The sequence below is a fragment of the Salvelinus alpinus genome, chromosome 29 (genome assembly GCF_045679555.1).
Source record: "Salvelinus alpinus chromosome 29, SLU_Salpinus.1, whole genome shotgun sequence".
Taxonomy (NCBI): domain Eukaryota; kingdom Metazoa; phylum Chordata; class Actinopteri; order Salmoniformes; family Salmonidae; genus Salvelinus; species Salvelinus alpinus.
Genome location: NC_092114.1, coordinates 26,667,834 through 26,812,012, shown reverse-complemented (window position 1 = coordinate 26,812,012; position 144,179 = coordinate 26,667,834). Strand labels below are relative to the sequence as shown.

The 144,179-nt window shown below is 42.9% G+C and overlaps 2 protein-coding genes across 6 annotated transcripts; both read right to left on the bottom strand.

Annotated features, from left to right (window-relative positions):
- Positions 1–35,511: 35,511 nt before the first annotated feature.
- LOC139559406 (endothelin-1-like) lies at positions 35,512–39,156 on the bottom strand. 2 transcript variants are annotated; one of them, XM_071375411.1, is made up of 5 exons: positions 38,762–38,995; positions 38,307–38,466; positions 38,048–38,197; positions 37,545–37,667; positions 35,512–36,592 (listed from the first exon to the last, which is right to left on the bottom strand). In XM_071375411.1, exons 1-5 carry the CDS (start codon positions 38,820–38,822, stop codon positions 36,472–36,474), a joined length of 615 nt encoding a protein of 204 aa, XP_071231512.1. In that variant the 5' UTR covers positions 38,823–38,995; the 3' UTR covers positions 35,512–36,471. The 2 variants fall into 2 exon arrangements, with proteins under 2 accessions (XP_071231512.1, XP_071231513.1); XM_071375412.1 differs by lacking the exon at positions 38,762–38,995 and adding an exon at positions 39,048–39,156 and having other exon boundaries at positions 36,339–36,592.
- Positions 39,157–42,993: 3,837 nt separating this feature from the next.
- Positions 42,994–116,899, bottom strand: LOC139559405 (zinc finger protein 40-like). Of its 4 annotated transcripts, none has more exons than XM_071375408.1 (9): positions 116,788–116,899; positions 113,874–114,002; positions 69,535–69,591; positions 51,842–57,645; positions 51,532–51,659; positions 51,233–51,408; positions 47,562–47,660; positions 45,381–45,925; positions 42,994–45,037 (listed from the first exon to the last, which is right to left on the bottom strand). In XM_071375408.1, exons 2-9 carry the CDS (start codon positions 113,911–113,913, stop codon positions 43,817–43,819), a joined length of 8,070 nt encoding a protein of 2,689 aa, XP_071231509.1. In that variant the 5' UTR covers positions 113,914–114,002; positions 116,788–116,899; the 3' UTR covers positions 42,994–43,816. The 4 variants fall into 4 exon arrangements, with proteins under 4 accessions (XP_071231509.1, XP_071231510.1, XP_071231511.1 ...); XM_071375409.1 differs by lacking the exon at positions 116,788–116,899 and adding an exon at positions 115,573–116,647; XM_071375410.1 differs by lacking the exon at positions 69,535–69,591.
- Between the last annotated feature and the right edge of the window lie 27,280 nt (positions 116,900–144,179).

Below are 144,179 nucleotides of genomic sequence, written 5' to 3'. Positions count from 1 at the left end.
CCGCCGGCCAGTCAGGAGCTGCCAGAGCCGCCGGCCAGTCAGGAGCTGCCAGAGCCGCCAGCCAGTCAGGAGCTGCCAGAGCCGCCAGCCAGTCAGGAGCTGCCAGAGCCGCCGGCCAGTCAGGAGCTGCCAGAGCCGCCGGCCAGTCAGGAGCTGCCAGAGACGCCAGCCAGTCAAGAGCCGCCCTCCAGTCATGAGCTGCCCGCCAGTCATGAGCTGCCCGCCAGTCATGAGCTGCCCGCCAGTCATGAGCTGCCCGCCAGTCATGAGCTGCCCTCCAGTCATGAGCTGCCCTCCAGTCATGAGCTGCCCTACAGTCATGAGCTGCCCTACAGTCATGAGCTGCCCTACAGTCATGAGCTGCCCTACAGTCATGAGCTGCCCTACAGTCATGAGCTGCCACTCAGTCCGGAGCTTCCACTCAGTCCGGAGCTGCCATTCAGTCCGGAGCTGCCACTCAGTCCGGAGCTGCCACTCAGTCCGGAGCTGCCATTAGTCCAGAGCTGCCTCTCTGTCCAGAGTTGCCCCTCTGTCCTGAGCTACCTCTCTGTCCTGAGCTACCTCTCTGTCCTGAGCTACCTCTCTGTCCTGAGCTACCTCTCTGTCCTGAGCTACCTCCTAAATCATGTGGGGGCCTTGGGGAGGATTCTTAGGCCAAGGTCGTGGGTGAGGGTCGCCACTCAAAGGACGCTAAGGAGGGGGACAAAGACAGTGGTGGAGTGGTGTCCTCGTCCGGCGCCACCGCGGACAGATGCCCACCCAGACCCTCCTCTTGAGTTTTAGGGGTGCGTTCGGAGTCCGCACCTCAGGAGGGGGGTACTGTAACGTCCTGACCAGAGTTATTATGTGTTTTGCTTGTTTAGTGTTGGTCAGGACGTGAGCTGGGTGGGAATTCTATGTTGTGTGTTTAGTTCGTCTGTTTCTGTGTCCAGCCTAATATGGTTCTCAATCAGAGGCAGCTGTCAATCGTTGTCCCTGATTGAGAATCATATATAGGTGGCTTGTTTTGTGTTGGGGATTGTGGGTGGTTGTTTCCTGTCTCTGTGTTTGTGTTCTGCACCAGATAGGACTGTCTCGGTTTTCACGTTTGTTATTTTGTAGTTTGTATAGTGTTCACGTTATTGTCATTCTTTATTAAACATGTTGAACACTAACTGCGCTGCATTTTGGTCCTCTCCTTCATCCCAGGAAGAAAGCCGTTACAGGGGGTGGCAGAATCATGTTCTGGGGGTGCTCTGCTGCAGGAGGGACCGGTGCACTTCACAAAATAGATGGCATCATGAGGATGGAAAATTATGTGGATATATTGAAGCAACATCTCAAGACATCAGTCAGGAAGTTGAGGCTTGGTCTTGGGTCTTCCAAATGGACAATGACCCCAAGCATACTTCCAAAGTTGTGGCAAAATGGCTTTTGGACAACAAGGTCAAGGTATTGGAGTGGCCATCACAAAGCTCTGACCTCAATCCCATAGAAGATTTGTGGGCAGAACTGAAAAAGCGTGTGCGAGCAAGGAGGCCTACAAACCTGACTCAGTTACACCAGCTCTGTCCGGAGGAATGGGCCAAAATTCACCCAACTGATTGTGGGAAGCTTGTGGAAGGCTACCCGAAACGTTTGACCCAAGTTAAACAATTTACAGGCAATGCTACCATATACTAACTGAGTGTATGTAAACTTCTGACCCACTGGGAATGTGATGAAAGAAATAAAAGCTGAAATAAATCATTCTCTCTACTATTATTCTGACATTTCACATTCTTAAAATAAAGTTGTGATCCTAACTGACCTAAGACAGGGACTTTTTACTTGGATTAAATGTCAGGAATTTTGAAAACTGAGTTTAAATGTATTTGGCTAAGGTGTATGGAAACTTCCGACTTCAACTGTATATGCATGATTGTAGTTTTAAACAAAGAAAGAGATAAAGAGAGAGTGAGATAGAAAGAGAGAGAGAAAAATAAGAAGATAATGTACAAAATACTTTTAAGAAACCTTTTGACATTGTTCCTAGAAGCACAGGAATGTCCATGTAACTAGATCTCAGAGACTGCAGTTACATTTAAATTACTTCTGATTGTGACACATAAAACCTTTGTGCTCACAGAAATGGTATAGTTATGTATTAATTTACTGTTGACATTATCAAGTTAATATCAGGGCTAATTAAAATGACTTTGCCCCAAAAAAACATGAAAACATATCAGAGGCTAAAAATAAGCTGTTATTTGAAGGTTTGAAACCGTCAAGAAAAGGTATGTGAACCCTTTGGAAATACCTGGATTTCTGCATAAATTGGTAATCAAATTTGATCTGAACTTCATCTAGGTCACAACAATAGACAAACACAGTCTGCTTAAACTAATAACACACAAACAATTATACTTTTTCATGTCTTTATTGAACACACCGTGTAAACATTTACAGTGCAGGGTGGAAAACGTTTGTGAGCCTTGGATTTAATAACTGGTCGACCCTCCTTTGGCAGCAATAACCTCAACCAAACGTTTTCTGTAGTTGCAGATCAGACCTGCACAGCGGTCAGGAGGAATTTTGGACCATTCCTCTTCACAAAATTGTTTCAATTAAGCAATATTCTTGGGATATCTGGTGTGAACTGCTCTCTTGAGGTCATGCCACAGCATCTCAATCGGGTTGAGGTCAGACTCTGAGTGTGCCACTCCAGAAGACGTATTTTCTTCTGTTGAAGCCATTCTGTTGTTGATTTACTTCTGTGTTTTTGGTCATTGTCCTGTTGCATCACCCAACTTCTGTTGAGCTTCAATTGGTGGACAGATAGCCTAACATTCTCCAGCAAAATGTCTTGATAAACTTGGGAATACATTTTTCCGTTGATGATAGCAAGCTGTCCAGGCCCTGAGGCAGCAAAGCAGCCCAAACCATGATGCTCCCTCCACCATACTTTACAGTTGGGATGAAGTTTTGGTGTTGGTGTGCTGTGCCCTTTTTTCTCCACACAGTGTTGTGTGTTCCTTCCAAACAATTCAACTGTAGTTTCATCTGTCCACAGAATATTTTGCCAGTAGCGCTGTGGAACATCGAGGTGCACTTTTGCAAACTTCAGACATGCAACAATGTTTTTTTTGGACAGAAGTGGCTTCTTCTGTGGTGTCCTCCCATAAACACCATTCTTGTTTAGTGTTTTACATGTCGTAGACTTGATGTTAGCATGTTCCAGAGATTTATGTAAGTATTTAGCTGACACTCTAGGATTCTTCTTAACCTCATTGAGCATTCTGCGCTGTGCTCTTGCAGTCATCTTTCCAGGACGGCCACTCCTAGGGAGAGTAGCAACAGTGCTGAACTTTCTCCATTTATAGACAATTTGTCTTATTGTGGACTGATGAACATCAAGGCTTTTAGAGATACTTTTGTAACCCTTTCCAGCTTTATGCAAGACAACAATTCTTAATCTTAGTTCTACTGCGATTTATTTTGTTCGAGGCATGGTTCAATCAGGCAATGCTTCTTGTGAATAGCAAACTTAAATGTTGTGAGTGTTTTTTATAGGGCAAGGCAGCTCTAGTCAACATCTCCAATCTCGTCTCATTGATTGGACTCCAGGTTACCTGACTCCTGACTCCAATTAGCATTTGGAGAAGTCATTAGCCTAGGGGTTCGCATACTATTTCCAACCTACACTGTGAATGTTAAAATTCAATATAGACAAGAAAAATACAATAATTTGTGTGTTATTAGTTTAAGCACACTATGTTTGTCTGTTGTTGTAACTTAGATGAAGATCAGATCAAATTTGATGACCAATTTATGCAGAAATCCAGGTATTTCCAAAGGGTTCACATACTTTTTCTTGCCACTGTACCTGCTATCTTCAGTCGCTCGCGGCTCCAAGCATCATAAACTTAACATCAGCTGTCAAGCTGTCATTTTCCAAATCCTCCCCATGTGTCTGTGGAACGCAGGAGTATTGAGGAGCTAGACCATTCCATTAGCATAGAGAGCTGGAAAACAAGTAATCACTAATCTACTTCTGCACCTCTGGAATGCTTGTGTGTGAACCGTGGGGTCACTTTAGAGAGGAGAGCACAAGAATGAAAGAAATTCCTTGTTCCAAAATCCTTAGCAAGCGCCCGCGAGGCGTGTTGCATACATACTGTACATGTAATCTCCCCTAGGGGGACCGTTGTGCCACTAATGTCATACAAGACCCTCCGGCTATTCTTAGTCATGTCAATCTCTGTCTTGGTCTCTCTTTGTCTTCTTTCTTTCTTTCTTTCTTGCTCTCTCTCTCTCTTTCTCTCTCGCTCTCTCTTGCTCTCTCTCTATCTGCTATTGTAGTCACTGCAATACATTTTCCTTGTGCTGTTGTGTGTCAAACGTTGAGCTTAGGAGTTAAAAGAAGCAGAAGTGAGAACTTCCACTACATGTACTTCATACATTAAACATAGCGCCACACGCCTCACGCCTCACGCCACACGTTCACCTTTGATCTGTGGATTCCTTCAATGTGGGAAACAATTTCTCTAACCCCAGCCGCTTTGGAAAGATTTGTTTTATGTTTTAAAAGAGAAGAAGACCATGTACTTCCATCTTCCAACAACCTCACTTCCTATCCTGTACTTATACACTCAGAAAATCACTGGGTATTTGTCTTATTGCCAGGGTCCAGAAAAAGGCATTAGCAAGGGTTTTGTTATTCAATTCCTCCCCCTTTTAGTCAGAGCCGGCTTCAAACAGTTTATGAGGAGAAAGAGTCAGCATTCAAAATGGCACCATACTCCCTACGTAGTGCACTATATAGGGAACAGGATGCCATTTGGGAAGAACACAAAGACTGAGGCTGAGCGATGTCAGTCATCTTCACTCCCTCTGGGCATCATTGGCAGCTCCAGCTTCTTTCAGCACCGTCATCACCCCCTCCTTCCCTCCACCCCTTCCACCCCTTCCCTCCTTCCCTCCCTCTCTCCCTCCCTCTCTCTCTTTCTCCCCTTTTACCCCTCGTTGTTTGCCGCCTGGCCGAATTACAGTGGTAAAGGGTAAAAATGTGTCTGTCGGTGGTGGCCGGTGGCGGGGGGGTAATAGAGCAGTTACGTGTGTTTAAGGCATTTTTTAGGCGTGTACCTGTCAGGCGGTGCTTTGCGCTGCAGGCAACATGGATTGGGAGAGTTGTGTGAGACAAGGGTATGAACAGTGCCTTCAGAAAGTATTCACACCCCTTGACTTTTTTCACATTTTGTTGTGTTACAGCCTGAATCTTAAATGGATACAATTTAGATTTTTGGGGTCACTGGCCTACACACAATACCCCATAATGTCAAAGTGGAATTATGTTTTTCAAAATATTCAACCCCTTTGTTATGGCAAGCATAAATAAGTTCAGGAGTAAGCAATTCTTTAACAAGTCACATAATAAGTTGCATGGACTCTGTGCGCAATAATAGTGTTTAACATAATTTTTTTTATGACTACTTCATCTCTGTACCTCATACATACAATTATCTGTAAGGTCCCTCAGTTGAGCAGTGAATTTCGAACACAGGTCCAACCATGAAGACCAGAGAGGTTTTCCAATGCTTCGCAAAGAAGAGCACCTATTGGTAGATGGGTAAAAAAAAATCACAAAAAACAGCCATTGATTATCCCTTTGAGCAGGGGGAAGTTATTAATTACACTTTGGATAATGTATCAATACACCCAGTCACTGCAAAGATACAGGTGTCCTTCCTAACTCAGTTGCCAGAGATTAAAGAAACTGCTCAGGGATTTTACCATGAGCCCAATGGTGACATTATAACAGTTACAAAGTTTAATGGCTCTGATAGGAGAAAACTGAGGACAACATTGTAGTTACTCCACAATACTAACCTAATTGACATAGTGAAAAGAAGGAAGCCTGCACAGAATAAAAATATTACAAAACATGCATCAAAATAAAATAAAATGTTATTTGTCACACACACTGAATACAACAGGTGTAGGTAGACATTAACGTGAAATGCTTACTTACAAGCCCTTAACCATGTTACGGCTCTCGTTTGTGGTAGGAAGAGTGGACCAAGACGCAGCGTGGAAAGTGTTCATGATTTTTTATTCAAAAACACTCAAACAAAATAACGAAAGTCAAAAAACAAAAGCGAACAGTTCTGTCAGGCAAAAAAACACTAAACAGAAAACAAGATCCCACAAACCCCAAAAGGAAAATGACAACTTATATATGATCCCCAATCAGAGAAAACGATAGACAGCTGCCTCTGATTGGGAACCATACTCAGGCAAAAACACAAAGAAATAGAAAACATAGATTTTCCCACCTGAGTCACACCCTGACCTAACCAAACATAGAGAATAATAAGGATCTCTAAGTTCAGGGCGTGACAAACCAGCAACAACAAAAAAGCACTAAAGCACTAAAGTAATACTGCATAACACGTGGCAAAACAATTAACTTTTAGTCCTGAATACAAAGTGTTTTGGTTGGGGCAAATCCAATACAACACACTACTGAGAACTGCTCTCCATATTTTCAAGCACAGTGGCTAAATCGTGTTATGGATATGCTTATAATCATTAAGGACTGGGGAGTTTTTTAGGATAAATATTCAATGGATTGGAGCTAAGAACCGGCAAAATCTTATAGGAAAACCTGGTTCAGTGTGCTTTCCACCAGACAATATGATATGAATGAATCTTTCAGCAGGACAATAACCTCAAACACAAGGCCAAATTGTCACGCCTACTCCTGCTCCCCCTCTCCGGCACTCGACGTCACCGGTCTACTAACCACCAGTCCTGGCAACCATCATTACGTACACCTGTTCCCAGTCGTTACACACACTTGGACCTCATCATCACCTTGATTACTCTCCCTTTATTTAGCCCTCAGTAGCCTCAGTCATCAGGCAGTATTGGTTTTGTTCACGTTCAGTACGCTTCTCCTGTTTTGTTTATCTGCCTTCTGTTATTATTATTAAACTCACCTTCTGCACCTGCTTTTTGACTTCAAGCATAATACGTTATACAAATCTACACTATAATTGCATACCAAGAAGACAGTGAATGTTCCTGAGTGGCCAAGTTACAGTTTCAACTCTAATCTGCTTCAAAATATATGGCAAGACCTGAAAATGGTTGTCTAGTGATGATGAACAACCAATTTGACAGAGCTTGAAGAGTTTTGAAAAGAATAATGGGCAAATGTTGCACAATCCAGGTGTGAAAACTTCTTAGAGACTTACCCAGAAAAACTGACTGCTGTAACGAACGTGTATTGACTCAGGGGGTTGGAGGCTTATGTAATCAAGAAATATCGGTGTTTAATTTAAATTTAATTTTTACAAATGTAAAAATGTGTCTTACACTTTGACATTACAAAGTATTTTGTGTAGATATTTTTTTTACCCCGTTTTTATGGTATCCAATTGGTAGTTACAGTCTTGTATCATCGCTGCAACTCCCGTACAGACTCAGGAGAGGCAAAGGTCGAGAGCCGTGTGTCCTCCGAAACACAACCCAACCAAGCCGCACTGCTTCTTGACACAATGCCCACTTAACCCGGAAGCCAGCCACACGAATGTGTCAGAGGAAACACTGCACCTGGCGACCATGTCAGCGTGGACTGCACCTGGCCCGCCACAGGAGTTGCTAGTGCGCAATGGGACAAGGACATTCCTGCCGGCCAAACCCTCCCCTTACCTGTACAACGCTGGGCTAATTGTGCGCTGCCCCATGGGTCTCCCAGTCGCGGCCGGCTGCAACAGAGCCTGGACTCGAACCCAGAATCTTTAGTGGTACAGCCTTAAACCACTGTGCCACTCGGGAGGCCTAATTAAATCAATTTTAATCCCACTTTGTAACACAACAAAATGTGGAAAAAGTCAAGGGGTGTGAATACTTTCTGAAGGTACTGCATATATGAGCGCTTCCCGATATCAAGATGAAAATCGGATGACATTGTTGTTGGAAAAACATCATCGCTGTCATGTATACTCCCTCTCCGGTGCTCAAGGTTGTCAAGCTGCTCATTATTACTCACACCTGTCATCATCATTACGTGCATCAGCGCCTCATCACACTCACCTGGACTCCATCACCTGCCTGATTACCTTCCCTATATATGTCACTCCCTTTGGTACTTTCCCTAGGCGTTATTGTTTCTGTTCCGTTGTTTCATGTCTGTACGCTACTCGTGTTTCTTGTTTTGTTCCTTCTGTTATTTATTATTAAAAGTCACTCCCTGAACTTGCTTCCCGACTCCCAGCGTACACGTTACAATCGCCCCTGGTACGTCATCGGATCGCTTGAGATGTAGATTGTAAAGGTGCCCTTTGGAAATGTGATCAATTAACAATTAGCTTAAAGAAAATGTAATTCATGCTACTATATCTACCGTTTGTATCGCTAACTTTATTGCCTTTTAATCGCCCTTTGTGACCTTTGTGACCTTTGTGATCTTCAGGCACAGTCTTTGATCCATGGTGTCATTGCTGTGGGTCTCCCTGGGTGCTCAGAGGAAGGAGTAGTAAGAAAACTAATTCCACAGACACACACACACACACACACACACACACACACACACACACACACACACACACACACACACACACACACACACACACACACACACACACACACACACACACACACACACACACACACACACACACATAGACAAGGCGGCCCTTTGCCAAAATATTTCACGCTTAGCCAGGCTTCGCCAAAGCTCGTTAACCATGTAACTCCAGGGAAGAGAGAGACGGTGACACCACTATCATAGTGAGATGAAGAAAGTGGATAAAGATGTTTTCACGGACCTGCAGGCATCGACAAAAATAACAAATATCCAAATTGAGTAATCATGTGTAATGCTCTTTTCAGTGAGCGTCAATAGGACACGATTAGGATGTGTCGGACTATACATATGACCCTACTGTGAAAACAAACCCACATATCAAAAACAGAATTTCAGTGTGGGTTGTTGAAATTAATATAGTGTGTGTGTGTGTGTGTGTGTGTGTGTGTGTGTGTGTGTGTGTGTGTGTGTGTGTGTGTGTGTGTGTGTGTGTGTGTGTGTGTGTGTGTGTGTGTGTGTGTGTGTGTGTGTGTGTGTGCAGAATTTTAGCATTGCCACCTGGTAGCTAAATAACAGAAGAGTCAACAGAGTGGTTGGCAACCACAAGATTCTGTTCCAAATGGCACCATATTCCCTACATTGTGCACTACTTTTGATCAGAGCCTTATTAGCCCTGGTCAAAATAGTGCACTATATAGGGAATGGGGTGCCATTTGGGACGAATACAATAAGTGTTTCACTTTATTACACTAAGCTCGACATCAGCCTCCTATTCAGGCAGTCAAATAATATGTCTAAATAAAGGAACACTTTGAGATGAATTAGACAGACTCATAAGTACTGTGCTTGCTATCTATTGTTTTCCATTATTTGCCATGGCATCCAAGGATAAAGAGCTTTACGTTCTAAAAGGATTCTGTGTGGTCTTCTTGGAATGGAATGGAGTGGAATGGAATGGATATACAGGTGTAGCTAAACATGTGGAAAGTTAATGATGAATCTATTCAGGGCTGTGCCTGCAAGCAATGACATCCTATTCCCTTAATACTGTGCTACTTTTTGCCAAAGTAGTGCACTACATAGGGAATAGGTTGCCATTTCAGACACAGACTACATAGGGAATAGGTTGCCATTTCAGACACAGACTACATAGGGAATAGGTTGCCATTTCAGACACAGACTACATAGGGAATAGGTTGCCATTTCAGACACAGACTACATAGGGAATAGGTTGCCATTTCAGACACAGACTACATAGGGAATAGGTTGCCATTTCAGACACAGACTACATAGGGAATAGGTTGCCATTTCAGACACAGACTACATAGGGAATAGGTTGCCATTTCAGACACAGACAAGGTCTGTGATCTGTGCTGTTCACACAGATGAGGAGAGACCTGCCCACCGCCCACCAGATTTCCACTACGCCTCCTTCTAGAGCCTCTGACCAAAAGTAGTGCACTACAAAGTGAATAGGGTCAAATGTCTGTTGTTTGTACTGTTTACATAGGATGAATCATGACCAAAGACAGACGTGTTTTGCCTACCTGATACGAATAGTTATACAATTATAATATTTGAATAATAATAATAATAATAATAATATATATTTTTTTGTGTTGCCTTTCTCAACTTATATATGTACGGACCGCCCTAATTGGTGCTTGTCTTCTGTCTATAAATAAGGTGTGGTACACTTTTGGTGAAATGACCTGACGAAGATCCTGGGAGGATGGAAATGTTGTGTGTTTATTAATAAAGGTACATGGGGCAGCTGATGAGTGTGCGGGCTCTATTTATTCATTACATAGACAGACCTGGCCAGCCCACTGGATCTCCACTGAACCTTAAGCTTCACCTCCATGGTGTCACTTAATACTGGGACACCTTCACTGAATAGACCTCCGTTGTCCACTCTCTCGCTCTGCTCTCTTTGTATCTGTTGTCTGTGCCGTTCTTCCCTCTTAAAGATACACATTTCTGGTTCAGTGCCTACCAGGGGAAAGGGTAGCCTATAACACAATAGGATGAGTCTAACTATTTTAGCGGCAGAGAGGGGGGAGTGTTCCTCTCTGGGTGGTTCAGTTTGTTGCTTTGGTGGCCTCAGTCCACTGATTAATTCCACTGAAGAAAGCAAGAGACAAACCATTTCACGGCAATGAGTCTGTTAGGCAAAATGTGTTACTTCCCTGCCATCGCCAATGATACCAGAAAATTATGTTAATCAATTCATTGTGATTATTCTTTATGGGGTGAACTAAAAAAAAGTGTTTCACAATGTCTTGACTTCCTAACGTCTTTAGTAATGTAAAGTTGATTGGGTTTTGTTTTCTTTCTCATCGAGGTGTGGGGGTGTGAGTGAAACCTCTTACCTGTTTGCGTATAGCCCTAAAGGAGCAATCTGTGATTGATTCTAGAATAATATAATTTATAAATATCCTATGAGCATTGTTCAACTACAGTACCCCATCAGAAACCAACATGTAAGCTTGTTTTACTCCAATATTTTTTTGTAAAAATATATGTATTATAAAAAAACAATATATTGCCTCAAATCATGGTTAGAACTATAATTTTAATCTCATGGATGGTCAGTGCTTGCATCTATAGCCCTGTCTATGAATTTGAGGGTGGTTACAGTTGTCCAGCCCCATCCCTCAGCTGTTAATAAAAAGAGTGACAGGGTGTCTGCTTTGTTGTTGTTTGAACGGCAGATTGCCCCTATAACTCTCACATCATCTGCCATCTTTCATACTCCGCTGCTCCAGGAACAACACACATCACTCAGGTGAAGCCATACTTCTGATCGTGTCGCCATTCCTTGAAATGTTGCTTTGAAAAATGCTTGTTTTGATTCTGCTGGAATTGCGCCTATGTACAAAGGGAAATTATCATTGTTTTAAACATAAAATTCTTACTTAAGACTAGCAAATATAAATCGTACCATGGTTTATTTTTCTCTTGGTCGCAAAGCTACTTTTTTATCATTCAGCAAAGTGTTCCAAGCAATGTGTTGGTGAAGATCGATAACAGATAAGTAGTAGAGAGAGACAGATAAGTAGTAGAAAGAGACAGATAAGTAGTAGAGAGAGAGAGCGAGAGAGAGAGAGAGTTGTCTATGAGCCTTCCTCATATCACAGATAATCACAATCTGTATCCTCTCCATTGTGCTTTTTGGCAAGTGAGCACTAAAGGGATGTCTGCATTGCAGTGACCAACACGTCAATATCAAGTGTTTGACTAAGGAGATGCAGTGTCACAGAGGCTCTCCGCACTGCTCTATCTCCTCTGTTCTCATCCTCCTAGATCTATCCCCTGCCTTTGACACCCTGAACCATCAGATCCTACTCTCCACCCTCTCAGGGCTGGGCGTCTCAGGCTTTACACACTCGTGTGCATCCAACATGGCATGCCACTCCTACCAGGCGACGTGGAGAGCATCTGTGTCTGCACCATGTACTCTTACTACTGGTGTCCCCCAGGGCTTGGTTCTAGGCCCTTTCCTCTTCTCTCTATACATCGAGTCACTCGGCTCCATCATATCCTCATATGGTCTCTCATATCATTGCTATGCGGGTGACACTCAACTTCTTTTCTCCTTCCCCCCTTCTGGCACCCAGGTGGCAACACGCATCTCTGCGTGCCTGGCAGAAATCTCAGCTTGGATGTTGGCCCACCACCTCAAGCTCAACCTCAACAAGACAGAGCTGATCTTCCTCCCGGGGAAGGCCTGTCTGCTCCAAGACCTATCCATCACAGTTGTTAACTCCACGGTGTCCCCCTCCTAGAGTGCAAAGAACCTTACCATGATCCTGGACAACACCCTGTCGTTCTCTGCAAACATCAAAGCAGTTTTTGCAGAGAACGGGTTGATGTGCTACAACAGCGTTACTCACTGTTCTTTGTAAGGAGCCACTTTGGGTTGAGACAATCATTCAGAGGGGCTGCTTGTAAGGGGGCCACTTTGGGTTGAGACAATCATTCAGAGGGGCAGCTTGTAAGGGGGCCACTTTGGGTTGAGACAATCATTCAGAGGGGCTGCTTGTAAGGGGGCCACTTTGGGTTGAGACAATCATTCAGAGGGGCAGCTTGTAAGGGGGCCACTTTGGGTTGAGACAATCATTCAGAGGGGCTGGTTGTAAGGGGGCCACTTTGGGTTGAGACAATCATTCAGAGGGGCTGCTTGTAAGGGGGCCACTTTGGGTTGAGACAATCATTCAGAGGGGCAGCTTGTAAGGGGGCCACTTTAGGTTGAGACAATCATTCAGAGGGGCTGCACAGATCTTTCATTTGGTGTACTTTTTCTATCAATTGAGAGCAAATTGAGAGCAATAGAGCACATGCAATTGATTTGATGTACAGCACATTACACATATATACATACACACATCAAATAGGCTACATCACATGTATAAGACCCATATTAAGGGTTACCTCAGTAGTTGGATGAGCGAAAATGTGACTGAATTCATTCTAAATGTATAGTCTGTTGTTGCTATCCTTGTGAGGTCATCAACAACTGTTTTTGTTGATGAGTATCTGGAGAGACTTGGACTGGTCGCCCCACCGCAGGGTGGCATGGAGAGGGGGGCGAGTAGGGGGAGAAGCAAAATTATCCTTAGGACCCAGCAGAGTACTCATTCCTACCAATGATCTAGGTCGCTTGAAGAGACAGGTAGACACCTAATAACTGGCAGTACCTCAATACAGACAACTCTGGTTGTTAAGTCTGCGTATGCATTCGGCTGGAGACCTAGCCCTGCCAAACTGCATCGGCTCTGGAAGAGGCAAATTGGCAATCTTCGGAGGCTCATGGAGGAACCCGGGTAAACTCAAATCCTCTCGGGGACTTCCGGAGTTCGTCAGATGCAAGGTGGGATCCTTGAGTGAGCGATTGGGATCGCAATTAGATCTCTTCTCCCTCCTACGTTCCCGTAGCCGACCATCGATCCAGATGGTTAAAGAGATGAGTGAGTCGAGATCCGTCGGTAGTTCCTGGGCTGCAAGATCGTCCTTTACTTCCTCCAATAATCTGTGCAGGAACATGTCGAACAGCGCTTCCAGGTTCCAGGCACCCTCCACTGCTAGTGTAAGGAAATCCACTGCATAGTCTTCCACACTGAGGGAGTCCTGCCGAAGCTGGACCAACTTCCGGGCAGCCTCTCTCCCGGACACCGAGCCTCGAAAGCCTTTCTCACCTTCCTCACCTCACCTCCAGACTGAGACAGATGGCAGATTGTTGCTCCCACACTGCCGTGGCCCAGGCGAGTGCCCTCCCGGACATCAGCGTAATAATGTACGCTGTCTTCGAGCAGTCCGAGGGGAACGAAGAAGGCTGCCGCTCGAAAACGAGGGAGCACTAGGAGAGAAAGGCCCGGCAGGTTTTGAAATCTCCATCGTAGCGCTCCGGGGGTAGTTAGCGGGGTTCCCGGGGAACCGGGGTGATAGCGCTGCTACCAGCCGGGTTACTGAGGGGCTGGGAGGTTACCGTCATGGTAGGCTGCCTGGTAGGCAACCCATGGAATTGTTCCCGCAATGCGAACAATGCTAGGTCGTGACATTCGGTCCTGGAACCCTTCCATCAGACCGCGAAGCAACTCCTCGTGTCTACTAAAGATGGCTCCTTGGGAGGAGATGGTGTTGCGGAGCTGGTCCAAGTCTGCTGGGTCAGTCAGGGCCAGTTCATACGATCACGTTTCAGGTAAGACTCAAATGAAGACTGTGTTGAAGTATTACAGCAACGGGGAAGGCAAACGACAGGTCAAGGCGGGCAGGGGTCGATAATCCAGAGTAGTGGCAGAGGCACAGGACGGCAGGCAGGCAGGCTCAGGATCTCTCTTACTTTGCTCCGTTCATCTTGCCTCGATCTTGACTAGTCTCCCAGTCCCTGCCACTGAATAACATCCTCACAGCATGATGCTGCCACCACCATGCTTCACCGTAGGGATCGTGCCAGGTTTCCTCCAGATGTGACGCTTGAAAATCATGCCAAAGTGTTACATTTTGGTTTCATCAGACCAGAGAATCTTGTTTTTCATGGTCTAAGAGTCTTTAGGTGCCTTTAGGCAAACTCCAAGCGGGCTCTCATGTGACTTTTATTGAGGAGTGGCTTCCATCTGGCCACTCTACCATGAAGTCCTGATTGGTGGAGCGCTGCAGAGATGGTTGTCCTTCTGGAAGGTTCTCCCATCTCCACAGAGGAACTCTAGAGCTCTGTCACAGTGGCCATTGGGTTCTTGGTCACTTTCCTGACCCAGGCCCTTCTCCCCCGATTGCTCAGTTTGGCCGGGCGGCCAGCTCTCCGAAGAGTCTTGCTGGTTCAAAACTTCTTCCATTTAAGAATGATGGAGGCAACTGTGTTCTTGGGGACCTTCAATGCTGCAGAAATGTTTTGGTACCCTTCCCCAGATCTGTGCCATGACACAATCCTATCTTGATTCTCTATGGACAATTCCTTCGACCTCAGGGCTTGGTTTTTGCTCCGACATGCACTTTCAACTGTGGGACCTTATATAGACAGGTGTGTTCATTTCCAAATCATGTCTAATCAATTGAATTTACCACAGGTGGACTCCAATTAAGTTGTAGAAACATCTCAAGGATGATCAATGGAAACAGTGTGCACCTGAGCTTAATTTCGAGTCTCATAGCAAAGGGTCTGAATACTTATGTAAATATAGTATTTCTGTTTTCACTTTGTCATTATGGGGTATTGTGTATAGATTTCTTTTATTTAGTCAATTTTAGAATAAGGCTGTAACGTAACAAAATGTGGAAAAAGTCAAGAGGTCTGAATACTTTCCGAATGCACTGTACAATGCAGTAATATATGTCATTTAGCAGACGTATCCAAAGAAACTTACAGTTATGCATGGATAAATGTTTTATGTATGGATGGTCCCGGGAATCAAACACACTATCTTGGCGTTGCAAGCACCATGCTCTACCAACTGAGCTACAGGGCCCGAATTGTTTGTATTGTTTGTAAAATATTAATCAAATTAATACCATCAGCTTCCAAGCAAATTCACATTGAAAAACACAAAAATGCCATCTTCATAATGCATATTGTATCATTCTGGCTATGGAATGGAAAAAAAGTGTTTATATTGAAATGTATTTGTAAAGAGCTGGCACGGGCTGGCAGATTGATGTCTAGTAGTGCATTCATGTGGTCAGGATATCTCAAACAAATATGAGCTGATGTAAGAAAGGATGTTGTGTAGACATGGCCAACATACTCTCCACACATGCCTCTACATGTGTATACAACACCTTCCTAATGTTGAGTTTCACCCCCTTTTGCCCTCGGAACAGCCTCAATTCATCGGGGAATGGACTCTACAAGGTGTTGAAAGTGTTCACAGGGATGCTGGCCCATTTTTACTCCAATTCTTCCCACACTTGTGTCAAGTTGGCTGGATGTCCTTTGGGTGGTGAACCATTTGTTGACTATTTTTGACCAGGGCCACGGGGGTTCTGGTCACATGTAGTGCACTATATAGTGCACTTCATAGGGGGTCCTGGTCAAATGTAGTGCACTATATAGGGAATCGGTTGCCATTTGGGACGCATTCCTCAGGGCTCAGAGGGAGACAGAGGGGAGGGACGGTGGCCGATGAGGTCATTCTTTTCCTTCTCCCCCTTGTTTTGTGTCCGTATGGCCCAGCCTTCATATTTCACCCAGAGAAATATGGCCGCCACACACGATGGCAGCAAGCTTCGGCCCTGTAAAACAATTGAACGCATGTAGAGACCTACATTTTGACGTGGTAAAGGATGAAGGGGACATTGTTTTATTTGTTCAACTAAACATGAACCAGATTGAGTCAGTATGGTCAAATGTTTACGCTCATTCTGTGACGCCCCATTTGTACCTGTTGAATGTGTGTTTAGCCAGGATAGTCCATGCACTAACAATTGCCACTGTTTTTCAGGTGTTTCAGATCAGAACAAATCACTGATTTGTCATTTACTCGATTTACGATGTCACTAGAGTCCTTGATATAGGAAGGCCAGACCCAGTAACCTAACCCAGGGGTTCTCAAACCTCTCCTCGGGGACCCCCAGCCATTCCATGTGTTTGATCTGTTCCAGAGCTAGCACACTTGTCAATTAATCATAAAGTCCTTAATATGTTAGTATAACATGGAATTGACTTGAGACACGCTGACCCTAATGTTTGGGTTTTTATGAAACATGTAAATAAACAAAATATGTACTGTATGCACAGTAACAGTAGCAGCATGACATAACATACTGTATCAAACATGTATTTCAATCCTTTTTTAAGGAGTATTTGTTATTCTCCAGCGCCTTACATGCTGAACACACCGCTCGCGTCGCTCGCGTCGCGTTGCAAAATAAATGTACACATACATGTTGTTCAATCATTGCACTTACAATGCTCGCGCACGCCAGCGAGCATCTGCGTAGCTGGGTGCTAAAATAGAACTTGGTTCTATTTGTGATGTTCATAGCACTACAAGTCCTGCCTCTCAAATCTCCTCATTGGTTTTTATTAGCATATACCCACGTGGGTGATTGAAAGATGAACTGAGGTCCACACTCCAGTCGGTTGTAGTAATGCTGTAAAGTTGGTTGCCAACTGCCATATAAAGTCCAAAGAAGAAAAAGAAGCCTGAAGGAAGGAGGAGAGATGACGAGAAACAAATTCAATTTACCGTTTTATCTGTGGATTGATTGTCAGAGTAGACGACCTTGTGCATTTCAGGTAAAATAACAATCCAATGTTTATATCCCAGGACAAAATAGCTAGCAACAGCAAACTAGCTAGCTTAATTGCCATAAATGTTGAATGCTTTTCGACCTGGCCCCAAAATAAAATAATTGATTCAGAGTTTGTTTTGATATTTAACCTGCGTGACCTGATCGCATCTGGTGTGGGGGGGACAAAATCAACATGGGCGCGATGGCGCATGCAAACACACGCATGTGTGCAGTCTGGTCAGAATGTTAGTGAGCAGCCAGTACCATAATATTAAACCCTACTGGCGTGAAAACCTACCATTTCTCCCATCCCAAACAACACGTGGGGGGAGGCCTTATGTTCCACATAGGTAAGAAGAAGACTAAGTAAGTAAGTCAAACAGATCAGATAAGGGCTACATTAACCTATTAATGGTTTCCCAGAAATATACTATAACTATGACATCAGTAATGCACCTATGTGTAGGCCTACACCACAACATTTTAGATTGCATCCCCAAAAATGTAATTCACAACAATTAATATTTATACATGAACAATCTTGAATTATTTAGAAAATGTACAAATAAGATGTTAAATGAATCCATAGAAGTAGATTAGTACCAACGTTTTGCATGTTTTGCTTATTTGTTTTTTCTTCCAGTTTATGTGCTTGGACAAAGCGCACAGACAGAGGGTTTATTTAATGACAGTGCAGTCTCTGGTCCTCATCTTCCTGTGAGTCACTGTGTTCTGGTGCATTACGTGTCGCTCAGAGGTGGCTGGTGGCACTTTAAATGGGGAGGATGGGCTCATCGTAATGGCTGGAACAAATGATAATTAATTAATTAATTATTATGAGCCGTCCTCCCACTACCAGCCTCCTCTGGTGTAGCTATACAAGAATAGCTAGTAAAGGTAGACTCAGTGATATGACACAGATGCAGAAAGTAAACAGCTTGGTGGGTCAATTTCCGCAACAACTATGAGCATTGAAGCGCAAGGCTAAACCCGAGACGGTAGAGAAAGCGAGACACCTCACTCCCTCATTTTTTGGGGATTGGGGCAGGGCCACTCTGGTCTAGTTATTACCCCCACCGTAGAGAGGGGTTGCCCCAGGGTGAGACATCTCACTGGCAATTTTTCTGTCAGGAACAGTGGGGCTAGCCGGAGGAGGCAATAAGTAGGCCAGATCCAGCAGTTCCCGCTCTCGGGTGAACATGCCAGATATTATGGAGAAACCTTGAGCTCACACGGCAAAAGCATGCTCACACGAGAGAGGAAATGCCCACGTTGGTCCTGTGGCTACCACTATATAACAGCGTGAACCAAACCCGTGCACATGCGCAGATAGCATGTGTGACTGTGAAGTCTTGCATCTCTCTAATCTTAATATCTGCAGTGCTGCTCATGACAACATCATACCTTTACCTACTACCTCTCATTACTTGATAATTAGCTATAGCCATTTACAAGGAATCAGATTAGTTCAATATTCCTGGACAAATAAACTAAGTTATAGGCTATTCTAACCATATCTGCAGGTAACTGTGATTGTTTGCAATTTTATTTAACCCTGACACAACCCAACACTTTGACAAAAGATAGGCCTATTCTCCTCCACTGTGTGATGTTTCAGTAATTGACCACTCATGTCCTCCTCTGAATCACTCAATAATCCCTCTTTAACCAAAACAGTGCAAAGAGGAAATACCTTGATCTACATACTCTGGGTCTAGTTTAACTGTAGTCAATGATTGTGACTTAACCTTTTCCCACACAGGAACACAGTCAGAAGTACTGTGAATTACTAGAGAAGTAAAGTTGCTGAATCTCTCCCATGTCCTCAGAATTTCTATGTGTCTTTCCTGTACCTCGCCTAGAACAGAGTCTGCTGGAGATGCACTGTAGAGGCCCTCTGCTCTGCTAGAAGCTGAAAGGAATAAGGAAGTGACCTGTTTCTATGTGTTGTAGGCCTCTTGCAGAGACCGGTTTTGGGTCCTCTCCAGTTATAATGTCCATTGTCTTTCCACAGTACTGGCAGGGTGTCATCCTGACCCCACACACACCTTTCATACCCAGCAGGTCATCTCTTCCCGGTCCTACAGAGGCTATGGTTGTGTCCCAAATGACACCCTATTTCCTATATAAGCAATAGGGTGTCATTTTGGATACAGCCAAGGACCCCCCCCCCCCCCCCCAGAAGGAAGGTCACCATTTCATGAATGGCATCCTAAATAGCCCCCCTCATAAAAGGCTTGTTCAGGGACCCTGAATGGAGCAGGTAGGTACATGGCCTGCACTTGAAAGCAGCAGTGAGAGGGGTGAGGGAGAGAGAACTTTGTGTGTATGTGCTCTGGAGGCCTTCTTCCTTTCTATCAGTCAGACCCCCGGAACAAAGAAAACAGGTGGCCATACTGTCGTTTTCCGCTTAATTTCACAGCCAAACACTAACAGGCTGGTGGAGAGAGGGAAGGAAAGCCTCCAGTTCCTTCTCTCTCTCTCATGTACAGTGGGGCAAAAAAGTTTTTAGTCAGCCACCAATTGTGCAAGTTCTCCCACTTAAAAAGATGAGAGAGGCCTGTAATTTTCATCATAGATACACTTCAACTATGACAGACAAAATTAGAAAAAAATTCCAGAAAATCACATTGTAGGATTTTTTATGAATTTATTTGCAAATTATGGTGGAAAATAAGTATTTGGTCAATAACAAAAGTTCATCTCAATACTTTGTTATATACCTTTTGTTGGCAATGACAGAGGTCAAATGTTTTCTGTAAGTCTTCACAAGGTTTTCACACACTGTTGCTGGGATTTTGGCCCATTCCTCCATGCAGATCTCCTCTAGAGCAGTGATGTTTTGGGGCTGTTGCTGGGCAACACGGACTTTCAACTCCCTCCAAAGATTTTCTATGGGGTTGAGATCTGGAGACTGGCTAAGCCACTCCAGGACCTTGAAATGTTTCTTACGAAGCCACTCCTTCGTTGCCCGGGCGGTGTGTTTGGGATCATTGTCATGCTGAAAGACCCAGCCACGTTTCATCTTCAATGCCCTTGATGATGGAAGGAGGTTTTCACTCAAAATCTCACGATACATGGCCCCATTCATTCTTTCCTTTACACGGATCAGTCGTCCTGGTCCCTTTGAAGAAAAACAGCCCCAAAGCATGATGTTTCCACCCCCATGCTTCACAGTAGGTATGGTGTTCTTTGGATGCAACTCAGCATTCTTTGTCCTCCAAACACGACGAGTTGAGTTTTTACCAAAAAGTTCTATTTTGGTTTCATCTGACATTCTCCCAATCTTCTTCTGGATCATCCAAATGCTCTCTAGCAAACTTCAGACGGGCCTGGACATGTACTGGCTTAAGCAGGGGGACACGTCTGGCACTGCAGGATTTGAGTCCCTGGCGGCGTAGTGTGTTACTGATGGTAGGCTTTGTTACTTTGGTCCCAGCTCTCTGCAGGTCATTCACTAGGTCCCCCCGTGTGGTTCTGGGATTTTTGCTCACCGTTCTTGTGATCATTTTGACCCCACGGGGTGAGATCTTGCGTGGAGCCCCAGATCGAGGGAGATTATCAGTGGTCTTGTATGTCTTCCATTTCCTAATAATTGCTCCCACAGTTGATTTCATCAAACCAAGCTGCTTACCTATTGCAGATTCAGTGTTCCCAGCCTGGTGCAGGTCTACAATTTTGTTTCTGGTGTCCTTTGACAGCTCTTTGGTCTTGGCCATAGTGGAGTTTGGAGTGTGACTGTTTGAGGTTGTGGACAGGTGTCTTTTATACTGATAACAAGTTCAAACAGGTGCCATTAATACAGGTAACGAGTGGAGGACAGAGGAGCCTCTTAAAGAAGAAGTTACAGGTCTGTGAGAGCCAGAAATCTTGCTTATTTGTAGGTGACCAAATACTTATTTTCCACCATAATTTGCAAATAATTTCATTAAAAATCCTACAATGTGATTTTCTGGAGAAAAAAAATCTAATTTTGTCTGTCATAGTTGAAGTGTACCTATGATGAAAATTACAGGCCTCTCTCATCTTTGTAAGTGGGAGAACTTGCACAATTAGTGGCTGACTAAATACTTTTTTGCCCCACTGTCCTCTCTGCTCTTTATCTCCAAACCTTCAAAGTGTTAGAAAGGCTCAAATGAAGTAATATGCCCTCACTTATGTACTCGCCTATACATTCAGACATACACATAGTGATTCTGTATAATGCAACGCCACAAATTACCTTAATTTGCAAGTTCTTTAGGGTTATGGTGTTCCTGTTAGTTGTTTGGGTTAGTTGTGTGACTGAGACAGATACTTATTCATCATTTGACCCATATGCTGTTGACAAAGTGCGCTCTTTATTTTGGGACTTTGATTCAACGTACAACTACATAGTGCAAGTGCAGACAATATTGTTTTGGTTCTGCAGCCAGATAGCTTCCCTGAAGCCAGTGTGGGGAGATTCAAACGTACCTGTTACAATACATGCATGCACAGTGGGATTATCTTAATAGACTTTTACTGTACATGGAGGAATTACAGTTATGTATTACATAAAATGGTTTGAGCCTTATAACCGTTTGAATCATACAATTGACGACAAATGTAAAAATAAATGAAATGACACAAGGATTTGAAACTGGAGGTATTCATGTTAGAGGAGAGTGAAATAGTGAAGCCCAGAAGAACCAAATGAAACATGTCGTCTTTTTTTGTTTTCTGTGTGTCTGTGAGCGTGGTATGCAGTGTCAAGTGGGGGAACGGGGGCCTTAGGTTGAGACTGGCAGCTAGGTTTGAAAAAGCTGCACCGCCCTGAAAAAAACACAGCCAGGAATGTGTAACCTCTCATTTGGAAAATACCATTAATCCTTCTCAGGTATCACCCAGAGAGAGAGAGGGAGGGGGATAAATTGTCTGTGTCTGTGTCTGTGTGTGTCTGTGTGAGTGTGAGTGTGAGTGTGAGTGTGAGTGTGAGTGAGAGTGAGAGAGTGAGAGAGTGAGAGAGTGAGTGTGTGAGTGTGAGTGAGAAAAAAACAAAGCCACCCCAGCAAAGCTAATGAGTAGACACTATGTCCTCTAATGTCATCATAATAGTTTCCTAATATGAAACCGTGTCTACCAGGTGTGGAGAAATACACAGGGGTTTCCTACCAGGTTTGAAGTATAGTTTCCATTTGTTTTGGATGGGTCACCCCCCATTAGTATTGTTAGTGCCTGACATACCTGGGTTCAAATAGTATTTGAGTACAAGTTATTGTTTGTACTCTATATTGAACTCTTTTGACAATTGTATTGCAGTGTGATATGCTGCTTGTTTGTCTGAATGTACATTTATGTTGTTACCTTTATCATCTGAAACCTGTAAGTAATGTGTGACCTAGAAGCATTAAATAAAACAATTAAAATAAACACAATCTAAAAAAAATCCAATACCACACAGTAGCTGTGCCTGATTGGCCTCTTGAAATGGAACCAATAGAAACGTTCCAAAAGTGTAAGCCCCCACCGACATGGGTTGTGGAACTTCTGTTAAAGTTAGCCTTGTCTGAAGGTTAATGGGTCAGTTCTAGTGCATTAAGGATCATCGCTGCACCCTATGTAGCCCAAGAGTGTGTTGTATGCAGCACCGGATCCCACTGAAAAACCAAGGGTAGAGAAACCAGAAGTTAGATGAAAGGTGAGCCACAGGTGAAGCTATTTAAAGCCTCTTTCTTTAATCGGCTCTGATGGAAATGATGAATAATAGGCATGGATTCTAAATGTGATTTCAAAACCAAATGTTAATGCTCATTGAGTTTTCCAATCGATTTGCTGAGGGATAGAGGGTGACTCATCGGAGGAGAATAAGGATTAGGATTAGTGCATTCCTCCCGGGATAGGTAGGTCTGCTCCACAACAACAACATCCAGAGGTTCATCCAAAAGTGTGCGGCACCAATTCTGATCACTTACTCAGCACGCCAACTGGCATCACTCCAGTGTTTATTAGTAGTAGGTAGGTGTGTGTGTATCACCTGTCATTGAGACACAGGGTCACCGGAGTGCCCAGGGGCCTTCTCTTTGCGTGACAGGATCAGAACTATCATTCTGTGCCAGAACTCTAGTTTTCCACACAAGGATGCTTGAAGCGTGGAGGCAATAGTACATCAATAGACCTAAATAGAACATCACCATGGGAAAAAATCTAATGTTAAGCATGTTTTTCATGGCTGTCGTCAACGTATTGTTAATCTTTAGGCAACTAAACACCAGTTTCCCATACAAAGATCCTTGAGCTTCAGAGGCAGTAAGTAGCATATCATCTACAGAACATCACCAAGGATACAATCTTCATAAGCTGTAGTCAACAAAATATTCATCCATAGAAAACTAGCTAAACCCTTTCTGGGCTTTGCACTTCTTTGTACAGACCTGTAGTAAAAGGCCTGCAGAGCTTACATCTTTGACCTAGGCCTGCACAAATCAGATCAAAGCGGTTTGATGTTTACATCCCGGGTGCATCTTCTTTGTAGCAGTGCATACATGTCAACACACCCATCATTCCTGGAAGGATCCAGTATTTATAGATCCCATTTCCAACCCAGCACCCGTATTGTTGTTACTCCCATATTTCCTTTCCCTGGCTCCCTCTGGATCTGAGTGTCACAAACTTGTGACCTTCCTCTGAACCCAATCTCATTGAGTGTTACAGGACCAAACTTATTATTAGGCCTACCCTATTAATTTTCAATCTATCTAATGATTTACCTCATTGACATTCTCTTGCTCTTGCTACGTCTCTCAACCTTTCTGCTCCAAATTTAACAGCTATCTCTGCTCCAATATCGGAATTAATCTGAGGAACTGACACATTTCTCAGTGGGTCTATTTCGTAGTCCGTGACAAATTCCTCTTTAATATAGTATTCCACTGATACAGGCCTAAATGGATCACCAGACAAAGTAATTTGATTGGCTGAGATGAAATGTCAAATACGGCAGCAGGTAGCCCTTAAGCAGGGCACTAACCCCTAGTTGCTCTGGATAAGTGTTGACTAAAATGTGAAGATTGTTTGATTTATGGTAAGATAATGTTCCAGTTTCACCATGTTTCTTTTTCACAATGTTGGCACAAAAGATGAGTCACGAAATTAACATGATAATCCCAAAATACTGCCTGAATGCTGCCAGGAACTACTGACTGTATACGCAGAAATTCTAGTGAGGCACCGACAGCAATAATAGTTGTTATCACTTACTAAATCATGAATAATGTCAGATCAAACCACAACTTGTTTGTGGGACAATGGAAGGGCAACACCACCTGGCCAGGGCTGTGAATTCAAACCCTACCATTAACAATCACTTTATGTGTATTCCAAATGGCACCATATTCCCTATATAGTGCACTACATTGACCAGGGCCCATATGGCACTATATAGGGAATAGGGTGCAATTTGGGACACAGTCCTTGGCATAAACCAAAACAATGAAAGGCCACTAACACAAAAGAACACGGAGGAGAGAAAGAACGAACCCTGAGCAGCAGAGTACACAATGAGTCTAACCCACTAGTTTATCACTTGGCAGTAGTCCTGTCATAACAACTACCCATGGTTCTTAGTGTTGTTGTCCCGGGCCGCCTGCCGTTGGCAGCGTGATAGAGGAGGCTCTGAGCTTGTGCCCCGTCCATGCCCCGATTAAAAGCCTAGGGCTGTGTTCCAAAGGTACCCCATTCCGTATATAGGTCACTACTTGGAAATGGAGCCCAGCACCCTATTCCCAGGGCTCAATAGGGCTTTGGTCAAAAGTAGTGCACTATATAGGGAACAGGGTGCCGTTTGGGACGCACCCTAGGTATGTCTTGGGTCAATATTGCATCCTCTCCGGCCTGGTACTTTGGCGCAGATGGCACAATTGCTGTTGCTGCATTGTTTAACTACTGCTGTTTTGTGGACATTTATCGATTGGTAACTGTGAGAAATCAATGAGAAGAAGCATGAAGAAGTCCTGATTGTCACCAGCTCTTTAGGTGAGACTGTACTTCGTGAGGTCATAACAGAGCATGTTGATCCCCCCATTTGGTATTATAACAGGTGCTCAACTTTGCCCTAATTAATAGGTTACTGACTTTCATAACAGGTGGTGACATAGCAGATTTAGCATGCACTGTGATTCATCTTTGTAATTAACCTGATATTGATATCATTCCTGCATGTATCATCTACCTACTAATCTGGTCCAACGAGCCAACTACTGTCTCTCTCTCTCAGTCGCAATTGAGCCTGAGGACGAGGTTATCCACTTGTAGTATGAATAATGCAGCACACAGGAGTCGAAAGTAAAGATAATTAATTCATTACACTTCAGTTAATAGTTGCTCCTGTCAATGCAGGGTGTGTATCTAGTATTTCAAGTAATTCTTTATAACGAGCAGCTCTACGGCAAACAGTACAGAAGTTCCAGTAATTGTCCTGGCTCTCAGTATACAGATTGAACCCTTGCCGTAATTACAGCATTTTGAATACATTTGCTGTGGAGCTACCGAGAGAGAGAGAGAAAGAGCTTAATCGGCACCTGCATAGCAATGTACACAAAGAATGGCAAAGCAAACAGCAACACTGTAGGTTTTACCACCAAGTTTTACCATCATTTGGGACGCATCACAAGTGTTACAATGTGTGCTAAATTACTCTCGGAAACGTAATCCCGAAATTATATATATTTGCTTGCAAGGGTGATTTACTGCACACTTCATTCCAATACGTTTATCAGACTCAATGTTGCGAGAGAAAACCAAGATTACACCTCCACCTGGGAGAAGCATCCGGGTACGGATGATGCGTGCTGACGCCACCGGGTCGGTATGTGCGCACGCAACCTGAACTCGTGAAACTCATTCCGGTGAAAGTGATTTGAAATTTTGGAAAGCACAATGGGGAGATATGGCCTATTTCAGTCATGGATCAAATCATTCTGCTGGTGTTTTAACACTTATTCACAAGTTTAAAGGTGACATTCTAGAATCCACATCTTCACAAGACGGCAGATGGGTCATAGTAACTGTTAAACTTGACAATGCTATTTTCATCATCTGTAATGTATACGGACATAACTCACATGCTCCTAATAAGACCCTTTTTACCCAATTTACCAGGAAAGTACAGGATTTAAACATCAAATACTCAGAGGCTTTTCTAATTATTTCAGGGGATTTTAATGAAACACCTGATGCATCTGTTGATCGTTTTCCTCCTAGAACGAGTCAAAACCCTCAAAATAGTAACATTATTACATTTACATTTAAGTCATTTAGCAGACGCTCTTATCCAGAGCGACTTACAAATTGGAAAGTTCATACATATTCATCCTGGTCCCCGTGTGGAATGAACCCACAACCCTGGCGTTGCAAGCGCCATGCTCTACCAACTGAGCCACACGGGACCACATTGCATTACTACATTATGCAAAGATCTCTGTGTTGAGGATGCCTGGCGTTATTTCAATCCGGATGCTAAAGGTTATACCTGGACCAACAAAACTATGTCACGTAAATCTAGAATAGATTTATTCCTAATTTCCCCTTTTTTGTTACAATTTGTTATAGATGTAGATCATCAGTTGGCTCCCTTTTCTGATCATCACTTAATTTCCCTGAATTTACAAGCTACTAAAATATCAAAAGGCACTCGAGGGTATTGGAAATTAAACAATACACGTCTTAAAGATACTGATCTTATTGAAAACATCAAATCATTAGCTAAAGATATTTTTGCAAGAAAAGACTTGGGTCATGGAAGTAGATGGGAATTTTTCAAATATAAAGTCAGAGTTGTAGCCATTAAACGCGCCAAAGAGCTGATGCAATTAAAGAACCATAGAGAAAAGGAGATGATGGACAAGCTTGACAGTTTTCTAAAGAAAGATAATCTATCTGAAGAAGAGGAGTCTGTGTTCAGGTCTTTACAACTAGAATCAGAACAGACTTACACGGATCTGGCAAAGGGCGCCTTTGTAAGGTCAAGAGCAAAATGGATTGAAGAGGGGGAAAGAAACACTAGTTACTTTTTTGCACTTGAAAAGAGAAACTACAAAAGAATATCTATAACTGCACTCAAAATTAACGATGTTTTATGCAAAGATCCCATTACAATATCATCATTTGTCAATTCCTTTTATGAAAACTTTTACAGCTCTCTTGAGGATGATTTCCACTCAGTTTGCGATTCACCTGTGTCAATTGGAGAAATTAGAGAGGCTCTGAATTCAATGAAAAAAGGGAAATCACCTGGTCCTGATGGCCTGTCAGTTGAATTCTATAGACAGTTTTGGGAGTTGCTAGAAGACCCGATTTTCAATATGTTTCAAGATTGCATTAAAAATGGGGAAATGGTCTCCACTATGAAACAGGGCCTTATTTCATTGATTCCGAAGCCTGATAAAGACCCTTCTCTCATTGACAATTGGAGACCAATTACTTCATTAAATGTTGATTACAAATTGATTGCTCTGGTTTATGCCAAAAGATTAAAGAAAGGAATAGATACCATTATAAATGAGACTCAAACAGGATTTATGAAGGGCCGTCACATAAGCTCTAACATTCGTTTAGTCTTGGACCTTATAGATTATTCAGATGCAATTGACTCAGATGCGGTTGTCCTATTTCTGGACTTCTGTAAAGCCTTTGACACAATTGAACATTAATTTCTCTTTAGGTCTCTTAAACTTTTTGGATTTGGTGAACATTTTATTAAAGTAATTCGCATGTTTTACAAAGATATAAATAGTTCTGTGCTACTAACCTTAATACTTCCAAAAGATTTAGTATCAACAGAAGTGTACGACAGGGATGCCCAATTTCCTCATTTTTATTAATTTTGGTTGTGAAACTTCAATCTCTAGATATTCTGAATGATGCAAATTTGTATGGCTTAACCATTTTTAACAAATAAATAAAAATTTCCCAACTGGCTGATGATACTACTCTTTTCTTAAGAGACAAAGACCAGGTCGAACATGCCCTTAATGCTATAACGGCATTTTCTATTGCATCAGGATTAATGCTGAATGTTTATAAATGTGAAATCTTATGTTTATTTGACTCCGATGATAAAGAAATTGAAAATATTCCTGTAAAGGACTGTGTTAAATATTTAGGAATATATCTGTCAAAAAAACACTTAGTCAGACAACATTTGAATTTCTCTCCTAAAATTAAGAGAACTAAAAATATATTTAATAATTGGCTACAAAGAGATCTTTCTATACTTGGGAGAGTACTTCTGTCCAAGGCAGAGGGACTGTCTCGTTTTGTGTACCCCTCATTATCGTTATATGTAAATCCAGCTACTTGTAAAGAGATCAATAAGACCTTTCTTGACTTCATCTGGAAAAATAAGTCTCACAAACAAAAAAAATCTGTCCTTTCTAACAAAAGAGCTGAAGGCGGTATAGACGTATTGGATTTTGTTGACATAAATAACACTTTCAAGATAAACTGTCTGAAAAAATGTTTGCTCGATACTGACTCAATATGGTATTTCATTCCAAATAATGTGTTTAATAAATTGGGAGGTCTTCGATTTTTACTGAAATGTAATTATATTCCTGAAAGATTACCTGCTAAATTGGCTAGGTTTCACCAACAAGCTTTAATGGCCTGGAAAATATGTTTCCTGCACAATTTTTCCCCTCATAAAGCTCTTTTGTGGAATAATTCAGACATTACTGTAAGGAATAAGTCATTGTTCTACCCCAGCTGGCATGAGAGGAATATTGACTTTGTTCTAGATATTTTCGACAACAAGGGTAATATTCTCACATATGAACAATTTATAACAATGAAAGCGTTTCCAATACCTTTCAGAGAGTTTATTTCTGTGATCAAAGCCGTTCCCAGTGGTCTAACTACACTTATGAAAAGTCATCTTAATTTTGGGAATGATCACAAAGTTTATCCAGAACTCAGATTGGAAGGCATGGGCTTACTTGAGAAATCTTGTTGTAATAAATATATAAGACAAATTCTTCATTCACAAAACCAACTTACACCGAGAGGAAAGTTTTTCTGGAACATGCTTATTCCTGACATTGTCTGGAAAAATGCATGGTTAAGGCCTTACAAATACTGTATACCAAACAAAGTTAAGGAAGTGCACTTCAAAATTTTACATAAGATATATCCATGTAACTCTATGATTTCCAAATTTGTGGCTATTGATGATATCTGCGTTTTCTGTGAAAAAGAAGGTGAGAATCTGTCTCACTTGTTCTTTGAATGTAAATTTGTGTCAGAATTTTGGGAAAACCTTGCAAAGTACTTATTTACCATTATGAACACTGCCTATAATTTTAACATAAAAGATATAATATGTTACTATTGCAATGATAACAAAACCACTGAAATGATTGTTAATTTTTTATTCTTGTTGCCAAATACTTTATACACAAACAAAAATTCCAAAATTCTATACCAAAATTACAATTTTTTCTGATTGAATTTTATTATCTTATTAAAACACTAACCCTAGTGAATAACAACAAGAATAACATCTTCATGAATCATTATAATAAGATATTTTCAGAGTGAATATAATTGCACTTAAATTGTTTATTTTTTGTATTTTATTTTTATATTTTTTGTATGTTTGAGCATTGTTAATACCTGTGTTTGGTTTGCTAGACATGTTTGATGTAGCAATGTAAGTTGATTTTTGTATTATGAATAGAATACATTAAAAAAAAAAAAAAAAAAAAAAACTGAACTCGTGACGTGTTCCAAGGTCTCGGGGTGCTACGCACATACCAGCACGCGCACTAGCTCTGATCCAGAGTGTTATATTAGTACGTTAGTATCGTAGTGGTCGACGTTGGGAGAGTAATTACTTTACATATGAAGTGGGAGAGCTAGTGTAACAGGGGCGAGGGGACGGACATAAAGTTATACTGTTACACTAGCTAGCTAGCTATGTGTTCAGGATGAATTTAGTTGATAATTTTTTATATATAATGTTAATACAAAAAATCACAACAACCAAGCAACCACTGTTGCTTGTGCGTTAACTGCCTGTCACCTTAAAAAATTGCTACACTGGCTAGCTAGCTAGTAGCTTAACTAACTAGCTAGCAAAGATACTGGTAACTAGCCCCTGTCGTCTGTGCTACTAGCTAGCTAGTAGTGTCTAATTCTAAAAGTAATTTCACCACACCCGCTGTTGGTGGCAGTAATGCACCATCCTCTCTGGCACCATTCCACATCCTGTCTCATCTCGCATGTCTGACAGCATCTGTGGTGTGAGAAGGTACAGTATCTGCTGGAGCCAGAGCCAATTGCCACTGGGAGCAATTTATGATCCTGAAAAGAATCCAACATAAAACTGCACAGTGAACTACACTTCACCTGTGGTTTTGGCAAAGGTATTCCTGCTCTACACGGTATTAACATTCTATGGCGTGACGCTCCTGATCCAAAAATACGACTACCTGCAGCTAATTCCTCTGGTTGGAGCTTTTGTTGTGAGAAGACAGGCAGGTAGGGCAGGCAGGCGTTGCTCTCTCTGGATAACAGGCCTTGAGGCATTCTCTTGTCTGACGTTGATTAACTTTACAGATGATAAATAATTACATCTGGAACCTTTCATGAGTAATGCCTGTCGTTATGTATGGCCTATGTAAAACCTGTAAAGGAAAAATGCGAAGAGATATTGTACATTCAGTGACAGTTTCCCGGACACAGTTTAAGCAAGCTCAATGAAGAATCTCCATCGAAAATAGTTTTTTTGTCCAGGACTAGGCTTTATCTGTGGCCGGGACACCGCCGCTCAAAGTACAGAGTACTGTACATGAAGTTGCCTATTTCAAACATTTCCAAAGATTGCATGTTAAAACATAGAATGCTTGAATAAGATAACATTGCCCTATTGTTGATCTCACAGAACCACCATTGGAGTACTGTGGCTGTTTATGAACTATTCTGAAAATGTTTTAGGGATATTCCATAGAACTGGTCCTCAGTTGTTGTGCTCCTAGCTGAAATGACTGGAAACAGCTAGAGAGTGACTGGGCTTGGCAGAGCTGAGAGAGAGAGAGAGAGAGAGAGAGAGAGAGAGAGAGAGAGAGAGAGAGAGAGAGAGAGAGAGAGAGAGAGAGAGAGAGAGAGAGAGAGAGAGAGAGAGAGAGAGAGAGAGAGAGAGAGAGAGAGAGAGAGAGAGAGAGAGAGAGAGAGAGAGAGAGAGAGAGAGAGAGAGAGAGAGAGAGAGAGAGAGAGAGAGAGAGAGAGAGAGAGAGAGAGAGAGCAGGATTACTGCAGCATTCAGACAGACTGACTGACTGACAGAGTGCTGAATGATAGCTGTCTGCAAATTCCCATAATCACGCCTGAGAAGTGTGCACCAGGGCACATAGAGGATCAGTAAGGTTAGTCCCTGTGGTCGAGCAGGGTTTCGTGAGATCCGTTGGCACTGGCGTTGCTGGGAGTTGGATAACAGGGTGTGTGGAGGTAGCGAGCGGCTGGGGCAGGGCGGCTGAGGCTAAGGTCTGGCCACCCCTCCCTGACGTATCTAGCACACAGTCCCATTGTTTGCCTCATAGACTCGCAAATTCCTGTCGAGTCGAGGAGATTCCTTGTGGTGTAATGGGCTATTATGTTAGAAGCTGGAACTATTCAAAAGCCTAATGAGTTACACCAAAGCTAATGTCTCTGGGGAGTCCCGTGCAGAGAGGCTGCATAGCTCAGAAGGTGAGGACCATTGTTGCAAGGGCTGCTCGAGGCTCGGGGCCTGTCCACGAGTTGTTAACCTTTTTTAAGCATCCAGGTACACTGATGAACTAACTGCTATCCACCACAACACAGCAACACTTTAGAGAAAGGATTAGGGGGTTAACATAACCTCTGCATACTGACGTCATGAAAGGTCATCTTCTCTGTCTTGGGTGAACAGATCCACAGTTTGGAACCTGAATGGAAAAGTACCAAGACCCAGTGAGTCTTTTGAAATTAGTTATCAGGGTTTAGGGGCTGGAGGGCTTTTGGAAAGTTTAAATGGTGATAATGTTAAACATGTATTGTAAATGTTTATCAGTACAGCATTATGACAGCATTTTCTAAACTGGCACCACCACCATATAAAGGGCACCACCACCATTTATAAAGGGCACCACCACCATCATTACTGTTGTCATTATCATCACTACTGACCACTGGCGCAATAAACATAACAGTTATCAAACATCTGATCAGTTCATCTATATCAAGTTAATTTGTGTTCCCCAAGAGAGTGTAAATATCAGCAGATTGATCTCTGATAAATCTTTCCCCTGTAGTCAACAGGAAATCCTGTAAAAACACCATCAAAGTAGAGACAGTTCTTCAGAACAGGCCAGAGGCACAATGTTTGCTGTTGATTTGTTATTTGGCTAAATAAGCTGGTAAGGAAATGTAGACTTTTCTTCTTCTATTTGCGTGTGTGTCTCTGGCACCTGTTGTAGCCGGCATCTGATTGACAGATACAATCTAGAGAGGAGGGATCGAATAGTTTGGAAGTAAAGGACTTTAAGAAATGCTGAAGATTTTGTAAAAACATAAAACAGCGTTATACATAAAACGTCTATTTTTTGTAACTCACCACAGACACATGTTGTGTAACATGCATTGAGTGCAAGGCTGAGATTTAAGAGGGGGAAATCTGACAGTTTGAAGCAAAGCAATTTCAGCACAGTAATCTCGGCTTTGCAAAAGATGCAGAAAGTGCCCGAGGTGCTGAAAATGCCATCAAAGAGCTATCCAGTTCTACTCTCCAGGCTCTTGGCTATTATAGGCTGGCATGTGGCATAACCTCTTCAGTTCCTAATGGCCTGAAAACCACAGTAAGTGATCTCTGCAATGCAGTAAGGAGTCATGTAGTGAGAATTTCACAGTGTAACGAGCATAGTATTACACGATTAGCTAAGATGTTTTGACATGTCAATAGACTTCTACAGGGTCTGTTGAAGTTGAACCCTGAGATAATCCAACAGAGTATACCACTCAATACAGAACATACACTGAGTGTACAAAACTTTTGCACTCAGAACAGCCTCAATTTGTCGGGGCATGGACTCTACAAGGTATCAAAAGCGTTCCACAGGAATGCTGGCCAATGTTCTCCAATGCTTCCCAAAGTTGTGTCAAGTTGGCTGGATGTCCTTTGGGTGGTGAACCATTCTTGATACACACAGGAAACGGAATGGCACACATAAACAATCCATGTCTCAATTGTCTCAAGGCTTAAAAATCCTTCTTTAATTAACCTGTCTCCTCCCCTTCATCTACACTGATTGAAATGCATTTAACAAGTTGCATCAATAAGAGATCAAAGCCTTCACCTGGATTCACCTGGTCAGTCCATATCACGAAGAGAGCAGGTGTTCATAATGTTTTGTACACTTAGTGTAGGCCACTGTTCAAATGTCACATATTATGTTCTAGTGTTGTAACTTACATATAACCCACACACATGTATGTTACAAAACTAAAGAACAACCATTACATTCAGTGAGCCAATGCTATCCTTCTCATCTGTAAGTGCATCTTTACAGAGCTGCCACTGATTGTCAATCAGCCAGTGAAAAACAACACAGAGTATGGAGGACAGTTTGAATTTAGTCCCCGGTCACACTCACACACTGGCCCCAATCACTGCTCTTATTGAGTTATATGGGCCTGTAGTGAATCTGCGTCACAAATGGCACCCAATTCCCCACATAATGCCGATAGGGCTCTGGTCAAAAGTATTACACTATATAGGGAATAAGGTGCCATTTAGGATAGGGCAGTCAGCGGAGTGGATAATAGCAGGGCTGATTAGAATGAAAAGAAAAGGAATGCAACCATCTGCTGTGGTGTCAGGAGTTTGGGGTGTATTGTGGAGGAGGAACAAGGACACTAAGGCCCTTCAGGCTTGGTAAAGGCTGATTAAGAGATACCAGCTGTAAATAATGGCTTTTATGTCTCAACAGAGAGACTGGAGGAAGGTGGGTCTCTAAGGCCAGGGCTGGTGTTAGAGAATGGCTTCAGAGTGACTAAGGCTTTATTAAGCTGTTTATGTGTACATTTTGCTGAGTCACAAGTCACTTGTCTCAGAAAATGGGTGTCAGATAGCCTAAGGATTAAGAGCGTTGGGCCAGTAACTAAAAGGTTGCTGGTTTGAATCCCCAGGCTGGCTAGGTGAAAAGATCTGTAGATATGCACTTGAGCAAGTCACTTAACCCTAATTACTCCTGTAAATCAATCTGGATAGGAGTATCTGTAAAATGAAAGCAACGCTTGAATATTCATAAGAAGAACTTCAATGTACAGTTAATTGTCCTAAAATTGACATATTTCTTGATTGAAATGGGGATGAAAAGCACCTCTGACTAGCTAAAATTATGCAGTAAGCTAAGCAATGCATGTAACTTTTGTCCTGATATTCACACAAGAGATTCTCCCTTGCAGCTGTTTGACAAATTGTAAAGTTTGCATCGGTTTAGCACACTGATAAAAGGTTGAGGTTAGCCTTATTTTTCATATCACGCTTTGGTAAGCTTCCATATAATAATTTTTATTTAACACTTTCTCTCTCATTATCCCAGGTCTCCCAACAGTCTCAGAGTGCGTCACAAATGGCACAGTATTCCCTTAAGAGTGCACTACTTGGCGCTGGTCAAAAGTAGTGAACTATTTAGGGAGTAGGGTACCATTTGGGATACACACTGGGGCTCAAAGGACTTCTGTTTATTCCTGTTCTTTATGGACCTCATTATTCACTGTTGACTCAATGCTAACATGCATCCCAAATGGCACCCTGTTTCTTATATAGTGCACTGCTTTTGACCAGAGCCCCATCAAAAGTAGTGCACTACATAGAGAATTGGAAACCATTTGGGATGCAGTCCTAGTCTTCAGAGGCTGCCTGTGGTTGGTATTACCTGGCTGTGTGTAGCAGTGAAGGGGAGTGCATGTTAAAACATCTTTGTGAGTACAGATCCCATTCCCACTGCTGTGGTTTCTCTGCTGCTCCGTAATTCAGATGATAAACAAAGAGGCAAGAGCTCAGACTCGGTGAAAGGTCACTGATCTGAAATCAATCGTTCTAAGGATTATTCATAAATCTGATTTTATCACCTGTTTTTATCACTAACCACTTTGATGCATCTCTTTAACTACTTGAATTGAACCATCTCATTTGGTGTTTTTGAGAATCCAGACGTGATGTGAGTGTAACAGAAGGAATACCAGGAGATATTTAGTGATTTTAAATAAGTGTGACAATTTATTTCCCTAAGTTTTGCCAAATGTATCTTGGCGACAAAAGCATTTCACAGAAATGACATACAATTATCACATGGATGGGGCCAATATGGCTATAAATAAATTGAATAAATAAAACATAGGGACAGAACAATGTGCATGAATTATTATACAATGTGTATAGAGAAATCTCAGACAGCAATAAATAGAACCAAATATAATCAGAAAACGCTAAAGTTCTAATGGATAACCATAAGATCATTTGGAAAGGTCTGTTGTCAAAAGTAGTGAAACTTAGTCAAACTGTTATAACGCCTGAAATCAATCAGTTGTGTTTCTTATGCCAGGTCATAGAGTCAATTCAATAAGTCTATGAGATTGTGATCTTCTATGAATCCAATGTTTTCTTGAGAGAGCAGACACAAGAACTTTGGACAGGATACACTGTAGCAGCAACAGTGCTTCTGATGCTGTTGTGTAGCTATCCCTCAAATCCAGTGATAATCAGAGGCATGCATAGAGTAAAGTTTCAGCCATTCAATTTATTAGCTATGATCTGAAGTTCTCTTTGAGGGTTGCTGCTGAAGTCCAAAGGTGTGTCAACAGTACACAGGAGGACCATCAAGTGTCCGTCTTTGTCTTTAGGATGTGGTGTCAATAAGGTTGACTCAAGTTCATTGCATTTCTCCTGCATGTGTCTCCAACCATCTACATCTCTCTGATGAAGAAGGACAAGTCCAGTGGAGACGTTATGACACTGCACCCACCATCACTGCCATTCACCCCTTTTAATGACCCACACCGTGACTGAGCCAACATGGGGTCCAGTATCAGGCTTCCTGTGGAGTATCCAATGCATCTCGAGGGACCAAAGCATATGAGTCCCCAATGACAGGTGGATAGAGATAGAGATAGATGAATCTCTGCCCTCTGTGTGTGAGACAGAGTATGTGGACATCTCATCTCTCTTCTCGTGCCCTGTGTTGTTGTCCCACCATCCATTTCTCCAGCAGCAAGCGAGCTTTGACTGTGGCCCGAAGAGCTGAGGGGCCCACTGCTTTTTGGTCTCTGTATTTCACCCTGGAGAGAAATAGGAGAGACACATTAGACACCAATGATTAGACTTAACTCAATTCAATACAACTGTATTTATCCCCTGAAGGGCTATAAAGACTGTTGAATTCAGGTGATGTTTATTTGCATACTAAAACCACAAGGTTGGCCTGGCCTGTCATACAGATGTAGGATCTTAATTTGGTCACCCCGTTGCAGGAGAACTTTCTTGCAATGCAATACATGTAAACTTGCAGTGTATTTGAGGTTTAAAAAGGCTTCTGAAGTTTAAAATGTGTGTTTTCCCTTTACGAAAAATGTATCAACCTCTTACAAAAATGTATATTTACTATAATCCACATAGAGTAATTCACATTTCATGTTGTTGCAGGATTATTTTCCTGCTGTAACAAACTGGCTCAAATTAAGATCCTACATCTGTATCGCCTGCAGGTTTCTTTTGACACATCAAACCTAAATGCTCAGCAATTTGCCATATATGTTCCATTTTATGACTGTGAGCAGACACTGGCGCCTGACTGAGGCTTCCAACCCTGATGCCACATGAGAAGAGCTGTGCCAGGTGAAGGCTCCATTACAGGGATCACTATGACATTTATGCAAGGGAAAGTGATACATGCCCTCAGTCTGAGTGGGGAAATTCCATCACATAAATAAATTAGAGAAAGAAAACTGTTTCTTTGTTGTTTCTAAACTTTCATATTCTCACATTTCATATTTCAGTGAGACTCTCTCCCATAATATACTATGCTTGAGGGCCAGCACTCTCAAATAACGTCTTTATATCCCCCTTTGACTATACAATGCGTGACGCCTGAGCTTCACAGCCGCACTGATCCTTTTACAGTTTAACCAACGGAGAAAGTATGCACTCTGCTAGATTGCGTCTATCTTTCGTGAGGTTATAATTACAATGTCCATTTATTTTGCAAATAGACCTGTGGTATTCTCTTCTTACCTTTTAATCCTACTCGTCTTGGCTGCCAACTTGTGTTTGCACTGATGCCTCTCAGCACAGTCAGCGCCCACGGCGGGGTGGATCGCCGTGTCTGGCGTTACTGCTGCTGCTGCTGCAGCGTATCTGAAGAAGAGCGAAAGTACACAATACATGAACATAGAGTCTGTCGGGTTTCCATTAATCATATAGTTTCGAAACATTTAAGGGGGGAAATAACAAGACGACGTGTAAACCTGTTCACACAGGTTACGGTGATTTGCATTGTTGGCAGCTCAAATGAGAATCGAATTGAATAGATTGCCAAGATAAATAGAGAAGGCGTTTTGAAATACCAAGCACAGGTGATTTATTTATCATAAGCTACAATGTTGCAACATCCACATAGCAGTAGCAGAATGGAACGCGCGTAATTACCCCAAATATTAGGCTAATAACATAATGTAAGAAGTTTTAGATATGTTTTAACTAAAGTTATTAGGCTAATAGTATATAACATGTTGTACCTCAGGTAAATTTCAAGCTGACAGAAGTTTGTACATGTGCTGTCATCTTCATGGACGCACTTGCAGCGAGGGTCCTGCTTGGAGATGGCGGGATCCTTGATGGCGCGCTTCTTTCTAGAAGCGTTGCCCAGACCGTAGGAAACCACGCGCCTAAAGAAATTAACGAAATTATTAGCCCACTGTAACCAAGCCAGTTACATTACATATAACAATAGAATAGAATAAATATAATCAATTGTCGGTCAGAAAAGTGACTTACTCAGGCGTGTTGACCCATATGATGTCCAGGTGACAGAAGTAAACGCACTCCTTGTCCAGGAACGTTGCGCAGGAGCACCGCTTGTTCCTGATGTGGCGCACTGGCACCGGGGTGGTTGTGGTGGAAGCCGCTGTATCCTCTTCCATAGGAGCGGATGAGACTGTGAGGGAGAAAGTATGTTAATTACCTAAATTGAATACTATTATATTGATAAACCTATGGCAGAAATTCTAACATAAGATGCTATTGCATAGGCTATTGTTACTTATCGACTACGATTGCGCAGTTGTTGTGTTGGATTCATTTTGCTGCTTCAGGATTAAAGAGTGTAAAATATATGTATTGTTACCTAGCCTATTGTGGCCATTCATGTTAAAAAAGTGAATCAAATAATACTGAAAACACAAGATATTCAATAGTTGCTAAAACATGAGGCTCGTTTTGGAAGATCTTACCTGCATGTAAAATTCCAGAGTACATCATTGACAACATGGAGCAAAGTATTCTAAAATCCATTTTTTGATATTTCTTAAGTACAGTTAGAATAATCTTGTTCACAAAATGGAATATTCCCTTTTTAATGAAAAGGCTCCAAAAAGCCAGCAAACAGTGACACGGTGCCAACTGCGTACGTTCGCCTACAAGGTACGTTCACAAAGGAGTGCAACAGCATTCCACTTGCACGGTTCTGTCAGTGGCTCCACATGTGCACCTTCTGCCCTATATATACTAAGCACTTACCACCTCCTCCCTCTCCCCCTGCAGTCGCGTGTAAACAGTTTTGTCCTTTGACTTATTCGTAGACAATGCTGTTTGTTAATAATCACCGACAAGCAACGTGCAGCCCAAGATAAGAACTGTGGATGGAGACGCCGGGAGGAGGGCGGCGACGCGAGCCAAGTTTTGACCAGGGAAGTTCTGAAGACGTAAATGCACACATTTTACAGTAGATGGCGACCAAGTATCAATGTATTAGCTTTACAATCGCATCAGCCCTCTAAAACGTTTTATTTTCCATAGAATGTATAGTAAGGTCCATCATTTTTGGCAACCTTGGGCGCCCCTGTTTTCAATACTCTAGCACTCTCCCCTTGCGAGGATAACTACACAGGCTTGATTGGAGAATTGGCCTGACCTCTTCAATTCAAACCACAGGTTTTGCATTGGGGTTCAAGTCCGGTGACTGAGATGGACATTGCAGAATGTTAATTTTGTTGTAAAATAACATTTGTGTGTGTGTGTGTGTGGATTTTGATCAGTGCTTCGGGTTATTGTCTTGCTGGAAGATCCACTTGTGGAAATTTGTTAGCCTCATGGCAGAGTCAACCAGGTTTTTGGCTAAAATGGTCTAGTTAACAAGGGCCCCAGGACCAATGGAAGTGAAATAGCCCCATAACATCAAACATCCACCACCATATTTTACCTTAGGTATGAGGTAGGCCTACTTTTCTGAATATGCTTTTGTTTTTCAACGCCAAACCAACCACTGCTGTGTGTGACCAAAGAGCTCTATTTTCATGTCATCTGACGATAGCACCGGTTCCAATCCAAGTGTCAATGCCCTTTATCAAACTCCAGGCGGTGCAATGGGCAGATTACATGAAAATAGATATCTTCAGCCATGAACACATGTGGTGAGTTTGACTTCCAGTGAGACAATAACCCAGGATCAAGGCCTAATCAAAATCCACAAAGAAATGGTTAATTGACCACAAAATACTTTTTTGCAATGGCCATCTCAGTCTCTGGACTTGAACCCTATTGAAACCATGTGGTTTGAATTGAAAAGGGCAGTCCATAAGAGCAGATGAAGGATATCAAGGATCTGGAAAGATTCTGTATGGAAGTATTGTGTAACACTTTCCCTGGCTGCCACTGCTCTTGCTAAAAAAAAATGTCCTGTGTGTCATCACAACTTTTGGAGATATTTTAACAAAACCATTTTGTGGTAAATTGATCAATTTTTGTATTTTTATAAAAAAGTTGTAGGTATATTCCAATGAAGTTAGATCTATAATTGTTTTTTAAATATACACGTAGGAAGGCCTTAAGATATATAATCTACTTGTTTAGAGAGAAAAATGTAGCAAAGTTCTGAGTAAAGTAGTAAAATGTTGGATGAGTGTGTTGGAGGCAACTAGTTACCCCTTTATGGTTATGAATATATTTCTACCTGTCATTTAGACAATGACTAGCCCAGTTAGCACTAGTTTATGCTAACTTACTAGCTAGAAACTTTACTACCAGATCATCTGAGGTAAAAAACATTTAAAAGATAATGTAACTTAATTGCAGTTGTGAATGTTTCCAATAGTGACTGATAGCTTTACAGTTAATGTTACTTTATAGCCCTTTAGCTATTTTACACAGCATTTTGTGTAAACTGTAACCGTTTATAGTTTATTCGCCTAAGCATGACCTTCATTCACGTCCAAAATTTCTTCCAAAATATATTTTTTGTGTCATAAATTAGACATTGTTCTTAGGGGGGCTAGTTACCCCCTAGTACCCTATATGTAGCCCAAAACACTTTAGGCTATGTATACAGACAAAAAACTATTTTGCCTGACTGGAGAACTGTAATTAACCTAGACTCATTCCTCAACATGTTAACACAAAATAGACAAAAGTTGATGTAAATGTGCGTCAATGAAAAACATTGATGGATGGAGGAGTAAATTGGGTCTAGGCCCCAGTCCATCAGGGATTTCTGTATAGATCTATTTAATCTATACTAATATTTCGAACCAAAGTAACTTGCCTTCTGCATAAAGACCCCAAACTGCAAGGAGAATGTAATATAAATAATGAGCCAACTTGACGCTATGTATTTCAAATACAGTATTACGCATGCATTACACACAACATAATGTCACAAAAAGTTACCTCTGATACATGGTTTGGCCAAAATGGCGCCAAGTGCATTTTCCCTCTGCCAAACTAAAGATGGTGTGAAAAGGTAGAGAGAGGCCCCGCCACAGCTGGGGAGTGCTCTGCCATCACTTTATTCTGGCTATACTGCCATTGTGGAAAACAGTGTTCATGGATAGTGCTCTTGACACCCCTGTACACTTTATCATGCTTTCATTGATCCTTGTCCGGTCTGATTGTAGGCCTACTTTGCATACATTTATAAAGGTTAGCAATATGATATTTGCCAACCTGTTTCTGCATGCTCATTTGAGTGTGGAAATTAAGGCCGTTAAAATGGCAATCTATTAGCAACAGTTAGGCCAAATAAAAATAGATACATTATCAAAGAATGCAATTAATCTCAAGTGCTCTTTTGTAACCTTAGGCAAAGGCTGGTCCCAAAGTTGATGTTTAATGATGACATCATCACCGATTATCTATGCCATTTAGTTGATGCATTTATGCAAAGCAACTTAGTCATGCGTGCATACATTTTTTACATATGTGTGGTCCTGGGAATTGAACCCACTATCCTCGCATTGCAAGATCCATGCGCTACCAACTGAGCTACGTTTAATCCCAATTTGAACAGCCCTATGGAAGGCGTTGGTGGCAAATTTGACTGTTGTAAACTATTTGATGGGGGAATCGAGCTACACATTTACTAATGATGGAAAGTGACGGGGGTACAAAGAGGTGCAATGTGGAAAAACTTAAAGTAGAACATCCTGAGTCAAACAGTTCTGACAGGCCTAATCAAGGGCCTGGTGTTAGACAGTTTCCATTGGCCAAGGAACAGCTTGTGCTAATGGCTGCAGGACAGGACAGCCTGTCTGGCTCCTTTCCAGTCAGGACATCAGCCTATGATACAGGGAGCAGAGCCTCAGTTTCCTATTCATAAGAGCCCTTCTTTCAGCCTTATTATCAGCCTTATTATAGGTGCCATCTCAAAGGGCTTTGGAGTGGACCTAGCATAACAGACCATGAAGCTGCTTTGGTGTTGCACAAACAAGGCAGGCTCTGAAAGGAAAAAGGCTACAGATAAACCTCACTCTCTCCGTGTCTCTGATTTGGTGGGTATTCTAACTTGGCAACATTCTCCCCACCCGCTCCACTACACTACACCCACGGCTCTAACAGGGAGGGCTATTGCCCTCTAAGCGTCTCTATTGCCTCATCCCAGGATCCACCTCAGGCCCCAACAACTACTAACTAACTGAATAACAGAGGCAGACTCTCTCTCTTTCTCAAACCCTGATAGGCAGATAAGTCACCATCTACATCACAAACGGCACCCTATTCTCTATATCGGGCCAATAGGGCTCTGGTCAAAAGTAGTGCACTATGTAGGGAATAGGGTGCCATTTGGGACGCATGCACAGTTTAACTAGAGTAATGAGGAGTCTTACTGTAAAAACTCTTAAGATGAGCAATACGTTCTCTTCCTCACTGATGTTCCCTCTCTCTCTGGTCTGGTGTGATAGAGGTCTGATTGCATTTGTTTGGTCAGTGCCCTCCGACAGCATTCCTGATGAAAATGGCTCTTTCCCACGCAATATGAAATCCACTATAAGGCTGATTGTGAAATTATGTAGAGCATTGGGGAACCGTGGCGTTGAAAAAGCTAATGTTGAACTGTTACCTTATGATTGAGTGTTGAATTACACATTGATGCTAACATCTGGATGGATGGAGACATTTTGTTTTTAATCCGTGAACTTTTGCTGCATGTGAGATAAAATGTTGTACATAAGATCAACATAAGTTCAAGAAAAAGGCTTTTGTCATATGTGGTCCAGAACTCTTGTCCATCTTCTAAACAGTATGACATTTTATTAAATGTGAAAACGTAGGTGCATCTGAGACAAAAAACATGAATACCATTTGTACATTTGTAAACAAAGTTTTACTGATACAGTTGATAATAATATTGATACCGCAATGTAAAGCTACCATATTACACATACCTATGGATTTATGAATCATCATGGGCACTAAATGGAATATAATAAATAGTTGAACACAACATCTGTACACAGAAACAATGCCCCAAATCCATAGAAATGTACATATACCAGTACAACACATTTTTTATCTCCATAAATTTACGATTGACATAAAAGCTTCCAAAATAAAATTGTTACCCTCCGTTTTCACTTCCATGTCATCGAAATAAACACAAGCAACTGCTGAATTTTTAAGGTATTATTTACAGGTTCCTAAAACAAGTAACTCCAAAAAGGCACAATTGTCTATACAACATGTACAAAAAAAAAATGTCTGGAGCTGACAACATTTTTTAAAAGAAAAACGATTGGTCATCATTATCATCATCATCATCATCATCATCATCATCATAATAATAATAATTTATGATTGCACATACAATATGAATGTCAGAAACTGTGCTTTGAAAGGCGATTTGCAGAGAAACAAACCCACCCTGAAGTGTTTTCAGTCTTAGAAAGTGACAAGCATTACAAAACGAGAACAAAGAGCTTTTCGATAGGTAGCCTGGTAACCCAGATTGAATGCTGCGATCACCATTGTAAGCTCAGCATTCGGTTTGATTTGACCAGGCTATTTGACTGGGGGTTTCAGGTGGCGATGACCAGTCTGTCCTCGTCATCGCTTGATGCTGAGTCATCGATAAAGTCTTCCGTCACCTGCTGCCGTGACAGCATCGACTGCCTCCGAGGTGTGACAGACTCACTGGCTCCCCCTGCCCGCTCAACACCCCCCCCAGCAGCTGGAGCCGGGGAGGGCTGTGGTAGAGATGTTGTAACCCTCCCTTCCTTCCTTGGAGTCTGCGTGTGATCAGAGCCTCCGGAGCTCCTGTGCCCAGAGCTGCTGGGTCTGCTGCCCGATGATGTCATTTCCTGGGCGGGACTTCCTCTCAGGGTGGCAGTGGGAAGGGATGATGCAGCAGACGGACAGCTGACCAAGGGTCCTAGTTCAGTCTGAGAGGAGAGTCGGGTGGCCCCTTGGGCCTCAGGGCTGCCCTGCCTCTCAGAGAGTCCAGGGAGGGGACTGAGGGCGGAGAGAGGGCTGAGCGAGGGGATGAGGGCGGGCAGGGCAATGTTGAGGATCTGCAGGCCGGGGATGGGTGTGTGGTGGGTGTGGTGATGGTGGGGGCCCGTGCTGCTCTGGGAGCTGGGGCTGGCAGTCAGGACCTGCAGGCCCAGGGTGGCGTTGAGCGTCAGGCCGTGCTGGGACAGCAGCTGAGTGGAGGTCAGGCATCCTGAGCTGGTCAGTCCCATGACGTTGAGGGTCTCCAGACCCATGGACTGCAGTGTCTGCTGGGAGGCCCCAAGGGCCTGCAGTCCGGTGACCTGCCCCAGGGGGAAGCAGGGCATGATACTGCTGATGGGCTCCTGAACCACCAGGGGCTGGTTGGTGGGGGTCAAGGCAGAGCCCTCAGGCTGGGGGGAGTTAGAGAATTTGGGGAATGGGAGTGGACTGGTATTCCGGTGGATGACACTCACTGCGGGGATGGTGAGCTGGACAGTGCCGGCCTGGATGGGCACGAAGGTGGAGTAGGCTGGCAGGCCAGCTGGCACCAGCTGGATGCCCCCCACGGGGACCATGCTGTAGGAGGAGCAAGAGGGCTGCTGGGAGTGCAGAGGCAGGTGGCTGAAGAGGTGGGTGTGTCCCCCCTGTGTGGCCCCTGATCCTTGGGTCGGGCCCTGGGAGGGAAAGTGCAAGGGGCTGTAGGAGGAGGTCTGGGGGATGAAAGAGGCGGTCTGAGTGCTGACGTCTGTCCCGATGGGGACACCTGGCTCACTCGTTGGTAGGGTGGGAGGAGCCAAAGAGCCATCCTGGGAAAGAGCAAACATTTATAAAAATGAGTAATTATGACCTTCCCTACTCTACATGTCTTATCATTGGAAACAGGACATACTCCCCATATCTTTTCACAGGAAAAACCCAGTGAAGACATGAGAAGATAATCTGTTACTAGAAAACAAGCCTTCTAACAAGCTGCCCATCAGAAATGCATTCACCTTTTCAAGCATTCAGAGCAACTTTGCTGAAGTGTCTCACATGCGGGATTCAAGGCAAAGAGTTTGGGTATGAAAGTGCAGAGAGACAGGGACAGAGGGATGGAGGGATGGAGAGAGAGAGGATGGGATGGGATGAGGAAAACATGGTGGGTCTCACCTGGCCGAGCTTGAAGCAGCCCTTGCCTGGTACGGGAGGACTAGGGGGCACGTCAACGTCGGGGTAGTCGATGGACATCTGCCTGCACGGCGAGACAGGGCTCATCATGTGCACCGACTCAGTGTCGGAGGTGTGGGGGGGTGGGGAGTAGGGTGGGGGGCCAGGGCTTGAGCACCCTCCGGAGATTGACATCTGCTTGACCAGGGAGACAGGGCTCAGCATGGGCACGGACTCTGTGTCTGAGGCGTCGTGGGTGTGGTGGGTGTGGGAGTCGGAGGCGGGGAGCTGGGGGAGGGACAGGGGAGCTGGGTGGTGGTGGTGGATGGACATCTGAGCCAGGAGGGAGCTGGGAGGGAGCTCAGCCTGGAGGGAGGAGGGTATGTGCTGGGGGCTGGCCGAGACCGAGGGGTTGGTGGACAGGCCCGACTCAGCCTGGCTGTCCTCTTCCTCTTCTTCGTTGTCATCATCGTTGTCATCGTCAGCGCCCTCCGAGTCCTCTCCGTCTGAATCTGGGCGATCTGTACTGCCCACCTGGCTACGGTCTCCTGGGGTAGAGAGATAGAGGGCACTTAGTATACGAGACAGCAATATGTACAACTATTAACCAACATTGACACAGTCACTTTGGAAATCCTATATCTGGCACTGCTTCTATATCCCACTCCTAAAGTAAGAAAACTTGGCAATGAATAGCATTAAGATTGAGTACACAATGAGTGCATCCGAAAGGGTATAGGTCCCTGGTCAAAAGTGGAGCACTATATAGGGAATAGGGTGCCATTTGGGATGCAACCTAGCATTGAACGAGGCAGAATGAGAAAAACAAATATCCTATCGGCCTGGGACCATAGAAAGCCTTTTAGCCTCTGCCTCTCTCTCTCTCTTTCTAAAATTAGACGCAGCAATTTCCCTTCTAAACGCTGCCTGTGCACGCCGCCCACGTGTACTCCCAGTTAACTGATAAAGAAGCTACATTTAGAATGTCTAATTAGAAACCTAGCAGTGGCATCATGGCTATTGATTGGCATGGCTACACAACGCAGACAGGGAATCGGCATTTCATAGCTGTGTGAAGTCATTTTCGGGAACTAAAGGAAAGGGTGATTCTGTTGTTAGAATCCATATGAGATTGGTGTAAACCTTCCTAATCAAATTCACATTTTGTGTTATAAACACAGGCTTAAATCTGAATGTTAGTGCATCCCAGTTTAGATAGGGGATCTGTGTGGATTAAGAGTTCTGATACTGAAAGGGAAAAAAGCACAAATATTACTACAAATCCGTAATATCCCTTTGAACTAAGAGGAATATGTTAATTCCTGTTGGCTTATGCTCTCTTTCAAAACTGTGATGAACTGACTTTATAACAGCCATCCTATCACATACGTCAGTACGCCTGTGTGCAGAGATGGGCAGAATTTCTGTTACATGTATTTGAAATATGTATTTAAATTACTTCAGACTATTTTGTAATTTATATTACAATGGGCTGAACACTACACTCCAATTTATTTTGTAACAAGATCATTTGGGGAGCTGTAATTTGTATTTTCTAAATACAAAATACTTTTCTATACTATTTTTTATAGAGGTTCACCATATTGTGACCCCCTTTCACCCTGCATTGTTATCAGAAGTCTGATGACACTATGGTGTGGTAAGAGTGTCTGCTAAATGAACTAAATATAAATGTATATGTAAAAATGAACAATTGCAAAGCATTCTGAGTATTATTCTAATGAGCTCTGCCCCAAAACAAGGCCAATAATAATAATACCCAGTGTGCTTTGCAGTTAATTTTGGTATGTTCATTTTCACATGTACATTTACATTTTGGTCATTTAGCAGACACTCTTATCCAGTGCATTCAACTAAGGTAGATGAATAACAACATATCACAGTCATAGCAAGTAAAACATTTCTGTAACCGTTACAGCGAATGTTGTTGCTGTTCGGGCTGCCTAATTGCAAATGTATTTCTGTATTTTAAAATGCAAAATACATGTATTTTAATTAAAGTACGATGTAGTTTATTTTGATACATTGCTATTTATGGTATTTTTTAAATGTATTTCAACATTTTTGCCCATCATTGCCTGTGTGTATTACAGATCTGTGGTGAATTCATTTTTGAAATAGCAAGCACATACGACAGTGGGTCGATGCTGAAATGTGAAGTACCTGAGTCCTCTGTATCATGGTCCTCGAGGCCTGCAGACACACCCATCTCCATGCACTTCTTACTGTGGGCCTTGGACTTCATATGCTTGGTCAGATTCCCTGTAAGAAGAGATTTAAGTTTTAAATGGAAACATCATCGCATAGCAGCAATATAAAAATGAGATGCTCTTTACAAGTGGAGGACCATTCTGAAATAAAAACCAAACATCACATCATAACCACATCATTTCTTTTTTTGAGAAAGAAGGCCACAAGTTCGTTAAGGTGGGACAAGCTTACACGCCACAGGAGGAGCTTACGTAAGTCTGAGAGCACTGTCTGTGCCCCAAATGACAGCCTATTCCCTACATAGTGCACTACTTTTAACTAGGGCCGATATGGTCTGGTCAAAACTGGTGCACTACATAGGGAATAGGGTGCCATTTGAGTTTGCGCCACTATCTCTAGGCAGGCTGCATGTAATGGGTGAGTAATTGATAAATAAATGTTTTTAAAGGAACGTGGGATGATGCTCTGACACCGAGTACTGTTCTGCAGTGTCGCGTGGGTAGACAGGTTCGAGAATGGTGAATCATCCTGCCTCTTTTAGAAGACAGAGAGAGAGACAAAGTCTTCAAAACCATCAAGGCTTCTAACAGGAAAAAGATTAGAGCGAAACTCAGTTGTGTGCTATTGAAAGTAAAAAGGGCCTTAAAAAGTAGAAACAAAGGAATTAAGTGCAATATCTGGCAGGCAATTAATGTCTGCCCACACATGTAATTTAAGATTTATTATCCTGTCATTTGATTGAACATTGCATTATTGGCCTCACAATTCTTGTTTTCTTTCCCAAAGAAATATGACAATATGACTGTTTTCTGTGCATATCCCTTATGACACCAAAGCCTGCCACAGCCAGCAGCTACTGCTCGGCATTATTTGTAACTCAAGATAGCTATTTGCTTATCTACAGGGCTGGAGTTAATTCAGATTGAAGGCAGTCAATTTAGGAAGTACACTACGGGGCCAAAGTTTTAGAAGTACTACTCATTCAACGTTTTTTCTTTATTTGTACTATTTTCTACATTGTAAAATAATAGTGAAGACATCAAAACCATAAAATAACAAATATGGAATCATGTAGTAACCAAAAAAGTGTTAAACAAATCAAAATACATTTGATATATTTGAGATTCTTCAAATAGCCACCGTTTGCCTTGATGACAGAATCCTCTCTTGGCATTCTCTCAACCAGCTTCACCTGGAATGCTTTTCCAACGGTCTTGGAGTTCCCACATATATTGAGCACTTGTTGGCTGCTTTTCCTTCACTCTGCGGTCCGACTCATCACAAACCATCTCAATTTGGTTGAGGTCGAGTGATTGTGGAGGCCAGGTCATCTGATACAGCACTCCACCACTCTCCTTCTTGGTAAAATAGCCCTTACACAGCCTGGAGTTGTGTTGGGTCATTGTCCTGTTGAAAAACAAATGATAGTCCCACTAAGCCCAAACCAGATGGGATGGCGTATCGCTGCAGAATGCTGTGGTAGCCATGCTGGTTAACTGTGCCTTGAATTCTAAATAAATCACAGACAGTGTCACCAGCAAAGGACCCCCACACCATAACACCTCCTCCTCCAGGCTTTATGGTGGGAAATACACACATCTGTTCACCCACACCGCGTCTCACAAAGACACGGAGGTTGGAACCAAAATCTCCAATTTGAACTCCAGACCAAAGGACAAATTTCCACCGGTCCAATGTCCATTGCTCGTGTTTCTTGGTCCAAGCAATTCTCTTCTTCTTTTTGGTGTCCTTTAGTAGCGGTTTCTTTGCAGCAATTCGACCATGAAGGCCTGATTCACACAGTCTCCTCTGAACAGTTGATATTGAGATGTGTCTGTTACTTGAACTCTGTGAAGCATTTATTTGGGCTGCAATCTGAGGTGCAGTTAACTCTAAAAAGATTCATCCCTTTTTCAGGACCCTGTCTTTCAAAGATAATTCATAAAAATCCAAATAACTTCACAGATCTTCATTGTAAAGGGTTTAAACACTGTTTCCCATGTTTGTTCAATGAACCATAAACAATTAATGAACATGCACCTGTGGAACGGTCGTTAACACACTAACAGCTTACAGACGGTAAGCAATTAAGGTCAGTTATGAAAACTTAGGACACTAAAGAGGCCTTTCTACGGACTCTGAAAAACACCAAAAGAAAGATGCCCAGTGTCCCTGCTCATCTGTGTGAATGTGCCTTAGGCATGCTGCAAGGAGGCATGAGAACTGCAGATGTGGCCAGGGCAATAAATTGCAATGTCCGTACTGTGAGACGCCTAAGACAGTGCTACAGGGACACAGGACGGACAGCTGATCGTCCTCGCAGTGGCAGACCATGTGTAACAACACCTACACAGGATCGGTACATCCGAACATCACACCTGTAGGACAGGTACAGGATGGCAACAATAACTGCCCGAGTTACACCAGGAACGCACAATCCCTCCATCAGTGCTCAGACTGTCCGCAATAGGCTGAGAGAGACTGGACTGAGGGCTTGTAGGCCTGTTGTAAGGCAGGTCCTCACCAGACATCACCGGCAGCAACGTCGCCTATGGGCACAAACTCACCGTCGCTGGACTAGACAGGACTGGCAAAAAGTGCTCTTCACTGACGAGTCACGGTTTTGTCTCACAAGGGGTGATGGTCGGATTTGTGTTTATCGTCGAAGGAATGAGCGTTACACCGAGGCCTGTACTCTGGAGCGGGATCAATTTGGAGGTGGAGGGTCCGTCACGGTCTGGGGCGGTGTGTCACAGCATCATCGGACTGAGCTTGTTGTCATTGCAGGCAATCTCAATGCTGTGCGTTACAGGGAAGACATCCTCCTCCCTCATGTGGTACCCTTCCTGCAGGCTCATCCTGACATGACCCTCCAGCATGACAATGCCACCAGCCATACTGCTCGTTCTGTGCATGATTTCCTGCAAGACAGGAATATCAGTGTTCTGCCAGCGAAGAGCCCGGATCTAAATCCCATTGAGCACGTCTGGGACCTGTTGGATCGGAGGTTGAGGGCTAGGGCCATTCCCCCCAGAAATGTCCGGGAACTTGCAGGTGCCTTGGTGGAAGAGTGGGGTAACATCTCACAGCAAGAACTGGCAAGAACTTGCAGTCCATGAAAAGGAGATGCACTGCAGTACTTAATGCAGCTGGTGGCCACACCAGATACTGACTGTTACTTTTGATTTTGACCCCCCCCTTGGTTCAATAACACATTATTCTATTTCTGTTAGTCACATGTCTGTGGAACTTGTTCAGTTTATGTCTCAGTTGTTGAATGTTGTTATGTTCTTACAAATATTTACACATGTTAAGTTTGCTGAAAATAAACGCAGTTGACAGTGAGGACTTTTCTTTTTTGCTCAGTTTATAAACTGGTTACCAAAGTAATTAGAGCAGTAAAAATACATGTTTTGTCATACCCGTGGTATACGGTCTGATATACCATGGCTTTCAGCCAATCAGAATTCCGGGCACAAACCTCACAGTTTATAATGTAATATATACATTACGTTATAATATAACTTGTATTTATAAAGGGTTTATAAGCAGTTTACAGATATAACCGCTATTGATTCATTTATTAGAAACCAAACCACGCTACTGCTGCCGTAAGCTCTGACCTTTCGTCTTGAAGGAGAAGTTGCAGTGGGTGCAGTGATAGGGCCGTACGTCCGAGTGGGTGCGGATGTGTTTACGCAGCATGCTGGGCTTCTTGCAGCGGATCCCACACTCCTCACAGATGTATTTACCACGACCACGCCCACGCACGTACACATAGTCCTCGTTAGATTTGAATCTGCAGGGTTCACAAGAAGGTGAAAAACAATAAGTGCATACACCCAACATGACTGAATCCTTACAAAAACTATTCAAATTGAGGGGACAATGAAAATATTTATATTACGGTTAAGACACCTACCCTCCATCAAATATTTTGACCCTCCGTGGCTCTATTTTGGATGAGGAAGAATCCTTGTCTGACTCGCTGCTCACCTGACTCTCAGGTTGCACTTTGCTGTTATTCTCAGTTTTCTGAGGCTTTAGGACCTAGGGAGTTAGTTGATTTGAGAAATTAACTAAGTTCAAGACAGAAAAGATAACATGCCCTTCACAAATTTCTATCATGAAATTATGGATATATTTAATTGGATTAAGAGATTAAATTATGGAAAATTAAACACAGATAATTCTACAAATAAATGTGAAATAAATGTAAATGTGGTTCTTACCTTAGGCATGACGTCTTTTAGCTTGCTTGAATAGGCCAAGATGTCGGATTTCATACTTGTCGTTATGGCCTCTGTGTAGTGTATTTTCTTGGAGTTCTGCTTGGAGTCAAAGAGAGACATCACCACTTTGGTGGACAGGCCCAGTGGGTTGGGGTTGTTGGGGCTCACCGCCCAGGTGGAGTAGGCCGAGACCTTCTGGTCCGTCTGGGGGACATGCAGAGGCCTCCTCTTCATCAGGTAACACCAAGTGAAGGTGGTGGCAGTTTTCAGGCTGGGGAAAGACAGGCGATGGCTGTCTCGTGTGTTGACGACAGATACAGATGAGGCCAATTTCACCTGTCCATGGAAAGTCGAGGGCCTAATGGGAGACTTGGCGGAAGACCATCTCTCTTCCTCGCTCTTGTCTTGAGGCTTCAGGGAGGCGTTAGCTGGCACAGAGGAGGAGACATGACTCCCTGGAGCGGTGTTTAATGCAGAGCGTGGTTGTTCCTGGGGAACTACAGAAGATGGTTCATCCTTTCCGGTGCTTTCAGGTGTCATAGTCTTGCAGTTCTTAGGAGTCTGGGCGTCCTTTTCACCTACTGGCTTCTCGTGTTGCAGTGGAGGGGCCTCAGTTTCAATGGGACTGTCCACTGGTTCAGTGGTGCACACCTGCCGGACTAGCATCAGCTTCCGTTGCCTAGTTACCTCCGCCATCTTGGAGTTCAGGTAGTTGACTGACCTGCCATCAGTGAGGCATACGGCACCATGTTCATCCTTTGCTCGCTTCTGATGTTTTTCCATGGCGATATCCAAGCTGTTGGCAGGGGAGAGCATTCTCTTGCTTGAGGCAATGGGCTCTTGTTGTAGGCAAAGGGTCACAGCTGCCATTTTCTGGGTGCAGTGTAAGGACCCCAGGGAGGGAGCTCTTTGAATTTCACCAATATGGTTCTGGGTATTGGAAACTAAACCGTGTTTTACTTGAAGGCCAGTAGATGCTGGAGGCCTGTCCTTGTTCATTTCTGGTACAGTCTTTGTGTCAGTATCTACAACATACAGGTTACTCGCCACAGAGAGGGAAGGGTGCATCTGCTCATGAGTTATCAGTATCTGTGGCAATTGGAGAGCACCTGGTAGGTTTTGAGAAGGTGGGTCATTTTGTAGGCTTACAGGCAAGACTATTGATTGTGTCTTATTGTCTACAATCTGAAAACACGGTTGTGCCACACAGACATTGTGTAGAACATCTGAAGACTTCGAAATACTTTGCATCTGATTGGCAATAGGTATTGTTAAGACTGGTAAAGTTGTCTGAGTACCCTGTGTGGTAGAGAGAGAGTATGTTTGGCTTGGTCTCAGAGCAGGACACTGCAGTTGGTATTTGGGCACAAAGCTTTTCTTGTCTTGAGAGTCAGCAGATTTGTTCTGGGCATCATCTTGGCCGACCACGACATGAACCACAGATTGCTGTATATTTTGGCATGTCTGAACCCTCGACGTTAGGTGCCAAGGGTGTGGAAGGCCATGGATTTGAGGCAGTTGACCTTGGCTGCCCAAGTTAATGCTTTGCACCATTCTTTCATTCTTCTGAGGGAGAGTTCCTCCAGAATGCACAATAAAGGGTTGGGCAAGGGGAGGCTTGTTGGCAGTCTGTTGAGGCCTCTGCTGAGATGTAGAGAATACAGTGGGGAGCCTCTGGAGAGGTATGGCATGCCTCCCGACATGTTGCTGACTCTCTGGCCCAATCTTTAAAGACATCTGGCGTACCAAGGGCCCCCTTCGCCTTTCAATGAGAGGTACCTGTACAGACGGGAAGGCTTGAGCACTCGTTGGCAGTTCCATTGGTGACATTAACCTGTTGGGTGGCAGAGACCTGCTGGGGGAGACACTGCCAAAGTCAAAGGACCTGCTGCGATAGTCGCACAAGATCTCCACTGAGGGTTGAGTGCAACTGATCTGTTCTGAGGCAGCACGTCTTATCATGCCAGGGACCCCCAGGGTGTTGAAGGCTATTGGTAGCCCTTGAGGCTCAGATATTTTGTTGACAAATTCTCCTCTGGAGGGGCTCTCTGACCTGGATGGCTCATCCCGGTCGAAGGAGGCTGAGATACTGGAGCATCTTGAGAGGCTACTGTCTCTGCTGAGGCTACGAGACAGTGAGGACTCAAAGCTCGATTCTCCAGAGGAGTGCTCCATCTGAGCCAGACGAATTCTCTTTTTCTTGGGTGGAAGCTTTTCTGTCGGTAGTTTGGACAGGCTCTCGCTCCTCTGGGGCCAGTTGAATGTATCTGCAACCTTTTCCCCTTGCTCAGTGCTCTGACCGTTATGCTCCCGATCAGGTTCCTCTGTGACCAGGATTTCAGGAATGTTATTTTGGCGAACCAGACGAGACTGCTGGACAGCAGCACAGCTCTCAGCCACTGCTGCTAATGTGCTGTCAACACGGTTTTCCATCCCTTGTTTCCCCTGGTCGGCACATTTAGGAATGGACATCTTTTCATGGTAGCTCTCTAATGAAAGATTGGCAGTAGCATCGGTCTTAGTTTTTCCTGTGCTATGGCCATCTTTGTACAAGAAATCAACAGGAGAGGCCCTGTCAATAGATTCAGAGTTCTCAAAGGAATTGGGCTTGCTTAAAGAGTTGGTGTGTCTGATAACTGATGTACCGCTGCCTTGCCTCTGTAGGTCGCCTCTCTCTTTACCAGAGGTGTTAACCTGGGTTTCTCTGATCGGTGACAGTCTTGATTCTGATGCATCTGTACCTCTTGCTACTAGCTGATTTTGAGTTATTTGCGGTGGGTTGCTTTTAGGCTGTAGATCAACCATGATAGAGTGCTGAGAAAATGGCCGACCTGAACTGGCTGTTGATAGTTGGCAAGAATCAAAACTGACAGAGCATGGGGGATTGGTGTCAGTTGGTGATTGGTCATCATCGTCACCAACACTCTTCATTTTCCTTCTTTTTCTAATTGATTGCTGTTGGTCCATTATACCTGAAATAACTGTTCTGGGGACTAACGGCTGCTGCATGACATGTTGAAAAACATCCTGCTCAGTCTCTCTGACAGATACTGGCTTGTTTTTCGGACCATGGAGCTCTGAACAATAGAATTTCTTGTGATTTTCAAAGTTTTCTAGTTTTCGGTACCGATTGCGACAGGTCTCACATTCATACATTGTGCCTTTGCTCTGCAGAGGCTTTCGGTTTGGGTCTTGTGCATGCTCAAAAGACCTGCTTCTTTGCATTAACTCAGTGGAGATGCTAGACCCATGGTAGCCTTCGTCCATGGAACGGACTGAGGTAAGGCCCTCACTTGTGGAGAAATCCTCCACTGCTACTTGTCGTACAAGAGTACGAGAATGTATTGCTGGATTTGGGGTAGAGGGGGCAGATGAAAACACATCATCGTTTAAGGAACTCATTTTGTCATCAAAAGACTGACAGATCCGTAGTGGGTGGGGTTGCTGGACAATGTTTGGTGGGAGACCCGAGTGCCCTGGAGTTGTGGGCATAGAATTACTTCTTGTTATTGGTAAACAGTCCATTGGTGTATACTGATTGGGTACAGATAGAAGAAATACTGACTTAGATTTTTCTGTGGGGGTGAAGGGGGACTTGGGTATGTCTGAGCTGGAACTCGACCTTCTCGCCATTGGTTTAAGGTCAAACTGAAAAGAGTCTTTAAATATATACGATTTGGGGGAGTCTATGCTACCTCTCCTAGAAAGAGAAGTCCTTCTTGGTTTGACACTGTCCAGCTGTTTGTCGTCAACCACTGCCTCATTGTCCGATATTAACTTTGAGATTCGTTCCTCGAGAGAGAGTGCTTTTGTTTCTAACGGAGGACGCATTTGTCCTTGCACAACACGTGGCTTCTCCACAGAAGCCACATGCATAACAGTGGCAACCACTGCAGGGAGATTAGGAAGTGCATTTTTGGTGACATCCATGTCTGTTGGTGGGGTTATTTTGACAAAGGGACTCGGGGGACTCATGGCCTGGTCTGCACTTTCAGAACGTGAGAAGTAACCAGAGTCTGTGCTGCCTAAACTGCGGGGACTAAGCAGACACTTGCCCTGCTGCTGCTGAGAAAAGTCTGTGGCTTGCTGCCTCTGAAGCTGACCATGTCCGCCTCCTGGTGGAGTCCTGCACTGCTGATCCTCATCCTCACTTCCTGCATCCTGTAGGGGGCTTGTGCAATCCACCTCTTTCAAGGACGACAGGACGGTGATGCTGGATCTCAGATGTGCCGTTTGGAAGTCCTTTTGCCGCTGGGCAGTAGCCTGCTCAGGGCTGGAGTCTGTGACTCTTGGACTGTCCGCCCGCTGAGGGGAGACATTGACAGGATAGACAACCACTTTTGGGAGGCTAGCTGTCCCTTTGGACTCATAGCCCCTCTGACTCAGAGGGAAAACAGCTGATGGGTCCCCTGCATCCCCATGATTGCCTTGTGTTGTGCCTGCACTCTGCAAACTGCTCTCAGAGAACGCTGCAACACTGCTTTGTGACGAGTCAGGGTCCAGGTCTGCTGTGCTACTTTCCTCATCGCTGTCCCCACTTTCCTCCACATCTGAATGTGTTCCAAGTGCTTTGTCAGATTCCACGGAGAGGGACCCACTTCCAAAGTCGGAACTCGCCACAAGCCCCAGTTTTATTGCGTGAGCATGGGATTTCTTATGCTTGTACAAATTGCTCTTAGTTTTGAATGAGAAGCCACAAGTAACACACGGGTAGGGCCGCTCTCCTGTGTGAGACCTGATGTGCTTGAGTAACACACTGGGCTTTGCACATGCCCGACTGCAGTATTCACACACATACTTCCCCTGCTTCTTAGGCTTTTGGTCCTTTGCTGAGATGCTACACATCTGTTCAAGCCCAAAGTTCACAACCGTGGCCTTCTGGACTGGGTTGTAACCAGGTGTAACAGGGACTTGAATGGTGCTAGGGACACTAGCCGATAGGGACTGGCATGTGTGCACCACCGGTGGCTGGCTCTGAGGCAAGGAATTGGAGCCTGAGGGAACAGGTGAATCGGAGGAGCCAGTACTGAAGCTCACCTGCAAGCCAGGCTTTTCCCCACAGTTGCTGAAATGCTGTGTAGCATGCTGCAAAGTCTGCAAGGGAACAGCCTGGGTAGAGGACTGCATTGTGTAGGTCTCTTGTTTATTTACAAAGTCATTCTGCATATGCGCAGGCTGAGTTTGGAGTCCAAAATGTATAGCTGGCATAGCATTTACTTCACTATTAGACTGAGCAGAAAGAGTTCGGCCAGGTTTTTCAACGGCTGTGACTGGAAAATATATTTTTTTTTCTGCCAAGGAGCTGAAGTCTGGTTCCATAGCCTTGAGCAAGACTTCAAGGGGAGCGCCAGCATGGTAAGGAGAGTCACCTTCACAGCTTGTTTCGCCACTCTTACTGTCCTTGAGCTGCTGAGACTCCCCAACACCAGAGACAGATTCCTCTTTACCACTGATGGGATCGAGAGACTGTGGCTTTGAGAAGGACGTATCCCTCTGGTTTAGCCTATCATTGTCAATGGAGGATGTCACTCCCTCAGAGGATTCAGCATTAGGCTGGACATACTCCGTATCTCGGTTCTGGCTTGGTGAGCTGGCAGGGTTTTGAGAAGGGCTGTTGGGGTAGGAGCAAGAGGGTGCGGCTTCCTTGGACGAGGCAGCTTGGAGTGTTGCCACGGAGGTCTTGGACTGCAAGGACTTCTTCACAGGAGATTTGGGTATTTTCTTCAGCTGGTTTTCTGCCACAACCTTTTTCCTCTTCAGTGCCTTTATGTTATCTGCACTTCTTCGACCACCCTCATTGATCCCTGTAAAGAAAACAAAAGAGAAATTAGCATGTATATTGAAATAATATTATATAATATACAATAACAATAATAACAACAACAACATGCTATTTAGCAGACATGTTTATCCAAAGCGACTTAGAGTCATGCGTGCATTAATTTTACGTATGGGTGGTCCCAGCGGGAATCAAACACATGACCCTTTGCGTTGCAAGCGCCATGCTCTACTGCCTGAGCTGCAGTTTATAGTTTATGCAAAATGCTAAATAAAAATGATCCGACATCTTCACTGAGAAGAATAGATATGATTCACCAAGAATTCACCAACCAGATAAAAATATGGTTTGGCCTGTGTTAGAAGAAACCACCCTGCAAACTGTGCTACCAAGCATCTGTTTTGTTGATTAATTGGAAGTGAAGTTTGTTAAGCAACACTCCTCAATTAACAAATTCCTCTCACATTTTTCTGTCAATTTTATCCAAACAATTCTGTACGCAGGTATATTCCTAGTTTATTTTTATCTTGTACAAAATATTCAGAGCATGATAATCAATTAGGGTATTTTACAAAATAAAACGCATCACCAGTTGCATTAACCATCGGTCTTTCTACCAAAGATAAAAGGCTGTACTCTACCTGTGCATCAAGATTTTTAACGGTAGCAGCAAATCACTTGTCTATGTCTGTCGTTTGGTCTGTAAAACCTCCATCCTCAACATCAACACCAGCCAACCTTTACCGCTCACTGCCTTTTGTCTCCGACAGCTCGTTCTCATGGATGAGGCTTCTTGTTTTGGGCTCTGGAAGTTCTCCTCAGCAGCGCTAGCTGTGCGTCTGAAGCCACTGAGGCCCACGCATCATTACAGTATAAAACCCACCCTCTCCCTCGCTCTCTTCCTCATTCCCACTCCTTTTCAAACCATCCCTTAACATTTTCCCTTTCATAATGATGTTGAGGATAGATTAATAAAAATCTAACTGTTCCCTATAAATGTGTACCTTAATGCAATGTTATTGTATATACATTGTATATGCATACATTAAATAGGTAGTGCATGTGTATTAGAGAATATGCAAACATGTCGAGTAACGAAGTCAATCTCTGATTGCACTTAATCCTGGAGAGAGAATTTCACTATTTTTCAACTTCATATTCATCATCTCCAGCACCACCCTAACATCAACATATGGGAAAACGGCAGTCTATGTTTTGTGGGGAAAAAGACAAGTGTTTCCAATGACATCATCGTGTGCATTGTGTGATTTTAACCAACTATGAGTAGGCATCGCCTAATACTTACTAATTGGTTGATGATGTCATGAGAATCACTTATTGTCTATCTTTTTTACAATAAAACATACTGTATAAACGTTCCATCTTCACATATGTTGATGTTGGGGTGGTGATGGAGATGATGAATATGAAGTTGAAAAATAGTGACATTTAAACATAGAACTTACAGAAAAGGTTACTTCACTAAGTATTAATAACGGCCTTACAGTGTGAGTTATTTTGCACGCGGTACCAGAATTCTATGCTGCTGTTCTAGAATTTGATTGTTGTATTTTGCCGCTATTCTCTGCACCCCTCATTGCATCAATATCGCATTTTCTGCTTCATATTAGGCGTTTATAAAACTGTATTTTTAACCACTCAATCTCTTATCCTTTCTGCTTATAGCAGTAGCAGCAAGTATCTATAGTATTATTTATAATTATATAATTATTATTATGATCTATATTAAATTAATATTATCTGAAAGAGGCTGTGGTATTAGCCTGTCTGAGGGTCTGCGCGTGTGAGACGATGTAACGATGTGCACTGAGGGTCGGGAAGCAAGTTCAGGGAGTGAGTATTATAATAAATAAAAGCAACATAATACAAAACAAGAACCACGAACAATGCACAGACATGAAACTGAAACAGAAACAATGACACCTGGGGAAGGAACCAAAGGGAGTGACATATATAGGGAAGGTAATCAGGGAAGTGATGGAGTCCAGGTACAGTGAGGGAAAAAAGTATTTGATCCCCTGCTGATTTTGTACGTTTGCCTACTGACAAAGAAATTATCAGTCTATAATTTTAATGGTAGGTTTATTTGAACAGTGAGAGACAGAATAACAACAAAAATATCCAGAAAAACGCATGTCAAAAATGTTATAAATTGATTTGCATTTTAATGAGGGAAATAAGTATTTGACCCCCTCTCAATCAGAAAGATTTCTGGCTCCCAGGTGTCTTTCATACAGGTAATGAGCTGAGATTAGGAGCACACTCTTAAAGGGAGTGCTACTAATCTCAGTTTCTTACCTGTATAAAAGACACCTGTCCACAGAAGCAATCAATCAATCAGATTCCAAACTCTCCACCATGGCCAAGACCAAAGAGCTCTCCAAGGATGTCAGGGACAAGATTGTAGATCTACACAAGGCTGGAATGGGCTACAAGACCATTGCCAAGCAGCTTGGTGAGAAGGTGACAACAGTTGGTGCGATTATTCGCAAATGGAAGAAACACAAAATAATTGTCAAACTCCCTTGGCCTAGGGCTCCATGCAAGATCTCACCTCATGGAGTTGCAATGATCATGCGAATGGTGAGGAATCAGCCCAGAACTACACAGGAGGATATTGTCAATGATCTCAAGGCAGCTGGGACCATAGTCACCAAGAAAACAATTGGTAACACACTACGCCGTGAAGGACTGAAATCCTGCAGCGCCCGCAAGGTCCCCTGCTCAAGAAAGCACATATACATGCCCGTCTGAAGTTTGCCAATGAACATCTGAATGATTCAGAGGACAACTGGGTGAACGTGTTGTGGTCAGACGAGACCAAAATTGAGTTCTTTGGCATCAACTCAACTTGCCGTGTTTGGAGGAGGAGGAATGCTGCCTATGACCCCAAGAAACCATCCCCACCGTCAAACATGGAGGTGGAAACATTATGCTTTGGGGGTGTTTTTCTGCTAAGGGGACAGGACAACTTCACCGCATCAAAGGGACGATGGACGGGGCCATGTGCCGTCAAATCTTGGGTGAAAACCTCCTTCCCTCAGCCAGGGTATTGAAAATGGGTCGTGGATGGGTATTCCAGCATGACAATCACCCAAAACACACGGCCAAGGCAACAAAGGAGTGGCTCAAGAAAAAGCACATTAAGGTCCTGGAGTGGCCTAGCCAGTCTCCAGACCTTAATCCCATAGAAAATCTGTGGAGGGAGCTGAAGGTTCGAGTTGCCAAACGTCAGCCTCGAAACCTTAATGACTTGAAGAAGATCTGCAAAGAGGAGTGGGACAAAATCCCTCCTGAGATGTGTGCAAACCTGGTGGCCAACTACAAGAAACGTCTGACCTCTGTGATAGCCAACAAGGGTTTTGCCACCAAGTACTAAGTCATGTTTTGCAGAGGGGTCAAATACTTATTTCCCTCATTAAAATGCAAATCAATTTATAAAATTTTTGACATGCGTTTTTCTGGATTTTTTTGTTGATATTCTGTCTCTCACTGTTCAAATAAACCTACCATTAAAATTACAGACTGATCATTTCAATGTCAGTGGGCAAACGAACAAAATCAGCAGGGGATCAAATACTTTTTTCCCTCACTGTAAGTCTGATGACGTGCAGGTGCGCGTAACGATGGTGACAGGTGTGCACCATAACGAGCAGCCTGGTGACCTAGAGGCCAGAGAGGGCAAACACGTGACAGGTGGGAAACCTGAGGTGTTAAATCCGGTGTGTTTGATACAATAGTGTTGAACAAACCAAAGTGATAGCGGGGTATGAGCATATATTACATATGCTGACCATGGCTAAGGGAAACGCTGGCATCCTAAATGCTTTATGTTCATTTTTAAAAATGTATTTAATTTATTCTACCCAGGAAAAACTAGGCTACAGCGGTGCCTACATTTGATCATCCTGTCAACGTATTATCACCACTGGACATTTAGCCTAAAGATGCCTGCCTCGTCGCCAAGCGATGAAGATATTTTGTGTCATCAAATGCAGTAAGTATTATGGCTTGGATAGGTTTAGCCTGGTCAGAGCGGAGGAGAGTGAGAACAGGGTCACGTAATCAACAAAGTGCGGTAGTTTGTTCGGAAGGTCAGATTAAATGGTGACTATGTGTAATCAGCTATATTGTGTGCAGAGACCATGGCATTAGTGAGGTGCGGTTGTGTATATATGTGTGTATATATAGTTTATCGTAAACTATGGAGCTAATCAGAATTATCTAGGTTTATACATTGGCATCATCTATGGGCTGAATGTTACATGTGCGGACCAGTTATCGAGCTCCTTCCAGAACGTGGTCACATTTGTATAAACTTAAAGTATTAACGTAAACTCACCCCATTCCGTACAAATGTGCGCAAACGCAAAATTCAAACGAGGCTACAAAAACGAATGGGACTGTAGCGACTGTGTTGACTTCAAAATCGGGGGTGTGAACTAATGGTTCTATAGTATTGGAGAAAAGTAGAAAAACGGACCCTCCGTTACATCGTGACGTGTCATGTCGTAACGTACAGCACGCATAAAGCAACTATTTATGTCTTACAATCTCTCTCCACCAGGTGTAGCACTTCTCTCATCATTTAAAAACAAGAAATGGACAGTGACAGGGGTAAGGGGATGATTGCATGCGATCATCATTCTCAAAGCCGCTGTTTACTTCTAAGATCACTTTAGCACCGCCCTAAAAACCTGATTCAAATTCGACACAAACCTTCAAATAGGTATGCAATGACACATTATATAAACTCTTTATAGTGTATTATTTACATTTTAGAGGCGATAAGGTGATAAATTGAACAGATCGAGTGAAAAAAAGCAATTTTCCCACACATCTCTCCTTCTCACTATCACGCATTAGTTTCGCTTCCCCACCCGCCATTTTTAAAAAGACCCGACGTGGCTCATTGCCTGCTTGAATTATGCAGAAACGGCCAGCGTTTAGGTCATGTAATTGATAATGTTGTAAAGGGGAGAAATTGTGCTTTACAATGGTATTGACATTACAGTTGATCTGGAAGTATTACGTTTTTGGGGCGCTAAAATAAGGGCAATTGTACGGACCAAGGCGATGTACGAGTTTACGTGAGTTTACGTTACCTACTACAAACTTCAATAAAATGGTTTCACCCAAATCTGGCAACCCTGTTTTGCTTTCACTCTACGGCTAGGCAGTACGCTTGTAATTGAGGTGATAATCTGAGATGATAACATTTTATTTCCTTTGTGTTTTGTCAAAAGCTGTAAATGACTTGTCAAGTCATGTGCTCCGGTGTTTGTATACACTATAACAAGCACATCGAAGATTTGTTATATGCTGAAAAGTTGCCTAACTAAGTTGATCTTATTCCGGCAATGGGTGCAGCCATCTTGTTTGTTTGCATTTTATTGTGAATGGCCTTCTGGGATTAAGGAGTTTACACTTGTCAAAAAAAACATGGCTGCCATCATAAATAATGTAGCTGCTGTTAGCTTAGCTGACATCTTTTTTCTAAACAATATTACACTTCTATCTTGTGCTCACCAGAGATGTGTTATATTCTAAACAAGTCTAGCTGTTAGGTCACTAATTTGTGTTATGCTTTTTGTAAGCACAACCTGTTATTTAGACTGGTTTATAGAATGAGTTTGGCTGTGGATGTGTTCCGTGTGTTCCGTGCTTTTCAGACAACAATGCTGTTTAGATGTGTTTGTTGCATATGTTCTGTTGCTACTGTTCCAATCATATACAGTTGAAGTCGGAAGTTTACATACACCTTAGCCAAACACATTTATACTCAGTTTTTCACAATTGATGACATTTAATCATAGTAAAAATTCCATGTCTTAGGTCAGTTAGGATCACCACTTTATTTTAAGAATGTGAAATGTCAGAATAATAGTAGAGAGAATGATTTATTTCAGCTTTTATTTCTTTCATCACATTCCCAGTGGGTCAGAAGTTTACATACACTCAATTAGTATTTGGTAGCATTGCCTTTAAATTGTTTAACTTGGGTCAAACATTTCAGGTAGCCTTCCACAAGCTTCCCACAATAAGTTGGGTGAATTTTGGTCCATTCCTCCTGACAGAGTTTGTGTAACTGAGTCAGGTTTGTAGGCCTTCTTGCTCTTTTTCAGTTCTGCCCACAAATTTTCTATGGGATTGAGGTCAGGGCTTTGTGATGGCCACTCCAATGACTTTGTTGTACTTAAGCCAAGTATGCTTGGGGTCAATGTCTATTTGGAAGACCCATTTGTGACCAAGCTTTAACTTCCTGACTGATGTCTTGAGATGTTGCTTCAATATATCCACATAATTTTCCTACCTCATGATGGCATCTATTTTGTGAAGTGCACCAGTCCCTCCTGCAGCAAAGCACCCCCACAACATGATGCTGCCACCCTCGTGCTTCAGGGTTGGGATAGTGTTCTTCGGCTTGCAAGCCTCCCCTTTTTTCCTCCAAACATAGCGATGGTCAGTTCCATTTTTGTTTCATCAGACCAGAGGACATTTCTCCAAAAAGTATGATCTTTCTTCCAATGTGCAGTTGCAAACCATAGTCTCTCTTTTTTTTATGGCAGTTTTGGAGCAGTGGCTTCTTCCTTGCTGAGCGGCCTTTCGGGTTATGTCGATATAGGACTCATTTTACTGTGGATATAGATACTTTTGTACCTGTTTCCTCTAGCATGTTCACAAGGTCCTTTGCTGTTCTGGGATTGATTTGCACTTTTCGCACCAAAGTACGTTCATCTCTAGAACACGTCTCCTTCCTGAGTGGTATGACGGCTGCATGGTCCCATGGTGTTTATACTTGCATACTATTGTTTGTACAGATGAACGTGGTACCTTAAAGCGTTTGGAAATTGCTCCCAAGGATGAACCAGACTTGTGGAGGTCTACAATTTATTTTCTGAGGTCTTAGCTGATTTCTTTTGATTTTCCCATGATGTCAATCAAAGAGGCACTGAGTTTGAAGGTAGGCCTTGAAATACATGCACAGGTACACCTCCAATTGACTCAAATGATGTCAATTAGCCTATCAGAAGCTTCTAAAGCCATGACATCATTTTCTGGAATTTTCCAAGTGTTTAAAGGCCCAGTCAACTTAGTGTATGTAAACTTCTGACCAACTGGAATTGTGATACAGTGAATTATAAATCTGTCTGTAAACAATTGTTAGAAAAATTACGTGTGTCCTGCATGAAGTAGATGTCCTAACCGACTTGCCAAAACTATAGTTTGTTAACAAGAAATTTGTGGAGTGGTTGAAAAACGAGTTTTAATGACTCCAACCTAAGTGTAAGCAAACTTCTGACTTCAACTGTATTTGCAATGGTACGCTGCAGAGACCACTCAATAATGATCACAAATATGTGATCGTACCCATCAAAGGGTAAAGAGTGTGGTTTTAGTGACCCATTACATAAGGTTAGCTTTACCCTGTGTTCATCCCAAATTGCACTCTATTTCCTATATATTATGTTACTTTTGACCAGGGCCTATAGGCCTGTCATGATTTCCTGGCTTTTACATTTTGTTCCCCTCCTATTACCCATAAAATGATGTCAGGATTCCTATTAGTCCCTGACATAGATAGATATTGGTCCTACAGTGCCTTCAGAAAGTATTCCACATTTTGTTGTGTTCCTGCCTGAATTCAAAATTGATTGAATATATTTTCTTCTCACCCATCTACACACACCCCAGAAGGAAAATTGAAAAAATGTTTTTAGAAATGTATTGAAAATTAAATACAGAAATATCTGATTTAAATAAGTTTTCACACCCCTAAGTCAATACTTTGTATAATCACCTTTGGCAGCGATTACAGCAGTGAGTCTTTCTGGGTAAGTTTCTAAGAGCTTTCCACACCTGGATTGAGCAACATTTGTCCATTTATTCTTTTCAAAATTATTCAAGCTCTCAAATTGGTTGTTGATCATTGCTAGACAACCATTTTCAGGTCTTGCAATAGATTTTCAAGTAAATTTAAGTCAGAACTGTAACTCGGCTACTCAGGAACATTCACTGTGTTCTTGGTAAGCAACTCGTGTAGATTTGGCCTTGTGTTTTTAGGTTATTGTCCTGCTGAAAGGTGGATACTTCGCCCAGTGTCTGATGGAAAGTAGACCGAACTAGGTTTTCCTCTAGGATTTTGCCTAACTCCATTCCATAATTTTTTTTATCCTGAAAACCTCCCCATTCCTTAACGATAAAAGCATACCCATAACATTATACAGCCACCACTATGCTTGAAAATATGGGGAATGGTACTCAGTAATGTGCTGTATTGAATTTGACCCAAACATAACACTATACTCACGACAAAAAGTTAATTGCTTAGCCAATTGTTTTGCAGTACTACTTTAGTGCCTTGTTGCAAACAGGATGCATGTTTTGGAAAATGTTTATTCTATACAGGCTTCCTTCTTTTCACTCTGTCAATTAGGTTAGTATTGTGGAGTAATTAAAATATTGATCCATCCTCAGTTGTCTCCTATCACAGCCATTAAACTCTAACTGTTTTAAAGTCACCATTGGCCTCATGGTAAAATCCATGAGTGGTTTCCTTCCTCTCCGGCAACTGAGTTAGGAAGGACACCTGTATCTCTGTAGTGACTGGGTGTACTGATACACCAGCCAAAGTGTAATTAATAACTTCACAATGCTAACTTCACTGGGCTCCTGAGTGGTGCAGCGGTCTAAGGCACTGCATCTCAGTGCAAGACACATCACTATAGTACCTGGTTCGTATCCAGGCTGTATCACATCCTGGATGTGGCCCAGCGTCGTCCGGGTTTGGCCGGAGTAGGCCGTCATTGTAAATAAGAATTTGTTCTTAACTGACTTGCCTAGTTAAATAAAGATAAATAAAAAGGAAAATCTGTCCTTCTGCCCCTGAGCAAGGCAGTTAACCCACTGTTCCCCAGGCGCCGTGGATGTCGATTAAGGCAGCCCCCCGCACCCCTCTGATTCAGAGCGTTGGGTTAAATGCGGAAGACACATTTCAGTTGAATGCATTCAGTTGTACAACTGACTAGGTATCCCCCTTTCCCTTTCTAGATCCCCCTTTCCCTTTCCTAGATGCCCTTCTTTGCGAGGCATTGGAAAATCTCCCTGGTCGTGGTTAAATCTGTTTGAAATTCACTGCTCGACTGAGGGACCTTACCGATAATTGTATGTGTGGGGTACAGAGATGAGGTAGTCATTCAAAAATCATGTTAAAACACTTTTTTTGCACACAGTCCATGCAACTTATTATGTGACTTTTTATGCAAATGTTTACTCCTGAATTTATTTAGCCTTGCCATAACAAAAGACATTTCAGCTTTTCATTTTTATTACGTTGTAAACATTTTGGGGAAAAAACTACTTCCTACTTTGACATTGTGGGGTATTGTGTGTAGGCCAGTGACACAAAATCTCAAGTTAATACATGTTAAATTCAGGCTGTGACACAACATGTGGAATAAGTCAAGGGGTGTGAATACTTTCTAAAAAGACACTAAGTAACGCTTGGTGGTCTTATAAATTAATAAGTATAAATCAATTATTTGCACTTGCAATGAAATGCATTTTTTTCACCAGCCATGTTTTAGCACAGATTACTATTCTGGATGACATAGTACATTGCAGGGAATGGCCATGAGTTAGAAAGCAAGGGAGGAAAATGACTGAAAGACAAGGAAAATGAGAAGCCATTGAAATGGTGTCCTAGTAGCACCTATTGATAGTGCCTTTCCATGGGGATTAACCTATGATTGACAGGCCTGGTGACATCACCGGTGGTGTATTTGGAGAGGGGATATAGACGATCTATACATTGTTAGTTCCGAATCCTCTCGCTTCAACACATAACCCCACCCAACCTCATTCAAAAGGAGACTGAGTCTATGTCTCAAAGGGCACCCTATTCCCTATTTAGCGCACTACTTTTGGGCCCTGGTTGAAAGTACTGCACTATAAAGGGAAAAGGGTGCCATTTAGGATGGATACTATGTAGGGCCTGCTCAGAGAGCAGGGGGGATCTAAAGGGATAGAGGAAATACCGGAACCTTCCTGATGTAGTAATCTCTTTGGCATACTAACACTAATCTTCCTAGCTAAGCAACATAGCCTTAACAGCATTCAAGGCATGAGTAAATATTTGTCTGCGTCCCAAATAGCACCCTATTCTCTATATCAGTGGTTCCCAAACTTTTTTAACCGTGGCACACATTGATGGGATAAAAATTGCACACCTAAAATTCCCCAAATGTCCCTATGAACTTATTTAGTGGTGATGACCTCCACCTCACCTGGTACATACTACAAATCATCTATACAGATGTAACCATTTGTGCCATTCAATGTATTATCTGAGTGTATTATCTGAGTGATATTCTTTCTAGACGTGACGCTTGGCATTCAGGCATTCAGGCCAAAGTGTTCAACTTTGGTTTCATCAGACCAGAGAATCTAGTTTCTAATGGTCTGAGAGTCTTTTAGGTGCCAAGCGGGCTGTCATGTGCCTTTTACTGAGGAGTGGCTTCCGTCTGGCCTGATTGGTGGAGTGCTGCAGAGATGGTTGTCCTTCTGGAAGGTACTACCATTTTCACAGAGGAACTCTGGAGCTCTGTCAGAGTGACCATCGGGTTCTTGGTCACCTCCCTGGCCAAGGCCCTTCTCCTCCGATTGCACAGTTTGGCCAGCTGTAGGAAGCATCTTGGTGGCTCCAAACTTCTTCCATTTAAGAATGATGGAGGCCACTGTGTTCTTGGGGACCTTCAATCCCCACATCTGTGCCGACACAATCCTGTCTCAGAGCTCTACGGACAATTATTTTGGCCTCATGGCTTGGTTTTGGATCTGACATGCACTGTCAACTATGGGACCTTATATAGTAGACAGGTGTGTGTGCCTTTCCAAATCATGTCCAATAATTAACATGTACTACAGGTGGACTCCAATCAAGTTGCAGAAACATCTCAAGGATGATCAATGGAAACAGGAAGCACCTGAGCTCAATTTCGAGTCTCATAGCAAAGGGTCTGAATGCTTATGTAATTAAGGTATTTCTGTTTATTCGTCATACATTTCTAAAAACCTGGTTTTGCTCTGTTATTATGGGGTATTGTGTGTAGCTTGGGGGGAGAACAATTTAATCCATTTTAGAATAAGGCTGTAACTTAACAAAATGTGGAAAAAGTCAAGGGGTCTGAATAATTTCTGAATGCACTGAGCTGGAATGTCAAGCTAACTGAAGCTGGTTAGCTTTAGAAAACACTGAGTAGATCTAGCTTGCGTCGTAGGATACCCCTCTGTACAGCAGTTTTTTTGTACAGTTAGCATCACCCCTTTCAAAAACAAAGCCTGCGCCGTATTCCACCTCATGAGCTTCTGTGATTGACCAATTAAAATGTTCCTTGCATGTATCGTACAAAAAACAAGAACATTTTGAGTTGACTGATTTTAGGGTACATTGAATGATGTGCTGTTTACATCAGTATTATCATAGGGTTGACACAGGCTACATCAATTTATCATTAACATCAGAGGACAAAATGTATTGTGAAGCCACAAGGCTTTTTCAATAAACTGACTGTCAGAAAATATCCAGGCAGTTTTTCCTGTGTTAAAAATGTAATCTCCATAATGTAATGACTGGACTCCACTGACACAGCGCACAAATGACCAATACTTTTTCCTATGATGAGCTCAAAAAGACACTCCCAGCATTTGCCACAGAACACCAGCAGTACGTAAAATGGCACAGTACGTTCTTTACAAATCACTGCGTTACTGTAAGTATGGACAGGAAAATAAATTCCCCTCACAGCATACACTTAGCTAACTAGCATATGTTGAAAGTGAAAGCATTCCATTAATTCCCTTTGATCGTTACTCATCGATTTAGAAATTATACCTTTCTGTGCGCCGGCTTTGGTATCTTTCAGTTCATTCTGTGCTTCTTCGATTTTATCTGCAACACAAGAAAGGAAGGATACCTGTTGGTTTTCAGCACAGAGAAACAAACCAGAAGTAAGAGGCTGATTATTATCCACACTATAGGCAATGTAGAAAATAACTAATGATCCTGGGGATGCTTCCTACACTGGTGTTGTGGTATGGAGAGGTTTTTTATTATAATAAGAACCAGACCTTCTTACATGGCAAAGGGATAACACCAGAGTATTACAAAAACCATCATTATGAGAACAGCTCTTAGGGCTAGTACACACATAGGTAATGTCCCAAATGGCACCCTATTCCCAATTTAGTGCACTACTTTTGACAAGTAGTGGGCCCTTTTCCAAATTAGTGCACTATAGGGAATAAGGTACGAATTGGGACAGTGTTGAGAGCTCTTAAAATGCCTCAATTCCACAGCATATGCATGATACATGTTAGTGGAAAATGAGCTAAACAAATTAACGCAGAGTGATAATGTAATTCTAATTACCTTTAAGAAACTGAAGGGATTCCATGAGGATCAATGTATCGATAAGATCAAGCACAACCTAGGCTACATCACAACACAACTCACATGGCTGTGTAATATTTCCATCTCGATTAGACCTTTTATAGTGTGTGTCTTTGTCCCAAATTTATTCACACCCTTGACCTTAAGCTTACTACCATGTGAGCATTGCTGCACTTATGATGTGAAGAAATAAACTATTAGGCTATCAACATTTTAAGCTAAACATTCTGATCTGTTGCGTAAGCCACAGTAGGTAAAGTTTTTTTTAAATTCTACTGGTTGTATTAATTTGTAATCTATCGCATCCCACAACTGTCCCAGACCATGTTAGGAATATTTATTTCTCGCACAGAATAGGTCGACTTTGTACAATGGGGGATATTAGATTAACATAGGCTTGTGCTTTTGCTGTTCGTTAGGCCTACTCATCTTGTTGGCTGCCGAAAAGTAAATGTAGTTCTTACAATATCTTCAATATGCACCTCAGAATTGAATTAGGACGCGAGCAGTTGCGTCCCGGATGTGTCTGTCTTCACTTGTAGCCTGCAAAAGTCATGGATTTTTTTAGGATGCATTACGGCCAAACAAAGGGGATGCTGCAGGAAAATTGGAGGCATTATCAAGTGCTTGTCAAATTGAAGTCTACGCAAAAAAAACAAAGCAGAGCTCAAGCCTTTCAAGCGACTTTTTTCAAATCATCATTAGTCGCATCATGCAGCCTTACAAAACATACAGCCCAACGTTTGTAGAACTAAAGTTACATTAATAACTCTAAATTAAGCATATAGGAATACCTATTTCTTTGTTAACCGCACAACACAGAATAGCCGCATGTGCTCACTCCCTCAAATCGCTTGGAGAAAATATCATTTCTATTTTATTCAGCTTTGTTCATTTGTATTCTTCATACTATAAAATAATACCATGGAATTCTAAGCAAATTTTGTCTGCTAAATGAACTAGTGTAGCCCACAGCCATTTGAAATAGACTAATGGATTTATTGTGAAGGTGTAGGCTATATTACATGGATTTATTAGACTTTTGAAAATGTAGATGTTCCAAAGGTCTGCTTCAGTGGCTTGTAGGCTGTGTGGTAGCCAGGATATTATGTGTTTGTTAATTAACTGTCAATTACCGTGAGACCAACAGTTATTTGCTTGACAATCATCGTCTGACGAAATTGTGACCCCCCCACCACCCCTAACAATCGTAAACAGCCACAGTTTGCGCACGTGTGTGTATTTACTTATTTGGGAGCATGTTGTGGCATGTGTGTATGAATGAGTGCGTGAACTGAGATAACCCTCTGACAGGGGATACAGACTGATAGCATGTTCTTGGCACTGAGGCCTGGTTGGTATGCCTCCAGTGACAGGATCAGTAACCACAGAGTAACAGAGTCCCTCCAACACACACACACACACACACACACACACACACACACACACACACACACACACACACACACACACACACACACACACACACACACACACACACACACACACACACACACACTTCCCTCAGCTTCAGTTCATAGAACCACATTGCCTACGAGGCATTCACGATAACTACCCCCCCAAAGCTCCCTAAAGCATACCACAAATGATATTATTGCAACCTAATTTAAAATAATAATACTAATTTTCATTGGTCAGGGGATTTGAGGATAGACTTTTACTATTATGCTTTATTGTTTGTACATGTATTGCGTTAGACCACACTGGCAATCTAATCTTCACTGATTACTACTACAACAGAACAATCTGAGGGGTAATATGGGGTATGAGACCAGGGACAGCATTCACCATAGATCAGATTACACACACCAAATGATTGACAGACACCTATTAAGTAAAAGCCACTATGCCCAGTACTGAGTGCACACCACCTCTGAACCATGGTGCACGCCACCTCTGAACCGTGGTGAACGCCGCCACCTCTGAACCGTGGTGAACGCCGCCGCCTCTGAACCGTGGTGAACAACGCCACCTCTGAACCGTGGTGAACAACGCCACCTCTGAACCGTGGTGAACAACGCCGCCTCTGAACCGTGGTGAACGCCGCCGCCTCTGAACCGTGGTGAACGCCGCCGCCTCTGAACCGTGGTGAACGCCGCCGCCTCTGAACCGTGGTGAACGCCGCCGCCTCTGAACCGTGGTGAACGCAGCCGCCTCTGAACCGTGGTGAACGCAGCCGCCTCTGAACCGTGGTGAACGCAGCCGCCTCTGAACCGTGGTGAACGCAGCCGCCTCTGAACCGTGGTGAACGCAGCCGCCTCTGAACCGGGGTGAACGCCGCCGCCTCTGAACCGGGGTGAACGCCGCCACCTCTGAACCGTGGTGAACGCCGCCACCTCTGAACCGTGGTGAACGCCGCCACCTCTGAACCGTGGTGAACGCCGCCACCTCTGAACCGTGGTGAACGCCGCCACCTCTGAACCGTGGTGAACGCCGCCACCTCTGAACCGTGGTGAACGCCGCCACCTCTGAACCGTGGTGAACGCCGCCACCTCTGAACCGTGGTGAACAACACAGTTACAGTATGAAGCAGTGAAGGAGAGAGAAAGGGAGGCACTGGCTGCATACCAAATGGCACCCCATTTCCTTTATAGTGCACTACTTTTGAACAAGGCCCATGACAAGGGTCCAAATGTCAGGGACCCCAAAAGTAGTGCACTATAAAGGAAATAGGGTGTGATTTGGGATGAAGGGTACACACTTAATCAGAATGCTAGGAGTTATTAAGACCGTGGGGAATTATTATATTGTTGTTCCTATTCCCCTCATTAAGATTCGTAGCTACTGTTGTTATTACTGTGTGTGTTATTACAGTACCCCTGTTATTAAAGGCAAGCTTTCAGAAGAGCCTTTTATGATGTGATGTTTGACATGGTTGGGATGACAGCCAGACAGCTACGTGTTTCGCGAGAGGGAGAAAATGGAGAGATGTTAATCATGCAATTTTTACATGATTAATAAAATATAACGTAAAAAATAAACACTGCATTTATGTTGCCGGTGACGATGAACAGAGCACAATCATCTATAAAACGGGTTGTGTCCCAAATGACACCCTATTCCCTATATAGTGCACTGCTTTTGAACAGAGTCCTCTAAAACTAGTGCACTATATAGGGAATAGAGTGCCATTTGGGATACATACCTGACTGGAATTTAAACGGAGGGAGGGTCAACATTGTTTTAGGGTATTGAACTCATGAAGCTATGTTATGGTTGCCAGTGAGTGGACTGCTGTCGAGTGCAGGCTTAAGGAAAACAGAAAAATCTGAAGTTCATAAGATGATTTCATACAAGAAAGCAGAGACTATAAATCAGTTCAATGCAGCTGTTTTCCATTTGACACAAGGCACTGCACCAACCTAGGCAGAGTCTGTAGTAGTACAAGTAGGTTATAACACCCTTTGGTTACACTTTCATAGATGAATTCCTTTATTTTAGTTAGTTAGTTAATTATTACAACTTAGGCAGCTGCTTTCACCATGTATTCAAGCAGCAAAACTGGAACATAACACCCAGTATAATATGTCATGGTTGTGATAAATTCAGAATTGATTCCCATTCAACTCATGAGTTGAAATTCAAAATTGAATTGTCCACACCCCACAGGATGTAGAATTAGAATTTCAGTTTGAGTGACAGGAAATAGCATTTCATTCAGTGCAATTCAAATAAATTCAACTCTGTCATATAACATGAATGTTTCATTGAATCTGCAAGGTCAGATACAGTTACTTTTATCTGGAAACAATGTTCATATACTCTTAACCTTAGTGCTAGAATAGCTAATTATGTTTCCATCAACCATTTCATTTGTTTGTTATTTTTAAAGCTTCATGCTCAACTTGAGGGTTAAACTAATGCATTCAGGGATTATTTTCCACATATTGAACAACATTTTTGTGATTTTGTTTTCCTTGATCATTCATTTTAAGAGTTGGTCCTGACAATTGCATGTATATAACGACATGTTTTATGTACACAATGACCAGTTTATTAGGTACACCCATCTAGTACAGGGTCGGACCCCCTTTGCCTCCAGAACAGCCTAAATTCTTTGGGGCATGGCATTGGGGTGGCAGGTAGCCTAGTGGTTAGAGTGTTGGGCCAGTAACCGAAAGGTTGCTAGATCGAATCCCCGAGCTGACAAGGTAAAAATCTGTCATTCTGCCCCTGAACAAGGCAGGTAACCCCACTGTTCATAGGCCGTCATTGTGAATAAGAATTTGTTCTTAAAAACTGATTGGGAAAGGGGGCAGTATTGTCACCTCCGGATGAGAAGCGCGCCCAAAGTAAACTGCCTGTTACTCAGTCCCAGAAGCTAGGATATGCATATAGTTGGTAAATTTGGATAGAAAACACTCAAAAGTTTCCAAAACTGTTAAAATAATGTCTATGTATTACAGAACTGATATGGCAGGTGAAAATCCATCCAGGAAGTGCTATTATTTTTAAATGGGTGTTTTTCCATTGAAAGCCTATCCACCATACAAAGGGATATGACCCAGATTGCGTTCCCTATGGCTTCCACTAGCTGTGAACAGTCTTTAGACATTGTTTCAGTTTCTTTTATTCTGAAAAATGAGGGAGAATGACCACTTTCAATGAGTGGACAGTGGAAAGTCCCAGAGCTGTTTGGGGCGCGCGACCCCAACGATCGTTGTTTTTCTTTTATATTGACGACGCTATTGTTCGGTTGAAATATTATTGATTATTTAGACAAACAACCTGGGGATTGATTATAAACATCGTTTGACATGTTTATACAAACTTTACTGGTACTTTGAGCCAATGGATTACTGAACAAAACGCGCCAACAAAACGGAGGTTTTTGGACATAAAGATGGACTTTATCGAACAAAACGAAAATATATTGTGTAATATGGAGTCTTGTGAGTGCAACCATATGAAGATCATCAAAGTTAAGTGATTAATTTTATTGCTATTTCTGACTTTCGTGACTAATCTACTTGGCTGGAAAATGTTTGTATGGTTTTGTGTGCTGGGCGCTGTCCTCAGATAATCGCATGGTTTGCTTTCGCCGTTAAGCCTTTTTGAAATCTGACACAGCGGCTGGATTAACAGGAAGTTAAGCTTTATTTTGATGTATTACACTTGTGATTTTATGAAAGGTAAATATTTATAATAATTTAATTTGAATTTGGCGCTCTGCAATTTCACCGGATGTTGTCGAGGTGTCCCGCTAGCGGCACGCCTTTCCCAAACAGGTTGCCTAGTTCAATAAAAGGTTAAATAAATAAAAATCTATTGGTATCAAGAGACCTTATGTGTGCCAGAAACATTCCCCACACCAGTACACCACTGCCACCAGGATAGATCCATGGACTCATGCCGTTTACCCCAAATCCTGACTCTGCCATCAGCATGACGCAACAGGAACCGGGATTCGTCGGAACAGGCGATCTTTGTCCAGCGTTGGTGATCGTGTGCCCAGTGGAGTTGCTTCTTCTTGTTTTTAGTTGTTAGGAGTGGAACCCGGTGTGGTCGTCTGCTGCAATAGCCCATCAGTGACAAGGTTGAGGAGTTGTGCGTTTACCTAAAACTGTCCACTAAGTGTATATTTGTATAGACTACACCTAATATAGAGTAGAAGATGCATTTTGAATTTCAGAACATTTCACTGAATTCAATTCTGTTTCCATTCATTAAAATTTCTGAATCCTGTTTCCCACTTCAATTCAAATTAAAGAACTCAATTTAATTCTGAATTAAGCACAACCTGTGTGTGTGGGCAGAGCTGCTACAGGGCAGATGGATCAGCTGCAGAGGTGTGACGGATGGCTTCTGATCCTTAAGTGGCTTCCCTCTCCTTCCTACTCTTTCCCTCGCTTTTCTCTCTTTCCCTCTCTTACCTCTTTCTTTCGCCCTACCGCCCACTTTTTACTTCCAATTTCTTTACCGCTCCGTCTCTCCATCTCCCTTTAACCCCTATCTCTCCCTATTTTATTCCCTTTACAGTATCTCACTCTGTTTTACCTCTCATTCACTCTCAAATCTCTGATATGGTGAGGATGAGCCCAGTCAGCAACCCATTAAGAGGCAGGATCCAAAATGGCACCCTATTCCTTACTTGGTGCACTACTTTTTGGTACCATTTGGGATGCAGACAAAGTCTCCAGGTAGAGACCCTCATGTCAAACTTTGATCCAGGCAACGTGATTATATCTGGGGATCAGATTGGTGGTGGAAGGGGCTTGTGTGGGCAGGATGCATGTCAATTAAGCTGCAGAGCCGTGGGCCTAGAACGAGTCATCGTTGGCGCTACCATGACAACCAGGAATCCTATCCTCATTGCAGGCTGCCCCCCCCCCCCCCCCCACCCCACACACACACACCCTGCCCACTCTTTGCTCACTTCAGTGTGAGGTGGAATGTGATTAAACTGATCCCCATGGATCAAAAATGACAAATCACAACCACCACATGTGAAACATAATTGACTTGGCTACAACGCCCACATGTTAGTGAATTCCCAAAACACCAAGCCACAACAAGCAGGAGGAGGAGCATAGCTTACTCTAACTCAATGAAACAGGGCTCCTGTCAGCATTAGGCCCAAATTAATACAATTGGAGGAGTGTGCCCATGAGGTGCAGGGCACATCTGCAGCAGACGCCTGGCTCGTGACAGGCAGCACCCACTACCTGCTACCCGTCTCAGCCTGCTACTAGAAAACCACCAAGCTCCTCATCCCCTGCCTGCCCACCTCCCCCTGCCAGGCAGTAACACATTTAGCTCAGCTCAACAGCCTGCTCTGCCCTTCTGGTGCCTGGGCCTAGCCATGCCCACTATGCCAAACAACTAAGTCCATCTGTGATTGGCATATGTGTGTTCAGTTCAACAATGGAGCACAATGCCTGGTGGGCTGCAGAGCAAACAGTATGGTGGATGGCTTTATTATTGGCTGCATTCCAAATGGCACCCCATCCCCTATATAATGCACTACTTTTGACCAGGGCCAATAGTGCACTATGTATCTAGCACTAAACAGAGACTACACAGTGGCAGAAAACCTGACCACTAACTGACCCTAAATGAAGAAAATCTTTGACTATGTCCAGACTCAGGGAGCATAGCCTTGCTATTGAGAGAGGCCGTCGTAGGCAGACCTGGCCCTCGAGAAAAGACGGGCTATGTACACACTGTCCACAAAATGAGGTGGAAACTAATTTCTAATATTTTTTTGTTGATGCTGTTGTCTTCTCACTTCTGTTTGTTTATTTCACTTGCTTAGGCAATATAAAATGTTTCCAATGCCAATAAAGCCCCATTGAATTGAGAGAGAGAAAGTGAGACTGATGCTGCTGCAGATGAGATAGGAACAGACAGCCACCCCCCACTTCTCTGTCACAGCAAGGGAGGGAGATGAAGGTTGTGTAACTCAAAGAGCTACCTCAGGCACTCTTCCTGTCGTCTGAAAATGAGATATTGCTTTTTCTGCAGCTCTCAGCGGAGACCTCCTGAAGAAGATAGCTACTGTACAGTACGGTCTGTCTGACACATGTTTAGGTCGCACCCTTACAAGAAACCATTGGAGACGCCCATGGGTCTGGAGAAAACAATCACAGACAAGAAAAGATACCAAAAAAAGAAGACCCTACACCCAGTATTCTAGGAAGTACAGTAAGCTCCTGGTTACAGTCATAGGGTGACACACACACTGTGGTAGATGAGATGAGGAAGCCCAGTGACTAGTGTCCTATTACCCAACAGTCTATCATCACCAGCAGACTTACAGGCTAGTGCACACTGCTTTGACCTTCCCCACTCCCGCAGACACTCACTGGAGCGACTGGCTCCATCAGCCTTAATAGACCAGGAGGTATGGAGAGAGTGTGTGAGGATGAGAAAGAAATAACCACCCAGACTACCCTGTGCTAGACTGCAGTGCTGTGCTGAGTGCTCCGACGCTCTCCGTCAATCCTAGTAGACATGGAGGGAGGGATGGAGAGAGAGAGAACGAGGAGAAAGAAAAAGGAAACCACGCAGACTTCAGTGCTGACTGCACGTCTGAGAGTTTCGCTTCCCAAAAGCCGTGCAGCATGACAAACAAATAATTCAAGCGAATCTCTCGCCGTCTCTCTCTCTGTAGTTACGGGATCAGCTTCCGACTACTAAGCACTCTGCGAGGAAAGGAGGAGGGGAGGCAGCGTGGGAGGATGGGATGGTGCAGCGTTCCCTGTTGGGGCTCGGCGCGTCTCGCTCCATTGGGATAGACTGGGAGGGAGATGGTTGTGGTATGTATAGGCAAGGTAGTGAATGGACACAACATGCGTTATGCACAAACTGAGACGAACACCCAGTCACAACGTACACGTTTGGTTTCGAACATGTACACACACAGGTTTTGGTGTGGGTTCTTTACAGTGCGGCTGGCCCCACAGGAAACAGTGGGAGGTAGGTAGGCAGGCAGGTAGTAGACCGGCAGGCAGCAAACAGGCGTCCATTGATTGGTGGGAATCTTCCTTGAACAGTACCAGTCAAAAGTTTGGACACACCGACTTATTCAAGCGTTTTTCATTATTTTTACTATTTTCTACATTGTAGAATAAGCAGCCAACAAGTGCTCAGCATATGTGGGAACTCCTTCAAGACTGTTGGAAAAGCATTCCAGGTGAAGCTGGTTGAGAGATTGCCAAGAGTGTGCAGAGCTGTCATCAAGGCAAAGGGTGGATACTTTGAAGAATCTCAAATATATTTAGATTTGTTTAGCACTTTTTTGGTTACTACATGATTCCATATGTGTAATTTCATAGTTTTGATGTCTTCTATTTATTCTACAATGTAGATAAATAGTCAAAAGTAAGAGAACCTTTAATGAGTAGGTGTGTCAACATTTGACTGGTACTGTATATAAAACTACAGTAGTCAGATTGAGATGTGTTGGTTGGGAGGTTTGTGTGGGTGTGTGTCTGCGTAATGGCGCGGGTGGTGGCAAATGTGAATTCTGAAACTTCCATCGCTATTAGACAAAAATCTGGCCTGTGTAAATAAAGAGACAGACTGCCAAACCAAAACACATGGCCAAGCAGAGCTAAATTATGATTTGTTTCTTTCTCAGTTGCCGATCATGGAAGGTGTGATTATGGTGCTGAAATAGACCCAATGATTCAGACTGGCTCTAGAAAACAGAACTAAATGACATTGCTGGTTGATATTTACATTTAACAAACAATCAGGAACACATCACACAGGTATGTGATTCAATGTGTCTTACAAATCACTCACGGAATGTAAAATGTCATAAAATATGTTGTAACAGTGGAATGGGTAAAGATTGATCTAATTGAAATTGATAAATAGATCAAATAAAACAACACAAATTAAACAAAACGCTAATTAAGTAAAGAAATTAGGGAAAAGAAAATGGAGAAATCAGTCCATGTGATTGGTATCACTTCCTGATTGATTAAGACAGGGGAGAGAAATTATAATTGAAATGCTACAGCCAGCCCAAATATATATATATATATATATATATATATACACCCACATACACACACACACTCTTTCCTTTCTCTGCATAAAACTCCAAAACGGGAAACAAAACAAGCCACATGTCAAAGTTGATCGGGTCAAAATCTCAAGTTCCCCATTGGTTGGTTCTTCTAGGGGCCGTGAACCAAAGCTAGTGTGTGTGTGTGTGTGACAGAACGAACATCCAGACTGCAGTTCCACTCAACTGACTCCACGGACTGACAGCCAGCCAAGGCGACCGGGACCGCGCGGGGCAGGAAGCATGTTCCATTAGATTGAGTGTAAAATCTAACTTCACATGCAGTCACACACATACACACGCACAACAAACCACACACAAGCTCTTCGGACCCGCGGAGGTAAGATGAGGGCTGGGAGATTGTCGCACGGCTGAGGCTTTCTTTTATGCATTCCGTAATCACATTAATTAAATAGATACTTTAGCCCGAAGTCGCCATGTCTTCTGCACACTTGGCTAAAGCTAAATGCTACATCAACACAGTCATTACCTGAAGCAGGTCGTTTGGAGAAGCCTCTGCCACTCACTCACTGCAGGTCTGAGTCCCAAAGAGCACCTTATTCCCTACAGTATATAGTGCCCTACCTTTGACCAGAGCCCTAGGGGTGGGATATAGGGAATAGGGTGTCATTTCGGACACAGCCTCAGTCACACAACTCCAGAAGACTGTGTGGAGAAATTCAGCACGGGTGTGTGGTACATTAATATTAGGCTACCCTTGAAAAATACTACGCCTAAGAAACGCTATAAGCGCGCACCCCGCTAACTAGCTAGCCATTTCACACCGGTTACACTAACAAGCTGTTCTATCTAAAACAAACCCACACCTTGCATGTTCATTTAACATTTGCTTCAGATAGGTCTACTGTGGATAAACTTTAAAACAGACAGTAGTTTTCTGAGGCAAAAACTGAAGGCTACATGAACTCTATTTCATTCCTAAAATGTCCATTCCCTCATCCCTGGCCCCTTACCATATGACTGTCCATATTAAATTGGTTGCCGTTGTTGTTACAGTTGCTCCATGAGTGACAGCAGCCGAGCTGCTCCCTGTCACCTCTGCTCTCATCAAACACGTTGCTGTGGATGGTGGCAGTTAGCGGCACTCAACCCTGAACGCTCCCGCAACCCCTGGGGAGCAGTCCACCCATTCAGCGCACACACACACACAGTGTACAAGTCATGGGGGGTATATATAATAGCATTAGTGGGTGCTTATATTTGTCCTATTTCACAAAAGTACAAGTGTGTATTATACACGTGTGTGAAATGGAGATATATTTTTTAATTCCCACTCCCTCCGAGACCCTCAGAGTGGAGGGGAGCTGGGCCAGCAGGGTCTGCCATTATCAACAGTGATCCTGGAGCAATTCAAGTGCCTTGCTCAAAGACACATCGACAGATTATTCACCTTGTCGGCTCGGGTATTCGAACTAGTGACCTTTCGGTTACTGGCCCAATGCTCTAACCGCTAGCCTACATACTGACTACTGTAAAGTATGTATCTCTCCATCCAGATACTATATAGAAGCTAGCTAGTCTGATCTCACATTAAACAAACACTTGACGACTGGCCTTTGTCCTGAAACGCAAACAACAAGTCTTTTGTATAGCTTACATACTCATCCATCAGTCAACACACAGTCATAAGTCATCATTTTTGGCCAAACAGCTGTGGAGCTGCAGCGGTAGCCACAGTAACTTGGCGATGAGAAGGGGAATTCCTGTCAGGGCAGAAGAGAGGGAAGGTGGAGATAGGAGCAACGGGGAAGAGGAAGGAGGGGAGCTGGGCCAGCCAAAACACAGTGGTGGAGTATGGTCACCTCACTAGAAAAAGCTCTGGTACCCTCCAGGGGTTCCGGCTCTCAGCTCTCTCGTTCTTTTTTCTCTCTCGCTCAGCTCTTTTTATTGCTCTCTCTTTTTGGAGCAAGAGCGTTCCTCTGAAGTGCCAGAGGCAATGGTGGAAGGAGAGGGAAGGGAGGAGCGGAGGGGGGAGAACGGGAGTTGGGGTGGTAGGCTCTGCCAACTGCCTTCTGCCCAACTTCTAACTCAACAAGGAGGAGATACAGGTGTTGAGTGAGCCAGTTAATTTTTTCCTCCTCTCTCAGACCTGGTAAACAACTCAGACTCTGTTCTTTGTCTTAGCAGCTGTGGTGTTAACTTACTAAATGCACAAAAACATTAATTAGGTAGGCTTACTTATTTAGAGGGAAATTTAACAGATCGTAGGCCTATAGCAAAACTGGGGATACACAATTAATGTGGCATCTTAAAGGCATCTTTCAAAATGAATCACTCAATTCGTTGTTCAACTAAAACTTAAACAACTTAAAGGCCCTGTATAGCCAAAAACGTGATTTCCTTGTGTTTTATATGTCTGGAACTCTATTGGCGGGATGCGACACCATTCTCCCACAATAAATTCCATTTGTAGTTTTGTTGACTGTGGTGGAAAACTCTCCAGAATCTCACAAGTGTTCAATTGAGTCGAGATCTGGTGACTGAGACGGCCATTGCTTATGGTTTACATCGTTTTCATGCTCATCAAACCATTCAGTGACAACTCGTGCCCTGGCATTGTCATTCTATGAGGGTGTAGCCATGGTAGCCAAAATATTGGCCTGCCCAGCATTTTTATACATTACCCTAAGCATGATGATGTTAATTTATTAATTAAATCAGGAACCACATCTGTGTGGGACCACCTGCGTTCAATATACACTGTAGCCCTCATTTCTCAAGTGTTTCCAATATACCTGTACAGTATATTTCCACACTGAGTTTGGAATAATACTATGAAATTGTGAAAATTATTATAATGCCCTTTTAGTGTTAGAGCAGTTAGAAAAGACCACCTGAATGGAGTTTTGGCCTGCCTATTTGGGCCTGGCTATATAAAGAGGGAACTTCCCTGGGTTTCAGTTTTGGATATGGCTATTAGGGGAAGTCCTGAAGGCTAAAATAACCAGCCAACCTAAACAAGTGGCTTCACTCAATCAGATAAATATTTACCAAGGCCAGGGACAAACACAGGCTAATTCCCAAATGGCACCCTATTCCCTATACAGTGCACTACTTTTGACCAGAGTCGTATGGGCCCTGATCAAAAGAAGTGCACATCTGTACATAGGAATAAGGTGCCATTTGGGATACTGCACTAGTGAGTTACCACACTGTTTTTTGCAATGTCACTGTGAAGTGGTGGTAAATAAATAGGCATTTATGTGTTCTGGTAAATTGTTGCAAAACAAAACCCAAACAGTGAAAACAAACCCAACACTAATTAGGGAAACACTGGGATAATTTGGCAGTAGTGTACTGTGGTAATTTTAGACAGGAATAAAGGTCTCAGCCTGTAAACAACAAAGAACTACAGTACGAGTCAAAAGTTTGGACACCTACTCATTTAAGGGTTTTTCATTCTTTAAAAAAATATTTGACATTGTAGAATAATAGTAAATACATCAAAACTATGAAATAACACATATGGAATCATGTAGTAACCAAAAGTGTTCAAGAAAATATATTTGAGATTCTTCAAACTAGCCTCCTTTTGCCTTGATGACAGCTTTGCACACTCTTGTCATTCTCTCAACCAGATTCACCTGGAATGCTTTTCCAACAGTCTTGAAGGAGTACCCACATATGCTGAGCACTTGTTGGCTGCTTTTCCTTCACTCTGCGGTCCAACTCATTACATTTACATTTAAGTCATTTAGCAGACGCTCTTATCCAGAGCGACTTACAAATTGGTGCATTCACCTTATGATATCCATCCCATACCATCTGAATTGGGTTGAGGTCGGATGATTGTGGAGGCCAGGTCATCTGATGCAGCACTCCATCACTCTCCTAGGTCAAATAGCGCTTACACAGCCTGGAGGTGTGTTGGGTCATTGTCCAGTTGAAAAACAAATGTACCCGCAAAACACCAGAATGCCAAGAGTGTGCAAAGCTGTCATCAAGGCAAAGGGTGGCTACTTTGAAGAATCTCAAATATAAAATATATTTTGATTTAACACTTTTTGGTTACTTCATGATTCCACATTGTTGTTTTGATGTCTTCACTATTATTCTACAATGTAGAAAATAGTAAAAATAAAGAAATCCTGGAATGAGTAGGTGTGTCAAACTTCTCACTGGTACTGTGTGTGTGCATCCATGAGTGTGTTAATGGACGATTAAGAGTGTGTGTGTGTGTTTGTGTTTGTATTAATGGAATGTTCATGGCAGGATACGAACATCTGAGTTAATGTATGTGTGTGTGTGTGTGTGTGTGTGTAATATTCATAGGGTTACATTTTACAACTCACACGGTTACACACACAAACATGAAATTACAAGAATTCCTCTGATTTAAAGCAATTGCTTCGATCAACCCCCCTGCCTCCCATCCACAGTGACAAAAGGACAGATGAACAACGACTGTATTGAAGAAGCCTGCCTCTTCTTTAATAACATTCCCTATGAGAGGCATTTATATCAGGCTTTTCTCTAGACCGCAGCATAATGTTTGTGTCAATAATGGTTGCGATCAGAACCGCAGGAATGGGACAGAAAGGCCACGTTCAAATGCTCCTTTATGCATCTGAAATTAACTGCTCGGCCAAGACCTTTATCAAAGATAATGTCTTTCTTTTGAACAACTGAGTGCACAGAAAATAAAATGTTCTTCACTTATTATAGCTAAATATGAAAGATAAGGAAGACACGAGGAGTGTCAAAAATGTGCACTATTAAGCTTGTTACTGTTGCAAAATGGCATAAAATCAGTGGAATCTGACACCAGTCCACAGAAATAAAGGAGGGTCTCAGTAGGCTGAGAGGAGAGAGGCACTGCTTGCTAGCTACCTTGATGTTATTGCTGCTGCCATGCCTCTGCCTCACGTTGTTACTCTGTGCCAATCACGACAGGCAGGAGGTAACATTACATAATCACACCCAGTGGAACACCGCTGACAGAGGAGAGCCTTCTCTCTACCCTCCCCCCACTCTCGCCATCTCTCCCACTCCTCACTCTTTCCATCTCTCTCCCCCTCCCCACTCTCTCCTCCTCTCTCCTTTTTTCCCTTCCATCTCTTTTGCACCTGTATAACAGCATAACAAAAGACATCCACTGAACATCAGGTTAATGTCGTGTATCACTGTTACAGAGTATTACTGCACCCAGATGGTAAAGAGATTGAAACAATCCTGTAAGCTTGTTTTCCCCACCATTTAATTTCATTATGGTGAATGGTGGGCCCTGGTCAAAAGTAGTGCACTATAAAGGGAATAGGGTGCCATTTGAGATGGTGTCCTTGTACCTCTAGCAGAGGTAGTAGGATGATTATGTCATTAAAATACCTTGATGAAATAAAGCAGGGAGACCATGGCTATGTGGAACAAAACACTGAGGGAGGGAGATCTCTCTCTCTCTTTCTCTCTCACACACACACACAAATAAATGTGCAACCTTACACACATAGAAACACAAACATGACTGTGCGCATGCACCACAAACAGACACACATGCACAAACACACATCACCCTATTGCTGTGATAGGGACTAGCTAATATTAAACCATGCATAGCAGGGATTGTGTCTGAATGAGCTGATGAGCTCATGGTGGGTGAAGAGTCAGTCAAGACCACCTCCTCTCACACATATGCGCGAGCACACACACACACACACACACACGCAGCTCTCATCTGTGGGACTTGGCTGTCTGTTATGTAATCAACCCCCATCCAGCAGCTCATCCTGCTGGGTTCACCTCGTCCTCCTTGGTCCTACGTCACTCTGCCCATGAAGAAACACCACAAACATGTGCAGTAAGTAAGCCCTGCTTAAGGACTCACTCACTGATTGGACTGACTGAGGAGTTAGTGGGAGTGGAGTTAGCATTTAGCCTTGTTAGCCCCTGATCAACCATCCTGCCAATGTCAAGGCCAACAGACAGAGAGTAGCCTGCATTTACATTTTTTACATTCAAATGTAACCTTTATTTTACTAGGCAAGTCAGTAAAAAACAAATTCTTACTTACAATGAAGGCCTACTGGGGAACAGTGGGTTAACTGCCTTGTTCAGAGGCAGAACGCTAGATTTTTACCTTGTCAGCTCGGGTATTCGATCCAGCAACCTTTCGGTAACTGGCCAAACGCTCTAACTACTAGGCTACCTGCATCATCTGGTTGGGCACATATAATGAACAAAAAACATATCCCCACTAGGCTATTTTTCTTATTATACACTCTTAAAGACACAGGCACTCTTTAAGATGTTACACATCATCCATAACATACCATCCTCCAACCTTGATACGTATTATTTTACAGTAAAGGTAAAACAAATTCAAAAAGGATCAGGGATCAGGGAAAAGGGAGGCCTCAATCCCAACTCCACCTGGACAGGATATGACATAAACAGTTCACAGTGCCACACAAAAACACCACAAAGTAGCAGCAGCACTCTTAATGGTCTAAGAAGTTAGATGAAAGGAGAGAGAGATAACGAAAGGAGGTGAAGAGAGGAGTCAATCAGAACCATGGCTACAGTAGAGGAGGTAAAGAAAGAGGGGATCAATGAGGATAGTGAAGGACCGAGAATCGGCCGAGCCGATATATCGGGCCGATATTTGCCTTTTCTATTCAGCCCTTCTCTGTTGGCTTTGCCGATAGTCCCTTTACATAGCAAAACTGTTGGTACTGTATGCCACGAGCACTGCAGAATGCAGAGGAATGTCTAGCTAGGAAAATCAGCTGCAAGCTAGCTGTGACTGGAAATATTAGTTTAGTTAATTCACTAATAATAAAGCTTGTGTCGACGTGCCCGGACATGCATGCAATAAACAAGCTAGCTAGCTAAGCAGATAGCTATGTGCCCTGTTAGCAAAGATTATTATAACTAACCCTTTCATCTGTGGTGCTAGCTAGATTAGCTACTATGCTAGCTACTGTAGCTGGCTAGATAAACACCCCTGCTAAGATATGAGGAGATAATAGCCAACGTAGCTAGCCAACATTAGCTGGTTATCCTTTTGAACATGTACCATTCTTGGCAACGAGCCATCTGACTTGGGGTGTAAGGTTAGCTATTTACTGGTGTGCTGATCTGACCAGCCGCAATCGTAAATTGACAGTTGATAGTCAGATTAGATGATTGTTGTAATAGGGAAAGGAGGAAGTGTTTTAAACTGCCTAAATAACTGCCTAAATAAAGGTTGGAAATAGGTTTAGCAACCTAAGAATCTTCCTGCAGGTTTAGGGGCCAAGAAAGCTGTAGATCAGCACGAGCGAGTGTGCATTCTCACTTCACAAACTATGGGCAGACTTGAGTCACAGACAGAACGTGCATAGTTTTTTCAGCTTTTTTTCTACCCTCAGTCTCCTTGTTAAATATTATTCACATGTATGGATTGGTTGCAAATGTCATTGCCATTGAGCTAGTTCTCATAGTAGCAGTAAACAGCAGCAAGTGATTTGAGCGATGGGGAGATATGTAACAGTAGGATCAAGTTACAATACGCCCATTTCTTGACAGATAGCTGAACTAGCCATTTGAGTCACTTGTTAAATCCACTTCAAATCAATGACGATGAAGGGGAGGAGACAGGTTAAAGAAGGATTTTTAAGCAAACTCAATATTAAGAAGGTGTTCTTAATGTTTTGTACACTCTGTGTAAGTCCCAAATGGAAGGAAAACAAGCTCAATAACTCAATGCATGCACACACTCTTACTGACTACACATTCACCTGTTTTGTGAGTAGGCCTATGCCATCTTAATTCATCCAGTTTATCAAGAGATTTACCAGTCAAATAAGTATTCAAGTATTACAATTATGTTGCTTTGTAGTTAAATTTGTAAAAAAAATATATATATATTGTTTGAGAAAAAAATGTATGCATAAATCTCTGGGAACATTTGTCATAAAAATTTACAAATATAATGCTTTTGAATATCGGTCTAAAATATCAGCCATAGGCCTCCTTCACCCCCAAAAATCAATATCGGCCCTAAAAAATCCATATTTCCACCATGAAAACCATTGATACAGTAGGAGGTAAAGATAGAGGGGATCAATGAAAAACATGGATACAGTAGAGGAGAAAACTGAAACTCAACAAGCTCTATATGAGTATATAATGCTGTTGCAATAACACGCAACCATAAATCAACGCACGCACGCACAAACACATCACAATACCTGTGCAAGAGAACTCTGTTCTGTTGTGTAGTCTGAAGTCTGTCTTCTCTTCTCGTCTTTCCTTCGAGTCAGACAACATGTAGCTTACAGGGGAACACCTGACCTAACATTCCCCACACAGTCGGTCAGTCAGACATGCTCCTCCCGAACAATAACCGGCTGACATTCCTTCTTGCCCCCTCCTCAACTCCTGAAATGCCACAGCGGAACAGAGCGGAAGGCAGAGAGCCTCCGTCTGGTCAAAGTCTGTCTGTCTGTCTGAGAACTCACTCACTCCAAACTCCACTGAGTGAGACAAGCGTCTGAGCTTTCTCTTTACACTTCTGCCTGCCTCCCCTTTTGCTGGAGCGGCAGCTAGCATGCAGCCAAGCTTCCCTTCCTTCTCTCTCTTTCTGCCTTCCCTTTTTTTCGTACCCCTCTCGTCCAGTTTTTTTAATCCCTGCTCTAAATCAGGGAAAGCCCTGGCTGCCACTGTGCTGACTTCCCCTACCAAAGCGTCAGCTCTCTCGCTCGCTCGCTCACTCAAATCAAATCTTATTTGTCACATGCTTCATAAAACAACAGGTGCAGACTAAATGTTTACTTACGGGCCCTTCCCAACAACTCAGAGAGAGAAAAATAGAATAATTGAAAATAAAACACGTAATAATAAAATAAGTAATAAATACACGATAACTTGGCTATATCTCTCTCAAAACAATCTAACCAAAGCAGGATGCAGGGGCAAAAAGATCTGGTGCCTAATTCACACAAATACAGACACACATAGGTGTAATGCACCCATTATTTTAGAGGGGGCATGAAGTATGTGAGATTGGGGGAGGGGTGGAAATTGGAGAATTTACAATTTTTCAAACACCCGAAACAGCTTTTTTCCTGCAATCTTGAGCCATAGTCATTATGTTCAATTGTAATTTTAATGAGGTTGTCAGACTGACTGTTGTTAATCTCACATACTTACTGTTGTTAATCACACAACAGACTGCACTAAAATGCCTAGGATGTTACATCCACATTACAACACAGTACATGGGATGATAATCCCCAAAGATTGGAAAGCTGCCACGGTCATCCCCCTCTTCAAAGGGGGAGACACTCTAGACCCAAACTGTTAGACCTATATCTATCCTACCCTGCCTTTCTAAGGTCTTCGAAAGCCAAGTTAACAAACAGATCACCGACCATTTCGAGTCCCACCGTACCTTCTCCGCCATGCAATCTGGTTTCCGAGCTGGTCATGGGTGTACCTCAGGCATGCTTAAGGTCCTAAATGATATCACAACCGCCATCGATAAAAGACATTACTGTGCAGCCGTAGTCATCGACCTGGCCAAGTCTTTTGACTCTGTCAATCACTGCATTCTTATCGGCAGACTTAACAGCCTTGGTGTCTCAAATGACTGCCTCGCCTGCTTCACCAACTACTTCTCAGATATAGTTCAGTGTGTCAAATCGGAGGGCCTGTTGTCCGGACCTCTGGCAGTCTCTATGGGGGTGCCACAGGGTTCAATTCTCGGGCCGACTCTTTTCTCTGTATACATCAATGATGTCGCTCTTGCTGCTGGTGATTCTCTGATCCACCTCTACGCAGACGACACCATTCTGTATACTTCTGGCCCTTCTTTGGGACACTGTGTTAACTAACCTCCAGACGAGCTTCAATGCCATACAACTCTCCTTCCGTGGCCTCCAACTGCTCTTAAATGCAAGTAAAACTAAATGCATGCTCTTCAACCGATCGCTGCCCGCACCTGCCCGCCGTCCAGCATCACTACTCTGGACGGTTCTGACTTAGAATATGTGGACAACTACAAATACCTAGGTGTCTGGTTAGACTGTAAACTCTCCTTCCAGACTCACATTAAGCATCTCCAATCCAAAATTAAATCTAGAATCGGCTTCCTATTTCGCAACAAAGCATCCTTCACTCATGCAGACAAACATACCCTCGTAAAACTGACAATCCTACCGATCCTTGACTTTGGCGATGTCATTTACAAAATAGCTTCCAACACTCTACTCAGCAAATTGGATGCAGTCTATCACAGTGCCATCCGATTTGTCACCAAAGCCCCATATACTAACCACCACTGCAACCTGTATGCTCTCGTTGGCTGGCCCTCGCTTCATATTCGTCGCCAAACCCACTGGCTCCAGGTCATCTATAAGTCTTTGCTAGGTAAAGCCCCGCCTTATCTCAGCTCACTGGTCACCATAGCAGCACCCACCCGTAGCACGCGCTCCAGCAGGTACTCCACTGATCACCCCCAAAGCCAATTCCTCATTGGCCGCCTTTCCTTCCAGTTCTCTGCTGCCAATGACTGGAACGAATTGCAAAAATCACTGAAGCTGGAGACGCATATCACCCTCACTAACACTAGCATCAGCTGTCAGAGCGGCTTACAGATCATTGCACCTGTACATAGTCCATCTGTAAATAGCCCACCCAACTACCTCATCCCCATATTGTTATTTATTTTTTTGCTCCTTTGCACCCCAGTATCTCTACTTGCACATTCATATTCTGCACATCTATCACTCCAGTCTTTCCTTGCTAAATTGTAATTATTTCGCCACTATGGCCTATTTATTGCCTTACCTCCCTAATCTTACCTCATTTGCACACACTGTATGTAGACTTTTCTATTGTGTTATTGACTGTACGTTTGTTTATTCCATGTGTAACTCTGTTGTTGTTTGTGTCGCACTGCTTTTCTTTATCTTGGCCAGGTCACAGTTGTAAATGAGAACTTGTTCTCAACTGGCCTACCTGGTTAAATAAAGGTGAAATAAAAAAATTATTAATACACATCATCAATACAGGCACATATCATGGCATCATAATTAATACACAAATATCATGATATTATCATAAAATGCCAGATTACATTTAAACCAAGTATGTTCTGTATATCTAAGCATACCTCTTGAACTGTATGTATCCTCGACTGGTGGTTCTTTTTTTTAAAGAAACTAAATATCCTTCTCTGTGTCTCTAGTAAAATCTTGGGGGAAAAATATGTCTTATTCAGTACATTTAGTAATTGCTTGCTTTTCTAAAATCTATCAACCTTGCCAGCAAGCATGCAAGCTAAGATAGTTAGACAAGCAACTCGAACTCCATTGATACCCTGAATTGGCTTGGTAGCTAGTTATGAGGTTGGGAGACTGGGAACCTATCTAGCTGGTTAGCTAAAGCCAACTTCATAAAATGGCTGTTGCTAGTGTTACAGATAAACAACAAAACATGTTCATTATATTAATCAGGAAGGAATCAATAGGCTACATATCTTGAGCAAATGAATTTACAAACATACCTCCTGCGAGTCCTGCCGTTCACGGCAGCTAAAGTCAAATCAAACAATGTGTGTCTTTTCTACGTGGTGCATCTTGAAAGGAACCCCTTACTAAGGAGAATAAGAGGGGGGGGGGGGGGGGGGGGTTCCAGTCACTGTGCCCCCTCCTCAAAATACAGCTGACAGATATGATTATGAATAATCATGATAAAACGTGGGCATAAATATTAAGTGTAGTAATTAAATGAACGTCTTAAAAATAAAATTAAAACTTGTCAAATCTGAGGGGGTGTACCCTTGTGACCCATATGGGCATGACGCCTCTGCACACACACACACTGCTCAACAGCAGAGCAGATTAGCCGCTAACCCACTTGTGGTTCACAACAACATCCCATGGCCCCACAGCAGCTTTGAATACACATCGATCTGTCCTGTGCATTGATCCTATCTGCTGCTGGACCACGAGTTCTTGCTTCGCTCCTGCCGAGGAGGACATCCGTAGCTAATACACAAACAGGGACTAATGAGTGAAGCTAACACACACATACACACATAGCAGGACGGAAATAGACACAGAGAAACAGACACACACACAAACACACATTCTCACATACAAACAGACACACACACACACACACACATAAAAAGAGAAACATGCACACACACACGCTCTCTCACACATGCACAGTATACACACACTCTCTCTCACACACACACACACACACACACACACACACACACACACACACACACACACACACACACACACACACACACACACACACACACACACACACACACACACACACACACACACACAGAGAAAGACATAGAGAAACAAACACACACAAACACACATTCCTACATAGAAACAGACACACACAAACACACTCACACATAAAAAGAGAAACAGGGAAAAGTGCACACACACACGCTCTCTCCCTCTCGCTCTCTCACACACACAGTATACACACACTCTCCTTATTTCTCTCCCACTATTTCACACACACATACACTCTTCCTCTCTCTCTCTCTCTCACACACACACAAACACACACACACACACACACACACACACACACACACACACACACACACACACACACACACACACACACACACACACACACACACACACACACACACACACACACACACACACACACACACACACACACACACACACAGAATCACCCTCTCTCTCACAGAAACACACACCAGGAAGTCTCAGCAGAGGGAGTGCTGCACATTGTGTGCTGTGTACTTGCTGCTTGGTCTCAGCTGTGTTCTTCTCTCTGCAAGCTGGTGCTACAGCAGCCTCTCTCTCTGTCTGTCTGTCAGTCACCTGGTTACAGAGTGCCTCCACCAACACACTCCTGAGACCCACCCCAGTTAGTCATTGGCGCACCCACACACGTGCAAACTCACTCACACACACAGAAAAACTGGGAGAGACACAGTTGATTTTTTATAGCTCTTTGTATACGTATATATATATTTTTTTTATAAGGAACACCTGAGGGAGCATTGAGTCACAGCCCAGCAGTTTCATTGCGGAATTTGTAGTCATAAACACACACACACCATGTGAGAGCACACACACTCTCACTCTCTATAAAATAAACTACGTATAGTCTAGTTCATGATAATATCCAGGCAAATGATAGGGCCTCTAAAACAGAATTTATGCTTTGTTTAGAAACACAATCCTGTTTCAGTGGGATCTACAGTATCTCGAAAAAACAATCATACAATTTAAGCACCTTCTCTCAGCCTCCCCAGACAGACAGACAGACAGACAGACAGACAGACAGACAGACAGACAGACAGACAGACAGACAACACAAGTCGGTTTGGGACAGTCGCAGGGAGCTTAGAAATCCCCAGACAGTCAGAGTCTCTCTCTCCTGAGTATGCGAGTGAGGCGTAGTGAGCTCAGAAACCACCTCCCCTCGCCATTTTTCCCCATGGCAACAGCTGCTAAAGGAAGACGGCCCACATGTTACACAACCAGCAGGCAGTCAACCCCCTCCTCCTTCATCCCCCCTTCCCCCTCCTCCATCCCCCTTACTCATACAGCTATTTCCATTGCATCCTTAAGAGCTCAACAAAGGCTACGCAAACGGAGCAGACACAGCCGCACAAATGTACGTAGAACTATGTAGAGCAACACAAACGGACCTCAGTCAGCTCTGTTGGCATAGACCCCTTCAACTCTTTTTACAGTAGACCCCCCCCTTGGTCTCTCTTTCTTTCTCCAACACCTCATCTCCTACTCGCTCTCTTTCACACCCTCAATATCCAGGGCCTTGGTCAACATTTTTCACATTTTCTTCTGGAGTCCCAAATGGCATCTTATTCCCTATATAGTGCACTGTTTACTAGGTATAGGATGCCATTTGGGAGGCAGCTTGGAAAGAAACACTGGTGTCATGGCTGACTGGCTTTTCCATTAGAAAAGGCTATTTCCAAAGTGAGTCTGGTCAACAAACTGAAGTGCTGTGTCTCAAATGGCACCCCATTCTCTATTTAGTGCACTACTTTTGACAAGGACTAGAGGAGTGGAGGAGTGGAGCGTGAGTTTCCCATCATAAACCAGATCCTCCAGAGTCCAGACAATACATCAACCCCTTACACCTGACTGCCACCTGTCAGTACGGACTCTGCTGCCTGTACACTGTCTGAGAGGTGAAAGGTCAGGAACCGTCTGAACCCGATCCCTCAGGAGTTAGTTAGTGAGTGTGTGTGTATAATATTGACTTGACCGACCCTGCTGACCCCACATTCATGTTCCTGATGACTCACACACCCACAGTGGGGGTCTTTCAATATATCAACATCGACCCACCCGCTAGAATCCATCAGGTCCACACCACCAAGGACAGGGCCATGCTGACACCGGCACACACTTCAGACCATAGGCCTATACACTCAATTCCTCCTCCACCTCCTCTCCCTTCCTACAAATCCATACACACCCACACACACCCACGCACCCACACAAGACCATCATTACCGGTACTGGGGGGGTTCAATTATTAAAACAACTAATTGAGGAATGTACACAACACAACGATGAGTGGGACAGAGACAGTTTGTGAAAGTATGTCTTATCTACTTTGAAGAACTAGTAAAATAATTTAGTCAGACAGCTCTGCAGCATACTTAGGCAGGCTAGTTAAATAGCACAGTATTGGGAGCACATAGATAAGATGGTCTGGCTGGCTGACTGCAACTGTCTGAGTAAAGATGAGATGATGACTAAGGAATAAAAAATAATAGTAATCAAATAAAAATATACACAACTGAAATATTTTATTATTTCATAGTAATTTCTTATTTTTCTATTGATGTCTACCCAATGTGGACCTGACAGAGACAATGGAATATTTTCAATGTTTTGGCAATTGAATGTTCACTATTTTGGGCTTTGGAATTTCAATTGCAAATAATAATCATTGTCATGTCATTATTTCATTATGCATTAAATGTTTACAAAAATAACATTGAAACCGAAACCGTGATAAAAAATAAAATTATAATCGAAACCGAAACAACCTCAAAAAGCACTAAATCGCTCAGCACTAATCCTTACAAAACCAGACAGGAATATCTGTAGGGCTACAACAACAAACACACAAAGCACCAGTTAACATTACATAAGCATCGTGGAGAATGGCACCAGATTGCTTGTTGTGCTGTTCATTCCAGACCATCCTTCAACTGGACCTTGAACAGTATATTACAACGACAAAAATACACAGCATTAGTTAACAAAACAAAACCTGTGTAGAACAAATCTTCCCAATAATGTCAGATAGATGTTGTGTTGCTTATTACAGAGAACCTTCAGCATCATTCTACTGGACCTTGAAGACAATTCACCTCGGAATGTCCTCCCCCTCAACACACCACGGAGGCTGTGTCACAAATCGCACCTTATTCCCGAAATGTTCACTACTTTTGACCAGGGCTCTGGTCAAGGGGACACACAGGTGTGCTGAAGATAGGAGAGCTTGAGCTTACAGTTCACAGTGTTGCGGTGACAGACAGCCCATGCAAAACCAATCCCTTAACACACAAATGTCACATGCTTCATAAACAACAGTGAAATGCTTACTTCCCAACAATGCAGAGATATATATATATATATATATTTTATAATAGAAAAATAATTACACAAGGTATAAATACACAATGAGTAACGATAACTTGGCTATATACGCGGGGTACCAGTACCGAGTTGATGTGCAGGGGTACGAGGTCATTGAGGTAGATTTGTAAATATAGGTAGGGATAAAGTGACTAGGTAACAGGATAGATAATAAACAGTAGCAGCAGTGTATGTCACGAGTCAAAAAAGGGTCAACGCAGATCGTAAAATAGGTAAACAACAGCTACCTGGACGAACTATTTAGTAGTCTTATGGCTTGGGGGTAGAAGCTGTTCAGGGTCCTGTTGGTTCCAGACTTGATGCATCGGTACAGTAGTGTCGCTAGAGATACAACTTTAAGCCTTTAGCGTGACCTTAACCCAACCACCACATAAATTCCACCTAACTTCCCTTCTGTCCGCCCACCTGCCCCTCTCAACCCATGTGTCAGCCCCAACATCTGGTAGGTCGAGACCACCTGCCAAAGCCTGTTTGCCACCTGTAGTCAAAGACAACATCGTATAGCAAGGCTGGAGAAAGGGTGTGTGTACATGCGTGCGTGAAAAAGAGAGACAGGAGTAATTTGTGCTCGTATCATACAGCCCTGCATATGCTAACGTGTGTGTGTGTGTGTGTGTGTGTGTGTGTGTGTGTGTGTGTGTGTGTGTGTGTGTGTGTGTGTGTGTGTGTGTGTGTGTGTGTGTGTGTGTGTGTGTGTGTGTGTGTGTGTGTGTGTGTGTGTGTGTGTGTGTGTGTGTGTCAACCTAAGTATGTAACGGCTCTTTAATGTGTGTGCGTCAGATGGTGTACGGTCTAATGTGTGTTCACTGTATGAATGCAGAATATAAATGTTGACATTGAATTAATGATCTGCTTAGCTATTAAGTTCAGGCAACTAACTGTGTCATTAATAGTAATGACCACCGCTGCCAATAGGTTGTTGACATGGATTGCATCTCAAATGGCACCCTATTCCCTACGTAGTGCACTACTTTTGACCAGAGCCCTATAACCAAAAGGCCACATGGTACACTTACAGGCCAAGGAATAAATGCTATTTGATGATTTGAGGGGTTCCATTATTGGACTAGAGATGGTGAATGGAAAAGGGAGGAAAAGAGGGAAACATTATGAGAACAGTGGTGATTCAAACCCCAGCCTAGAGACTCAGGGATTCAGAGAGCATATCATTGTTGCCAGCGAGGAGGCTGGCTGTTATTATTTTCCTTCAGTATGTCACTGTGGAGCAGAAAGCGAAAAGAGACTTTAGGGGGGGTAACACTGCATGGCTGTCCTCTCTGGCCGGTAGATCTAAGCTGACGTGCGTCCACACACTCTGTCTTGTCACTGTGCCAACCCTCCCAATAGCCATAGCCCCCCATTCTCCACACCGCTATTCTTCTGCCAGTCACTCTGGCTTGCTGAATTTATTGCATTGTTGCTCCTACTCTGTTAACTACTCTTCTCTCCCATTCTCTACTTCTCATTCTCTCCCTCAGTCATCCCTGCTCTTTGCAGTAGTATGACTTTTCTTACGGGCCCCTACCGAGCATCAGCTGAGGTCCAGGACTGTCCTCAAAGACTCTGGAGTCCTTTTGTGTGAAATTCTTCTTCTTCCCCTTTTTCTCCCTCTGTTATTTTTCCCCCTTTATTTCATCCCCTGTTAGTGTTGTAACTAGGCTTTCTTAAAATCACTCTCTCCCTCGTTTATGTACTTCACTACTATCAAACCCATTTTATCAGTCTTACCTGAGCTGCCCAGTGCTCCCTCTCCTCCCTCCCTTCCTCCCTCTCTCTCATCGTAGGAGGCTCCAGGAGTAGGACACAAGGAACAGCACCTGCACACTAAGACTCATGCTGATCCGTTGCCCTGGCAACCGCTACATCAGGCTTCGCTTGTGCAAACCATTAGGCATTGCCAGCACACTGCGCTCACACACAAAGACACACAAATACACCCCCACGCAACCACCCTATTAAGAGTTTCCGGCTGGCATACGTCAGTTCTACTGCCTCTCTTTTTCACCCAAAGCTGTTTTTCCAAATCCTTTTTATATGAACTGAAGTGAATTAACTCACATTTTCCCCAATCATAAAAGGAGCCTGAGGGAAAACAGAACGCAGTGTGTGAACTTCACACAGAGGTGTAGTGTTTTGTTCAAGAGGCATTTCTCTGGGAATGACACATTCTCTAAAGCAGATCAGATAGAGGGAGGATCTACTTTACCTCCCCCGCTGTGTCGTGATTCCTGAACGGGTGTCAAAACCACACTAGGTCCAATCATTGGACCGTTTCATGACCGCAGGGGACTTCTCCCACGGTTCCAGATTTATAGTGCTGACGCGGACGGATGCAATTGAAAGGGGGCTCGACCGCTCCCATGCGGTTTTTCCCCTCAGTCCGGGTCGGTCAAAATGCAAACATGTCCCTTTCTAAGCATGCCAACATCAATGCCGCTATACCAAGGTTCCAGGAAGTGGTGTTGGAATGGAGCCCCGGGCTGCTGAGCTCACCTATGGAACGTGTGTCTGTGTGTCTGTGTGTCTGTGTGTCTGTGTCTACGTACGTGTGTGCGAACGGGGGGTGTAGTGGGGAGGCCTCTGTTCGCCAGCTCTTCACTTGAACTTCAGTTTAAAAAGAGTCAACAATTGCACAATCAATGATTCAGTCCAACGGATTGAGAAATAGTCACCATTACTAACCCACACAGAAACACACACACACTATAGGGAGGGCCAGTCAGGAGGTCAGACCTACTGGCATCAGGGAGTAGTGTTCTAAATAGTGGTTGGTTGAGGTGAGAGACGCATACAGTGCCTTCAGAAAGTATTCATACAGTGCCTTCAGAAAGTATTCCTACAGTGCCTTCAGAAAGTATTCCTACAGTGCCTTCAGAAAGTATTCCTACAGTGCCTTCAGAAAGTATTCCTACAGTGCCTTCAGAAAGTATTCCTACAGTGCCTTCAGAAAGTATTCCTACAGTGCCTTCAGAAAGTATTCATATGGTGCCTTCAGAAAGTATTCCTACAGTGCCTTCAGAAAGTATTCCTACAGTGCCTTCAGAAAGTATTCCTATGGTGCCTTCAGAAAGTATTCCTACAGTGCCTTCAGAAAGTATTCCTAGTGCCTTCAGAAAGTATTCCTACAGTGCCTTCAGAAAGTATTCCTACAGTGCCTTCAGAAAGTATTCCTACAGTGCCTTCAGAAAGTATTCCTACAGTGCCTTCAGAAAGTATTCCTACAGTGCCTTCAGAAAGTATTCCTACAGTGCCTTCAGAAAGTATTCCTACAGTGCCTTCAGAAAGTATTCCTAGTGCCTTCAGAAAGTATTCCTACAGTGCCTTCAAAAAGTATTCCTACAGTGCCTTCAGAAAGTATTCCTACAGTGCCTTCAGAAAGTATTCCTACAGTGCCTTCAGAAAGTATTCCTACAGTGCCTTCAGAAAGTATTCCTACAGTGCCTTCAGAAAGTATTCCTACAGTGCCTTCAGAAAGTATTCCTACAGTGCCTTCAGAAAGTATTCATACAGTGTCTTCAAAAAGTATTCCTACAGTGCCTTCAGAAAGTATTCATACAGTGCCTTCAAAAAGTATTCCTACAGTGCCTTCAAAAAGTATTCCTACAGTGCCTTCAGAAAGTATTCATACAGTGCCTTCAGAAAGTATTCCTACAGTGCCTTCAGAAAGTATTCCTATGGTGCCTTCAGAAAGTATTCATACAGTGCCTTCAGAAAGTATTCCTACAGTGCCTTCAGAAAGTATTCCTACAGTGCCTTCAGAAAGTATTCCTAGTGCCTTCAGAAAGTATTCCTACAGTGCCTTCAAAAAGTATTCCTACAGTGCCTTCAGAAAGTATTCCTACAGTGCCTTCAGAAAGTATTCCTACAGTGCCTTCAGAAAGTATTCCTACAGTGCCTTCAGAAAGTATTCCTACAGTGCCTTCAAAAAGTATTCCTACAGTGCCTTCAGAAAGTATTCCTACAGTGCCTTCAGAAAGTATTCATACAGTACCTTCAGAAAGTATTCCTACAGTGCCTTCAGAAAGTATTCCTACAGTGCCTTCAGAAAGTATTCCTACAGTGCCTTCAGAAAGTATTCCTACAGTGCCTTCAGAAAGTATTCATACAGTGCCTTCAGAAAGTATTCCTACAGTGCCTTCAGAAAGTATTCCTACAGTGCCTTCAGAAAGTATTCCTACAGTGCCTTCAGAAAGTATTCCTACAGTGCCTTCAGAAAGTATTCCTACAGTGCCTTCAGAAAGTATTCATACAGTGCCTTCAGAAAGTATTCCTACAGTGCCTTCAGAAAGTATTCATACAGTGCCTTCAGAAAGTATTCATACAGTGCCTTCAGAAAGTATTCCTACAGTGCCTTCAGAAAGTATTCCTACAGTGCCTTCAGAAAGTATTCCTAGTGCCTTCAGAAAGTATTCCTACAGTGCCTTCAAAAGGTATTCCTACAGTGCCTTCAGAAAGTATTCCTACAGTGCCTTCAGAAAGTATTCCTACAGTGCCTTCAGAAAGTATTCCTACAGTGCCTTCAGAAAGTATTCCTACAGTGCCTTCAAAAAGTATTCCTACAGTGCCTTCAGAAAGTATTCCTACAGTGCCTTCAGAAAGTATTCCTACAGTGCCTTCAGAAAGTATTCATACAGTGTCTTCAAAAAGTATTCCTACAGTGCCTCAGAAAGTATTCATACAGTGCCTTCAGAAAGTATTCCTACAGTGCCTTCAGAAAGTATTCCTACAGTGCCTTCAGAAAGTATTCCTACAGTGCCTTCAGAAAGTATTCATACAGTGCCTTCAGAAAGTATTCATACAGTGCCTTCAGAAAGTATTCATACAGTGCCTTCAGAAAGTATTCCTACAGTGCCTTCAGAAAGTATTCCTACAGTGCCTTCAGAAAGTATTCCTACAGTGCCTTCAGAAAGTATTCCTACAGTGCCTTCAGAAAGTATTCCTACAGTGCCTTCAGAAAGTATTCCTACAGTGCCTTCAGAAAGTATTCCTACAGTGCCTTCAGAAAGTATTCCTACGGTGCCTTCAGAAAGTATTCCTACGGTGCCTTCAGAAAGTATTCATACGGTGCCTTCAGAAAGTATTCATACGGTGCCTTCAGAAAGTATTCCTACAGTGCCTTCAGAAAGTATTCCTACAGTGCCTTCAGAAAGTATTCCTACAGTGCCTTCAGAAAGTATTCCTACAGTGCCTTCAGAAAGTATTCCTACAGTGCCTTCAGAAAGTATTCCTACAGTGCCTTCAGAAAGTATTCCTACGGTGCCTTCAGAAAGTATTCATACGGTGCCTTCAGAAAGTATTCCTACAGTGCCTTCAAAAAGTATTCATACCCCTTCACTTATTCATACAGTACCATCAGAAAGTATTCATACAGTGCCTTCAGAAAGAATTCATACCCATTCACTTATTCCACATTTTGTTGTGTTACAGCCTCAATTCAAAATAGATGAAAACGTTTATTGAAAATGAAATACAGAAATATATAATTTACCAAAGTATTCACACCCCTGAGTCAATACATTAGAATCACATTAGACAGCGACTACAGCTGTGAGTCTTTCTGGGTAACAGGGTTCATACAGACAGTGGCAAGTAAAATTCAAGGACTTATAAGTACTTTTTGAAGCACTAATATTTATTTTGGAGGACCATCAATTGGTAATAGTTCCTATTATGCAATTGTTTGTAGTCGCCATCAGGTGGCAGTATATTGCAGTATATTGGCAGTATATTGCCACAACCTATGAAAACAAAACAATTAATTTACTATTCATCACTACCTTACAAGTTCTACTCAATAATACCTTGTTTTACTACATACATGAATGGTAAGGCAGTACTGATAATGTAATTTGAGTAGTGATGAGCAAAGTTTTGGGACATGCCTACTGGTGAACACACATTTCCTATTCGCATTAATACACAATTCCAGCTTAATGACTATATTGTATTTTTATTGGGCATTTGGGGATCTACTACTTAATATCTACGTAAAAGCATCTTGCATATTCACATATGTTATAGGTTAGACCCTATTTTACATAATCTGAGGTTATGGTGCTCTTGAAAATGGGTGGGTGTCATTTCAATCTTAGAAATACAACTCATAGAATGGGCATATCCCTTCAGACAACTGCAATTTATCTGGTGCAACATTGAATTTGAAATTTAACTGAAATTGTAAATTCCACAATGATGGCCACCAGTCCACCAAAAATATAAATGCAACATGCAACAATAACAAAGATTTTATTGAGTTACAGTTCATATACGGGAATCAGTCAATTGAAACGAATTCATTAGGATATGGATTTCACATGACTGGGAATGTTGGTCACAGATACCATAGAAAAAAGGTAGGTGCATGGATTAGAAAACCAGGCAGTATCTGGTGACCACTATTTGCCTCATACAGCGCGACACATCTCCGTTGCATAGAGTCGATCACGCTGTTGATTGTGGGCTGTGGAATGTTGTCTCACTCCTCTTCAATGGCTGTGCGAAGTTGCTGTATATTGGTGGGAACTGAACGCGCTGTGTACGCGTCGACCCAGAGCATCCCAAACATTTTCAGTTTCCAGGAATTGTGTACAGATCCTTGTGACACGTGGCCGTGCATTATCATGCTGAAACATGACGTGATGGCGCCGGATGAATGGCACGACAATGGGCCTTCAGGATCTCGTATCTCTGTGCATTCAAATTGCCATTGATAAAATGTAATTCTGTTCATTGTGCGTAGCTTAAGCCTGCCCATACCATAACCCCAACACCATCACGGGGAACTCTGTTCACAATATTGACATCAGCAAACCGCTCACCCACACGACGCCATACACGTGGTGTGCCGTTGTGAGGTCGGTTGGACATACTGCCAAATTTTCCAAAACGATGTTGGAGGCGGCTTATGGTAGAGAAATGAACAATACATTCTCTGGCAATAGCTCTGGTGTCTATTCTAGTATCTATATTTCTATGATTTCAACAGGTTTCCTATGGAGGACTGACAGTATTAACGTTAATGGTTAAAAAAAAAAGTCATTTTTAGCTAGCCAGCAACTTAACCCTGTTGCCCAAAGCTAACGTTTTAAGCAGCCAGCTATCTTCATCTGGCTAGTAAGGCTCAAACAGGACCGGGTTATGTGTTGTGAAGCTAGCCACAATAAGGATTAGGCACAATAGTGGAATGTGCGGTTTGCATTCAAAATAAAAGTATGTCATTGACAGTGATGCAAATGAATACAAATAGTAGAATTATGCCATACTTTTATTTTGAAGGCTAACCGCAAAGTCCACTATTGTGGCTAATCCTTATTGTGGCTAGCTTCACATAGATGGGTCCGACCACCATTTAATCAAATGAAAACTCTTATAAATTAGGGTTATTTTAGATGATGACACCTAGCTATATACAGTGGGGAGAACAAGTATTTGATACACTGCCGATTTTGCAGATTTTCCTACTTAAAAAGCATGTAGAGGTCTGTAATTTTTATCATAGGTACACTTCAAGTGTGAGAGACGGAATCTAAAACAAAAATCCCGAAAATCACATTGTAGGATTTTTAAGTAATTAATTAGCATTTTATTGCATGACATAAGTATTTGATACATCAGAAAAGCAGAACTTAATATTTGGTACAGAATCCTTTGTTTGCAATTACAGAGATCATACGTTTCCTGTAGTTCTTGACCAGGTTTGCACACACTGCAGCAGGGATTTTGGCCCACTCCTCCATACAGACCTTCTCCAGATCCTTCAGGTTTCGGGGCTGTCGCTGGGCAATACGGACTTTCAGCTCCCTCCAAAGATTTTCTATTGGGTTCAGGTCTGGAGACTGGCTAGGCCACTCCAGGACCTTGAGATACTTCTTACGGAGCCACTCCTTAGTTGCCCTGGCTGTGTGTTTCGGGTCGTTGTCATGCTGGAAGACCCAGCCACGACCCATCATCAATGCTCTTACTGAGGGAAGGAGGTTGTTGGCTAAGATCTCGCAATACATGGCCCCATCCATCCTCCCCTCAATACGGTGCAGTCGTCCTGTCCCCTTTGCAGAAAAGCATCCCCAAAGAATGATGTTTCCACCTCCATGCTTCACGGTTGGGATGGTGTTCTTGGGGTTGTACTCATCCTTCTTCTTCCTCCAAACACGGCGAGTGGAGTTTAGACCAAAAAGCTCTATTTTTGAATCATCAGACCACATGACCTTCTCCCATTCCTCCTCTGGATCATCCAGATGGTCATTGGCAAACTTCAGACGGGCCTGGACATGCGCCTGCTTGAGCAGGGGGACCTTGTGTGCGCTGCAGGATTTTAATCCATGACGGCGTAGTGTGTTACTAATGGTTTTCTTTGAGACTGTGGTCCCAGCTCTCTTCAGGTCATTGACCAGGTCCTGCCGTGTAGTTCTGGGCTGATCCCTCACCTTCCTCATGATCATTGATGCCCCACGAGGTGAGATCTTGCATGGAGCCCCAGACCGAGGGTGATTGACCATCATCTTGAACTTCTTCTATTTTCTTCTATTTTCTAATAATTGCGCCAACAGTTGTTGCCTTCTCACCAAGCTGCTTGCCTATTGTCCTGTAGCCCATCCCAGCCTTGTGCAGGTCTACAATTTTATCCCTGATGTCCTTACACAGCTCTCTGGTCTTGGCCATTGTGGAGAGGTTGGAGTCTGTTTGATTGTGTGTGGACAGGTGTCTTTTATACAGGTAACGAGTTCAAACAGGTGCAGTTAATACAGGTAATGAGTGGAGAACAGGAGGGCTTCTTAAAGAAAAACTAACAGGTCTGTGAGAGCCGGAATTCTTACTGGTTGGTAGGTGATCAAATACTTATGTCATGCAATAAAATGCAAATGAATTACTTAAAAATCATACAATGTGATTTTCTGGATTTTTGTTTTAGATTCCGTCTCTCACAGTTGAAGTGTACCTATGATAAAAATTACAGACCTCTACATGCTTTGTAAGTAGAAAAACCTGCAAAATCGGCAGTGTATCAAATACTTGTTCTCCCCACTGTAGTTAGCTAGCTAACTAGAGCTACTGAAACAAATTGTTGTTTTGCTATGTTTTTGGGGAAGAACATTGTTTGCATCCATGAGCTAGCTAGCTTTATTTTGTGACCAGCACTGTAGGTGCGCGAGTCAACTTTACCAGCATCATAGCATAAGTGGCGATTAATCGTTGTGACATATGAAATACGAGTGATAGTGTAATCAATGTGTAATAACTACGTAAAAAATGTATGAACGCGTTAAATTATGTGACGTGCAGTCATATTCATGTCCTGATTGGTCAACAAGCTTATTTGACACGTCAAAATAGTGTTATTTGACGTGTATCTTTTTTGACACGCAAAGACCCAAACGGCGTTCCATAAAAATCCTGATTGAGAATGAAACGACTGAACAAATGAACCACAAAACAGCACAGCAAATAAGTGAAAGAAATAGGTTTTGATTATGGGGACATACGTAATTGCCAGCAAAATACATTTTTGGTCAGTGTGGTGTGTGTGTGTGTGTGTGTGTGTAACCTTTATTTAACTAGGCAAGTCAGTTAAGAACACATTCTTATTTACAATGACGGCCCGGACGACGCTGGGCCAATTGTGCGCCGCCCTATGGGACTCCCAATCACGGCCGGATGTGATACAGCCTGGGTACGAACCAGCGACTGTAGTGACGCCTCTTGCAATGAGATGCAGTGCCTTAGACCGCTGCATTCATGTGTGTGTTAACTATTTAATTGTACTAGAATGCTTAAAAGGCCACAAGAAAATGTAATATCGGTTATCGGTATCATTTTTTGGGCAAGGAAATATCAGGTATCGGCCAAAAATGACATATCGGTGCATCACTAGTATGTATGGAAGGTTTCGTTCAAATACAAAAGGTTGCTGTCAGAAGGTGATCGAGGTCAAATGGATTTAACATCAAAGCTCTGACAAGTAAATTATACAGTTGACAATCAATTTATAAACTGTCTTGAGTTCCATTTTAAAGGGTAAGGCACATTCTGAGAAGTACTGGAAGAACTGAACAGAAATAAAATGTTTCACTGCTTTCACAGTAGGACGCAGGTAACACACACTAGATACACACACACAGGGCCTTCTCTGCGCAGAAATGTGGGTGGTGTGAGCACTGGTATTAGTCACCATACAGTGTCTGATAAACAGGCAGTGTTTTTGACAGACATTCAAACCGAAAGTGTCTGAAAAGAGCGCATGGTTTGAGAGGAGGTGGGAGGAATAAAAGAAAGTAGGCCTCAAACAGTGAGAGAGAGAGAGAAAATAAACAACTGAGAACAAGAAAACAACACAAGCGTTCCAATCCCACAGCTTAAAAAATGAACTAGTACGAAGTTAACTCAACTGCAGCTCGAGGGCCTGAGAGTCAAGTCGTGGGTTGGGTTCCTATCCAAGTAACTATCAACGAGTTCTGGCCTATTTCATTGGAAATTCACATCCAAAAGGATCTAATTACCTGTATGGACTGCTGCCATCTGAGATTGTTGGAAATTGGCCATCGGTTAAGTGCTTCCTCAAGAACATATGTTTGCCGGTAATGGAGAGGTCATCAGAGCAGACCAAGACCTGCCCTGCCCTCTCCTCTAGGCTAGGTGATTTGTCAGTGAACTCCCACCTCTTTAGAGAAAAAACACCCCCATCGTGATAAAAAAGCTGCTCTTGGAGACTGGAGAGACACCCCTGATGATTTGAATCCCGACCAAATGGTGGGGGAAAAAGTATTCTAATGTTGTCAAGAGTTACAGCTAAACTACATATTGGAAATCATAGGTCTACTTTTCCGTTGTTGAATATAAATCTATCACATTGGCTACGGTCTCTTTGGTGGCTTCCAGTGAAAGTGAAAACACAGTAAGCAGTAAAACACACTGCCTTTTCCCTCTTGTAAAGGAGATGGCTTACAATTTAACCCACATTACAGATGACAGAGTGAACAGCCTGTGTGTGTTTTTTCAACGTATTCAATTTCATTCACACAAAATATGACCATAAAAATGATATTTTGTCTCCCTTGTCCCCTCCCTGTCTTTCTCAGCTCCCTCCCTTCCTCTTTCCTCTCAAAGTGAAAGGCTTCTCCCGTTCTCAGAGGTCAACACTAAGTTAAACAGACGTCCATGAACCTGTTCCAGCCTGTCTGTTGTACTAGTTACTGTTGCTAAAACCCTGGGTTCTTCCTGCCTCTGGGGCAGAAGTTCCCTTTGTGTGAATCTTGCTGGTTTCTAACACACTGGTTTGGCTTCCTAAGCATGACACAACGTGTAGAAATCCATGCACAGGAGTCAGGGTGTAAGCTCTTTCTCTGCACCATTGACTCTAGCTGAGCTAAACTCAAAGTACAGTAGACAGACAGACACTATGCTATACAACATATCGTTTGATTGATTTAACCTTTATTTGTCCAGGACGTCTCATTGAGGTCATGAGACCTATTTTACAAGAGAGACCTGGCCAGTAATATAGAGCATGCTTGTTGGGCTATTTACTGAGGATATTAAGAATCTGGTGTCAAGCATATAGGGTCCAATCCAGGCTCCAATCCAGCCCTGGGTAAAGTGCTTACTAAGTTGACTTAACTGCTTACAGGATGGGGGCTCCTCTCCTGGGAGGAGGACCTAAGTATGGAGGGAAAGGGAATCTCCTAGATTGCGTCACAAATGGCACCCTATTCTCTTTATAGTGCACTACTTTTGACCTGGGCCCATAGTGACTTTTCAGACCCTAACCCTCCGGTGGCCCTGAGCTGGGAATTCAGAGGGGTTCACTGTGCATCAGGACAGGGCAGGGGAGCAGTCCGCAGAGGCCTGGTAGGGCATAGAGCTAACAGAGGAGAGGAGCCAGACCAGCAGCACAGAGCACTCTTAAAGAGCCACTGAACACACCGATTGGCACATGTGTTTTCTGTTGCTCATTAGAAAAACTAGATTTCAGTCTTGGAGGTGTTTCCTGACCGATTCTGCATTTGGTTAACTTCTCTGGGATAGGTGGGACGGTAGCATCCCACTTGGCCAAAATCCAGAAAAAAATGTAGCGCGCCAAATTCAAATATATTACTATAAAAATCAATCTTTCATGAAATCACACATGAAAGACACCAAATTAAAGCTACACATGTTGTGAATCCAGCCAACATGTCTGATTTCAAAAAGGATTTACGGGGAAAGCACACCAAACAATTATGTTAGCACAGCACATAGCCACAGAAAAACACAGGCATTTTCCCAGCAAAAGATAGTAGTCACAAAAAGCAGAAATAGAGATAAAATTAATCACTAACCTATGATGATCTTCATCAGATGACACTCATAGGACATCATGTTACACAATACATTTATGTTTTGTTCGATAATGTGCATATTTATATCCACAAATCTTGGTTTACATTGGCGCCATGTTCAGAAATGCCTCCAAAATATCCAGAGTAATTGCAGAGAGCCACGTCAAATAACAGAAATACTCATCATAAACTTTGATGAAAGATACATGTGTCAGATTTTTTTTTTAACTTTACGTAAAAAGCACACCATGCAATAATCTGAGACGGCGCTCAGATTTAACAAAATTTCTCCGCCATGTTGGAGTCAACAGAAATACGAATTTACATCATAAATATTCCCTTACCTTTGATTATGTTCATCAGAATGCACTGCCAGGAATCCTAGTTCGACAATAAATCGTTGTTTTGTTCGATAATGTCCATTACTTATGTCCAATTAGCTACTTTTGCTAGCATGTGTAGTACACGTGTCCAAACGCTCACGCAGATGCAGGCAAACGTCGGACGAAAACTTCAAAAAGTTATATTACAAGTCGAATAAACTGGTCAAACTTAGTAGAGAATCAATCTTCAGGATGTTGTTATCATATATATCGAATAACGTTCCAACCGGAGCATTTCTTCTTGTCTGTATAAGTAATGGAACGCAAGGCGATATCATCAGGAAAGCGCGTGAGCAAGAACTGGCAATCTGCCAGACCAATAACTGAAACACCTCCCATCCGGCCCCACATCACACTAGAGGCTTCATTCAGCGTTCTACAGACTGTTGACATCTAGTGGAAGGCGTAGGAAGTGCAAACAGATCCATATATTACAGGGAATTGAATAGGCGATGACTTTAACATCAACCAGTCTCAGAATTCTCACTTCCTGTTTGGATTTTTTCTCAGGTTTTTGCCTGCCATATGAGTTCTGTTACACTCACAGACATCATTCAAACAGTTTTTAGAAACTACAGAGTGGTTTCTATCCAATAGTAATAATAATATGCATATATTAGTATCTGGGACAGAGTAGGAGGCAGTTCACTATGGGCACGCAAAATGCTGCCCCCTATATCAAAGAAGTTAAGGATGTTTGTCCCCCATGAGACACTGTAGACACAGAAGCCTATTTCACTTCCTGAAAAATCCACAGAATTAGTCTAAGATAACTCAAGGCATCTATAATTAATTTTGACGCATTAGTTGTGCAATTTTGCAATTAAGGTGTGTGGTGCAGCATTTCTCAAGTAAAAAAATGTGTGACGTGTTGTTTTATGTAAACAGACTGCTATTGGATAGAGAGCAATCACCGCAGCTGTCCACTCCATGTTAGTGGGTAAATGAACAGTCAAATCAAAACCCGTTGTGACACATGGATGTGACACATGGATGTCCCAAACCCCGTTTTCGACAAGACTGACTTTATGACCAAAATTATCGTATTTACACATTGTACTAAATTTTGACACTAGAATAGCTGTTTCTGACTCACATCAATACCACATAGGACGTTTTCAAAGGGATTCGTTGCTTTTTAAAGGCAGTCGCTCTTTAACCTCTTGACCAAATAGAGGAGACAAGATATCATGTTACCCTTCCCCCTTCTGAGTGTGTTAGTTTTGGTTAACGAAATAAAATCCTGTAAATAAATAAATAGGCTTAACTACAGCAAATGCATTACAGAAAGAAAAAAAAACACTGTGTCGTTGAAACCATAAAAAGACAAGTGAATAGCCTAAATAAATACAGTAAATACACGCACCAAGCAGGACGAAAAAACACATTATTGTAGTCTTGAAACCATAAACAAGTGAGAATGAGTGTGTCTCCCATATCTCTAGTTTACTGTGTGAGTTAGACCAGGGACTCTGACCCCAAAATACCTAACCAGTAACCACTGGTAGCAATGAAGTCATTGATTGCAGATCCATGGGTTGATTATTAACAGACTACATCACAAATGGCATCCTATTCTCTATACTATGTAGTGCACTACTTTCAACCAGGGCCCATAGGGTAAAGTAATATATAGGGAATAGGGTGCTTATTGGGACACAGGCAGAGTGATGTTGGTATGGTCAGAAACTACCGTATTGGTGAAATATTCAACTGGCTAACAGAGCCGTTATACACACACAGAGCACACACTATATCAACTTAAGCTATTACCCAGTTAATGCAATAGCCTATACAGTTTGCAGAGATTGAATGTATTTTTCCCTCTAAAAGGGTAAAATGTAAAACCTTGTAAAAATGTGTGGACCCCTGCATAGCAATTGTTCACCATTTTGCAGACAGTGTTTTGTTTGCTAAAGCAGGGGTCCAGACATACTGAGCCTTGGTGAGATTAAACCTTTTATAAGACAGGAGGAATGCAAGCTCGGTGCTATAATAAAAACTGGTGTGGTTAACAAGACTGGGCATTTTCAGGGGCACAATAAAAAGGAATATGAGGTGAGGGTAGCTAGGGGGTGAGCTGAGGTGCCATGCTACTGCAAGTCAACACCGACCAAACACAACATAAACTGAACAGTACCAGTCTACACATCATAAAGTTTACAAGACCACTGACATAAATAATCCAACACAAGAAATAATCCAAGATCATGGACACTTGGTAAGGAGAATAATTACATTTTCAGCAAATATTTTGCATATGTAATTAAAAAAAAAAAAGCAGATCCCGAGGAGCTGTGTCTCAATGGTGAATGTATGTATGATGGCCATTGAGTGTGAATCTGTCAGTCAGTGATGGGGGAAGTGGCAGGCTAGACCAAGGGGAACTACTGTTATGACCTGGCGCCTGCCATGCCAAAGCTGTTGGAAACCAGCTGTTTGAAGTAAACAGAAGACCTGGATGGGGGTCCAGAGTTCCTGACTTCCTGCTTTACTACCCGCAAACTGCGTCACAGCATTCCTGTCATGTTGACATCACACACACACATCGGAGCTTCACCCTGTTTTAACTTCACCTGATTGCACCCTGCCCATACAGCTGGGTTGAGAGTCAATAAAACAAAGAATCTTGTGTATCTCTTGACAGGACCCAATGTGAGAACCTAAAGAGAATACATGGTGACACACAGACAAATACACACAAGGGTGGTTCCCTCACTGACATGATTGTTGGTAATCATGGTACCAGTAGTCAGTACAGAGCTTCAAGCCAAAAAGAAAATGGAGGGAACTTCGGCCTTCAACACTGATTTAGATTTTTTTCTAAAATAGCCTTTCGCAACTGCAATATTCTCTGCTGTTCTGAAACATGGCTCTCGGGCAAGATACCCCCATGGCTATCCAACTTGATGGATTCTCCATTCACCGTGCCAACAGGACAGTGGATTCTGGGAAATCAAGGGGGGAGAGGGTTGCCTCTTCGTCAACAACACCTGGTGTGCTGTCTCGAGCATGGTGGAAGTCTCAAACCACCCAAGCCATAGACTGTTCTCTCTGCTTTCGCACGGCAAGCAGTACCGGTGCAAGTCTGACACCAACAGGCTCCTGAACAGCTTCTATCCCCATGGCATAAGACTGCTAAATAGCTAAGAAAATGGCTACACGGACTATCTGAGTTTAAAATAACAATAAATTACAGTCTCTATGCACACTCACAGGGCCCTACACACTATGCACACTGATACTCCAACACACATACAAAACTCACTCCATAATTTGCTCACACACATAATATGCACATAAATTTATACTGACTCTACACACACCCACTCACATACAATCATCATATATGCTGCTGCTACTTTGTTTATCATACATTACCCTTATACTTATCTACGTCTATCGATCCAGTATGCCTGCACATTGTAAATATGGTACTGGAACTGACCCTGTATATAGTACGCTTACTTATTTTATCGTGTTCTTCTTATTTTGATATATTTTGTGTTTTGGTTCTACCTTGTTATTTTCAGTATTACATTGTTATTGATTACTGCATCGTTGGGGTTAGAGCTTGCAAGAAAGGCATTTCACTGTACTTGTGCATGTGACATTAAAACTTGAAACTTATGCCTTCATAATCACACACAATAAAAAAAAATGGAATGGGAGGAGGGTGTGTGGGGTTCCCAAGAAGAACGTTACAAGGATCTGAGTGGTATGACTCTCACTTCAGCAGAATGTGAGTTTGCCTGTGATAGCATGCCACGCCACGCACTAAGCAGCATAGCATTTCCTGTCTGACTAATCAACCTCTGAGCACAGAAGGGGAGAGGTGATGAAACAGGTCAAAGGTCAAAAGTCACAATACAGAAGCTGTAAACGACCCCGTGTCTATTCAATATAAAGTACCAGAAGCTGTAAAATACTGTTATAGTATTTGTAATGGTGGATTTACATCTACAGGCACCAAGTAATAACTATTATTTGTAATATATCTGATCCTCTCATTTCCTTGAGCTCCTATTGAAACTACACTGAGAAACTTCAGATGGAAAAAGAGAGGGAGACTAGAGATGTTGGATCTTAATTTGAGCCAGTTTTGTACAGCAGGAAAATAATCCTGCAGTTTCAGGAAATGTGGATTATTATATGGATTAAAATTCATGGGTATTTTTGTAGGGGTTGAAACATTTTTGTAAGGGATAATCAAGTCAGAAATTTCAAAGTGGAAATTTCTCCTGCAACGGGGTGATCAAATTCAGGTCCTACTTCTGTATGAGAGGGGACTATGGGGTAAGAGGAACAGAGGAATGCATCAGAGAGAACGGGACAGGACATCCTTGTTCACTGCAGTATTTGCATGTGTAACAAAACAAAATCCATACTTTGCCAGAGGAAACAATTGAGGAAATATCCATTTTTCTTCCATTCCTTAATTAATTAGGTCCTGCCTTTAGGTGACAGACATTTCTTCTTTTTCATTTGCTCATTCACATTGATTGATCCTAACTTTATAACAGCTCATCAAAATGATGTTGCCCCAACCCCACCCTTTAGACCACATATGGACAGCTGGCATGGATATACCCACATTACATGACATTTACATTACCTCTGCCTAGCCCTGCTACTAATAAAACTGGGCGTTTCCACTCGCTCTAAAATAGTAACTGGTCTAATGTGGCTGGGGAAATGTACTATCCCACAGTCCTCCATTGGGCAATCTGCTGTTATAAAACTAAATTATTTACGTTGTTTGGCCAAGTAAGCTCAAAGCAATAAACTTGTGGGTGGGGATGGGGGGGGTGTTATGATAAATAAACAGTCAAATCTGGGTCGCTGCTTGCCGACATTGGCAAAGTACGTTTTTTTCTCATTTTATTCTTATGGACTTTGCATGCAACACACATAGAAACACACACAAACATCTAAATAAATTCCTTACTAGTGTACATGCCTTAGGTTCTGACAGATACTTCGCCTCTGCGATAACGCATAATTGTCCGATAATTAGCCTATCAAAGGCAAATTATAAAGTCGAAGAAAAGCTCTGTTATTGATTAACAGTCATGCACTTGTAAACATAAGCCGTTATAGCCTACACACTAACATATGGACTCCAACGACATAAAGGGAGGTTCCACCATAGAACGACACAATTGATTCTAGTTGTTTCCTATAGGTTCCACAGCACACACAGATTGGAAAACCAAGCACTAATAGTGAAGACAATTGTGTAACAAAAGACAAAACGAAAAAAATCACAAAAGGAAAGTGGACAACCACGGCTCAGCAGATTCTATAGACATTTGGTCAGCAAGTGTGGACAGAGAAGTAGGTAGGGGGCAAGTGTGGACAGAGAAGTAGGTAGGGGGCAAGTGTGGACAGAGAAGTAGGTAGGGGGCAAGTGTGGACAGAGAAGTAGGTAGGGGGCAAGTGTGGACAGAGAAGTAGGTAGGGGGCAAGTGTGGACAGAGAAGTAGGTAGGGGGCAAGTGTGGACAGAGAAGTAGGTAGGGGGCAAGTGTGGACAGAGAAGTAGGTAGGGGGCAAGTGTGGACAGAAGTCTGTAAGGGACTAGGGGACTGTGGGAGGACAGATGGCTCAGTGATCCCTTCTATTTCCCCCTCCATCTCTCGCTTTTGAATATTAAATTAAAGTCTGAACTAAGATGACCTTTCTTTTTTTAAAGACCTTTCATTTGTTTACCCAGGATAGTACACTTAGTAACAATTTACAGGGAGTCCTGAGTTTGATAAAATCAATAAAAACATACACATTACATGCCCCCCAAAAATGTAACAACACAGCACACAGTAGCATGACATGACATAGGCCTACACACACGGACATTTAAAACGCAGCAATTCAGGTTGGCAACTCACCTTTAAGGTTCTTCGGGTTGTTCTGCTTGGTTCGCGGCATCTTTTCTTGTTGTTTGTTTCACTGACACATCTTCTGAAAGGTTGTCAATTCTCTAATGCAGGTGGACCTGGAACACCCTCTGGGTTCATCTACAAAGCACACATACACACACCAGAGAGGGTCAGTGTCAGCTCAACACACCATAGATCAATAAACACTAAGCAGCCCTTATCTTCTTACTAAGTGTGTGTGCGTGTGTGTCTGTGGCTGTCTGTGTGCAGTCTCCCGTTCTCTCACTTGGCAAGAATCAGAAAGGACACTGCTGTTGTTGCGTCTGTCAGTTTAACAGTTGTCCCTGTCTAAATTCTAATTCCAGTCCAAACCTGCACGGTCTAAATTTTTATTCTAGTCAAAACGTACATGGTCTAAATTCTTATTCCATCCAAACGTACACAGTATAAATTCTAATTCCAGTTCAAACGTACAAGGCTTACATTCTTGTTCCAGTCCAAACGTACACAAAACAAAGCCCAGTGAGCACAATACGTTGAAAAGACATTTATCAACGTCTTGTCAACATCTTTTGCCCATTGGGAGGCTCCTGCTAAGTTTGATGGCATGGCATAATATCCAATACAGCACCACTGACAGGGTGCTCCTCTACCGATATCAGGTGAGTTCTGGACCGACTCTGAGATGTGAATGCATCTCTCTCCATGTAAATATAAACTTTGGAGTGGCTATCTATAATCTGATCTAAACCAAGAGGAGATGGCTGTTTTTTTGGTGAACAACTGATTGACAAGTCCATGTCAGATACACTGCCCTGCCCTTCGCTTTGACGACACACACGTTTCAGATGACGAAAGACGCAAACAATAAGGCTTTGTGTCTGGCGGGTAGTCAGCGCTCCAGGGTGCTTAGGCGGTTAGCGGGCTACAATCAGACGGATCTTCTTGTTAAAGTGAACACTCCATAGATCATTGCATCACCATCAGACATAAGCAAACACTGAAAGGACATCTTGATCTCATAGCTGTATGATCTGTTTAATCTTAGTGTATTGCTGCTAATGATACCCTTTTTACAGTGGATGAAAGGTGACTAATTTTAGACTTCATGCAAATCTGAGCTCTGCAAAAGAAACATCTGCAGACACCATCAGCAGTATGTTGAAGCTAAATGTTACCAAATCTTGACCTTTCAAAAACCCAAGGCAAAGAACAAGCAGAATGAATGATCAGCAGAGCTCCCTCAGTCCCTCCCGATACATTTCTATAGACATGATCTATAGCCTACATAAAATTCACATACATTGCTCTAGTCTATACATTATCTATACATAAAAATACATGTATTGAAAATGACTAAACCGTTTACATAGTATATACTGTATTATGCTTATAGATAATTCCCTACATGATCTTCCTAGATCAATCACTTCCACTGTACATTTTGTTCCACCATCCAGTCTGTTCCGTTTGCCAATGTTACATAACAGTCCGTTACTACAGCTGTAGGATTTTTTACCATATACTGGTACACGTGCGCTGCTACAGCAATGACATCATTGAGCTCGCAAAATATATCGGCAGTAATGTACACCGCGCATGCACCAGGTCACAGAGCCCAGTAAGAACGACAATGAAAGTCATACAATCAAACATGTTCATAAGCTCCCACCTGCCTCCCAGGGAGAACGAAGGACAGGTCGAATACCTTTAGTTCAGACGATGCTGGTGATTTGGAGGAGAGCGAGCCGTGCGTGTGCGGCGAGCGTATCAGCTGAGAAATATTTGAGGAAACACCCTGAAACTGACAGCTTGATGAGGATACCACAATAAGCGGCTGAGTAAATGTTGCAGTAGGCCTAGTCCTATCCGAAAGCTGTCCGAAAGGAATGTTCTCTCTAAATCCCTGACGACAGACTTACGCCTCATTCAACACACACCTAGGAGGATTCCTTCCAGTCACCTTGCAGCATTTTACAGCAACATTGTAACCGCATGTAAATGGACATGATGTCCTTCATTGTGAAATATGAACACTGAATAACCAAACCCCTGTGACATAATCAAATGCCTCTATCTATCCAACCAATAACGGTGGCTTCAAGTGACACGTCTAAAACAGGTAAACAACCCTATTTCCTTGTGGCCATGCATCAATGTCTTTATACAATACATGTTACATCACAACATTCCCATCTTATTGTGAGGGAATGCAGTCTAAATAAAAAAAACAATGACTGGGTTATAGCGTATTTTATGCCTGTAGCACAAGCAACACATGAACGCGCTTTAACTGAGGGAGGAGTCAGGGAAAACCCCTCGCTCTCTGCAACACTACGGCGGCACTTCCCTAATTCAACAAATATGCGACATTATTTTTGAACACTTTCTCATCTGTTGCGTAATATCTATGTATCAGATAAATGGCTAATGTATCAGATAAATGGCAATAGATCAGGCTTACCTATTGGCGCAAAAGGCAGGCACATTCAGTAGCAAGCAAGACAGCAACATTACACACACCACATTAGAATGCTGCAGACGTATAACGTTACACCAAAACAACGATTCTATAGTAAGCAACGACGGTTCTGAAAGCTTAACTTGTTTGATCCCAAAATGTGACATTCCTTCTTTGCAAACGTGAAAGCACAGGCGTGAGCTAAACGAAACACAACGGTGAATACATTGAATACAAATAACTAGCCGAACCAGCAAGAACGTCCCCGACAGGCGTTGTAGCCTACACGATCGCCCAGTGAGAGTACTAACGTTACCCCAGAACACTTCCACATGCATGCAGCCCAAAGTTTCAACCACATTTACGACAAATATATATATATATATATATATATATATATATATATATATATATATATATATATATATATATATATATATATATATATATATATATACTTACAAGTGAGGTCTTAATAGTTGTCAGGGATTTCTGGTGTAACACACCTTAAGGGTAAAGGTCTGTTTTTGTCGCTTCTCCCTCTCTCACTTTCTATTGCAGGAAACAGACAGGCCAACTGACGTCAACGGGGGTCCCGTCTCCGCCTCCCAACCACAGGATGTCATCTCCGGGAGGTATGCGACGATCAAACTACGACCAAATAAATTACTAAAAACAATATCACCAGGGCCTTATTTTTTACCATATTCATTAAAATATATTTCAAACGTATATTAAGTAAGTTTAGACCATATTTACGACTGAACCCGTGTCTAAAAGAGTGTTTATTTTAAGCGTCGTTTGTCGTGCACCCCCTAAAGATCTTCCTTTTGCACATAGTTTGGGACTGACAGTTTTCCCGGAGGTTCCTTGTTGTCAGGTCACGTTGCGCCCATCCACTGCCGACTGGGCTTTCCCATGCAGATCTCCCATTGCAATTACTAAACCATTTATTTTCAAGCCTAACAGACTTTGAACTTGCCTGAGGTACTGAGGTAGGATGAGTTTGAAAATCGAAGATTATATAGCATAGTTCAAAGCTACACTAGGGTGCCATACAGTGATTGCAGTCGGGCATTATTGTTTTTTCCCCATCCATAGAGTATAAATCCAATTTAATTTAACTTGTTTTAATTTTAATGAAATTAAACATGAAATTGCATACTAGCATAATATAATAAATTGTGTAAGATGCACCCGACAGAATACTCCATACTTGACTGTTACTGAATTGCATTTATGTGAACTAAGAAAGGCCTATTCCCAATGGAATTGTATCCTGCACACCTTGACTTTGGATAGAGTCTGCCTTCTACTTCCTTATTATTTTCCAGGTTTCCAGGTTCCTACATTTGTAAATAGTACATTTTTCTCATTCAAAACAATGTGTTGGCTTTGAGGTTCACATCAGGTTAAGTAAGATAAGCTACTATGGGAACTGTATCTATGGGAGTTTTATCTAATGGAGATATACTTCAACATACTGTACAGTAGTTGGAATTCTTGCTACTGCAATAAATTGAGTCACAGCACCCCATTGTCTGCTAAGAGAAGATACATGTGAATTCAGATGATGCTGCGTGTGGGTTATTTTTAACCCATGCCTGTGTGCCTCAAATCATGATGGCTACCACTGTGTTCAGCTATGACACATCACCTAGTGAAAAAGGTCAAGGTATATTTTTGTCGTTGCGAACAGAAATACCTCACTAATGAACGTGCGTGGCAGAAGTGGCCGTTTTTCTATGTGGAACAGATTCCCCACACAATGGTCAACAACCTGGTCAAAAGTAATGCACTATGTAGGGAATGGGGTGCCATTTGGGACGCTACCTACGGTTGAAGTCGAGAGTTTACATACACTTTAGCCAAATACATTTCAACTCAGTTTTTCACAATTCCTGACATTTAATCCTAGCAAAAAGTCCCTGTCTTAGGTCAGTTAGGATAACCACTTTATTTTAAGAATGTGAAATATCAAGAATAATAGTAGAGAGAATTATTTATTTCAGCTTTTATTTATTTCATCACATTCCCAGTGGGTCACAAGTTTACATACACTCAATTAGTATTTGATAGCATTGCCTTTAAATAGTTTAACTTGGGTCAAACGTTTCAGGTAGCCTTCCACAAACTTCCTACAATAAGGTGGGTGAATTTTGGCCCGTTCCTCCTGGCAGAGCTGGTGTAACTGAGTCAGCTTTGTAGGCCTCCTTTCTGGCACACGCTTTTTCAGTTCTGCCCACAAATGTGATATGGGATTGAGGTCAGGGCTTTGTGATGGCCACTCCAATACCTTGACTTTGTTGTCCTTAAGCCATTTTGCCACAACTTTGGAATTATGCTTGGGGTCATTGTCCATTTGGCATGATGCTGCCACCCCCGTGCTTGACGGTTGGGAGGGTGTTCTTCGGCTTGCAAGCGTCCCCCTTTTTTCTCCAAACATAATGATGGTCATTATGGCCAAACAGTTCTGTTTTTGTTTCATCAGACCAGAGGACATTTCTCCAAAAAGTACGATCTTTGTCCCCGTGTGCAGTTGCAAACATTAGTCTGGCTTTTTTTATGGCGGTTTTGGAGCAGTGGCTTCTTCCTTGCTGAGCGGCCTTTCAGGTTATGTCGATATAGGACTCGTTTTACTGTGGATATAGATACTTTTGTACCTGTTTCCTCCATCATCTTCACAAGGTCCTTTGCTGTTGTACTGGGATTGATTTGCACTTCTCGCACCAAAGTACGTTCATCTCTAGGAGACAGAACGCGTCTCCTTCCTGAGCGGTATGACGGCTGCGTGGTCCCATGGTGTTTATACTTGCGTACTATTGTTTGTACAGATGAACGTGGTACCTTCAGGCGTTTGGAAATTGCTCCCAAGGATGAACCAGACTTGTGGAGGTCTACCATTTTTTTCTGAGGTCTTGGCTGATTTCTTTTGATTTTCCCATGATGTCAAGCAAAGACGCACTGAGTTTGAAGGTATGACTTGAAATACATCCACAGGTACACCTCCAATTGACTCAAATTATGTCAATTAGCCCATCAGAGGCATGACAAGGCATGACATCATTTTCTGGAACTTTCCAAGCTGTTTAAAGCCACAGTCAACATAGTGTATGTAAACTTCTGACCAACTGGAGTTGTGATACAGTGAATTATAAGTGAAATAATCTGTCTGTAAACAATTGTTGTAAAAATTACTTGTGTCATGCACAAAGTAGATGTCCTAACCGACTTGCCAAAACTATAGTTTGTTAACAAGAAATTAGTGGAGTGGTTGAAAAATAAGTTTTAATGACTCCAACCTAAGTGTATGTAAACTTCCGACTTCAACTGTGTGTGCACTAACATGCATATATGGTTGGAGGGAGATAACGAATGCATACAAAATAGCACCACGTGAATCTACTATTTTTAGGGGTGTATTGCCAGGCCAAGCTATTTTTGTTGAAGGAAATAGCCCACTGTGATAAATGTTTTCTGGACTAAACCTAATTCCATCTTCAGTCATTGCGAAATGTATTCATTTATATAATATGTTAACTGTGTGAATAGCTGCTGGGTTGTTCCACGAAATGAGGGACTTTTGCATCCCTTTAATATTTTAAGTGGACATTGCGCACCAAATGCCTGTTATATTCAATGAAGTGCCTTTTAATATAGACCACATGGAGAATTCAATGAATACAGTTTTATTATGAATAAAGACTTGCTAAAGTGCCAAAATGCAGCATTTTGACATGTCCCTCCATGTACCTCCTTTGACTTCCAGGAAGATTGTAATTCACTTAACCCCAACACTTTTCACCATCATTGTAAAGCCCAAGTTATTTTGTTTTTTTGACCAAGTCATTTCTGCAGATAATTTTTTTTTTCATGTGATTCGTGATTAATTTTAACGTAAAAAATAAATAATTAAGGTCAACTCTGTTAGGTGAACTGGACTCGTTTTAAAATGGTGAAACTATACCTTTTTAATATTATTTTCAAAAGAAACATTGAACATCTAATAGTCAAATCATAGTGTAAAAGCAGGTGAGCTGGTTCTACTCTTTTTGGAAAATGTCTGGTGTTTTGTGGTGGAAAACTGAGTGGGTCGAGCATAACACGTCAACCCTGTTACCCATAGATAGACAGGCTAGAAATGTTTCAACAATTACAAAAACAATTGTGAAGCTTAAATTCAATTGCCCCTTCCTGTTGCACATAACAAGCTTCCATTTCCCCTGCCACAAAGAGATGTATAATAATTAGGTGGGTGCTTACATTTGTCTTAGTTGTGTTCATTATACATGTGTGGATTGGAAATAATTTTTTGGCATATCCCACTCCCCCTGAGACACCCTCTGAGACTGGGGTCATAGTCAGGGATCAGACATTATTGACGGCAACCCTGTAGCAATTAGGGTTAAGTACCTTGCTCAAGGGCACATCGGCAGATCTATCACCTATTCGGCTTGGGGATTCAAACCAGCGACTATTAGTCTACTGGCCCAAAGTTCTTAACCGCTAGGCTACCTGCTGCCCATTTATGGCTGATTTCAGATTAAATCTCAAAGCTGTTATGGTCAACCCTGTTACTTTATTTGGCACTTAATAGGCACTTTCTACAGCTTTTTTCTCTCTCTTTTTTTATGAATTAGAACATGCACTTTTTTTTCTAGATAAGAGGGTGTTAGTTAATGCAATAGTCACTCAGAAATTGTGTGACGGGTTTGATTGGTTCTCTCAAATGTTGAGACCTCTCGTTGTTCTGATTTGAAAATCCAACCGTTGTAATAGAAGGGGGCGGCACTCAGGGGTTGTGTGGCTGTGGGTGTTTGAGAGGGACAGAGAGTGCCAACCAGTAAAACCACAGAAAACTCAACAAGGCAGTTAAGATTTAGGAATTAATCCCATTTAAATAAAAAAATACTCATGTCTATAATGGTGGCCAATTTGTGTTTTCTGTCAAAGGGTACAGAAAGAAGTAAGAAAGCACATGCTCCTTCTACAGTCAATGCACTGGTACACTTTCTGACACTACACCAGTGTCATTAGTCACAGACTGTGGTCAATCTTCCATTGAAAGGTCTATTGAAAGGTGGTCCTGTGAAAGCTGCCCACCATCACATCTCAGACTACCTGTAGAGTTGAACTGAACCTGTAGAGTTTCTGTACAGCACTTCGAGATATTAGCTGATGTACGAAGGGCTATATAAAATAAAATTGATTGATTGATTGAACTACTAGCCCACTCACCCATTGTGACTAACTTTTTTCAACTGCATCCTACAGTACCACACAGAACATAGCCTATGGAATACAGTATGTAATATTAGTACATTTTGACAAAGACAAGTTTTGCTAAATATATCAAGTTTGTTGGTGTAGGTCAGTTTATTTGAGTGAATATATTCACATATGTACATTTATTCAGTATGTATGTTGTTTTTCCTTGACCTTGAGCAAATGCATAATATTTTTAATAATTAGGGAAAAAATAAGGGACTGATCTCTCTCTCTAATATTAAAAAGTGTATGCTTTTTAGAAGTTCAGTTATATAACAAAGCCTACAGAAGACGATAATGCAGCACAGATATGATCTAAAGGGCACTCTCCCACACATCTGTCTCATTTTCTCGAAGAGACATAACCTCATTTGCATTCACCACTGTCTTCCCACCCACAGAGCTAGATGTTTTATTATTGCAGAGAAAGAGAGCGCATGAGGGTGTGATATGAAATGTTTTATGTAACTGCTTTTCTTCCATGCAGACAGGTAAGGCAATTAACATTATTTATAATAAGGGTTACATGGAGAATTTCTGACTTTTCTGAAATGAAAATGGATGGCTGTCACGAATCCCGCCGAAAATGGTGCCTCTTCCTGTTCGGGCGGCGCTCGGCGGTCGTCGTCGCCGGCCTACTAGCTGCCACCGATCCTCTTTTCTGTTTCAGTTAGTTTTGTCTGATTAGTTTCACCTGTTTCCTGTTTGGGTTTTGTTTTGGGCTATTTAAACCCGGTAGGCCCGCTGGCTTTTGTGCGGGCTTGTTTTTCTGTTCATGGTGTGTGGATTATTGTGGATTCCGTTTTTCTGGACAGTTTCGTCCTATTTGTTGGACTGAGTATTTATGCGCCCTTGTGTTTGGCGTGACAGTTACTCTGTTCTTGGAATAAAGATCCACGTTTTGAACTACCCTGCTCTCTGCGCCTGACTCCTCCACCCACTACTCCTAGAAGCCATTACAATGGCCTTCCCTTCAAAAAATATATTTGATCTAAACCCTCCCTGAACGCTTGAAAAAAACAAAAACAAGTGACCCTTCCCTATAACCAAAATAATAATTAAAACAAAGTGGATAGCAGAGAACATGTCTTCCGTTTACCCTCACTTCTTGGACAGACCACAGCCTTAAAGCCAATTTATGCTTGGTCCGAATATGTGGTCGCAGGCTTCGTCTGGAGGATGTAAAGCAATTGCGGAGCCTCCGGAGGCATGCAGAGGCCAAATCAAGCTCCTTACTAAATCGCCGTCCACCTCTAAAATGTAGGTGGGGGCAGTACGTCCTGTATAAACACAAACTCACTTCCTTGACAACTTCCTTAACAATTGCTCTGCTCCGCAAAGCACAAGAAGTATGAAAGCCCCGAGGCTGCATTAAAGTAAATGTTGTATGGCCACTTCAGATGTCGGATTGACCGACATGTGCATTTTTAAAGGCTCTGCCTATTCAATCCGACATCTGCATTGGCCGTGCGGCATTTATGGTGATATGACCTCTGCAGAAGTCAGGGCATTCATACTTCTTGAGCTTCGCAGAGCAGCAAAGACCTGTTGTGAAGGAAGTTGTCAAGGAATTCAGTTTGTGTTTATACAGGAACTCCCGCCCTCACCTACTGTCAACCAATCATGTCAATGCGGAGCTATACAGAGCCCTCCGCATTGTTAAAAATGTTGAAAGGCGCACGGTGATGCGGTACAGAGCTCAATTACAGAGCTCAGCATGCCTCCAGAGGCTCTGCAATTGCGTCACACTATCCATACGCCACCTCCAACCACATTTTTATATCAGGCATACATTTGCACACAGGGCTGCGGGCCAGAAGGTTGTGGGTTTGCAGAACACTGTGGACAACTAATTAGAGACAGGCTAGTCTTTGGGTTAGCAGACATGCGTCTGTCAGAAACTATCAAGCTAGATAAAGATCTGTTGCATATACCCTGACTCTGCGTGCAATGAACGCAAGAGAAGTGACACAATTTCCCTAGTTAATATTGCCTGCTAACATTCATTTCTTTTAACTAAATATGCAGATTTAAAAGAAATTGATGTTTATGGTTAGGTACATTCGTGCAACGATTGTACTTTTTTCGCGATTGCACTTAAATCATCCCCCCGTTTGGCGAAGTAGACTGTGATTCGATGATAAATTAACAGGCACCGCATTGATTGTATGCAACACAGGACAAGCTAGTTAACCTAGTAATATCATCAACCATGTGTAGTTAACTAGTGATTATGTGAAGATTGATTGTTTTTTATAAGATAAGTTTAATGCTAGCTAACAACTTACCTTGGCTCCTTGCTGCAATAGCGTAACAGGTGGTCAGCCTGCCACGCAGTTTCCTCATGGAATGCAATGTAATCGGCCATAATTGCCGTCCAAAAATGACGATTACCGATTGTTATGAAAACTTGAAATCGGCCCTAATTAATCGGCCTCTAGTCCAGAGTAGTGATGATTGACGGGCGGGCGGTTGCGGGCAGCAATCGGTTGAAGAGCATGCATTTAGTTTTACTTGCATTTAAGAGCAGTTGGAGGCCATGGAAGGAGTGTTGTATGAATTGGAGCTCGTCTGGAGGATTGTTTACACAGTGTCCAAAGAAGGGCCAGAAGTATACAGAATGGTGTCGTCTGCGCAGAGGTGGATCAGAGAATCACCAGCAGCAAGAGCGACATCATTGATATATACAGAGAAAAGAGTCGGCTTGAGAATTGAACCCTGTGGCACCCCCATAGAGACTGCCAGAGGTCCGGACAACAGGCCCTCCGATTTGACACACTGAACTATATCTGAGAAGTAGTTGGTGAAGCAGGCGAGGCAGTCATTTGAGAAACCAAGGCTGTTAAGTCTGCCGATAAGAATGCGGTGATTGACAGAGTCGAAAGCCTTGGCCAGGTCGATGAATACGGCTGCACAGTACTGTCTTTTATCGATGGCGGTTATGATATCGTTTAGGACCTTGAGCGTGGCTGAGGTGCACCCATGACCAGCTCGGAAACCAGATTGCATAGCGGAGAAGGTACGGTGGGATTCTTTGTTCTCTGAAAAGGAGAGATGTGGTGTAATTTGCATATTGCATAGCCTACTGGCTATGGATCATTTGATTGAGACCACACTAAATAGCCTATGGGCACACTTGATATTGTGCGCCCAGCGGAGAATCAAAGATGAGGGACGGCATCGGGCACACATCGATATATAGCCTAATAAGCAACTAATTCTAAAACACAGAGAAATAAAGACATTTCGTCAATTACAAATTACATGACCCTCCCCTGGACTAGATATTTTCCTCCAGGTAATCATTCTTTAAATTTTGGTCCATCCATAATGAGTTGGTTTGAGGAGCTACTGCAATATGCCAGAAGTTGAAGACTTCCCACTGGGCAAAAACTGGTTGAATCAACGTTATTTCCACGTCATTTCAACCCAACAAATTAATGTGACGATGTTGATTCAACGTGGGAAACTGGTTGTATTTGCAAAAAGTCATCAACGAAAAAAGTCATATTTTTTTCACCCAACTTTTAACCGAAATTCATGACATGGTGACATTCTTTTGTGGATTTCACGTTGAATTCACGTTAGTTGACACCTCAACCTCAATGTAAATCAAAACTAGATGTTGAACTGATGTCTCTGCACCGTGGGCCTGTAAAAGGAATAAAAATCTGAAGAACTACCGCATTACGCCAGAAGTTAATACCTGTAAAAGCTCCGGCTCGTCAGCCAAAGTAAGTGCAAGATCATGTTTGGACTTGAGAGTAGCCAATGTTTTCAACAGAAGCATTGGCATGTCATAACTGTTTCTCAGCAGAAATTGTAGGTCCTTTTGGGAACAGTCTTGGTTTAGGATGCTATTGGTTTAGCATGCTATTGGTTTAGCCAAGCCACAGAGAAGCAATCTGCATGCCCCGATAAACCCCTACCTCTTCTATACTGAACAAAAATAGAAACATGTAAAGTGTTAGTCCCATGTTTCATGAGCTGAAATAAAAGATCCCAGAAATGTTCCATACGCAAATGTTTTCTCTCAAATGTTGTGCACAAATTTGTTTACATCCCTGTTAGTGAGCATTTCTCCTTTGCCAAGATAATCCATCCACCTGACATGTGTGGCATATCAAGAAGATGATTGAACAGCATCATCATTACACAGGTGCACCTTATGCTGGGGACAATAAAAGGTCACTGTAAAATGTGCAGTTTTGTCACACAACACAATGCCACAGATGTCTCAAGTTTTAGGGAGCGTGCAATTGGCATGTTGACTGCAGGAATGTCCACCAGAGCGTTTGCCAGAGAATTGAATGTTAATTCCTCTACCATAGGCCGTCTCCAACGTCGTTTTAGAGAGTTTGGCAGTACGCCCAACCGGCCTCACAACCGCAGACCATGTGTAACCACACCAGCCCAGGACCTCCACATCCGGCTTCGTCACCTGCGGGATGGACTGAGACCAGCCACCAGACAGCTGATGAAACTGAGGAGTATTGCTGTCTGTAATAAAGCCCTTTTGTGTGGAAAAACTCATTCTGATTGGCTGGGCCTAGCTCCCCAATGGGTGGGCCTATGCCCTCCAAGGCCCACACATGGCTGTGCCCCTGTCTAGTCATGTGAAATCCATAGATTAGGAGCTAATGAATTTATTTCAATTGACTGGTTTCTTGAATTGAACTGTAACTCAGTAAAATCATTGAAATTGTTACATGTTGCGTTTATGTTTTTGTTCAGTAGATCAAATTAAATCAAACTTTATTTGTCACATGCGCCGAATACAACAAGTGTAGACTTTACAGTATATATACAGGGGGCACCGGTACCGAGTCAGTGTGCAGGGGTACAGGCTAGTTGAGGTAATCTGTACATGTAGGTGGGGGCGTAGTGACAATGCATAGATAACAAACAAACAGCCAGTAGCAGCAGTGTACAAAAGGGAGGGGGGTGGGGGGTCAATTTAAATTGTTTGGTGGCGATTTTATGAATTCTTCAGCAGTTTTATGGCTTGGGGTAGAAGCTGTTGAGGAGCCTTTTGGTCCTAGACTTGGCGCTCCGGTACCACTTGCCCTGCGGTAGCAGAGAACACAGTCTATAACTTGGGTGACTGGAGTCTCTGACAATTTTATGGGCTTTCCTCTGACACTGCCTATTATATAGGTCCTGGGTGGCAGGAAGCTTGGCCCCAGTGATGTACTGGGCCGTTCGCACTACCCTCTGTAGCGCCTTATGGTCAGATGCTGAGTAGTTGCCATACCAGGCGGTGATGCATCCGGTCAGGATGCTCTCGATGGTGGAGCTGTAGAACCTTTTGAGGATCTGAAGACCCATGCCACATCTTTTCAGTCTCCTGAGGAGAAAAAGGTTTTGTCATGCCCTCTTCACGACTGTCTTGGTATGTTTGGACCATGATAGTTCGTTGGTGATGTGGACACCAAGGAACGTGAAACTCTCGACCTGCTCCACTACAGCCCCGTCGATGTTAATGGGGGCCTGTTCAGCCCGCCTTTTCCTGTAGTCCACGATTATCTCCTTTGTCTTTCTCACACTGAGGGAGAGGTTGTTTGCCTGGCACCACACTGCCAGTTCTCTGACCTCCCTGTAGGCCGTCTCATCGTTGTCGGTGATCACTGTTGTGTCATCAGCAAACTTAATGATGGTGTTGGAGTCGTGTTTGGCCACGCAGTCATGGGTGAACAGGGAATACAGGAGGGGACTAAGTACACACCCCTGAGGGGCCCCAGTGTTAAGGATCAGCATGGCAGACGTGTTGTTGCCTACTATTACCACCTGGGGGTGGCACGTCAGGAAGTCCAGGATCCAGTTGCAGAGGGAGGTGTTTAGTCCCAGAGTACTTAGCTTAGTGATGCGCTTCGTGGGCACTATGGTGTTGAACACTGAGCTGTAGTCAAAGAACAGGTGTTCCTTTGTCCAGGTGAGAAAGGGCAGTGTGGAGTGCAACTTCGATTGCGTCATCTGTGGATCTTTTGGGGCGGTATGCGAATTGGAGTGGGTCCGACGTGAGTGCCACGGGGAGGTAATCTTTTAGACAGGTTACCTTGGCTTCCTTGGGTACAGGGACTATGGTGGTCTGCTTGAAACATATAGGTATTACAGACTCGGTCAGGGAGAGGTAGAAAATGTCAGTGAAGACACTTGACAGTTGGTCCGCGCATGCTTTGAGTACACGTCCTGGTAATCTGTCTGACCCAGCGGCTTTGTGAATGTTGACCTGTTTAAAGGTTTTGTTCACATCGGCTACTGCGAGCGTTATCACACAGTCATCCAGAACAGCTGGTGCTCTCGTGCATGCTTCATTGATGCTTGCCTCGAAGCGAGCATAAAAGGCATTTAGCTCGTCTAATAGGCTCGCGTCACTGGGCAGCTCGCGTCTGGGTTTCGATTTGTTGTCTGTAATAGTTTTCATGCCCTGTCATATCCGACGAGCGTCAGAGTCGGTGTAGTAGGATTCAATCTTAATCCCGTATATTGACACTTTGCTTGTTTGATGGTTCGTCTGAGGGCATAGCGTGATTTCTTATAAGCATCCGGATTAGTCTCCCAATCCTTGAAAGCGGCAGCTCTAGCCTTTAGCTCGATGCGGATGTTGCCTGTAATCCATGGCTTCTGGTTGGGATATGTACGTACAGTCACAGTGGGGACGACGTCATCGATGCACTTATTGATGAACCCGATGACTGAGGTGGTGTACTCCTCAATGCCATTAAATGAAACCCAGAACATATTCCAGTCTGTGCTAGCAGAACAGTCCTGTAGTGTAGCATCGATGTCACCTGACCACTTACGTATTGAGCAAGTCACTGGTACTTCCTGCTTTAGTTTTTGCTTATAAGCAGGAATCAGGAGGATAGAATTATGGTCAGATTTGCGAAACGGAGGGCGTGGGAGAGCGTTGTATGCATCTCTGTGTGTGGAGTAAAGGTGGTCTTGGATTTTTTCCCCCCTGGTTGCACATGTGACATGCTGGTAAAAATGTGTTAAAACTGATTTAAGTTTGCCTGCATTAAAGTCCTTGGCCACTAGGAGCGCCGCTTCTGGGTGAGCATTTTCTTCTTTGCCTACGGCCTTATAGAGTTGGTTGAGAGCAGTCTTAGTGCCAGCTTCGTTCTGTGGTGGTAAATAGACGACTACGAATAATATAGATGAGAACTCTCCTGGTAGATAGTGTGGTCCACAGCTCATCATAAGCTCATCAGGCGAGCATTACCTCGAGACTTCTTTAATATTAGACATCACGCACCAGCTGTTATTGACAAATAGACACACACCCCCACCCCTCGTCTTACAAGAGGTAGCGTCTCTGTTCTGCTGGTGCATGGAAAATCCCGCTAGCTACAGTTTTTAATTTCCCGTTGCTAGGATAATCTTAATCGTTGGTTATCCATTTTATTTTCCAATGATTGCAGGTTAGCAAGAAGAATGGATGGCAGTGGGAGTTTACTCACTCACCTCCGGATTCTCAGAAGGCTGCCCGATCTGCAGCCCCTTTTCCGGTCTTTCTAGATGCAAAAGGTCTTTCTAGATGCAAAAGTCGTGGACCTGGGCCTGTTCCAGTGAAAGGAGGATATCCTTCTCGTAGGACTCGTTAAAGGAAAAAGAATCTTCCAGTCCGTGGTGAGTAATCGCTTTTCTGATGTCCAGAATGTATTTTCGGTCATAGGAGACGGTAGCAGAAACATTATATAAGTAAGTTACACAAAACGCCCAAAAATTACAAAATAGCGCAATTGGTTGGGGGAATGTAAAACGTCAACCATGTTCTTCGGCGCCATCTTTACATAGACCCGAATGTCAATTTACAGGGAATAAGGTGCCATTTTGGACACAACCACAGTCTAATTTGAAGAATGGAGAGTCATCCCTCCTCCCCTTAGCTGAATCGCATTAGTGTAAACCAATACTGTTCACAGGCCTGGTTGTTGTGTTAACCAATACTATTCTCAGGCCTGGCAGGCCTGGTTGTAGCTAGATATTGTTGAGTCATGTCGGGGACGATTTTAGCGTTTTAGCCAACCCTAACCCTTTTCCTCACCTTATTCTCCTAACCTGCTTCAAAAAGCCACTTCTGCTAGTCAACACTGTCAGACCTGCACTGAGAGCTGTGTGAGTATCAACTAATCAGCCTCCACTTATGGGCTCCTATCCGGTCCACAAGGATAACCTTCCTCAAGCCGAGAAACCCCAGATTTCCAACACTTGGCCAATGCCACTTAAACCTGTGACAATGTTCCAATAAAAGCACATTTTGGTCACATTACAAGAGGGGAACTGCCTCCACAGCAGTCATAGCCAATGGCTCCACCAGCGAATGGCTATTAATAATCTGGGTGGTTTCAGTGAATAAGCACAGCTGCCCTCCAGAACTGTCCTGCTGAACAATGGCCTCTTATGTGACTGGGTTGAGAGGAAGGAGGTCGCTTCTGGTTGGGGCCTATTATCCCCAACCATAGCTCTGTCCCAAATGGCACCCTATTCCCTACATAGTGCACTACTTTTGACTATGCACTATCAAATCAAATCAAATTTTATTTGACACATATGCCGAATACAACAGGTGTAGACCTTACTGTGAAATTCTTACTTACCATCCCTTAACCAACAATGCAGTTCAAGAAATAGATTTAATAAAATATTTACGAAATAAACTAAAGTGATTAAAAAATTAATAATAATAATTATATATATATATATATCAAAAAGTAACACAAGAAAATTACATAACAATAAGGGGGCTATATACAGGGGGTACCGGTACCGAGTCAACGTGCGGGGTACAGGTTAGATGAGGTCATTTGTAAAGTGACTATATATAGATAATAAACAGCGAGTAGCAGAAGTTTAAAAACGAAGAGGGGGGGGTCAATATAAATAGTCAGACTGTTCAGCAGTCTTATGGCTTGGGGGTGCCTTTTGGTCCGAGACTTGGCACTCTGGTACCGCTTGCCGTGCGGTAGCAGAGAGAACAGTCTATGACTTCGGTGACTGGAGTCTTTGACAATGTTTTGGGCCTTCCTCTGACACCACCTAGTATATACAGTTGAAGTCGGAAGTTTACATACACCTTAGCCAAACACATTTACACTCAGTTTTTCACAATTCCTGACATTTAATCCTAGTAAAAATTCCCTGTCTTAGGTCAGTTAGGATCACCACTTTATTTTAAGAATGTGAAATGTCAGAATAATAGTAGAGAGAATGATTTATTTCAGCTTTTATTTCTTTCATCACATTCCCAGTGGGTCACACGTTTATATACACTCAATTAGTATTTGGTAGCATTGCCTTTAAATTGTTTAACTTGGGTCAAACGTTTCGGGTAGCCTTCCACAAGCTTCCCACAATAAGTTGGATGAATTTTGGTCCATTTTTCCTGACAGAGCTGGTGCAACGGAGTCAGGTTTGTATGCCTCCTGTCTGGCACAGTTCTGCCCACACATTTTCTATAGGATTGAGGTCATTGAGGTCATGGTTTGTGATGGCTACTCCAATACCTTGACTTTGTTGTCCTTAAGCCATTTTGCCACAACTTTGGAAGTATGTTGCTTCAATATATACACATAATTTTCCATCCTCATGATGCCATCTATTTTGTGAAGTGCACCAGTCCCTCCTGCAGCAAAGCACCCCCACAACATGATGCTGCCACCCCCGTGCTTCATGGTTGGGATGGTGTTCTTCGGCTTGCAAGCCTCCCCCTTTGTCCTCCAAACATAACGATGGTCATTATAGCCAAACAGTTCTATTTTTGTTTCATCAGACCAGAGGACATTTCTCCAAAAAGTACAATCTTTGTCCCCATGTGCAGTTGCAAACCGTAGTCTGGCTTTTTTATGGCGGTTTTGGAGCAGTGGCTTCTTCCTTGCTGAGCCGCCTTTCAGGTTATGTCGATATAGGACTCATTTTACTGTGGATATAGATACTTTTGTACCTGTTTCCTCTAGCATCTTCACAAGGTCCTTTGCTGTTGTACTGGGATTGATTTGCACTTTTCGCACCAAAGTACGTTCATCTCTAGGAGACAGAACGCGTCTCCTTCCTGAGCGGTATGACAGCTGCGTGGTCCCATGGTGTTTACACTTGCGTACTATTGTTTGTACAGATGAACGTGGTACCTTCAGGCATTTGGAAATTGCTCCCAAGGATGAACCAGACTTGTGGAGGTCAACAATTTTTCTTCTGAGGTCTTGGCTGATTTCTTTAGATTTTCCCATGATGTCAAGCAAAGAGGCACTGAGTTTGAATGTAGGCCTTGAAATACATCCACAGGTACACCTCAAATTGACTCAAATGATTGTAATGCTCGCCGTTGGAATGAGGTGAGGACCAATGCGCCGCGTGGTATGTGTCCATATTGTTTTAATACGAATAAATGAACACTGAACAAACACAAACAAACGACAAACGAACGCTCCTTGTACGGTGAAACAGCAAACAGAAAATAATCACCCACAAAACACAATGAAAAACAGGCTACCTAAATATGGCTCCCAATCAGAGACAACGACTGACACCTCCCTCGCATTGAGAACCATACTAGGCCAAACACATAGAAAAGGACAATAGAACAAACCATAGAAAAAACTACATAGAATGCCCACCCCAACTCACGCCCTGACCAAACTAAAATAAAGACATAACAAAGGAACTAAGGTCAGAACGTGACAATGATGTCAGAACTTCTAAAGCCATGAATTTCCCAAGCTTTTTAAAGGCACAGTCAACTTGGTGTATGTAAACTTCTGACCCACTGGAATTGTGATACAGTGAATTATAAGTGAAGTAATCCGTCTGTAAACAATTGTTGGAGAAATTACTTGTGTCATGCACAAAGTAGATGTCCTAACCGACTTGCCAATACTATAGTTTGTTAACAATAAATTTGTGGAGTGGTTGAAAAACGAGTTTTAATGACTCCAACTTAAGTGTATGTAAACTTCTGACTTCAACTGTAGGTCCTGGATGTCAGGAAGCTTGGCCACAGTGATATACCAGGCCGTACGCACTACCCTCTGTAGCGCCTTATGGTCAGATGCCGAGCAGTTGCCATACCAGACGGTGATGCAACCGGTTAGGATGCTCTCGATGGTGCAGCTTCAGAACCTTTTGAGGATCTGGGGACCCATGCCAAATCTTTTCAGTCTCCTGAGGGGGAAAGGTGTTGTCATGCCCTCTTCACAACTGTCTTTGTGTGTTTGGACCATGATAGTGCATTGGTGATGTGGACACCGAGGAACTTGAAACTCTCGATCCTCTCCACTTCAGCCCCGTCGATGTTAATCAGGGCCTGTTCGGCCCTCCTTTTCCTATAGTCCACGATCAACTCTGTCTTGCTCACATTGAGGGAGAGGTTGTTGACCTGGCACACTGCCAGGTCCCTGACCTCCTCCCTATAATATAAGCTGTCTCATCGTTGTCGGTGACCAGGCCTACCACTGTTGTGTCGTCAGCAAATTGAATGATGGTGTTGGAGTCGTGTTTGGCCACGCAGTCGTGGGTGACTATGCACACACCCGTGAGGGTCCCAGTGTTGAGGATCAGCGTTGCAGATGTGTTTTTGCCCACCCTTACCGCATGGGGGCGGCCCGTCAGAAAGTCCAGGGTCCAGTTGCAGAGGGAGGTGTTTAGTCCCAGGGTCATTAGCTTAAGGATGAGCTTTGTGGGCACTATGGTGTTGAATGCTGAGCAGTAGTCAGTGAATAGCATTCTCACATAGGTGTCCTTTTTGTCCAAGTGGGAAAGGGCAGTGTGGAGTGCGATTGAGATTGTGTCATCTGTGGATCTGTTGTGGCGGTATGCGAATTGGAGTGGGTCTAGGGTTTCCGACATGATGGTGTTGATGTGAGCCATGACCAGCCTTTCAAAGCACTTCATGGCTAACGACGTGAGTGCTACGGGGCGGTAATCATTTCAGCAGGTTACCTTCGTTTTCTTGAGATTGAAGAATGTAGGGAATAGGGTGCCATTTGGGACACAACTATGTTTAAGTGGGTTTTTTATTGCGTTCTGGTATGTTTTTCTTGGCGGGATTAATAAATACTCATTGAATGCAGAAACAAGCCCACAAATGAAGCAAGCTTTTCTCAGGGGCATGCTTGCATAAAGGCTGCACATATTCCTCTTAGCACATTTGTTCTTCATAGAGTATAGATTTATGTCCTTATTGAAGTATATAGGTTGAAGTGCTTTCATTTATTTCCACCATCCATTTTACAGTGCTTATGATATTAAAGGGATTTGCCTCACTAGAACACCGTAACATAAATTCTTTAATTTTTCCTTCACTACAAGGAGCTGTCTTCCAGTGATAAGCACTACTATATACAAATATCACACAAGACAGTTTTTCAAATGAAATGCTATTATATATCTGAAGCCACAGAACAAACAGCTGGTAAGTCCCCAAGCAAACTATATTTCAATATTTTCTGTTAGGGCTACCACGCATTGCTGTTAAAATGCTCCTATTATTGTAAGCAAGCGTTAAGGGGAGGGAAAGAGGGAACACTGCTGGGGCGCTTTGTTTACACCTTGCCATATGATGTTACATAACTGAGGCTGTTGCCCCGGCAACGCTGACTCTGACTCCACTCCAAGGCCCCCCTGCTCATGAGAGAGAGAGGACATTCTGTGGCCACATGAGTGACTGACTGATTTAATGCAGCTCATGTAAAAGACTTCACGCTGCTTGCTTAGTGAGTACCATTTCCTCCCGATTTGGCCCATACCTAGAGTTAACTCAGGACCTCTGCCTCACAAACACACGTGACTTCTTACCCAAGCGTCTTAGCCGATCGCACCACCTCATAAGCTAGCTAATGAAGCAACACAAGCGGGACACTTTAGGCTGAGGAGTAAGTTTCACACATCCCCATGTGCTACACTCACCGATAGATATACACCCCGTAATGAGATGGCTAGTTGTCTCTCTTTCTCTCTGGTGCCCTGAAATGTTATTTCTAAGAGGGCCTTAATAGATACCTTGGGGCTGAGATGCACACAAATTAAATAGCCACATTAATGAAGAGTCTAGTGACGCACCTGTGCGTCAATCTAAGTAACATAATAAACAAATCCCCATCAAAATCTGTCAGTTTAAGCTAGAGAATCTGTTTTTGTTGTTGGCCTTATGCATCTGTGGTGGAGGTGGCCAAGCTACAACGATGTTTGTCAGACCATGAGACATCCTGAAAATCAGTATTCTCACGAAAATGTCTATAGCGTCCAAACGGTTTAATATGGAAAGATGAGACTCTCACAAACACAATAGTATTTTCCGTTTTTCTCTACGACTCCCACAAGCTCCACGGGACTCGTCTGAATGTAACCCATACAAATGAATGGAAGTATGGAGGTAGTTTTGTGCCAACAAAAATAAGGGGTTAAATATGTGTCAAATAAAAATATATCCTAGATATAGGACAGACATTTCAAAACATTATTCCTTATGATTAAATGTTTCTATGGGCTATAGTAGTAAAGGCCAAATTCAATATTTTATCAAATAATGTTTAATAATGTTCAAATAGCTAAAGAATCCATGGTATGACCATCTTAAAACAATTCCATATGTAAACTTTTTTTTACCCCTTTTTTCATGATATCCAATTAGTAGTTAAAGTCTTGTCCCATCACTGGAACTCCCCTATGGACTCGGGAGAGGCGAAGGTCGAGAGCCATGCGTCCTCCGAAACACAACCTTGCCAAGCCCCACTGCTTCTTGACACACTTCTTAACCCGGAAGCCAACCATTGTGTCGGAGGAAACACCGTCCAGCTGGCGACAGTAGTCAGCTTGCAGGTGACTGGCCCGCCACTAGGATTTCGCTAGAGCGCCATGGGACAAGAAAATCCCGGCCGGCCAAACCCTTCCCTAACCAGGACGACGCTGGGCCAGTGTATTAGACCACTGCGCCACTCGGGAAGCGCTCCATATGTTAACTTATTAGAACCCCCAACACCCTAACGGCTTAGACTTTTAAAGGTTTTTAAAGGGGATCTGCGGGAGGGGATTGATGATGAAGGAATTATGAATGCATTTATCATCATGAGGGGATCTCATGTTGCATCTGTGTAGTAGGAATAGTACAATATATTAAAATGTTTTTTTTTATGGCATTTTATCGTATACATCTGAAGCAGCCTTGGTCCTTCACAATTGAATTTACCCCAAAGTATCAAATGTCAAACATATTGTTGCACAAAAAAGCAAACCCCTAGGTAGCCTTACCTTTGAGAGAAATGTAAGGAGGCTACTTCCTGTTCAAGTCACATACAAACACACAATATCACTGGTAACAATGCGAGTCAATTCTCATTACTTTGTGGGTGTAATCCCCTCTAGAAGATGGACTCAAGGTCACAGGCACTCTGGTCCTCCTGAGCCGTACAATAACAGCACCCGGCTTCCCCACAGAAGAAGCTGTCTCTTTGTATTCCAGGGAACATCACTGAGTGCTCTCTCAGCTCTCAACACTGCAGCTCCCTTCTCCATTCATATAGCCTACCATGTGACTTTAGTCCTTCACATCAGCCTCTCTGGAATAAGTAGAAGCTTCCATGTTTCCAATCGGCAAGTCTGCGCATTCTTTGCTTGCTTTGCCTTTCTAGCAATCAATGAAAAACTCAATGAAGTGCCATTTTTCTCTTCACCTTTTTGCTGATCTGTGCTTCTCAACTATTCACTTAGAGAGTATTGATGTCTGTGCTCTCTACAATATCCTTGATAGATTTGAGCTTGAAACATCCACATCCATAAAAGCAATTTGGGAGGATGAAAATTGAAAACCCTTTGACGTTAAGAGGTCTGTATTAGAGATAAACCCAGTGATCTTTTTATATGGTCATTGGACCTCGAGGGCTTCTGCTTGAGCATGAATGTCAGTTTTAGCCACATATAGAGAACTGTTACGATGTGTTCTTGCCCTGGATTGGCCATACTGGATGGTATGAGTTCCAAGTCACATTTTGGTGTGCATGCGTGCGTCCATGCGTGCGTGCATATGGTTTTACGAACCCACCAAAAAGGCCATTGCGAGAGCACTTTGCGCAGAGGAAGCCAATGACTATGATTCACAAGGTATTTGAGGGGCTTCCGGACAAGCACAAATCAAAGTAGAGAATGGAGGGGAGAATTAAGAGTGTGCACATGAAGACTTGACATGAGGCTGGTGGAACAGCTAGATGGAATATACAGTATCCCCATGTGATCCATCATGGAGCTGTAGGTGCAGTGAATACATAATGACACATATGAGGACATTGGCCTGGTTGCATAAAACAACTTAAGTGTTTCCTTTAAGGGTTTACCTTAAGGAAACCACTCAAACATTTCCTTAGGTAAGTGTCATGTCTCCTCCCGCTCCCCCACTCTGGCGCTGGAGGCTGCCAGGCTGCTCATCATTACGCAGACCTGTCACCATCGTTACGCACACCAGCGCTTCATCAGACTCACCTGGACTTCATCACGTCATTGATTGCCTCCCCTATATCTGGCACGTCCTCAGTTTCATTCCCTTGTCTGCATTGATGTTGTTTTGTTTTTCTTGTCCAGATGCTGTTCTTGTTTAGTTTCATGTCTATTTATGATTAACTTTTTCACCCTGTACTTGCTTCCCGTCTCCCAGTGTCTGTGGTTACGGAACCGTTACAGGTAAGGGCATAATGAAGCACTTTCCTGCAGTCTAATGACCTAGTGGCTTTATGGGTGTAATGTTGTTCATATTTTTCATAATTAATAAACTATTTCAAAAACCCGCCGAAAATCCGGTGTTTCTATGTCAAACGGTTTTGTTATATTTCAGTCTTTTGTGATGTGTGTGTGTATATAAAGTGTGAAATTGAATACAATTTACCTGTACCATGTCATATATATATATATAATATACACTGCTCAAAAAAATAAAGGGAACACTAAAATAACACATCCTAGATCTGAATGAATGAAATATTCTTATTAAATACTTTTTTCTTTACATAGTTGAATGTGCTGACAACAAAATCACACAAAAATTATCAATGGAAATCAAATGTATCAACCCATGGAGGTCGGGATTTGGAGTCACACTCAAAATTAAAGTGGAAAACCACACTATAGGCTGATCCAACTTTGATGTAATGTCCTTAAAACAAGTCAAAATAAGGCTCAGTAGTGTGTGTGGCCTCCACGTGCCTGTATGACCTCCCTACAACGCCTGGGCATGCTCCTGATGAGGTTGCGGATGGTCTCCTGAGGGATCTCCTCCCAGACCTGGACTAAAGCATCCGCCAACTCCTGGACAGTCTGTGGTGCAACGTGGCGTTGGTGGATGGAGCGAGACATGATGTCCCAGATGTGCTCAATTGGATTCAGGTCTGGGGAACGGGCGGGCCAGTCCATAGCATCAATGCCTTCCTCTTGCAGGAACTGCTGACACACTCCAGCCACATGAGGTCTAGCATTGTCTTGCATTAGGAGGAACCCAGTGCCAACCGCACCAGCATATGGTCTCACAAGGGGTCTGAGGATCTCATCTCGGTACCTAATGGCAGTCAGGCTACCTCTGGCGAGCACATGGAGGGCTGTGCGGCCCCCCAAAGAAATGCCACCCCACACCATGACTGACCCACCGCCAAACCGGTCATGCTGGAGGATGTTGCAGGCAGCAGAACGTTCTCCACGGCGTCTCCAGACTCTGTCACGTCTGTCACGTACTCAGTGTGAACCTGCTTTCATCTGTGAAGAGCACAGGGCGCCAGTGGCGAATTTGCCAATCTTGGTGTTCTCTGGCAAATGCCAAACTTCCTGCACGGTGTTGGGATGTAAGCACAACCCCCACCTGTGGACGTCGGGCCCTCATACCACCCTCATTGAGTCTGTTTCTGACCGTTTGAGCAGACACATGCACATTTGTGGCCTGCTGGAGGTCATTTTGCAGGGCTCTGGCAGTGCTCCTCCTTGCACAAAGGCGGAGGTAGCGGTCCTGCTGCTGGGTTGTTGCCCTCCTACGGCCTCCTCCACGTCTCCTGATGTACTGGCCTGTCTCCTGGTAGCGCCTCCATGCTCTGGACACTACGCTGACAGACACAGCAAACCTTCTTGCCACAGCTCGCATTGATGTGCCATCCTGGATGAGCTGCACTACCTGAGCCACTTGTGTGGGTTGTAGACTCCGTCTCATGCTACCACTAGAGTGAAAGCACCGCCAGCATTCAAAAGTGACCAAAACATCAGCCAGGAAGCATAGGAACTGAGAAGTGGTCTGTGGTCACCACCTGCAGAACCACTCCTTTATTGGGGGTGTCTTGCTAATTGCCTATAATTTCCATCTGTTGTCTATTCCATTTGCAAAACAGCATGTGAAATGTATTGTCAATCAGTGTTGCTTCCTAAGTGGACAGTTTGATTTCACAGAAGTGTGATTGACTTGGAGTTACATTGTGTTGTTTAAGTGTTCCCTTTATTTTTTTGAGCAGTGTATATATATATATATATATAGAGAGAGAGAGAGAGAGAGAGAGAGAGAGAGAGAGAGAGTTGTCTTTTTTTTAAGCCCGTAACCATGTGTGTGAGGTATATACTTTTGTTTCAAAGTAGATTTGTTTAAGACTACCAAGAAACACTCTGTGTGACCCTGATTTATTTAGCCCACTGCAGTAAAAGGTGTAAGGTTTTGCAGTAGTTTGAAGGCATGTATGACAGAAAGAGTCTCTGGTTACCATGGAGACAACCTGATTCACTGAATGTCTTGTCAAAGAGATCTCATTTATTTTGGGAGATTGCAAATGGAACTTCTACATTCAAGAGAAACAAATTCAGTCAGAAGATAATAAAACACTTATTTTAGCAACTTTTTCTCAACTTGTTTATATTACTTTTTAGCACGTCAAGTTAACTTTGGCCTTGTAGCCATGGATTGTGCACCTTCTATTGTTTAGCTAAGTAGCTAGCTGGTGGATGTTTTCTTTTTGAAACCAGGGCAGAGGAAAGCAACATTCACCTCCACAAATGCTGTTTACATTATCCATACTGAATTAAGCATTTAAGGGACCTCAAGAGCAACCTTAACTTTTTCACTTGATTTAAGGGGGAAATTCACCTTAATGTTTTGTGCAACTGAATTAAAAACCTCTAAAAGGGGGGAACCGCTTTGAATAACACAAAGACAAAAATTGCTACAGTCAGAAGTTGGCACAGCAGTGTTACCGACTTCAAATTAGTCCTGTGACATTTGTGGGGGTTGTGGAAAAAAATGGAGAACAGCATTGTGTTCATGCGATTCTCCCTTTTCCATAGTGGGGTCATATTCGTTTTTTCGCTCAAACTGGATGCTACAGACAGAAGTTGGCACATCAGCATTACTGACTTAAAACCAGTCCCGTGATCCTTGTGGGGGTTATAGAGCAAAATGGAGAACCCCATCATGTTCGTGAGAATCTCCCCCTTCTATAGTTTGTAGGATGCTACATACATTTTTGTGAGAAGACCATTTTTGGGACGTGTCATGGTCCGACAAACACCGCCGTAGCATGGCTACCTTCCACCGCCTGACATAGGCGGATGGGGTGGATTGAGACGCAGCCCACATCGATCTTAAAATGACCGGTTTTATTATGCTACACGGGTGCGTCAATTATAGACCCTTAAGGATTAAAGTTAAGGAAACTAAGGGGAAAATTCACTTAAGATGTTTTATTCATCCAAGTCCCTTTTCCTTTGTTGCAAAAGAATGTGTTCAGAATTCTTATGAATAAAGCAATGATATCACCATGACCTTACCTTACACAGGGTGCATAGCATATGCCTTCTCAAATGTGACATTTTCTCTGGGTTTGTAAACATGAAAGTAGAAATCAAATCAAACATTGATTTGAAAAAGGCAGTGTTTGAATTGAGCATTTAATGCAAACTACCCTCATCAGTGCTGCCACTGTAATGGAATATAACGTTATGACGTCCACTGAGAGAGAAGTCTAAAAATATTCTTACACCCTAATACTAATCCCTGGTGAGAAAATCACTCTGCCCTGCATCAGCTTTAAGCAGAGCGTTTCTCTGAAAAATGAACATTGCTGCCTGCCTGCGGTAAACCCTGATTCTGTGCTCCCTTCGACCTACGGCTGCCTGGCTGGATCCAACTCTCTGCTTTCTCTCTCCACAAAACGAGGCTTGAGAAAAAATAAATCCCATTTTAATTGTCCCCATGTGACCTGGCCAGGGGAGGAAGAATACAAGAGAAAGATGCATTTTTAAGGGCACTTCTTTCAAGTGTGGCCAGATTTATTAGGAAGTGCCCTACTTCTTTGGGGGATTTTTGTTGGGCCTATTTAAACAAAGAGTCACTGACCCGGTCATGGTGCGAGTGGATTACTACAGTCCATTTTCCTGCAGCGTTCAACTGAAGACCAGCCAGGCCAGCAGGGCACAACTGAGCCGATGTTATGGCAACGTTGTGGCAACAATTCAGCAATGATCCACAGTGGGATGAGAGAGGGAAGAGAGGGAACCTCACCCAGGGGGGAGAGAAGGGAGACTGGAAACCTGGATGCTTGGTGTGTTTTGGGACTTGGGAGAAGCCTATTATTTTGTCAACATTTCCAGTGACATTATTTGAGGGAAAAAGCTGCTTGGGTTGTTGGTAAGGCAAGTCCCCGAGGAGAGGTCTATATTAAGAAGGCTAGAAGACATGCCCAAGTAGACACCATGAGACAAGTCATTTTAATAGAGCAGTCTGAGGAGGAGAGCTGAGGAAAGCAAAAGCATATTGTTATTCCAATCACTTTTATTCCATTGCTTTTATATAAAGTCTCAGATAACAATGCTACTGCATACACGTACGCATGGTTATGAGAAAACACTACTGAAGCTGTTTTACCCTTTTCTATGAACAAAGTGAAAATAGAAGACTGCAAAGCACATACAGTCTGAAATGGCTGCAGTGGAAAAAACATCTTTGGAAAAAAACAAGGAAAATCCAAGTCATCAAAAAGCTCTGACTGTGCGGCCAGTCCTTTTATGAGCCATCACTGGAAAGAAAAGCCCTACCTAACCCAAGAGCTACCTTACCACCCTTCTTTCAGACACCTCTCTTTGTCTACACACTTGAAAAGCGTTTGAAAAGCTCAATTTGTGGGGAGCTGTGGGGTGAGGTGGTGGTGGTGCCAGATGCAGGGCCCCTGGTAGATCATACATCAGATGATTTATGAGCTCCCCACACCACTTAGTTATTCTCCTCATGCAGGCTGCAGTGTCACTAGCTGGTCCTCTGTGTTGCTGGGCCCGGAGCCCTGGGGAGCAGTGGCGCGGCACATGACTGGCATGCGTCCCAAATGGAACCCTATTCCCTATTTAGTGCATTACTTTTGACCAGAAGGCTATGATATTTCCATATGGAACCTGGTCAAAATTAGTGCACTAAATAAAGAATAGGGTGCCATTTGGGGCGCACTTGGTCTGCCTGCAGAGAGGAAGAGACCTGCGTTTCAATGTCTTTCTGACGCCTCCACTGGATTAGCTACCGCTCACTCAACTCTATTGATCACTGATTAAGCTCTCTCTCTCTCTCTCTCTCTCTCTCTCTCTCTCTCTCTCTCTCTCTCTCTCTCTCTCTCTCTCTCTCTCTCTCTCTCTCTCTCTCTCTCTCTCTCTCTCGCTCTCTCTCTCTCTCTCTCTCTCTCTCTCTCTCTCTCAATTCAAAGGGCAATATTGGCATGGGAAACATATGTTTACATTTTACATTGGCAAAGCAAGTGAAATAGATAATAAACAATATAAAATGAACAGTTAACATTACACTCACAAAAGTTCCAAAGAAATAGAGACATTTCAAATGCCATATTATAGCTATATACAGTGTTGTGACGATGTGCAAATAGTTAAAGTACAAAAGGGAAAATAAATAAACTGAAATATGGGTTGTATTTACAATGGTGTTTGTTCTTCACTGGTTGCCCTTTTCTTGTTACAACATGTCACAAATCTCGCTGCTGTGATGGCACACTGGTATTTCACGTAATAGGTATGGGAGTTTATCAAAATTGGATTTGTTATCGAATTCTTTGTGGGTCTGTGTAATCTGAGGGAGATACAGTGCATTCTGAAAGTATTCAGACCACTTGACTTTTTCCACAATTTGTTATGTTACGGCCTTATTCTAAAATATACAGTTGAAGTCAGAAGTTTACATACACTTAGGTTGGAGTCATTAAAACTCGTTTTTCAACCACTCCCCAAATTTCTTGTTAACAAACTATAGTTTTGGCAAGTCGGTTAGGACATCTACTTTTTGCATGACACAAGTAATTTTTCCAACAATTGTTTACAGACAGATTATTTCACTTATTCACTGTATCACAATTCCAGTGGGTCAGAAGTTTACATACACTAAGTTGACTGTGCCTTTAAACTGCTTGGAAAATTCCAGAACATGATGTCATGGCTTTAGAAGCTTCTGATAGGCTAATTAACATAATTTGAGTCAATTGGAGGTGTACCTGTGGATGTATTTCAAGGCCTACCTTTAAATTCAGTGCCTCTTTGCTTGACATCATGGGAAAATCAAAAGAAATCAGCCAAGACCTCAGAAAAGAAATGGTAGACCTCCACAAGTCTTGTTCATCCTTGGGAGCAATTTCCAAATGCCTGAAGGTACCATGTTCATCTGTACAAACAATAGTACGCAAGTATAAACACCATGGGACCACGCAGCCGTCATACCGCTCAGGAAGGAGACGCGTTCTGTCTCCTAGAAATGAACGAACTTTGGTGCGAAAAGTGCAAATCAATCACAGAACAGCAAAGGACCTTGTGAAGATGCTGGAGGAAACAGGTACAAAAGTATCTATATCGACTGTAAAACGAGTCCTATATCGACATAACCTGAAAGGCCGCTCAGCAAGGAAGAAGCCAATGCTCCAAAACAGCCATAAAAAAGCCAGACTACGGTTTGCAACTGCACATGGGGACAAAGATCGTACTTTTTGGAGAAATGTCCTCATGTCTGATGAAACAAAAATGGAACTGACCATCGCTATGTTTGGAGGAAAAAGGGGGACGCTCGAAAGCCGAAGAACACCATCCCAACCCTGAAGCACGGGGGTGGCAGCATCATGTTGTGGGGGTGCTTTGCTGCAGGAGGGACTTGTGCACTTCACAAAATAGATGGCATCATGAGGATGGAAAATTATGTGGATATATTGAAGCAACATCTCAAGACATTAGTCAGGAAGTTAAAACTTGGTCGCAAATGGGTCTGCCAAATGGACAATGACCCCAAGCATACTTCCAAAGTTGTGGCAAAATGGCTTAAGGACAACAAAGTCAAGGTATTGGGGTGGCCGTCACAAAGCCCTATACCTCATTCCTATAGAAAATTTGTGGGCAGAACTGAAAAAGCGTGTGCGAACAAGGAGGCCTACAAACCTGACTCAGTTACACCAGCTCTGTCAGGAGGAATAGGCCAAAATTCACCCAACTTATTGTGGGAAGTGTGTGGAAGGCTGCCCGAAACATTTGACCCAAGTTAAACAATTTAAAGGCAATGCTACCAAATACTAATTGAGTGTATGTAAACTTGTGACACACTGGGAATGTGA

Excerpts from the sequence above, each read along its gene's own strand:
- LOC139559406 (XM_071375411.1), bottom strand. The coding sequence starts at position 38,822 with ATGGATTTTAGAATACTTTGCTCCATGTTGTCAATGATGTACTCTGGA. Across the intron at positions 38,198-38,306 it reads ATATGGGTCAACACGCCTGA|GCGCGTGGTTTCCTACGGTC; the intron begins GTAAGTCACTTT and ends TAATTTCTTTAG. Across the intron at positions 37,668-38,047 it reads CAGCTTGAAATTTACCTGAG|ATACGCTGCAGCAGCAGCAG; the intron begins GTACAACATGTT and ends GCTCTTCTTCAG.
- LOC139559405 (XM_071375407.1), bottom strand. The coding sequence starts at position 87,898 with ATGTTGTCTGACTCGAAGGAAAGACGAGAAGAGAAGACAGACTTCAGA. Across the intron at positions 51,409-51,531 it reads GTCAAAATATTTGATGGAGG|ATTCAAATCTAACGAGGACT; the intron begins GTAGGTGTCTTA and ends TGAACCCTGCAG. Across the intron at positions 45,926-47,561 it reads CCATGATACAGAGGACTCAG|GAGACCGTAGCCAGGTGGGC; the intron begins GTACTTCACATT and ends TCTCTACCCCAG.